The following is a 144179-nucleotide window of genomic DNA, read 5'->3' on the forward strand; positions in this document are numbered from 1 at the left end:
CACTATTTCGTCAGTATTTCCTCACCCATTCCCGTTATCTCCTTGGATTATTATTCTAATTAAGGTGCTGACATGTCAAGACCTGGCAACAGTGCAATACACGCAATATCCCTGACATTTCCAGTTTGATGTGACACCTCTGCAGAGCTAGAGAAGAAAAGAGCAATATTCTATTTCTAAGAACCAAAATCATGAAAATAAAAGCCATGCCAAAACACAAGTTGAAAACTGCAATGGAGAAAAAGGACCCCTATTTACAAACCTGAACACCTGAAAGCTCATCAGAGTCAACCGCAGTAACATCAAAGCTGTGTGAAGTGGCCAAGAAGTGACTGCGGCTCTCAAGCTAATCAGCGCAATGAGTCCCTGTCATTGTTCAATCATTCCCAGCACTGAAACTCTTCATGTGATAATAGGCTCAAAAGAATCGACTGTGACGTGATGCAATGCCTCTACTCCAGCATCACAAACAGAGTTAATTTATAGCTTTTTTGTCCTGTGTTAGTTTGAAAAATATGTTGACAACTTTAGTTTTATGTTACAATCCAGATTCATGAATGTGCGTGGATTACGTGATGAAATTAAACTTAAACTACCCTACTTGCTTTACACATGCTCTGAGGTATACATTTTGTTCAGATAACACTCAGATAAACAAAAATGATAAATGTAATGTGTTAGAAAAAATAAATTCACAAATAAAGCTTGTTCAGTGGAAATTAGATGATATTATTGTTGCAGACTAAACATTCCTTATAAAAGACAGCATTTCTGTACACAATTGTCAAGGCCTTTAGGGGATCACAAATCCTATTGTATGTACTCATGACGCATCCTATTCTTTCCTCACACTAGCTATCAGCTGTCCAAGCAAGGCGGGTGACATGGAACAAAGATGACACATCAAGGAATACTAAAAGAGGTCTCTGTGGCATAAACTGCAAAGAACTGTAATTTTAGACAGATGACATATTGTAAGAACAAAGATACAAGAAAAGTGGTAATTCTAGTGAACACATAGCTTTGTATATGCATTAATTTAATGTTTTACTTGTTTAATGGAAAACCACTGAATTCAAGTGTTAGTGTTTTTTATTTTTACAGCACTCATAATGGTGTGGTGTACATATGATTAAAAAGCAGAGATCAAATTAACAAAGACACAACTGCTTTAAATTATAAATTAATAAATGCAGATGGTGTTAATTTAGATGGTGAGATGAGCTGGTGGTAGGCAGTTTTGGAAACAGTTTCACGCTTCTTGGGATAAGAACATAAATATAAAACTTTAGTTTCGGTGGTGTGTTTGGGTTAGGGCAGGGTACAGTAAGCCTATTCTCACACAAACAGGAAGGTGTATAGACAAGTACAAAAGGTGTGGTGCATGGACTGATGCACCAAGAAGAGAGAAATGGAAGGTTAGAAATCAAAACATTTGCAGTGCTTATGTTATCACAGATAAAGTCACAGGTAAAACCCTTATTATCTGCAGGATTTATAGCAGCAGTATAGGGCTACCACTACAGTATGATGTAATGCATACAGTAATTAAAGGAATATTCCCAGAATCTTTTTTCTATGAAATATTCATCTACTAGTCTTGAAAGGTGGATGTAATGAAGCTGTACTTCACTCTATAGGACTGCAACTAACAATTATTCTTATTATTGATTAATCTGACAATTATTTTATTATGAACTAATCGATTAATACTTAGCCTATAAAATGGCAGAGAAAATGGCCTTCAGAAGTGCAGACAGCCAAAATCCAGTGTTTTGTGTGTTATTATGTTGAAAACAGTGTTTTCTATCTAAATTTCCTGGAACTCGTGCTAAGACAGAAATATCCAACTCAAAATATTACCTTGTTCAAACGTCACTGTGCATGAGGCAATGGAACACAAAATGAATCGTCGGGAACATCTTTATACCTGCTGACCACAATTGCAAAACATGTTAAATTGCCTACAGTGATGGTCATTTGCAACTGTGTAACAAAAGGAAAACACAGGGTAAAAAAGGAAGAGAGTGGCAAAAGGTCACTAATGGAGTTTATAATGTAAAATAAGAGCATTTCACACTGAAATACAAGCACTTTAGCTTAAAGGGAAGAAAAAAATAAAAATCTTGAATATGGCTGCTTATTCGTCACCAACTTCAAGACACTGATGTTACTTTCATGCGCACTGAAGAGTGTGACTATATTAAGTAATTTAATCAACGTCAGCTCAAAGTTGCATTAAAGAACAAAAAAAAAAAAAAAATAGAAATTGCTGTGCAAACTTCTGTTCTGTTTCAGACTGCAGGGAAAGCAGAAATGCAGAACACACACACACACACACACACACACACACACACACACACACACACACACACACACACACGAAATATTTAGTGCTGTATAATCCAAGAATTGTTGTTTAAAAAAATAAAAATAAAAATCAGCATGCTCTCTTTGCAAGGTCCTCTACTAGCACTAAGACATTTAGTGGTCATTACTCATTGTGTTAGCAATTCAGCTGCTGATCACACACGAAGAAAATAAGGAGAGCTGGCTTAACAATCTGTCTACATATTGTGCGTTAAGTGTTCTGCAACAAATTTATAATAGGCAATCATATTTCTAATTCTAATACCTAAAATAGTCACTCTGCAAACAACAACAACCATTCCATTCTCCCTAAAGTCTGCATAGACCTGCTGCAGAGCATGTATATAGATCTGCATCCTCGTTTTCATTTATCAGCAACATCACCTAGGAGACGGCATAGGACTTGGACTTCTAACATTGGTGAGCATTAGAAACTACAGAGGGAAACAAAAAAAGGTTAATAAATTGAAAAAATACTCAATAAAAACAATGTGATTAAAACAATAACATTAATAACCTAAAAACAAGGCCTTGTATAGAAAGATAAAACATTAAGAAAAACCTTACAAATGCAAACTAAAAATCACTTTTATAACACTGCATCCCTCATGGCTAGGGAACCTAGTGCTGCTTCTCTGTCTCTTAGTCACGCAGTCTGCACGCCGCCTTCGCCGAACCCACTTCCAGCCTGTCTCTGCACCACTATCCATTGGAAAGCCCAACCCTAACCCTGTTCCTTCACAGCTTGCCCCAGCTGTCCAGACTGTGTCTTGCTCGCCTTGGTGGGTGAAATTCAGCCTCCGCTCCTTGTGCTAGGTGTTGGGCCCAGTCCCCGTCTCTCACTGTCGCTTTCTTGCCGTTACAGTGCTGGCTGGCGTGTGAAGGGTGGAGACGACACTGGCACATGGGGCCTGGAGAGTGATGGGTCTTTCTCTCTCCTCCCACATGAATACATCATGGTGCATGCTGAAGACATAAAGCTACACCAGTCAGTGACCAAAATACATGATCCTCACCTTAACTGCAGCAGGCCTAACACTGCACCATTGCTCCATTGCTCCATTGCTCCACTGCTCCTATGTGCCACCATGCCCATCCCAGGACCTTGATTGCAGCCTGCTTTTGCTCTTGTTTCTTACTTCTCTCTCTTTCTGGCGCTCATCTTTCTGTCTTTTAAATCCTTGGCGTCACCCTCTTAATTACCTGCACAGGTGTGCCTAATTTCCCTGAGGACTGTGGTATGATCAAAAATCCCAACAGAAAATACACACAATGCACTGAAACACAATACATGCAAGACTTCAGCAAGCTATGAATAGTCATAATTATAAAGCAAAAATAAGATAATGTATTCAAGTGACAAAATATAATCCAAGCAGAAGGCCAAAGCTTCACTCAGGCAAGGGTTTGGAAGCATTGAACAAGGCTGTTAAAAAATAACGACAAGACCAGTCGCCACATACTTCAGTGATCAAAACCAGAACCTGCGATTTGTTTTGGTCTTCACCAGTTTGTATGAGCAAATTTGATTTTGCGTGCCAACCTTACTGTCTGAGTATTTCTTTAGTCTGTGTATGACTGCTTTACATATTTTTTATAGAATTGTGCAGTAAGTTCGCCCATATGAATTGTAAAGCCACTTAAATATCACCTCCCACACGCACACAACACCAACTACAAAGGACCTTATGTGTCGTTTTTTCTACGTATGTTTGTGTATGTTGTGCAATTTACATACTGAGGTATCATGAATTAAATCATGAAATAAATCAGTGTCTCTTACATTATAATACATTGACTGAGACTAAAGACAGTACACAGCAACATTCATTTAATACAGTTGGAAACACACAAGTCAAAAGATAAAAAACCTTCTACAACTGGTAACACAGTTCTATTTGACATTCATGTCTCTGCAGTAAGCTGCCCCCTGCTTTCCCAGCAAGCATGCTGAAGATATAGCCGTAATGCAAATTCCCCCATTGGTGTTCACAGAGTGAAGCCAAGGCAACAAACAGCACTGTGTTATCGGTGTCAGAACCACTGGATAGAGTATATCAGATAAAGCGCTTGGGATAGGCGTAAAGCTCTACCTTGCAGCAAAATGGGGTGCAGCACTTTACACAGCAACAATCAGTGTACAGCATGTAATTTGAATAGACTTCTTTTTTATTACAATGGATAGAGATTGGTATGTGTAGCTGATAAATTAGCAAAGCATGACATTTGTGCTCTGCCTGAACTAATACAATGCTCTCTTTCAGTCAGGTGTTCATGTGTTTAGTTGGGTTTCATGGCTCTGCAGTAATCTGTATGCTTACCCTGCTGGCATGCTGAAAAGAGATGCAAGGAGGGAATGCTAATACCCTCAAACCTAGAACTATGTGGCAAAGGTGGAGCAGATGATTTTTAGTAAGCAACCAACAAGTTTTCATACTGAAATACAAAATAAAAAACCTATGTAGACGCAAACTTACCATCTGTTTGTCAACCATTCTTTTTTCCTCCTCTCTTGTATTTAGGTTGGTGCTGCACAATTTATGGCTTTAAGCCATATGAACACAATGTCACACTCTAGTGCTCAGTGTGGTTTCACTCATGTTAGCAAACTCTGCTGTTTCTGTGGGCTATTTCCTTAACCTTCCAGTTTCACTCCATGCATGTGTGTTAGATTAGAAGATCCATACTGCCATGTCTGTGCATGCAGCTAGAACCCAAATTAATCTTAGCATCTTGAGGAGTTAAAGGGGAGTTATCATGGATGAGTTAATAATACTGTGTTTCAGGATGGTGCCTCATTCATTCATATGGTCACTGGACGTGCACGCCGAAATTGTTTTTTAGAATTCTGAATATTTGTGCACACAGACCTTTGTTTTTGTGTACAGCACATCCATTTCTAATAATAGTGTATGAGAAATAAAATACTTTTTTGGCCTCACATGTTCATGCAATACCAAGTGTGGCCTCTATGCCACAATCACCACACAACCCAGCGCCGTCCCCTTACATCTCTCCCTGTGCAGTGGCTTCCTGAAATCTTTTTGTCATTGTGTCAAACTATTACTTTCAGGTTGATAGGGAAAAACATTGGCTCATTTAATCCTGTTAAGATGAATCCTTCAGTAAGACTAAAGATGTGACAGGACAACACGATATTTACCTCATGATAAAAATATTTTGTGGAAGAAGAAGCAGATACAAACTGGATGGAAATAAGTTGTCTCCTACTTGGAGGAAGTCATGATTTTAAATAGTACACTGACGATCTCTGTATGAGCAGTTGGAATGGCATTTAAAACAACTTGACACTGCTCCACAAATAAGCAAACAACATGTTTGCTGCCAATTCTGCACTTTGAAGGGGCTGCGTTGATGGTACAGCCAGCACACATAGTGTCAAGACCAGACTTGAATGCCTTGTGCATCTAGTGGCTCTACAGAGATAGGAACTCAGTCACTGACATCATTTGCTGTCTTTTGAACTATGAATTGAAGAGCTAGATCACACGTCTGGCATCCTTCCTCTGCGTTACTCGTTCAGCATGCACCCTTCCTATCATGACTCACACTCCTTCAAAGCAATTAGGAGATGCACCATACTGGCCTGGCTTTTGGCCACGCACAGACACTTAAAATTTCATCAGTGACAGGTTGCATTGTGTTGCAGGATTTCAAAACACCAGCGGATCTTATGAAGGCTATTCAACCATAAGAATTATTTAAATTAACTTGCTAGACTAGACTTAAAGTTGGTGTTCCTGGATAGTCACTCTAATAAAGCTAATTATCCGCATTCTTTGAGAGCTTACCTTATAGGTTGTTTTTTCTGCCAGACGGACAATGTATTTCATATGAAATAAGATTAAAATGTATATAAAAAATATACAGTAATTATACTATACACTATATACCAGTACTACACTATGCTTTATTGGTGTGGTAGTGGCTCAGTCTATAGGGACTTGCTAGTTGCTAGTGCTAGTTCCACCTCCTGGGCGACCTCCGAGGTGACCTAGAGCAAAGCACCCAACCCCCCACTGCTCCTGGTGTGCTGCGATGTGGCACCCCATTACTCCACTGGCTTTCAACATTTGCATATCTATAAGCCCTGTGTGTAATTGTATTTCAGGCCTATGTGTGTAAAACCTCGAGTGGAAAAAGAATTTCCCCATTGGGGAGTAAATCTTCTATCTTCTTCTACACAACAAAAATATAAAAAGCAATGATAAACAGAGAACAATAAAGCAATACAATCAGTCAAGCAAGGCTTGAAGACTATATAATTGTATAATTTTAGCATTTCATAAAAACACACCAGTAAATAGCCAGCATTTTCCAAACTCCAGATTTTACAGAACAAACTAATATCAGTAGTGTGTCTGGATTATAACAGTTAAAAATAATGTTGTTTATGTTCCTGAGACTTGAGAGCATTATTGCAGAAAAGCAAATTAAAACATTGTTTTAATGCTTGAAGAAATAGAACTAATCATAAATGTGCAAACACTTGTTCTTATCTTCTCTTATCTCTATGGCACAATAGGTATACTATTTATTTATAGAATATTGTGATGTCCAGATCATGCTCCAGTGATCGGGTATGACGTCAGTTAGATTCATTGAAACAATAACTGCTGGGAATCCTGAAAGAATTGTCAGTGCACTTAATATTGAACATTTGATTTAATTTATCATTTTATCAGTTATTATGTTCAACTGACTACCTATTATTGTAGGAGCCCTGTTTTGAACCAGAATTAGCAGAGGAAAGGATTCAAATTAGTGAAATTATGTAATAAAAAAGGACTACTATTACTCGACTACTAAAAACATCACATTCCCAACAGGCCTTCCTATTGATATATTAGGGAAACTATGGATTAAAGATGCCTTATATCACAAAATGTTGTTATTTCACTTGTAGATCACCGTTCTTGAACACAATGGTCACTAAGAATCCATGATTCTGATTAGTTGGTTTATTCTTGTAATGGACAACGTAACAAGACACCTCTGACATGGGTTCATTGACCACTGTAAATTATATTTACGGTATTAAAGCTTTACTAATCCCATTTTTTTGTAATTGACCATGATCGAATGGAATGACTACGTGTAATGTGAGAGGGGTCATTTGTAGTTTAGAACCCACTGAAAATTATGCAACACTGCAGTTCTACTCAGCTCTGTCATAGTGTTTTAGCATCCTTCAGGTCATTGTTTTACTTTTATGTCCCACAACTTTACTGTTTTGGTTCAGCCTCATTTCCTGCATCAGCGAGCAGATGTTTTCAGCAAAAAGGCTCTGATAAATCCAATGTATGCTGCCTGCCCAACACCAAAAGGCGGACAGACACAGTCTGTGTACAGGTACACATTTTGATCTGATCCCCTGATCTTAATCTGCTCTGGAACAGGTATCTCAAATCCAAAGATCAGAGGTTATTGTGATGATCAAACCAAGTTAAAAGTGAGCCAGCTGAGGCTATGAAAGCCAGAGTTGAGTTATTTGGCTAACCCCTTTATCATGGAACATCATTTCACTGACAGCTATTTGCATAACAGTCAAATGAAAAAAAGTGCAGCTTTCTAGCTTCTATCATATCATACTATTTTACTTCTACTAATGAACCCATTTTTAAATGTATCCCCTTAGATATGCTCTGATGGCTTAACTATTATTGTTGCAAGTTATGCTGCTATAATCTTGATTGACGTTAGCTAAACCTACATCATATGCAGCCAATCAACTTACATGTTGTCATGGTACGTATTTATAGTAGTTAGTGAGCTAAGATCACTGACTTACTCCATGGTGTCTCCGTCTCACACTACACTAAAATAACATCAAACACTTTTACATTTTACATTGTATTGGCTTATAACTCTGTACTCTGTATGTCGTACAATAATCTACATCTACACAGTTGTACTTTGTGTTTCAATTGCGCAGACATGAAACATTTTGTCAGTAGTGTCAATGTGGTGCGCCGTCACTGATCATAATTTTTTACGTCTTCTGTGTGCCGTCACTAACAGGATCATAATTTCATATAAAGGTGTCACCGGTTATGCTTTTTCATATGTGTGGAGGTACATTTTAATCTCTTATGGTGCTCTGACACCATTTTGGTCAAGCAGGCTAGTCTATCACTGTCTTAGCCTTGCTAACTGAACTACTTTTTGCATAAATATAAATAGCTTAATAGACTTTCTTGCAGTACCTTGGGCTGCCCTAGTAGGACCAAAGAAACTCCACCCATGTCGCAAATCATACTGTAAGTAGGGGTATGGCACCTTATCTGTGGAAGTTAAGATAATATATGGTTTTAGAGGAAGCTCATTAAAAGCTAATTCATTTCCTTTGATATCTCCATTTCACTTATTATCATTTTCACTCCAATATATTGCCACTTTCAACATATGTATGCAAGATATGTGTATCTTGCTCTTGGTGATAAGAGCTCCACACAGGTAGATCGTGCAAAATGGATGCAACATCAGCTCTTAGTTGGGATTCATTTTTGGGAACAAATCAGTAAAAACCTTTAACAGTTCGGTAGAATATCCAGAGTAACTAGGACATTATTTATGGAAAGACATGTTGCTGAGTTCATTTCTTTCAAAATGCCATTTAAAAAAAAAAAAAAAGAAATCGTTAGGCTCCACAAACAAAATTCAATTGACCTTTACTGCGTTGGGTTGCCAGCAGAAAACTCAGAGATGTTATCTCAAAACCTTAGTAGATAAAGCCAAAATTCTCTGCATGACTGAAATGTTTTTATATTCTGGGTCTGTTTAGGCTACCTTTCACACTATTGGGAATTTTATTGTTGTGGTTGATGTTCTAAAACATGAACACAGGTTTTCTTCTGAGAGGTACAAGGCTACTAAATGTTAATTTCCTTTTTTTAATCAGTTTGATCAAAGCAACACTTTCAGACAAAAAACAAACTCACAAATGACCATGCTGCTGGATACATGGATGCAATGAGAAAAAAAAACCCCACGCACTTCAGGGTGTTCCCCATTTATAAAATGTGAATGTTTATTAAATGTTGACAAGAACATTAAAACACAGTATCAAGATTCAGCAAAACAATCTATAGTACTTCACCAAAAAGAAAAGAAAAGGAAAACAGAGTTAGTTCTGCGCTGGGACTGAAGGAATGGGAGGACTGAGGGCCAGAGAGAGGAGAGTGGGGACAGGAGTGGGGCAAAAAGCAGAGCATTAAAGAGGCAGGGAATCAGGAGCCGGGAAGAGAAGAGAGGTGAATTTAGGATCTATGGAGTGAGAGGGAATTGGCAGCAGAGGCTAAGGCAATTAAGGAGGTACACAGTAAGAAAGATAGGAGGTTTGGGGACCTGGGGGATCGATCAGGAGGGTGCTGATGCACTGTAATGAGCGGGATAACTGGGAATGATTAGAGCCTCTGATTTCACTCTTTTATCATCTCTTCCGTTGGAGACTTAGCAAGCTGCAGCAGAGAGAGTGACTGTAAAAGCATTCACTCAACAAAAACACGAAAGGGGGCATGGCAAATAATACTTGTCTTTACATTTAAATAACAAGGGGCAACATAGCATTAACATATACAGTGAGCACAATGTGGTGTTGAGGTGAATAAAGATTTTGGGAGTGGGTTTGTCAGGGTTTTAGGGTACGAGCGCAGTTCAACACAGTACCAGAAGGTGGTGTCCACTTTTATGGGTTCACAATCACAATAAGTAATAGTTCATTATAATTATGTAAATCTCTCTGTTATCAACACAAATAGCAGGGGAGGCAAGTTGTACATAAGCATCACATTACTTCAAAATTTCCACAGAGAGACACACTCAGCCTCCCGCTCTGTTGTCTGGCTCATGCACATGGGCATGTACAAACCAAAGCATGTGCATATATGTGTACACACAGAGACACTGTAGACGCACACATGTGCACACACACTCACACACACACACACCCCTCTGCTCTGTCTAGAACAAAGAGACACACACATACATTTGCATACATTCTCACACGCAGTCCGGTTCCTTCTCCTTGAGTGACTTTATACATTTCCAACTTTTTTTTAAATTTGCCATATCCTCTGCCTTTCTCAGACCTCATACTCTGTGCCATTATTACATCAGCAAGTATCTATAACATGTGTCTGTGCTTTGATGTCAAAGAGAAGGTGGCAGTAGTCCACCGAGACATGACTTAGAGCTGTATGTACACAGCAGAGGTGCTGCAGAAATGCACACAGCAAAGCGGGATCCTCCCAAGCACCGGTGATGACAGAAAAACTCACAGCTGTTCAAGTGTCAGAGGTATTCAGTGCAGCGTTGCTCTGTGCTACACGTTAACTTGCTGTCAGCTGGGATGACACCTTTCAACACACATTCAAAACTGTCTCCCAGACAGTGCCATATGACTTTCCAAAGCCAAAATGTCAGAAAGATCGCATATGTCCAGCAAGGCAGCTAACGTGCCAAGAGGTTTGAAATCTCTCTCATATTGTTCCTCCATAAAAGATTTATATTTGTGCTGCAGATTTGAATGGGCATGTGCTTGAGGGATAATCACATTCCTCCTCTTCATTCATATATTCGACCTTCGGTGCAGCCTGGGCCACTCCCACCTGTCGCTCACATAGAGGAAGGGAAAAAGTTCTCTAATACATTACTTACATTTTTTTTTTTAACTGGTGGATTTTTGTCCATGTGCTTGAGTACTCTTTGTGTTTTAGCATAGTAAGAAAACGGCTTTACATGCTCTAAAAGTCATACACACTGTACATTAAAATCTACAGATATTTTTTAAAGCTTTTAGTACATCCAAAGAAACTCGATGAAACTGAAAAAAGTTGATTCACCGACTTAAAAAAAAAATAGACGGAAAGAAAATCGGAATTGCACTATTTTCTGCCCATAGGTTGCCTTTGTTTTTTCTTCATAAGATTTTTTTTTTTCATTTTTCTATTGTTCTTTTTTTTGTTTGCTTTAGGCAATTTTGTTTTTGCCATAACACATTGTAGAATTCCTACTCAGAAGAAAAAGACTGGTTGAGAGCGTCAAATCTTATTATACAGAAACATTCTCTCAGCTTGCATGACAAGAGAAACTGTGTCACACAAAACAAATGTCGTAGTAATCACCTGGAAAGGAGAAAAAAAATTACAAAACAGAGAACAAACCAGAGAAGAGGGAACGGGAATTGTTGGCAAAAGTGTGACTTTTCCTCAACAGGTAAGAAAATAAGATCAACAGTGTAGGTATGACACAGTCTTTGATTACTCTTTCATTCTCTGGTCCCAATTCTTCTCCAAATTGTTGTCTTTTCCTTCTTAATACATGTACATACTTTACAAGCTTTGTTATTTCATGTTAACTACTTAGATGGAGAGAGTGAAGGTATGCCAGCCATGCATCATGTTTAGTCTGTCTGTGCTAAACATTGTAGTCAGTCGAGACGCTCCACTGAACTCATGACAGGAAATTGATAGTGTGAGAGAACTCTGTCTGTCTCTCTCTGTAGACACACACACACACACGTACACGCAGACACACACGCATATGCACGTACACACACACACACACACACACACACACACACACACACACACACACACACACACACACACACACACACACACACACACACACACAAAGTGCTGGGTTACCATCTGTGAGTGCTGCATCAGTTGGCCAGTACTCAGCTGGCAGGCAGATCAGACAAAGTGCCCAATATGCTCCCTAATGGCCCAAGTCAGATGAATGAGATCCTCCGTTGTCTCTTTCTTTTTCTCATTTCTCTTTTTCATCCTTTTTGCACCTCCTCTACTTCGACTTCCTCTCTCCCCTTTGATTCACTCTGTCTTTAGCTTCGACTAATTTAACTCTTGTCAAATTGTTTCCTCGTTCTCTCTGTCTCTGTCTCTCTCTCATTATCTTAGGCCCCGCACTTCTTGCCACTACCCTGCTGGGTCTCATTCACACAGATCAAGGATGTAAATGTGACATAGTGTACCACTGCGCTGTCCTTTCTCACTGGGAAAACTCTGGATTTCCTTTGCAGAGGTGGAGGAAGGAGGATTTGTATCTCCTCTTCATATTTTGTGAAGGTTTTTTTTAGAGCAAGACTCTCTCCATCCACAGATTATACAGCAATGGGCATCGAGACTGAACCACAATCTAAGTGCCATGTCAGCACGGATGGGAGGTCAGAGTTACATGTCAAGAGGAAATCACTGGTGTGTGATTCCGCAGGAGATGGTTGGACCACCATGAGTAAAGCTAGCGCAGTGGACTGTGGGTTCGGAGCTCTGGGTTTGCATTTTTTTTTAACTGAATGATCAAAAATAAAGGGATGATGGTTATATTATTTTTTCAAAGAAATGGACTAGGGGGAAGGAGGGATAATGGTAGCCAGCATGACACTAGTAGCTGAGTGATGCAGGAAGAGGAGCAAAAAGGGAGAGAAACATGAGGAGGCAAACAGCAGAATCGACTTAACTCAAAGAGGTATGTTATAGTGAATAAACAATATCAAGACAAGTAACTCCACCTAGCTGTCAGAAGTTGTGGTTTGTAATGTTTCATAAAATTCTTCTTTCTCTTTTGTCTTTCTCATTTATTCTCTGGGTCGCGGGTAGGTCGTATCTTCATCTCGGAGAACTTGAGGGAGTACTGCCAGCCAGTCCAGGAGGACCACTCGATGCCGTCAGCATAGGAGGTGTGTTGACCGCGCAGGTACTGGCCGTTAAGGTTGGAGGTGTGGCAGTTGCGGTACCACCAGGCACCGTGGTAGAAGGAGGCGCAGTTGTTCTCTGAGTGGTCGTTATCCTTGTCTTTGGTGGTGAACTTCATCCCGTTGTGCTTCAGCAGAGAGTCACCTAGGGCAGGAAAAAGAACAAAACTGTAATGTCAATACATGTTTAAAAGTAGAATATAGATGTATTTTTATTAAACAGACTTGTATATTGGCATTCAAGGAATGAAACAAGCTCTCATAAACATGAGCAGCTGGGTGATTGAAGAAAAAACGTTTTAAGCAACAGCTATTGCATTTGAACCAACATATTCTACTCTTCAGTTAATAATTTCTATAAACATAAAGAGATGATAGAATAAAAAATAAAGCTCCACAGTTCTCCAGAACATGGCTTCTCACTATCTAAAGCAGAAGGTCAGACTGGCTTTGTAGCCAATTTATCAAAGGTTCTGTGGTGACCTTTTTATCTTCCTCTTTTTAATAACACCACCCCAATGATATAATCAGGATGTCAGTTAATGGACAGAAATGGACAGAGGGGGGGAAAATACGTACTTAATGGACTTTCTTTCTTATGTGCATGTGCATCTTTTAGGTATTTGGTAGGTTTTGTTTGGTATATTAGGTAACCTGAAACCTTTAAAATATAAATAGTCAGTGAGAGGGCATTCTTCCCTGCAATCTGTGATTGTGAATATGACAATGATATTATACAACTCCAAGGATGCAAGATGTATAATCTAACTACCCTTAATCATAGTCGGCATGGTAAGCCTGCAGATTCAAATTGCAGAGCTCAGCTAACATTGATAACTGCTTTACAAGCCATTGCTCTAAGAGGCTTAGAATTAAAATAAAAGCAAGTCCTTGCTATCCTGTGGTAGACCTAAAGTTTTCAGCAAATGGATGTTCAAAGAGCTAATAATGTTCAATAAACCCACCATACCTCCCCTTCACTCCCTGTCCTTTCCTTTCTTTCTAAAGCAGGCTTCACACTGTGACCAGAAGTGGACGGATAAAGCTGAGAGCAGAATGAAAGACTGCTCACCAGCCATCAGGTGATGGCTAACAGCTCGTCAGGGCATCAAACAACCCTTAATTGCCCAGGATGTGGCCGCCCAGCTCTTTACCCTCTCACTCTGTCCTACTCTGCTCTCCATTTGGCATTACCATGGTAACCAGTCAGTGGAATAGATAATCTGATAGGCATGTCTGATATTCATGTAGTGTGCTGCTCGACATTGGGTGAAAAGAGATAGTGAGGTAGTCAATTGACAATGGGATGATGTCCGGCGGAGGTAGCAGCCTCCTCTGATGCCCATTAACATCCAGCTGCTCCTAGCTCAAATGAGCACCTGTCGGCTGATCAGAAAGCAGCCACAGCACAGCAAAATACTACTACTGATGATGATAATAATAACAATAGCACTGTCTAGAGGGAAGCCGAGGTGAGACCATGAGCATCCTGAGAGAGTTTGAGTACCCTTAATTTGACTGGATCCAAATGTCCAACAAGCAGGATGAGTTCAAGGTCAGGTCATGCTGAGGACAAGCCAGGAGGTTTACAGGGCTTTTTAGCAGGAACCATATCTGGGGGAAAAGCTGTTACACACACACAACCTTTTTTATTTCTCTACTTTTATCTGCCTCCTCTTTCCCTTAGACACCTCTATACTAATTTTTATTTACCTATGGCTCACTTCTGTTACTCTCTTCTTCTTGCACACCTGTCCCCTTTGTTCCTCCATCCTAGTTTCTTCTAGCCCTACCTCTCCTCGGCTCCATCTCTCATATCTGTCCCCATTCTCTGTGTTCTCGGAGCAGCGCTCCCCAAAGGTTCTTTAAATTGCTTCTTCATTTCAACGGCAGGTTTTTGTTTACGCTGCAGGTCAAGCAGTGCAATTAATTGGCAGTAATTTAATCAAGGTGACAGGTAGCTGGCTTGGATCTGATGGTTGGGGAGCAGAGACACAGACACTTGCAGTCCCCTATCTGTGTGTGGCTGTCTACATGGTTTAACAAGTGGACACACATACTGCACTGTAAAAATAACATACTATTATTATTACTAGAAGGCAGCATGCACTTGTAGTTGGCTAGAGCTTTAACTGCTGTGACGTCTGTGTTCACAATTAGGTTAAATGAAAAAAAAAATGTGTCGGAAACCAAATAAGTAGTGTACTTTCAGAGTACAAGCAAAGGAAATCTTGAAAGCAAAGTCTATCTAGTTCACTGGTTAAACATACCTGCATTGCCAGAATAGTCTCCCACAGTCAAAGGGTATCCATCATCATCGGGGTCCACTGAGAAGAGGCCTACTCCAAAGGTACCATACTGGGCAAATGCGGTGCTATTTTCAAAGTCCTCCAAGTCAATACGTAGCTCATAGTTCCCCTGAATGGACAGGGCATGGATCTGCTTCAGTCCTGCAGGGCAAGGGGCAAGACACAGACGAAAACAATCCATTACAAAGAACTACCGTTGTTCTCAGCAAACAATTTAAAGCTATTACAGTAGCATCTCAACACCATACATTTCCTGGAAATAAGATGTAAAATGTTTTTTTTTTCTTCCATTTAGAGTCTCTTACTGCATGTGTAGGGTTTCTTTCCAAAACAAGATTAGAGTTTCTTTTCAAAAGTGTGTCTACAGCTCACAGAAAAGTTTGCAGTGAGGATGAAGAGACCAGCTGAATCCGCTGAAACGATGTATGTGATTTGTAATGACACCAACTTCTTCACACTTACATGCAGTTGGAGCATGAACTCTAGCATTTGATACAAACTCACCAATCTTTCACAGTCACAAATTTTATTAGAAAATCTGCATGGAACATGGGTACCAACAATGACCTAATATTTTCTAAAGATATATTTTCAGCCAAATCTCACAGGAATAACCTAAATCTGAAGAATTATCTCTAACCTGCTTCTGCCTATTGGCCCTGGTCCTACTTAGATCATCCATTGCCTACCCTAACCTAATATTATGAATTTGCCTGTAATTGCTTTAAATTCTCCATCACAGGGTGGGTGTCCTGGATAAAGGAGATGTTATAAAATGGAGCATGTACTAGCACTAGTGGGGAGAGAAAAGCTATTTTATAAAATAAAATGCAGAAGGTTATGTGTAGTTTAGTTTATTAATAATAATAATAATAATAATAATAATAATAATAATAATAATAATAATGATACGGTATTTTTGGAACAGAATTTCTTCAAAAATGTATTTCTTCAACTAAACTCAACTTGTAGCATTGGCTAGGAGGGCTCATGGTGCGGCTGTGGCTCAGAGGAAGAGCGGGTCGTCTACTAATCGAAAGGTTGTCGGTTGTGCATCGGTGTGTGAATGTGTATGAATTAGTTAGTTTCTGTTTGATGGGCTTTGCCATCACTGACTAAATATGTGTGAAAGAGTGAATGTGGCACGTAGTGTAAAAGCGCTTTTAATGGTTGGAAGACATGAAAGGCGCTATACAAGTACAGGTCCATTTACCATTTACTTATCAAGGACAGTGAATTGCTTTTTGAACCAACTGATTCTCATTCTTCCAAAAGAGATGGCATTTATACAATGTCTAATTCCCTGCTCTGTCTCAGAACATCAAAGACAGATCCTAAAACTTACAAGGATACTTGACTTGATGCAAATGTTACCCTTTAATATCAAAAAGATCCTGACAATATGTGTGTTTTACTGTAATCTTCATTCAAAACACACTGGCAAATTGTTTAGTTTATAGAAAATATTTGCTCAGTTACCCATTTATAAACTCTTATTAACTTTTGATTTTGCACACATGATTAAGCATCAGGACTCAGCTCATTAATGACCACAATAAGCCATGAATCCTTATTATTACACTGGCACTGCATCTTAAATAGAATTAACCTTACATTGCATTCTCAGTATGTGTAAAGATAAGATCATTTTCATTTCAAGTATGTTTTATAAATCCTTGATTGTGGCTCTATGCATTAAGTCATTATGTGTAATAAAATTCCTTCTGCAGGCCACCTTAATAAATGAAAGATGATTTCAGCTCACATCCAACTATCTCAGCTGTTTCTGATTCAAGCTTGCCATCGCTTCATTGGATGCCCCGAACTGATCTTTTAATTGTTGCTCAATCCTTTAGAGAGAGTGTGTAAGACAGAAAGTGCCAGGAGGAAAAGAGGTTTCCATCCCTTCTTCCTTGCCCCCTCCTGTGTTGGAGTGATGGTGCTTCCCAGGGCAAGTTTTCCTCTCCTGGGCTGATCAAAGGTACAAGAAGAATACTGTGTCAGGCAGAGAGGAGCAGAAAGAACTCAACCTGCATTCCTTGAACACAAAATTCAAGGCAGGAAGACAAACAAAAGTGAACTTGGTCTCAAGACTTAAAAGCTTTGCTCCATGCTTACAAATGCACTCTATACAGTGTGTATTTTTGACACAAAAACCAAAACATTTGAAGGCGCGCATTGATGGAGAAGCTTGAAAGGCTTCATGGTTAAGAATGAGGGTTGGATTTAGAGCATGCAGAGAAAGCTGTAGGTTGAAATAGCTGGTTTAATGTTGGTTTTTACTGTAACATGAGTCAGAATCAGCATGAAAGTCGATGGACCACAGGAAGGAAGGGGATTTCATGAACTTCAACACTGTCATTTTACCTCCTATGGCAATCATCACCTTCACAAATGAAACTCATTCTCCTTTTTAAACCTTACATACTTCAAACTGACTTTTTCTAATCTGAATTCCATTGTTGTCGAGAATTGCTCTCTGAGAGGACCTCGTCTGAAGTAGAGGGCTAATTTGATGACAAACACAGCTGAAAGAACCCATTATTATTCAGAGACAGAAGCTTGCAGTGTGGGCCCATGCACTTAGTTTGGATTTAATCTAGCCCAATGGGAGGGTTGATCCTGTTCTTTTCACTTTCACAGTGGATCAGCAAATTGGAGGTGGAGGATTGGTCATTAATACATTCATAGGCAGGTTACTTCACGCATGTCAGTTATCTGTTCATTCTTATACAGTGATATAAATACTAAAGTACTGGGTACTGTATGCAGGAAACAGACACACAGAAACACACACAAAACGCAACACATTTTTACATGCATTCAGAGAAACGAAAATGGCTCATTTGCAGAAATAGTTTTCGTGTCACAGCCCTTTGAGAAAAAGTATCAATCCACACAACACCTAAGGGAAAAGTACCCCGGAGTGATTTGACAAACTTCAAAAGAAAGGCTTAGGATGTTTTCTCTTTCAGAAAAAAAATGAAAATAAAAAACACAACTCTATTTAAAGACTGTGCGGCTTCCAACTGTATTTACATAACTTTAATTCAGTCCCTAATTAAAGCCCCAGAGAATCTCAGCGAGACTTTAATTCAGAATAATTAAAGAGGAAGACAAGTGAAATAACAACAGAGACTTCTTTGGTTAAAATCTAAATGCTCAGGTGTAACTCCTTGTTAATTAAATGCTATTGTTAGGTTATTTAAAATGGGTTCCAATACAAGGGAGAATTTTGAGGTGTTTTGCTTCAGTATTAACATGCTGATTGCTCCATTGGGAAGAGACTCTTCTCTCTTCTCTCTTTGCCATTTAAGGGAAGCTTAGCAGAGAATCAAAAAACTTCTGTCCTTCTACACGCTTTAGATCAGCAATTAGGGTATGCTTTCTTTATTCCCTGTATTCTGACTTATATCTGGGCCACATTGAGGCACACTGTTTTTCTGTTTCTGTTTGTTTTGATTGTACTGTCTACCTTTTTTATTCAACTCTGTGGCACCGTATTAGCAACCAAACAAAGCAGGTAACATGAACCTAGACAGTCTGGGGCCCCAAGTATCATCAGGTTGTCTTTGTGGCAATAACACAAATAGTAATGGCCAAGGTGGTTCATTTATTTGATCAGAATCTAGTTTAAATACCTTTTAATATTTCAATATTAATATTTCCTACATGGTGCATGTTCTTAAACCAATGTGTTTAGTCAAATTATCATAACAGACCTAAAATGAACGAAATAACAGCACATGCCAGGGGCAGGAATTCTGGTTGGTTCCTGTGTGGGAACAAGTTTGGGGGGGGTAAGAAGGTTGCCCTGGGGCCCCCTAGTGGGCTAATCCAGCCCTGCCTTGAGCTACATTTTTCTTGAGCATACAGTGACTGTACACTTCTGTGGCCCTGCAGCCCCTGCACTTAAAACTACAAATTATGAATGGGTAGCTCCTTTGAACTTTTTACAGATACATCTCCATTTTACACAAACATTACTATACAGGCATAATTACTCAATGTCATCTAAAAAGAAGATAAATAATACTGGCAAAATCAGCATCTCATTTTGAACAATCAATGTGTTTACTGATAAGGAATCTCATTTAGAGTGTGCCTGATTAACAAACACGTCGATGGGACGAAAAACCTTTAAGCATTCTTTGGCATTAAATCATCCATGTCATTACAGTCTCCTTTACAATGTCCACTGCAGTAACACCAAAGCTGAGGCCTAAAAGGCGCAGTGTTAAAAATAGTACGTCCACTGAAAGCTAAACATTATCTTCATTGTGTCCGTTATCATGAATATTAGCACTTCAGGTGGCACAAAGTCATAGAGTCTCCTCTCACAAGAAAATCAGGACAATCTTAAATTTAGGACACATTAATGGATGTGGGACTATTGGTCCTTTATGGTAGTAAATCTATGAAAAATGACAATAAAAATGATAAATATCTGCAATTACCTCATTAAACTAGGTCATGGTAATCCATAACTCATTTTCACAGCTCTGAGGTTTATAGGGAAGAGGACAAATTTAGCTTGTTTAGAACATCAAGACAGCAATTTGTCAGTTTTATCTTTTATTCATTCTGAGAGGGCATGTTGTGTTCTCCAGAACTTAGAAGAAACAAAGCTCAAGCCTTCCTGACATTGATTAAACTATTACCACCAGAGATTCCTCCTTCTTAAATGTGATTTTATAGCTAATGAGACTGACATCAATGACTTGATTAAAAATGTAGAAGACCTCTGTGAGATGTCTCTCTGATGCTGCTAAAAGGCCCAAATATTAATGATTTATTTGCTTTTATTTGAAAAGTATGTAGGGTGAACGTATTGGATGCTTTTAGGGGACGGGTTACAGTCCTGTGCTCACAATCTCAGCGTAGTGCAGCACTACAGGGCATAAAGGAAAAGAATAAAAAACAGATCTCCAAACCCAACAGAGAAATGATTACACTTCTCTCTGCTGCTTGTGACATTTCTCAAAGTTAATTATTCATCATGCTTTTCTCCCTCTGTTGCTGGGGGGCAGCTCCTGAGACTGTTACAGCTGAAAAGGAGAAAAAGAGCAGCACTCTTCCGTCTCCTCCTTCCCGCTTCCTCCCACCATAACTCAAGCCCTCCCTCGTTTTGTCTTTCCTTTTCTCTTTTTCCTCCATCCCTCCCTCTTGCTTAATCTTCCTGTCAAGCAGTTTTACTCCACGGAGATTGAGGACGGGGAGGAGTTAGAAGGGGATGGGCTATTTCCATAGCCACGAGGACAGTTGCTGTGCCCTTTGCCGTCAGGGGCTAGGCAGGTTGAGAGGGTCTGTGAGCGTGCATCTACTGAAAGGCTTGCTGTCGTCCGCTCTTAGGGAATAGAAAAGGCTTGCTATCGCCGGCTCTCCCCTTGTCATCAAAAGATAGGAGTGCAGGGAGAAAAACACAGACAGGTGTGTGCTGAACTCTCTGGCTTGCTGCTCCCCTGGAGCCAACTGTGACATTTGGTGGGACAAAAGCAAAAGAATGTTAAGCTTTACTGTCACACTTCTGACATATCTATGCCTATCCAAGGAACTATAGGTTATTCATCATAAAGAGAACTATGGAAGATTTTTTTAAACCCTGGTAAGGGACTTGATTTTTCATGCTGGCTATAGGGAGGGATATACTACTTTTAATACATGTTTTTCTGCTATAGGCTTTGAAGTATAAGCTCCTAATCCCCCTTCGTACAAATATTAAGAACTCGGAAAGTGCACATCCTTTAACCCTACCCACTCACTTTTCAGTTTGAATGGTGAATGTTCAGACTAACTGTAGATCAAATGAGATATGGCCTGTTATGGCTGTTAAGGTCCTAATTCTTTCATGCTTATGGAAGAAGAAAAAAAGAGTGTGGGGGCTGTACTTTTTTGCTGGCTTGGTTGCACTCGTGCACACACAAGTACCCTACATTGGACTGATAGAATAAGTGCATAAGAGGCTGATTCCACTATATTTAAACACATTTCAAGACTGAATACAGAATATCCTTTAGCTGAATGAACATTTCAGCAGTACTATTTGTTCAAACACACGGTGCCGCTCCCCAGGCGGAGTCTAACTTGGGAATAATGATCTTGGGAATGTTTGTTCACTTTGCCCACAGCACCCTCATTACGGCTTTCAGGAGTCACTTGCTTCATCTTTGAAGATAGATACATTTTGCAATATATTATTAATACATATTGTTTCTTTTGGATCCTTATGGGATTCTGAATAGACAAAAGCTCGCCGGGTCGCATATTTCCGACCCCCAGCATATTCACTGAATTAAATCCAGCCACTTTAAAGGGAGTTGTCTCACAGTGCCACAGATGGAGGTGGTTCAGCATGACTGCAGGTGTGAGGATGCGCCTCTGTAGATCTGATGAATGGTGTGTAGGATGACAGTATGAAGAGGGAATTATATGACTAATCTGTGAGTCTTTCATTTTGCAACCCCACTAAACACTGAGATGTTAATACTATAAGCATGAAAGCAGAATGACATATCTGAATCAATTTCTAAGCTTGAGCTTCTGTTCATTATTATTTCATGGTCAAAGGTCTTATTTAAGCAGACAGTGTGTAGAGAAAGTAGACAAAGCTATATAGCAAAGCTGTTATTGTGGCAGTCCAGTGGAGCTAAGTGACAGAGAGAGACAGTCAGAGAGAGAAAGTTATTATGGTGGTGCTCTAATGTAAGGTATAATTAAATGTTAATCCACCATGAAACACTTGTACTCTGTGCTTTAAAATGCTTTTTGTCCATCGGGGACAGCCCTGACAGCAATAAAATCATTTTAAAGTGGCAGGAAGTATTTTGGTGGTTTTTATCTGCTTAAAGCAACAAAATGCTGCCTCGTTGCATCAAATGAAGATAATATAAATCACCAGGGGTTTGCAAGTGGTACTGATCAATATCAGTTGCTGCTCTATTACCTCAATGACTTTTTGAGATTCCAATCTTCTAAAATATGCTTCTATATTGGTAGTAATTTATCCATTACTAACTAATTTGAACCATTTATCCATTGCTTTTTGCTAACCACTTGCTACAATAAACAGCTTCTATGTTGCAGCATGTGGTATAACAGTTGACTTTAAATGTCAAATTTTTAAGTCAAATTGTAATTTTGCTTGTGTCAAATTAGTTGGCCTACTGCACAACCTTTCCACATATCCCTAGTTGTGAATCCCTGCTCTTAAACATATGCATACACCCCTTCTGTAACCTCATGGTTGAGATCATCTGCTATGTAACATTCAGTATACATTAAATATTTAGTCACTTACTCTAAGATCAGTCAGTGAGTTGCAGGTCAATGTAAACCTTGATCCTGTGGATAAGACGGAGCGGTGGGCTGTGGCTAACCATGCACTCAGACCAGAAATTACTTTGTGGGTGTGTATCAGCAAGAAGCTGCTGGTCATAACCAGTGTTGGGCAAGTTACTTTTAGAAAGTAATTAGTTACAGTTACTAGTTACTTCTTCCAAAAAGTAACTAAATTAGTTACTTAGTAACAAATTATAAAAGTAATTAGTTACTTAGAAAGTAACTTCTGCGTTACTTTCAAGTCAATTTTTAAATGCTCAAATGTGACCCCACCTCCACCCCTCTTTAACGGAACTTAAAATACATGTGCATGTTCAATTATTTATGATAAATCTGAATATTATAATGAAATGGACACTCAATACAATACATTATTAACAGAAATAATGAACACAAATCTAAGCTATTTTAATGTTGCTGTGGGACAAAGTGAGACTAGCCTCCAATCAAATGCCATGTATGTAGATATTATGTTTATAGATGTTTAGGAACTTTTGATATTTATTGCCCCTCAACAGGCCACAACTGGGCAAAATTAAATTATGCTTGTTAAGCACTATACCAAAATAAAAAACAAATATATACACTCTTTGTAGTGCTTATAAAACGAAAAAAAAAAACTTCAGACAATTGGTAGATATACTGTACTTCAAGTATTTTTTTTTTTTACTTCCTCGAAAAAGTAGAACAGTGTAACAATATGAGGTGCTTTCAATCTAACTGAAAAGTACAATGTATAGCAAAACTAAGGAATTCAAATATAAAAATAAAAATGTATCTCCATAAAAATAAATCTCTTTCTCTGGCCATTGACAATCTCACTTCAAGAGGCTGCAGCCAGCCAACAAATAAATCTAAATTAAATTATGCTCTTTAAGCAATGTACCAAAAATGTATTCAAAAAATATATACACTCTTTTTAGTGCAAATGTAATAAGATGCAACACAACTCGCCATACCTGTCTCTCGTTGACGGACTCACTTGTGTTGTTCGTTGTGTGTCGGACTATGCATGCTTTCGAACACCCGCCCAACTCTACCTCTGATTGGCTTACCATGAAATTTTACTCAACCTCAGTCAATCGTCAGCATTTATGCGCTTGTCTCGTGCACTGCCGACTAACCAAGGAAGAACAGTAAAAAAAAAGTCTTTGCCTCTTGGCTCAGAGATCTAGTTGGTCTGATGAGATGAAACAGCTTCAATTACAGTAACGCGCCGAATTAACGGTAACAGCTTTATTAAGATGGGAAGAGTAATCAATTAGATTACTCGTTACTGAAAAAGTAACGCCGTTATTCCCATCACTGGTCATTACTGTCCATACTGTGTAATATTGAGTACGCAAACCATAGCCAGTTATAGTCTATAGTCTCCTAAACTGCTGAGAATGTATAGATGTGTTAGTTATTTCCTATGAGCTTTACAAACAATGAGGCGTCTGTAACGATACCACGTCTCCACTCATTTAAAGTTGAACTCCACTCAACTTCCTCCTGTCGCCAAATCGCTTAAATCTCTGCAGCAGCTGTCACTTCGCTCTCTGTCGCACCACGTCTCCCCATACTCATTTCAAATGAATGAGACTGGGTTGCTTTGTCTCTTGTTGCTGCTGCCAGTGTGAGCTCCCAGTATGGCCACAAGTTTGCCCATGTTGCTTTTTAATGTAGCTCAAACTATTTCATCTCATGTTTATATGGTTCACCTAGTGAGCCTGTTTGGGAGCTACTACCACGCAGATACTCATCTGTGCCTCAAACCTCTTCATCTTCCCTCTTGCATTTTTCTATCATGACTATTATTAATGAGTGTGGATATTATTTTAATAGATAGGGACAGGCAGAGGTTGGTGTAACGCGCGAGATGCAAAGCTAATTGGCAGGTCACAATGATGTATAGAAGCAATGAGTCTTGATTAAAACTAATGTCATGCCCCTCCAACTAACATTTTTGCCACAGTTTAACCAAGCAACCATGGCAATCAAGAATATATATACACACACACACACACACACACACACACACACACACACACACAGACACGCTGCCTTATACAAACCTTCTGATTTATACTTTAACAAGAGATATATAATGATAATTTCACTTCATCACTGACTCCCTCCATGTTTATTTCCCTCTCATCATCTCAGCATTTCACCGGTATGATCCACATGGAATTTTCTCGTGTACTCAGGTCCTGTTATATGCATAAAACATTGCCTTTGCTCTAAGAATAATTCATGCAGACATAATTGAGCACAGAAGAGGAAGTCAAAATGTCTGCTATAACTATGCAGTTGACATTGCACTCATGGTAATAATATAGGAAATTAAGTTTTGGTTTACATGTTGACAAATGTTTCAAAGGACTACATTTGACGGCATGAGTGTACAATAACAGGGTAGTCATGGATAAAAAGTCACTTGAAAGCTTCCAGTTGTTCCATATTTTCCAGTGGCTCTTTTTTAATGATAGTATTCAAAGTGGCTGATACTGAAAAGAGAATTGTTGCGTTAAGTACACTGTATTTGTTTGCAATTGTGTTGTCTTAGAGTCTGTCGAAATGCTTTCTATTAGCTTTGATTTCTCAGAGCACTTCACTAGTGCACCTCATCATTAGTGTCTTTTTGAGAGCAATTCAATGACAGTGTGTGTGGGTAACTGGGTTGGATGCTATCCTATTGGTCCACTCCAGATGCTCTTCAAAAAAAGCAACACGCCACAGTTAGAAATCCTCAAAATTGCTGCTCAAGTCCCAGCAACAGCCAAGCCAGCTAGGGTGTTTATTCAACTTTAACTGGAATCCTTTGTTAGTGCTAAGAAGGGCAGGTAAGACATGGGTGACAAAATGAATTTAAATCTCTGAAGTCAAGCTGATTTCAATGTTGGGTATCGTTACATAAGATTAATTTATCTGATGCTAGATAGCTCAGATTGATGTCAGTATTAGATTTCAGGTTTGCTTTCAACCTCGTACCTTTGTGAAACTAAATGCTTCCAAATGCCATACACCGGTCAAAAATAAAGGAGGGGATTTTGCTCAAGTGGCAGGATTAGCGTCATAAAATCATGAGAGAGATGAATGAGAGCCAACAACCCATCACATTTGATATCATCAGAAATAACCTTCGGGGTGGAAAGACTGAGCCAAGAGTGAAGGGAGATACAGAAGGAAAGTGGGGGATAGAAAGAGAGGCAGGTAGACAAATGCTGAGAGAGTTGGCAGGCCTGTAAGGCTGTAATTCAGAGAGAAGACCACATTAATATTTAGAGGTGCTCTCAGGTAAAACAAAATGCAGAGCAGCCCCAGTTTGACAGGAAAGACTGGCAACAGGCAGAGCATAAAGATCCACTGGGTATGCAGCAGTCACACAAAGCTTTAAGGTTTAGCAATAGAAGACACAGAAGAAGGTCAATACATTCAACCAAAAAAATGTCAACTTGCTAATAACTGGCCACAGCGCATACATACAGAATCAGACAGGTACAGATCCATCCACAAGAAGTCTTCACATGTACAACATTTTTATCATAAACAGACCCTTAAAATACAATAAAAGAAAACATAAAGAAAAAAAATCAGAGTGGCAACAGGCAGGCCAATCCAAAAGCAGGACCCAAGAACAGTCTATTAGACTGAAATAGAAGATAATCCAAAATATCGTTGACCCAAACAGATCAAAATAGAGAGAGATCCCCAACGCTGGTGACAGCATGCAGCACCATTAATTAACAAGAAGCTGATGTTGAAAAAGGAGCCATTTTTAGCCATGCAAACTGCTCAGCTCTAATGATGATCCGTCAGTCCGCTACTTTGGTTCAGACTGAAATATCTCTGGACATATTGCCATGAAATCTGGTTCAAGAGGTCCCCGCCTTTTTCTCCATGAGGTTGACATTTGATGTTTTAAGTAAAATGTCTTGACAACTATTGGACTGATTACCATGAAATTTGGCACATAAATTCATGTTTGCTATCAAAACTTCAGTTTATGACCAAATACCCAAATCATGAGCCTAAACTGTACGTCGTGTGCTGTGCTAATTAACAGCTTAAATGTTAGCATGCTAACATGCTAAACTAAAATGCTAACCATGGTAAACAATACCTGCTGGTCATCCTGGTAGCCAAATAGTTAAGATGTGTAGTTCGATAAACATGTACCCCAGAGCCGCTGCAATAGAATAGAATAGATACCTTGTCTGAAGCTGAAATGAACAGAATTTGGGTTAGATCTTGGTGGAAATTCAGAGAATCCACAAAGACCTCTACCATACTTATTAATGTGCTCTGATGGGTCCTTTTGGGGTAAACAGGTGAAAATGTGAAATGCATTGAAAAGATTGCTGCCCAGCAAATCTAACCAAGAGAGAAAATGTGAAGACACTTCATAGGGCAAAGCATGATGAGCATGGAGTAGAACATAGAAATGTCGTGAAGAATTTGATCATTGGGCACATGACACTATTAAAGCTGTCCAAGGGCAGTGTGATGATCCTGCTAAACAACCCCCCACCCGCACCCCCCCAAACCCCCCACACCTATTCAAGGGTAATGAGGAGTTTGAGAGAGAGTTAGAGAGAGAGTGTGTCTGAAGGGGCCACACATCTTCAGACCCTCCAGCACTGTTGCCTGTAATGAGGTTGCCAAGAGTTCAGCACTAATTAAGCACCAGGCATCATTAGAATTCTATGATTTTTTAAAATGTCATGACACTCTCCTTCAAAAATTAACATGATCAACAGAAAGGTTTGTTTTCAGACCATTTAGTCTACTAAAAACATACAAACATAACTGATGCATAGAATAAGGCTGAAACAGAAAAAGGGGAAAAACTTCTCTATAATATTATGGTCTACAAAAGTGCCACAGGTACACACATTTCCTGAGTTCGAGAGTTGGAAATATCTATCGAGAGCTTCAAAAGGGGGTAGTAACCCTTACAAACACTGTAAAGTAGCACTGGGGTGTCAGACATATGTTTAATTCAGTGAGAGAAACATGCTTTTCACTGTACCATCACCTCAACCCTTATTTAGAATATTATTCACAATGCTGAAACACACAGCAGGGACACCATCCTGTAGAAATGTGTATTCGCTTTAGGTCAGAGGAGTTGAGGCAGCGTTAGAAATGATGAATTGTTAATCTATATGTTGTTCTCTTGTCTAACGTTCGACCAAGCATGAACAATGTGGGACTGTTAAGTACAAAGTAGAGGAAAAGGGTTAAGTATTCTTTAATTGAAAGCCCTTAAGAAAACCCCAGAAAAAATGATGAAATGAATTATTACATGAAACAAATATACAAAGGGAATTGGTGGTGAGAAGCTGGGTCCTTGATATAAAGACTTCTGTCACTGTCATTAAGAGATCTGTTCAATCATTCCTCAATCAAATTTTCGATCACCCCATCTGTGCTCTTTCAACATTCCTTTATGAGAAGATTCTGCTCATAAATTTTTACATCTGCTGGAAAATAAAATCCCTTCCCCCTTTAAAGAGCCTTTTCTGCAGCATAATCCAAACCAGGATTTGGTACCAGCCCAAGCAGAGAGGTGGAGGAATATACCTGTAGGCTGGTGATGAGAGGCATCAAATAAAGTACCTGGGCCTTGTGGAGAGGGCTATGAATTGCTCTGGTCCTCATACATATCGAAATTACTGGCAGAATTGCTGCAAATTGCAGCTATCTCCACTCCAGCAGTGCAATCTAGTGCAGATGGAGTGTCTGCCAGGGTACAGCCACACCAATCAGAGACAGCATACCCTCCTGAAGGAAGCAGAGGCAGAGCTGGAGGCTGAGGCATCATTGTGTCAGTACCAGGGCTGATTGGCAAGACCTCAGCTGGCTGGCTGACTGGATCCCTGGACAGGCAGCATCAGTGTGTCGGACTGACTGAAGAGGAATCACACTCTTGAATAATTGATTGGATATGAATGCAGTATTGGAGGAGCTTTAACTGAAAACACTTACATGTGCTCTAAATAATAGATTGCAGGGAATTCAGGTCCAGGGAGATATTGTAGTTTATATTTCTCTTTGTCATGTACGGTATGGCATCATATCTTATATTTGTGTATTTCCTGACAGCTGGGTTTCATCTTAATCAGTTCCCCTGGTATGATTTGATTGGCATTCTGTACCTTCTGCTGGCACTTTAATCAACATACAAGATACAAGTACATACAGTATAATGCACATGTACACATGCACTCACACTTTAAATGCCACATAGTATAATCGTGTTTAATAAGGTGTCCTTGTAGATAAAGAGATTTCTGGAGCTTTTGCCTAAGAGATGCAGTTAAAGTGGGTAAGAGTACATACACTTGTGGCCACATGCATGACACACTCATGCATATTTGAAAAAATGTGTATTAAATATCCATCTGCATCCATCTGCATTAGGGTATGCAGACGGAATCTACCACTATGTATGTGTGAGGTGATTTGTAAATATGAATCATGAAGAGAGCTATAACGCTTTGATGTTGAGAGAGAAAAAATTTCAAAAAATATTAATGTAAGGCAGTTCAAGGAGCACGCAGACAGCTGTAAGTGACAATGTGTAGCACCCACACACCCACATTGAGAGACACTTGTCAATGACCTCAGAGAGACATATGCATTTATGTAGTACACACTATTTTCACTCCAAGGATTTTGCTAGTCTTTCCAAGTATTAAGTGAATAACCAGGGACCAATTTAATTCATAAGCTATATAATGCCCTTTTCATGCGAAGCCAATTATTATGGCAGCAATTGTATGAAACACTCTCACTGAAACTCTCTTAAAATTGTACATTGTGTCATTGTGAGAAATTAAACATAGTGTTAGCAAACTTCTGTGGTGGTACTACCCCATGAAATGGTTTTCTGGATTATAATTATCAGTGGGTATACTGCCGGAGGGAGGAAATCTGCAGGGTAAAAAGCAAACAGGCAGTATTGGCCACACGGGTGCAGTGTGTGGGCAGTCACTGACGGTAAAGAGCTAAACAAGGCACTAAAAAACAATTGTTTTCCTGATGTCAGGGTAATCTCTGGTTAATGACAATAAGCATTGTTTTGCTTTAGTTCAATATGTTCAATTTTGTTCTGAAAGGTTCAAACTATACACATTACAATACTGAAGTATTACTAAAAACAAATGCATTATTCACAGTGACTATAAGTTGTCTTATAGATCCAGTATAATTATGCAGAATTAAGCTTAAACATGTTACTCAGCAAGTTCAGTCAATTAGAAACTGTGAAGGCTATTTTACCAACAACTCTAAAGAATTGACAATAAATGTATAATAGGTCAATTTGGATGATTATTTGCCAAGATGCATATCTTGGCAACTTATGCAATGTATTCCCCAAGTCAAGGGTGCAGTTCAATTATCTACTTATATCATTGACCACACAATTACTGATTTGCCAATATTGTTGTTGTTTGGTACATTTTGCTTTTCTACTTTGTTATTGACAAATTATGACATCGTCGTTGTATTTTAATGGCATTACAGGTGCTGTTCATTAAGCTACATGTCTTATACAAGATTATCCAATAGAACAAATGATCACCATGCACATCAATGATTAACTTCTGTATTTAAAAAGCAAAATGTCCAAACAGACCCAAAACATGCGGAAAAAGAACTAATCTTCTGCCTTGTAAATGGATAAATATATAAAAAATTCTATAATGATGTGTATTAACTTTGAGTGTCAACCAGTATGAGATGGTAAAATAATCATTGGCTGCTCTACACTGTCTTGACATCCTATTTTGAAATCAGCTAAAGTGATGCAGCTGACAACATTGCGTACATCAAGAGTAATTCTATAAATGCTTTGTGAATACAGCGGTGACATGAAGGCATGAGTGGTTAATGATTCGTATAAAGAGCACCAGCTAACTAGCACACAATTATGTTTAAAGAGCACACTGATATGTTGCAGGATATGTAAACTGACAACTTGTTTCTCTGGGTTGAGGGATCTAATGTCACCTGCTGTAAACAGCTCACAGGCTTTTGAATTTAATATTTGCTTCCTCAGACAGAACAAAGCATCATAAGGACTAGTTATACACTGCACAATAGACAAACGGCAAATTATCTTGTGAGGATAATTTAAAATGTCCAATAATTCTTACAATATGGTCATGGGGACTATTGTAAAAAGCAAACAGAATGACAAGTATTGACAGCAACGTGATAGGAGTTTTTTAGAAACAATGGAAGAGACACACAGGGATGGATGGTGAGCACCTGGTGGAATAATGAGGCTATTTATTCCCTCTAAAGGGAACAGAGAGAGTTCAGGGGGAGACTGTGTAGAGCCTTGTGGAGAGTTTCTCTAAGCTGTGACCTTCCTGCAAGGTAGCAGCCTTTATTGACTCTAAACCAGTCTCAAATCAGCTTATTTTGCACATTGTGGTTGTGCATGTATATGAGCTTGTGCATACTTAGACTCAGTTCTTTTTGCACTTATGCATGTACATGTACATGTGCATGTCTTATACAATACTCCTGGATGGAATATGCATTTATAGTGCAAAACACTATTCATAAGTTACTGAAAAAACATACATTAATGTAGTCTGCACCTGGAAGTAGTCCATTACTTGTTTCATAAATTTGTGATGAATACAAATGTAAAAAACATAACTTTTCTTGAATTCTTTTTTCAGCTCTAGCCCCTTCTTCACTCAATGTTTTCATTTATGCATGTCTTCCTTCCTAACAACCTATTGGATTTATTTCCCTCCTGAACCACTGCTTCTCCCCTTCTCTTACTCCAGTGTGCGATGGCTTAATCGCTAACAAATCCTCGCTAAAGACGCTCATCTGTTTCCTTTTCCAGCTACCTCACCAATTTTTCTGCACTCATCATCTATCCAATTTTTTCACCTGTCCTCTCTGTCAAACTCTCTTAATGTCTCTGTATATGATATATTTTCACAAATTGTATGGGCATGGACATTGGCACAAGCTGTGCAGCAGCTGAAAGTCTTGCCTTTAAATGAGGCAGAAGCATCAACAATCTATTAAAGACTGGAGTAATAAATCTCCCAGAGAACAATCGATCAACGCTCCATCCCCCTCTCCTCACTAACCTGTGAGTGGTGAAAGGCACTGACCCTTGACCTTGCTCTGTCCATGGTACTGCTGCCAAGCTGGGAGAAGAAGCAGCAACACATGATTGGAGTGTTTGGCAGATTTTCACAGATGAACCATTGGCAGGGTCAAGGCACGTCTACAGCAATTAGTCTAGCTGGGTTTTTTTACTCCTCTATCTCTTGGAACAGGAATGTTTATTAAGCGCTGCTGTCTAACATGAATGTTTCTGTGGTTTTGTGACGCAATTCTCTCTAGAACTTCAGGGTTATGCTAAGTAAAGGTGAAGAAGAGGGGAGGTTTATGAATAGCCCCCATGAGCATGATTGAATGTTTTGGCTTTTCCTTCCCTGGCTATACCGACCTTCTCTGGCTTATTTCACTTGCACAAAGCTGTCCACAGACAAAATAATTGAAAAAAAAAATAAAAAATACACAAAGAAAGGCAAAATGGGCCGTCATCCTCGCAGGAATTGTGATGTTCTTTGATTTGTGCTCTCTTTTGTAGATACAGTCCTCTTTAGATTTTCTACTGCGTGACAAGAATACAAATACAAGCCTCAGGATGCTGCATTGTGGTAGAGGCAAGCTGTGGAGGATAAATGTGTGTAAGGATGTGTTTATGCATGGGTCCGTGGGAAAGAAAAAGATTAGGAGGAATGAAATGATAAAAATACAGAGAAATAGTCGCATAAGGTAAACATGTGGAGTGACTCTGTACAAGATGGCTGCTTTGCAACATGTTTTAAATTTGTGATGTTCTTAGATGCTGGTGAGCAGCCTGTCTACAAATGCTTTGTTCTCTTTAGGTGGTGTATGCCCTTAAGAGCCCTTCATAAGAGAAAATGCGGTTGCACGTCTTGCAGTGTGGTAGAAGTCAAATACCTCTGTGGCTCAAAGAGTTCCCGGCAATGGCAGCTAAAAATCACTGCCTTATTATGATCTTATGTGGCTCAACAACACTTGCACTAACCTTCAATGCTTTGCCCTTATTTTTCTCTTGGGATACCAAGAACTCATCAGAATGAGCGTTTTTGGCCGGTTTTCATCACATCTATTCTTTCAGTCCCATTGTATGTGTGTTCTAGAGATGAACACACATACAATGGGACTGAGATGTGTGCGGACAGTGTGTTCTCTCCAGACTGAAGATGAATGGGCTCCCCTGCTGTTTGTGGCTCCTCTGCTTCTCTAAGCTCTGAGTACTTCTACAGACTGGGAGTTAATTGCCATAGGGTGTGCTGTTTCACATTGATCTGAGAAACATGGGTAGGACCTCTGCCACAGAAATGATATAAAGATACTCAGGATAGGAGAAGGATGAAGGGAATGAAAAAGCAAAAGAAAGACAACAGACATGTTTGGCAGTTACACAATATGGGTTATGTGTGTTTATGTGTGAGTAAAAATGAGCGTGGGTGTGTTTGTCGCTGCATTTTTTAGTGTCTCTTCCTTAATTGTTACTCAGTGAGCATCAGTGAAGTTACTTACAAGAAAAATTTGATTTTTGACAGAAACCCTTGCTTTAACATTTTTATGACTGTCACTACACATGGTTGTCTCCTCTGTCTTTCCAGGCTGCCCATTGTGAAGTAGCACTCACTTGCTTAGGACTGACATAGGCAGCCAATCTTGTCAAACGCCCATCTCCAAATTATAGTCATCCCTCTGTCTGACTCCTATCTGCACCCTCACTTTCACATAAACACACACAAACACGCAAATGTCTTATTCTTTGTGGCTCACCTCCCTATAATCACATGAGCTTACAATACTCAGGGCGGGCTAAGAGCTCAATTATAGCACTCGCATATGCCCCTCTCGTTAAAGGTGAGCAGTATGTAAAGTGGTTAACACTGCAATTTTCTGCAGAATTTTGGGCAATTTTAGTGACAGGCAGGAGAAAAGACTGTATAGGAGGGAAGAAAGGGTTTGCTTTTCTATTTCTTCTCAGTGGCAGCTGTAAGTGTATCTTTAATGAGGCAGTCAGCCGAGGAATGTTAGATCACAACGAGGCACTCATCAGATAGAGGACAACTTCCAGGCAGAGCAGTCGAGACACATGGGTCTTATTACACTGTTCTCCCACTCGCACTGCTGGGGACCATCACAAATATATGATGATATGACATACGCTGGGCATCCTCAGTAAAAAGAGAATCAGTAAATACTTGAAGGGAAAAATGACTGTTGTATGTTATTTGGTGGTGCTGAAATGTAATACAAAAGAAAAAATGTCAGTTGTTAAGCCTATTGGGCTATCGCTTTTCCTTCATTAAAATTATATGCTAATGACCAAAATAAAATCAGAACTACCTGTATTGGTCAAGTATGCTGACAAGTTCAGAGCCTCTTCATTGGCATAACACAGTGACTAAACAAATATATACAGACTAACAAATATACAGCTACACAGTATTAAAAAAAAACATGTACTGCATACAGGTCAGGTACACTGTAAATACAGGGTTCTGGCCATGTTGGTAACTGTATATACAGGTAGTATGACAACAAAAGGGGTCTAAATAAGAGATGGAAAAAAATAGATGAGTTGTCTACGTGGAAAGAAATTGTTTCTGTACCTGCTTGATTCGATGCAGTGATTTGAATTAGGAGGCTGCGGCATTAATACAGGCAGATCCATTTACCCAGTGATCATCAACACAGGATGAGAGTGGGGTGAAAGTTTATATATAAATTCATGATAGGCTCCAAATATGGCACAAAATAAGGTAAAGTTCCAGTTTAAGTTTCCTTGTTTAACTACCTTAACTACTTTTTCTTTCTTTGTGTACTAGTTGTGTAGTGTAGTGCAGTTGGTTAAATACATTTTGTTTAAACATCAGTAACATTTTGTCAAAATTACAACCCCTGAGCCAAATCCAATCTGAAACAATAACACTACCAATGCTGCTCTGAAGTCTGACATTACAGCATGTGGTTTGCGTATCTTGCTATGGGAAATGACATAAACTGTCAGAGAAACAAGGGCACGATCCATAACATTTTCATCCACTTTTAGTTCCCACTGCCTCAGGCTGAAGCTGTTTTTTTTTTTTTACAGGAATTTAATAAAGGCTTATTTTCAGTTCACGTCTTCTACAGCTGGCTTATTAAACAGTTGAGTAACCATATTAGCATTTTTATTTTAGATTAAAACAATCCATAAGGGCTACATGTGTCTTATTTTCCCTGTGGGATGGGACAGGCAGGTTTCCACCACAATATGGTATAGTGGGCGACATTGATCAGAATCTGTGAGTAGTGCATCTGCAGTAGTGGGGGGGTGATAGTTGAAACTCCTACAGGAGAAGGCAGATGTGGGATTGTATAAACAGTGCCTTGTAGACCTTTAATCTGAAGCACCTGGCAGAAGGGAGGATTTAAATAATACTAAAGGGGTCTGCAACTATGTTTGCTGATGTACAAGTCCTGGAGGGTAGGCAGGTTGGTGCCAGTGATATTTTCTCCAATTTGGACTGTCTTTTCCTGATTTGTGACCAATCTAGGCATGTGCAATTGATGCAACTTTCTCCGCTGGCACAAGAAGTACACCCTCTGCTGGGCCTTTTTTATAAAGCTTGGTCTGAACCTTAAAAATTCCCATGGCAGCCACAGTTTTGAATATAGTGAAGGAGGTGAAATGGGGAGCTGTCTAAGATAAGACTAGTATCCCCAGAGATACAGTCATTTCTGTAGAGGGAAAAAAGCAGTGAGGACAACACACATCCCTGGGGAACACCAGAGTGGAATGCGAATTTCCCCTGCCTCTCCTGTTGCTTCCTGTCTTTCAGGAAGTTGGTTATCCACTGGTAGAAGTGAATTACTGTATATGAGTTGAGTGAGTTTATTTTGGGGAGAAGAGTTTGAGGACAAGAACTAGTATCTTTGCCTCCAGTCACTCAGGATATATGCTGATTACTGCTTCATTAACCAATGTGTTTGCCTGGTAGGCAGACAGCAGGGGATCCATCAGGGGGCTTGTGATGTGCTTATGGTGGGCCAACAGTAGTTTTTTAGTTTTGAGACCAACAATGTGAAGGAAACAGGCCTGCAGTCATTGCTCCTGTCATGTAACCTTTATGGGAAACAGTAGGATTATGGAGCATTTGTAGCAGGATTTGAACTTCACACAAATTGAGTGGTCTGCTTAAGATCTGTGTGAAGACGAGAGCCAGTTGGTCACCACAGGCCTTCAGACAGGAGTGTGAGACACCATCTGGTCCTGGGGCTTTTCTGGTCTTTTGTCTCTGAAAGAGTCGCAAGACATCCTCCTTACTGATGCAGCATGCAGGTTGAATGGCAGGAGTGTGAGGAAGGAGATTGTGTGGTAAGACGAGGGAGATGTGTGAGCTTTGTTATTTAGCTTGTTAGTGTAGTTTCTTTTATCTGCTTTAATTTATTTCCCACTGCTGTGGACACCATGTTTTGCCAGGCTTTGGTAAAAGTCTTTGTGGGAAAACATGCATCTGCATTGACGCTTTACCACGTTACAGTATCAGAAAGCCTAGTCAAATCATTCCCCCATCTTCCCACAGCGTTCACCACAACCTTTCTGGATTTTTATTTTTCATCTGTAAGTTGGAAGAAGATGAGTGATCAGAGGGTTCCAAAACTGCACATGGGACGGAGCAGTGAGCATCCTTTAATACTGTGTGACAGCGTGTTTCTGTCCCCAGTGGGATACGTAATATACTGTCTGTATTTGTACAGTTCGAGGTTTCCTTTGTTAAAAGAATAATGAGAAGAGAGTCTGGGTGTTCTTGCTCCATTCTGGTTATCTGGTTAGCCAAGCGCTGCGGCCCCTCGTTCACACAGGCTTGAGGCTTGATGTAAACACTGGCCAGAATAAAGGAGGAACACTCCTGTGGTGAATAAAACGGCTTACCGTAAATGAAAAGAGCTTGAAGGTTAGGGCAACACCGTGACATCAATACACCAACCCTCACTTATATAAAAGCAGATTCTGTCTCCCCTAATTTCTTTGATACACCAGCTCTGATACGTAGTCCACTCCTTAGAGTAGAAAACCAGGCAGATACATAATGCAATGTCCAGGGTGGATTCACCTCGCCAGTTTATGTTACTCAAAGTGCAACAGAGAGTGAGGAGTCCCTGTTGGTTTTGTTAAAGAGTAAAAGTTTGGCTATGTTATTGCCCAAATAACAAATATTCATTCAGTTGTAGTGTCTATAATAATAAGGGTCACGTCTTCTCAATCAACTTTTTTCACCAAAATGCTTCAGCAATCAGAGTGCAGTGTCTGCTGTTCCCTTTGCTTAAAAAATAAAGGAAAAAAGAGAACTGGCTTTACCTCTTAGTCTGGGGTTTTACACTATTGATATAATTCTTGTACCTATTATGACTTTATATGACACAATATGTGTATTGATTAAAGAAAAAAGTTGCCATGGCAAAATGACTGCAGTATGAACAAGATAAAAAAAAACTGAATGAAAAGGGAGGAAGGCAAACTCTTTTCTATTGTAAATAAATAAACGGATGACAGAAAGCCAATCCAGCAGTTGGTATGACAACAAATTAATATTAATTCTTATAACTTGGAGCTACCAGAAAACTAGAATTCCATTTAGAGTTATTGATTAAGCTGTTAATGCTCCACTGATTAATATAATTGAGTAGGCCTACTGCTCAAGAATGTTAAGTATTTCTGTTTTTCTTCGTATAGAAAGGGTAAACCACAACACATTTGATTGAGTATACATATATAAAGCATCATAATACTGACTTTAAAGCTTCTCCTACAATTATACCTTCATACACCTGGTGGTGTGAGCTAAAATGACATCTAGACTAGCATCTAAACATTCTGACAAATAGCCTTCAAAACACTTTGGAAACATTTGTTCTGAATGTTTTGATATGTTTCACAAAAAGAAAGGACAAAATGTCACTGGAAATTGGCTGTGTCAACTTTAGACTGATATTCCATAATTCTGCAACACACACTAGCTGAAGTGACACTTTGACTTTTTGTCATAATACTGTGTTTGTACACAAGTATGAATTATAGCTGCAGTTTGTGGACGCAAAGGCAGGAGAGAGGACATGAATATGACAACAGAACATTTGTCTATCCTCTTTCTGCTGCGTTTAAGTGCTGCTTTCAACACTACAGACCAGGGTGTGTTATTGTAATAGGCCATCTGGAAAACTAGGTTAGTCTCTTTGGGACAGCATTAAACTGTTTCAGGACCTATATTACAGGTAGACAAGTCTACATCAGCCTCAGGGACCAGGTGTCTAATAGATTTGATGGCAACAATGGAATTGCCTTGACCCAGTTTTATGTTCTTTATACATGCTCCTCCGGGAGAGATTATTCAGCAATATGTTAGTTTATATAGTTATATACACAGCATGCAGACATTATTTTATTTCTATTAAGCCATAGGACCCAAATTCTATTTGCCATATGCTTGCTTGACATAAACAGTATCCACATAACTGCAAAAAAAGTGATGCATGATATCAATTTAAAGAGGAAAAGAAAAAAAAAAGTCCCAAATCCAATATTCATGCTTTACATCAAAGCAAGAAGTATACCACAACAGAAACTGAGGTTGCAGACCTGATCATTATCCATAACCCACTATAAACGTACACGTTCATCATTAAACAATATCAGACTGAGTGATACACTGCTGTGGCAGTTTTAGAATTGACACTCTACTTAAAATCTATAGGCATTTCAACTAATTGACACCTTAGCTGCCAAACTGCCAAACGAAAATATATCCTTATTGATTTCCCCAGAACTGGCCCCTTCTCATTTGCCTCATGCATGTGGTACCAAATGAGCTAGAACATTCTCACATGTGCGATTGAGTCATCCTTCACATCTCTTAGGAACTATGGCATGCACTGAAGATGGCCACTTTCAAAAAATAATCACAAAATGCAGGATTTGTTAATGTGTCTGCCTTTCTCATTCTTCATTTTCTCATCAGAACTGTCCTCTCTTTTTCTTCTGATGACTATTATCGTTGCCATCATACTATTAGATATTAAAAACATATAGCAAAAATCCCAAATGAAATCGGAATTTAGCTGTTAAGATAATGAGAAATGTTAAGATCTTCAGAAGTGGCAGGTGGTGAGCAATTGGTCTGCTGGAGGAAGCTGCAATGAATTTCTTTCTAGGCTGCAGGCAAGCATGGATCCATTTTTCACTTTTGCCCTGAGGGTAATCGATGATGGGGGTGACGAGACAACAGCACACCCTGAATGAGCAAGGGTACTCTGAAAGGTTCAAAGTAGCCTGCCGGCTCATTCAAATTCAGTCTGCTAAATCCTGAGCTTTCCATATTCCCACCATGTTCCTACCTAGCGTACCATAGGGAGATCTAGCTGGCACTCTAACCACGTTTTTTATTATGGGCTGCACTCTGTAATGGCCTCAGGTCAGCAAAGAGACCTAGATCTCCATTAATTCACATAAACTCTGCAAACGCTAGAGTATAAACAAGCAGTCCTCTATGAGTAGCAAAGACACAGAGGTGGTGAAGAACCTAAAACCATGCAGACCCAGCTAATATTGTAGAACTACAGAACGGCAGTCCCAAATGTTTCCAATGTATTTACAGATTGTGAATTATTCATTACTGTGGCTCATGTCTGATGGACAAGTGCCTGAAATGGCTTAATGTGATGACTAGTTCATAGATGTTTAGAAACCAAAATAAATGACAAACTTCTGTTTGATTATTTAATTTCTAATGAAGGTTAGTGCGATACAATGAGGTTGTTTTTACTGCTGTATTTCACTTTAACTAATAGGTGTTTCAAGCGTAAAATATCAGAAGAATCCCAATAACAAACTGATAAAACAGCCACTACATTAAATAATAGCTACCGCTGTAAAATGTATTACCTGCAGGTGGAGCAACTTTCTTTTCCTGTAGGGGGTGCAGATTAGTCTGAGTAGAATTAGTATGTGTAGTATAATAGTTATCTCTGCCAAGGAGATTATGCTTTTTTTTGTGGACTGTGGGAAAAACTACTGGCACGACATTTATGATATTTATGGTGTAGTATGGGCCAAGGTAGAACCCATTACATTTTGGAGCACATCCAAATCCAGAGTGGATACACAAATTATTTTTTGGTGTCTGTGGCAAAATGAACTGAATTTGTTGTGCCTGCATGAACCTGTTGTAATTAAAGTGGATAGTGTGCCACCACTAAACGTACAACAAATCATAACAGCCACCTCAAACATAACTGTAGAAACAAATGGAGCAGGTTTGTAAGACATAAGCAATCAGTGATGTGCCTTTTCTGGATTAATCTGTATTTTCCAACCTGCGCAAAGCCATCTTAATCAAAGTGAATGGTGTGCAGATTTGCATATCATAAAAATACTGGATCATTAGCATCTAGTGTTTGACGAGTTGAGAGTGAGGACGTGTTGTAACAGTCATAAACTGAGATGATACATAAAATTAAACAAATAATTGTCCGTGTTCCTTTATTAATCTGTAATATTCTGCATGCTTGCATGCTGAGCTGCCCACATATCCATATAAATGTCCACCGTATTATGTATATACACACACTAAAGTGTATGTGTGTGCTTTAATCTAGAGTGCTGATGGGAGAGTAGCTCAGCTGTGGTATGGCACGTCCATGACCTTGACCCTGATCAAGTGTGTTTTTACAGAAATAGACTCCTTCAAGCTCCACTTCCTCTACCAGTCTGATCTTTAGCAAACTGTGATGAGAGGTTTTAAAGATATACAGACTTACCATGGTGATAGCTCATTAACACTCTGCTGTTCAAGCCAAATTTCCTCAGGAAACAACATTTCTGCAAACGCTTAGCATTTTTGGGACCGGTGTTTTTGTGTAAGCAGACCAGATTTGGTGATCAGTAATGTACTTGTGAAACCGCTTATTATCCCAATATTTCCCCCATGGATGCTGATTGGGCAATGAACTTTCTTGTTTAATGACAGGTTTTATGAAGTTTATAAGATAAGTTGTTTTCACATCAACCTTTTTTGATGTGAAGAGTCATCACTAGTAGGCATCTGGCCAGCTTGAGAGTGTTGACATCATCACAATTTCACTCCTTCAGTTAGCCATGAATCACAGTGCAGTCACAGTATCTACAGCATGTGTTAAGTGGGAGTGCAGCAGCCCTGAAGGTTCTGGGATCAGTCTAATGTTTCAGAAGTGCACCATTCAAGCACAAGCCCTAGGTCAACAGTATTTAAAGCACAGTTCACCTCTATACTGTATGTAGACTGTGGAAATATGCTAGACTGAAACAAAAAAGAAAAGAACAACATAGCAGTGAGGCATGTCACTGAGGATGTTTTGGTGTACAGGGATAATACTGGCGATTATGCAGCAATCACAGACTGAGATCCCAGCAAGATGTTGATTATGTGTGTGAAAACAGTGATTAGATGTTGCCACAGAGTCAAACTCCTCAGCTGCACTTGTTTCTAGTTCAGTCACCTGTCCTGTATTCACCCTCATTTGTGCTTTTTTTTGCTTTTCAATTTTCATACTTAACACCTCAAGTGAGAGACCTGCTTTCACGTTGTGTCTCATGCTTTCCTGTTACCTGAACAAATGTCAGGCCAATTAAAAAGAATCTACAAGGCCACTCTATGACTGAAAGTACAAGCTGTATATTTTTTAAACCCTTCCAGAACTTTTAGTTAGTTTTTTTTACATTATTAATCTAACCAGATAAAAATAAATACAATATCTGATATGAAAGTCTATTCAATTAAGATGTACTGAATATGTTGTTGGTGTCATCACTGCTACTCCATCAGCAAGCAGCTAACTTTGAACCACAAGAATGACCATGATGAAGCTGAAGAGTACCCTCCCCTCAAGAAGAAGAAATATTTTGGTACATTTAATGAGAAGTGGTGTGAAGACGAGAGAATTGGCTTTGATAAAGTTGATAATTTCGCAGTTGAATTCATTCTGTGCTGGCATTCTTTTCCTGTCAAGTTTGAGGGGAGGCATGGACTCATGCTGCCAGCAAAGAAAAACAAGGATTTGGACAGGCACAAAAATACACATTTTAAGCAGAAGGCAAGCGTTACAAAGCTGTAAGATAAAAAAAAAAGGAAAAAATTATGCTGTTTTTCATGTGAAAATTAAAAATATTGTAATTGAATTGCTGGTCTTTTGGCATGTGTTGTGATTTTGCGGTGCAGGACGGACAGCTCTCATAAAGTGGTACTTTGAACACACCTTTTAATTTGCTGCAATATTCTTTGTCGCTTTCACTGAAGTGGTTTTCATTGTCACAGGACTACAACTTTTACCAAATTCTTGATGATATGAAGGGCCAAAGTCATCTAATTCCTCTCTGCCTGCCTCTCTTTGGGTATCTCTTTATCTCGCTCCATCACCATCACCACTGCTATTTCACTCTCTGTGTGAGAGTGTCTTTATTCTTTCTTCTTTGAGGTGGAGTACTGTACTTGTGACTTTGAATCATAGTGACTATCATTATTTTGTTGATAAGGTGATTAAAGTTTTATAAAGTCTTGTAATTAGGATCAAACTACAACTAGATTTGACAATACTGTGTAATAACCTACTTTCCAGTGTTTGGCCTGCCGTGGTATAATAGCCCACAGTAGACATGTGCATGAGTTACACATTGCCAAACACACATGAAGTGACACATATACACACACCTGAGCCACTTACCGAGCCAGTGTTCACCGGTGATCTTGCCAAATCCCTCTCGATAGGACTCCCATCCTCTGAAGAAGTTGACCGAGCCATCCTCCCTGCGCTGGATCACCTACACAGCCAAGACAGATAGGCAAGGGGTCAGGGGTCAGATGAGATTCATCTCACACTGTGTGTTTCATCCTCCTCTGTGATGAGTCATTGTAAGTCCCACTCCTGGTCGCTGAGCTCATCTAGAACTAAACTAAATGAACTCATAAATGCTTGCTCTTTCACAAATGAATAATGCAAACGCTCTTCCTACTAAAAAGGCAATTTGTCGGAAGCTAATAAAAGGAATCCATTAAATCTTGACTGACTTTGAATCAAATCGCCATGGAATCTGCATCCTTAATTGAAATCCCAGAAAAGAGATGATATTCATAAAACAATAATCCTAAATGCACGAAGAGAAATTAAATTCCTTTTCCTCTTCAGTACCGTGAATCATGAAATTCTATAAAGCACTGGTGTGTGGAGAAATGACGTGGTAGGTTTTTATGAGAAACAAAGGAAATATTAGCAAATTTAGCAATTTAGCTCAGCTGTGTGTGCACGCATGTGTGATGGTGCAGTATCTGTATCACCCAATGAAATACTCTATCCATTAAAAGCGCTGACATACCAGGTGTCAGATTGAGGATGAAGGGAAATTGGAAATGTGCTCCTGAAGAGGAAATGCATGCAGATGGAAAATAGTCTAGGGCTCGCTGGTGGAAGGCTGTGTTAATGTTGAAATGACAAAGGAGATTCCATGAGACAGTTTATGTTCAGCATGACTAATCCCCTAACATACCAAAAGGCACCAGATGGCACCAACAGCCATATTTGCTTTTAACATCCGCGCAGACAAACAACAAAACCCTGCAGAGCAATGGCAAAATTTTCATCCTCATCATTTTCATCCTCATAATTGTCTTCATTGTGATCATCTTAATCATCATTACTGTATCATCATCACTTATCTACACCATCTAGGGATTGTAGGGATTTTCTTCCTTATCCACAAAGAAGCTAGATTCTTCATCTCCCTCTACAGAGCTCTCAGAATTTCTCCAGCATGATTCCAAAGATTGATTTCCTCCCTTATGATCGCTTAAGATCATCTGTAAAGATAAATTCTGTTGTCAGATTCTAACCTCTTCCTCTCATCAGTTAAGCAGTCTCTTTCAGGAACATGACAAACAAATACATTATACAAATATATTTAAATACTATTTTTTTAGTAATTGCCTAAAACAGCTAGGCATTATAGTTTTTAGGAAAGGAATTTGTTTGGGACTGTTTTAGATGTGGATTAATTGATTTATTTAATAGTTACAGTTAGTTTACCAAGGAGGTCAGTGGCACAGATAAATAAGATATCCCACTTTGGCTACACATGAATTACTTGTTAGTAGGATCAATTCATTGTTGTTTTGTTTTTTTCATGCGATTTGCTGACAATAAGAAAAATATACAATATCACCACACTTATCCTTTAACCCCATTGTGGTCTCTTTATAATGCAACTGAAACATACAATTGAGACAATTGATGGCAATTGTTTCAGAGAGATTTCCCAGAGATTATAGTGGGCATGAAGCTTTCAATTAAACATAAAGAAACAAATGGATTTGTATCAGCTGTTGCATAATACTCTCACAAGCCTTGCCCCAGTCGAGGTGCATTAGACCATCAGACTAGTGTCCCAGTTATCTGTAACAACGTCAGTTATTATACTTCTTAACATCCTTAAGCCAACATGAAAATCTAACTCGACAGTTCTACAGAATTTGACTCCTTAAATTTAATTTGAGTCTGAAGTAAAACTAATTTATGTGACGGTGTGATATTAACTTGAGTAATAATTTACCATAGTCCTGTGTTACTCATTTAGAAATGATTTCATGTAAGAAACTGTATCACCTGTCCACCAGTCTGATAACACTGTAGCAAAGAAATATTTTTTTCTGTATCTATTTTGTGGATAGGTACACATTATTGCTAAAAATTACAATATCAATATGTGGTATGTTGTGTATAAAAATAACGTTATCAATCATTCATACACAGGGCAGGAGGCTAGCTCATTTTTACATTCCAAGAGTAATGCTACAGAACAGCTAAATGCACAGATGGAGTGGTGTCAACTACACTGTTATTCAGCTAATAAAACAGAACTAATATTGTGTCAAATTGTAAGTTATGTGTCAGACTGGAGCTGGTGATGGATGTTGTGTTAAAAAATGTTTTTCTACTTACTATACTTGGCTCATGTACACTGAATACTGAAGCTGAATGATAGTCTGAATGAAAAATGTCATATCACGATTTGTAGTCAGAATCTATATCTTACAAAATAAGGAGGAATAAAACCATTTACAGTCATGGCCTGTATATGGCATGACTTATCTCAGTTCAGTCGCAACAACATCAGTGTATTTTGTTTTCTGTGTATTCAGATATCTGTGATTTTACACATCCCACAATTGATACACTAGATTTTAATTCATAAAACATGTTTAGCTCAACTAAATATTTTCATGGTGACATTAAATGTGATTAAGGCTATTAAGCAGGATGTCCTGATTAAACTAATCAAAAGACCTTGGGAAAAAGGCTGTGGCATTTGAGAGTGGAAACTATGCACTGTCATCATGTTTCTGATATGTCAGCAGGGCACTCAAGGACTGTGAGGGAGCCTGCCCCTGGTGCTTGGGTTAACTGGGGAGATTCACGTCAAACATTTGTAGAATAAAGCAAAAGAAAAAAAAAAAAAACATCTCTGGGAAAGGCACTGCAGTAGAGCTTGACCGTCTTGAATTAAGAGGCCACCTGCAGGTTAAAAACATTCATGCCACTAAATTGTCCTTGAAATAATGACCTTCCAGCCTTCTTATCTTACTCCTTCCTTCATTTTACCCACTTCATCCCTACATTTCAAATTAGCTGAAATAGAGAAGACTGCAAATTGATAACGCTATGTTAAAAATGAGGTTTTCCTTTTCATCCATCCCTAATTGTTTTTTCTCTCTCCCCTGGCACTTACTGCATTAGCAGCAGTTTAGGAGGCAGGGAAATTGCAAAAAGTGCCCCTTCAACCCAATAAATCACAAGAAACTTAAGAAAAAAACTTTTTTTTATTTACACATTTATACCAAAGAAATGTGTCAGACTATAGTTGGTCTTATGAAAAGATTTTAGACAATGATAACTCAAGTCATAAAGGATTTGAATAAAGATTAGTGAACAATGTATCACCCACAATATCACAACTCTGAAAAAAGTCAAAGCCTCTCTGGCTACACACTGTAGACATAAGACAAAGATGTTTGATAGATTTGAAATGGAAAGAATAGAGAATGATTAGCAGTATGCTCTCATAGTGGCATTGTTCCATTGAAGCAGATAGATCCCATCTACACAATTATGAGACAAAAACCTTTTGTTCAATTTAGATATAGGCTTACTCTTTGGTAGCTCCAGTATTTAAGGTCAATAGACATCTTTGGAGTTGGCTTTCATGCCTCATCTACGTCTCTCCCTAGCGTTGGTCTGATAGAAAACCTGAGACACCGGTGCTACTGTGAATCACCGCGGCAGTGAGAAACTGGAAAAACTGTGTTCACATGCAGCAGTACTCTACGGCAGCAGGTTAACCAGCAAGCAGTTCAGTTCAGATTAAGGTTAACACTCTTGTCTTGCTGGCCCTGCCTCCTTCCATGTCTAGCATCCTTGTAAGACTGGAGAGCCCCTCTGAGGTTTAATTGCATGTTGACCCTCAAGGTCTCTGTGTGTGTGTGTTCCCCAGAGACATGGAGCTCACAGAGACACAAATCATTTTCTTTCACATGTTTCAAGAGGGAAAGGCAGTGGTGAAAATTGGAAGGTGAAGGAAAGCACAGGATTTTGGGAGAGGGTGACAATGCTATTAGAGTGTCAATATATGTGCGATAGATATATCAGAGAAACGCACGTACAAAAATTCAGGTGAATATGACCTTTTTGGCTTTCCATACAAACACATACATATATGTGTACATGTGCAGACAACCAAACACATACCACAAAATTTTGTGTGTATGTGTTTGTGTCTGTAATTGTGTGTAAATGTGGGTGTGTGGGTGTTAATGTTAATGTCGAAGTTAGTAGGAATATGAAAAAGTTCTCTTGCTCCTGGCCTGTTTTATCACTGACAACATGCAAGCAAAGAACATGCAGAAATGTGAAGCCAAGAGGCAGATAAGCCGACAATATTATCTGCTCTGGATCTTACAGTTCAGTTGCTCATAAAGAACTTGCTCCTAACACTAGTCAGCACAGTTGAAGAAAGAAACTGTTAGTGGCACAAAACAATTTCACCTTTGAAAAAACAAAAGTTATCCACCGAGTTCAGAGCTATATATACAGTCAATGCTTCACGGAGTATCTGTCTATAAATGTGCATGCATGCACTTTTACAGCTGCACATGTTTATACTTTGGTTCAGATGCTTGTGTGTTATTGAGCCTGGGCTTCTATGTCACCTCAACCTCAAACCTCTCACCCAAACAGACAAACAAAGACGCAGTTTCCACTGGGACGTAGGTTAACATCCCAACTGACAAATCCTGCCCTCCAGACATTGTGTCTGGAGGGCAGTGCCTGACATCAAAGTTGTTTCTGTCAAGGTCAGAAGCTCACAGACTTGTTTTATTTCGGTGTGGGGCAGGTGATGTTCTAGCCATACGTATACTGTGAACTGCCGTTGTGACACAGAAGCCATTTTATTAAAGGGTTGAGCAAGGTCTCAGTGTTTCACAACACAAAGTACAGAACCATCCAAAAACTGACAAAAAAAAATCAATAGTGACTACAGCGTGTGTGCATATTAGTGTACTGGCAGCAAACACAATAATAATAGCTAATGGAACCCGGGGCTGTCACATGCATCAGGTTCTAAATGTTGTTTGAAAAGAAAAAAAAATACTTGGACTCCTTTATATGATACGATATTGATGTGATAATGCATTATTAATTCAACTCTATGGTACAATGTAGAAATGTCCTGAGCTGATTCCAACGATCGTTATCGGGGGCCGGTCTGGGCATATTATAATGGAACATTATCGGATAAAATAAAGCAGATCAAAACCCAAATCCTTTCTTTCCTGTACTTTGCTGTTTTGTCACCTCCGCCTGCGAGTATTACAGCGCTGCCCTGTTTTTCCACAGCCGGACTCTACACTGCAGCATTCATGTATGCGTGAAAAATTATTTCTGTGCCAATGAGTGACTCTGACTTCAGACAGAGGGGTAGGCAAATGAATATAATATAATATAAGATATTTCTCCTCTCTAAGCGGCATCACATCAGATTTAGGAGTTGCATTAAAGTGTTACATTTTCATTCATATCACATCATTCATTTAACCTTATAGGTTTATAATAGTTTTGAACCAGGAGCATCAGTATTTGGATGAAGTACCTTGTGAAGTGAGGGGTATACAATAAAGTAAGCTGTTTTTGTGTGTCAGATACATATTTAATCAACATTTAAGTGAATATAAATTTTGGAACAGACAAACATTAACAGATTAGCTATAATAAAAGATTTAGGTCAGGACTGATGCCCAAAACACTTAATCAGGATATCTGTAGCACAATCACTATATAACTGAATCAACATCTGAACAAAAATCCCACATTTGAACCATCACAACAGTTTTATTTATTGCTATTGCATTGTATAGCAATATACTTTTTTTGTGTTCACCATCTGTACAGTAAAAATAAAGGATGATTCTGGGACAGTTATTCTTTCAACTTCCTCTCATCTTGTAGCTTGCGCACTCTCCATCAATCTTTCTCCATATTGCAGTATTTTTACTTTATCCTTTTTTCCTCGCAGCTCTTAGGTAATTAATTCTTTATACACACAATTCTACATGCTCCACAAAGCCATAAACAACCCATTTCTCAGAGGCAACTTTTTTCAGAAATACCTCCACCATTTCTGCAGCAGCACATATTTACTGTATCATAAAGAAAATCGTCAATACGAGGAACTTGTTTGATTGCGATAGCTCACAATATGGTGAGCGTAGTCGGTGTTTATGAGTTTGTAAAGAAATCAATCCAGAAGAAGCACAGGCAAACCAGCAATTACTACATCTACCTCTATATCATATATTCTCACCTTCTGTTTATCTTTCAGTTCGATAGCTTCATTTTCTTTACCTAAACGTTTAATCTTATGACAAATATCATAGTGGGAAAACATACTTTTTGTTCTCTAAAGAGATGCACCAAATTATCTCCAGTAAAATGAAACAATTTCCCCTTACTGTCCACACTTTTGAATCTTAAAGTGCCAAGTTTAACAGCTTAAGTTGAAGAGGTCTCCTCCTCCCCACCATACTTTATGCACCAGCCTTTCTGTTTTGATGCATGGTAACACAATACAGCACAAAGGCAGACAGGCCATACAGATGAAGGAAAGTGCCACTGAGGGGGAGAGTGGTTGCTGTAACATGTTCTGTCAGAGTGTCTGTGTCAGCAAGGCACCATAAACTAAGTATTGACAGTTAAAAGCCTCTTGTACTCTTCGTCTCCAGTCAAGGGAACACTGTGACTGGTATTCAGAAAATCTATGTTCCAGGACAAAAATTCAGTAAAGAATGAGAAAAACAACCTGACATGTAAAGGCACAAGTTAATAAAAGTACCCACAGTGAGCATCCATCAATGCAAATGGTAAATGGTGAGTTTGAGTTACAGGTAATCTCTTTCAGCCCACAAACATTTCAGTTAAGTTCAATGGCCAAATAGTGTTAACACAAAAATCTCCAATCCTTAATGGCCATCTCACCCGACACTTGCTAAAGGGCTACTGCATTGGCATGATCACATTAAGCTCCATGTAATCTCTGCAGTAGATGAAGGCTACTTAACAAGCTGCCTTAAGCTCTTCAGCAGGATTTCTGTCAACTACTGGGGGCCCACAGCATGCACAGACGGACACCCTGACTGACAGACCAGACCACAGGGAAGAATCAACACAAGCACTCCAAAGCTGATTGGAGGAGATTTACAATCTGGCATGTGACTGGGTGGAAAATAGGAAATGTGCCAATAGCTTGTTAGCTCCTGGCATGTACACACTGTGCACACACTATGTTTATATGTTTGGTGCTTTGGCAACAGATGTCATTTGGTACCACTGCTGTATACAGACTAACTGAAGATAATTGGAAACACCTTTGGAGAGTGATTAATACATCAGTCGCGAGGGGCAGGCAAGGAAAAATGGAAAATATAGAAATAAAGAAAAACATATATAAAGAGACACACAATACCGAAAAACAGGAGGAAAATAAATACATGAAACAAGCTTTGAGGATAATAGAATCAGCTTGAATGCAGCCTCACACCTCCTTATATAGATTTAAGATAGATCAAAACAGACTGGCAGAGGACTTGCTAACAATTTGATTACATTGTTAAGAATATTGATGATATGGTGACAAATTCAACACTGTCTGATGAAAGCACTCATAAATCCACAGCAGTCTGCAGAATTGCTATCTTCAAAGAGGGCTGCAAACATCTGTTGGTGAATGTTTTATAATCCTATCAGAAAGACAGATGTGCTCTGAACACAGCAGCAGCAGCAAACAAGAACAGAAGGAGAAACACAATCACACAGAAAACGCTCTCTCTCTCAAACACATGCATCACAATTTCTGCATTTACATGTACTTAAGTAAAAAGATTATTTCTGGCTTTCAGCAGTAACCCGATTTTTGAAACATCATATAAACAAGAAACCTGGTTTTCCTTATTCGGTTATGGGATTAAGAGACACCAGGTCAATAACACAGGTAGTTTTATTTTTTTTTTACTTTTTTATTTTTTTTTTTAAATACCGTGCATGGGCTTGACAAAGACTCAGTACAAAGAGAGAGTCTACACTAGAGCCACGCTGGCGGCTATATGTGGCTCTACCTAGGCAGGGCGGTACTTCGAGCCAATGCTAGCATCAACATGCTAATAAGCTCACAAAGACAATGATGTATGGTGATGTTTAGCAGGTGCAAAGTTGACCATGTTCGTCACTTTAGTTAAGCATGTTAGCATGCTAATGTGCTTATTAGCTGTAAACACATAGTATAACTGAATCTGTCAGTTGTGGTTGGACTCAAACATTCAACTATTATATTTGTTCGTTGGGTAGGTATTTCTTTGGATTTTTTCCGGTTTTGAAGTCTGGATGGTCGTACAGGGTGCACGTGTCTGATCTGTTGACTTTCTTTGTCAAAGTAGGCCAAATAACACTACTTGCGTTTTGGATTGTTCTACCTGGACTAGTTTTCAGAACAGCAGGTGAGCTGTGTGTGGAGGACGCTTACGTGTATCTCTTGATCTCCCTGTTTCTCTGCAGAGTATGTGTGATTGTCAGTAGACTGTAAGGGAGATCCAGAGCAAGGGAAGATTATTGAGTTTATCTATTGCGGATGGTGTCGTTCTCTTGGATGGATAAAATAGCACGAAAAAAAACCTCATGCTTTATTGATCTTTATTTGGTCCTGTCCGGAACTGCCATCTCCAGCACTATGCTGCTTGCATGGCTAAAAAAGAATGTAAAGTGTAAACCAAAATCTGCTCATGCTGGTTAGAAAGTGTTGTAAGGAGCAGATCTAAAATATGATTACTTACCAGCTGAATGTAAAACGAGGTTTAGGACTAATCTGAGTATTCTAACACAATAAAATCCTGAGTTTTTACAGTAACATGTTTCTTTTGCGTGTAAATGTTGTCAATCAGGCTGCTTAAGCTTTTACTAAGAGAAAAATTATAATCGGATATAAAACATAACATACTGGTCCAACAGCAGTGATATTAGAGGGAGTCCTATTTGTGTGCCTGCACATGTAGGGGAGAGAAAATATAAAATTATTGAATGATCCTGAAACAGCCTTCACACAACTTTCTAACGCTTCTACATGCAACCTGTGCCCAGCCGCAGCTAATGGCACTAAAAGACATGTCTGACACTACCTGTGGTAATGCTACCAGAGCACAGCACATGCTTTTTCTCACCACCACAATAAACTCATGCCAGTTAATAAGGACACAAACAGATGTCTGCCTCCATGTCCAGAAAGGTTAATTAAAAAGAGCAATAAACATGTCAATTAACTCAAAGTCAAGTACACTGAATCTAAACATTAAGAAAACAATTATGGTTGGAACAAAAGTTAGATTGTACTCTGAAGTTTTCAATTTCCCTGCCTTACAAAACATTTGCAGATAAGACACAACTGGAAAAACATTCCATTCTGGATTTTCTTTATTTTTTTCCAAACCAATAAACTAACAGAGATGAAATATTGAAGGGCCTGTGAGTCAGATAGAGATACTGAAAAGCCTATACCGAACACTCTGAAATGCTCAAAAGGCACTCCAAGCCTCTAAAAGAGTGATACAACATGCACACAATCATACATTCAATCTCAAACTTTTACATTTCAGTTCTTAGCTGAATTGAATATTTGAGAGTGATTGCAGTACTTCTGATAAAAGCACCATTTGATAATGCAGGCCCACACTGCACTCTGATATATCTACTCTCATTCATTATTTATGCCGTGGTCATTTTTAGTCCCTTCCTTTTAACAAATAAAATAGTAATAATAGAATACATTACCCTTAACCACAAGGCTGTATTTAAATGGCATTTGAAATCTCCTTTTGCTGAAACAGGTAGACCACATGCCCAAAGGATTACTTTATCTGAGTGAGGGGGTGGTATGTATACATATTTTAATATGTGTGTGACTGTGTGGGGCTGTAAGCATATACTGTATGTACACACTGCTTTCTGTATGACATGCACGTCCAATACGCACTCTGTTAAGGTAAGCAGAATATGTGGTGTGTGTGTGTGTGTGTGTGTGTGTGTGTGTGTGTGTGTGTGTGTGTGTGTGTGTGTGTGTTTTGTAGGTGTGTTTTGATGGGACTTGGGGCCTAGTAATGACAACTCTTTTCTTTTATGTCCTATCTGCCATCATCCCTCCCACCTCTGTGGTCAGACACTCTCCAGGGCAAGAGTTACGGCAGTGGAGAAATACTGAGCAATTTCCTCTGACAACCATCCATATCAACCTGTACTAATGTCTCTCCTCTTCCCTTCTCTTCTCTTCTCTTCTCTTCTCTTCTCTTCTACCCTCTCCCAATTAGTCAAAAAGTCAAAAAGACACTGAAGAAGCTAATGACTTAGACTGTATTAAAGTGAAAAAAAAACTCCCCCAACATTTCTCAGCTGACGTCTCAATAGCTTAAAAAAGTTGGAATTACACTTTAAATACATCAGGTTTAAGCCTATATGCGACAAAGAATTCAGCAAAGAAAACAGAAAGTTTGCTACCATTGGTCATCATAACCTGCTGGTCATACCAGACCAAGTAAGGCTGTAGTGGCAAAACACTTGAGAGTACTGATTGAGAAATTGTGCATTTTATTGCTTATAAATGCAAATTTGAATGAGGGTGTATTTGTTTTTTCTACCAAAGTTACATAGTTTCCTACTAGGAGAGCGTTGTTTAAGGTCATGTTTGCTTTGATTGACAGGATGGTGTCTCTGTCGATTACACTTTCCCGTAGTGATTACTGCTTACTCCATCCACCTCAGCTAAAGATACACAGCTGTGCAGGAATTTGGATTTCCTGACCCCAACACTTGACTAAGTTACTGTAAGACTAAAATAAGTCTATTTACTGCATGTGTTTCTGTGTTTATATAATAGCTCCATAAAGCAAACACTTTTGACCAGCAAAATAGTAGATCTGGCACATCTTATGGCTCTCTAATAAACACCTGACACTGTGTTCTCACTAAGTTGCTATAACTAGCAAAATATAGCTGTAACTATAGATTGCACTCCCTTGTTTATTTTTACTTGTGTCTACACATACGAAGGGGAAAAAATAGACACATGTACATGCGATCGATGAGTCATTATACCCAAGAGGATGTTCTTCGCTATTTCAAGTGATTTCAGTGATGTCAGTGGCACCTCGTATTCTGCATTACCATTGTATCCATACAGCCATACTTATTACTTTAGATTTGTCTTCAGCACCTCAGATCTACTTAAATCGTACATTTTCCTTTCATAGTCTTTCCCCACCTTCCTGTCTCTCTATGAAAGAACCTGACAGCTGTGGGACACTATCGTTTATCTAGAAATGTGGCACTAAGTAATTTATAGTTTGAAAGATTGTGTGAATTGGGTTTTATAACAAAAAAGGGTTTTAAACCCCCTCTTTTACGTTGTCTTATGTTACTCTTATGATTGTTGGAGCATGTGATGCAAGACAAATACCCATGTGAATTGACATTAAAGTGTAATGGAATTTGTGGGTGGCAATAGATGATGGCCTCTGGATTATTTGTGACATTTTCTCAGAACTAAAGGAAACCTCGTTGGGCATTGTGACAAACCCTGCCTGTGGACACATTACCATAACCACACATGCAAAACAAATCTTTGGTTAGCTCCAGTGCATTTTGATTCTGTATAGAACTGTAGACATATGAACAGAAATATTCAGACATATGAACTAAAGGTCATCACTGACTGATGCTACCGCCCTGCTGATCGACATCTAAATCTAGAGTCCTGGTCTCTTCCTGTCAGCATTACTTAAAACAGCTGCATTATCCCAGAGGCTCCCTAAGGGCCACCTTTTTACTGCAAATACAATAGAACAGGGAGATTTTATCGCAAGTCATATCTGAATTAATGCATTTCAAAGTGTGGAAAAAATGAAATTGCTGTTCCCCTATTGTGCTTTTTTTATCTGTATGTCTTACTTTCACTCTCTCTCTCCACATCTAATGTTTTCATCAGGCCCACTGTTCTTTGTCTCTTCTGACTGAGTCTCTCCTCTCCTCTGTTCCCTCTCTCTTCTAAGTAACCTGCTCATCTCTCAGTCTGTCTGCAGCAGTCTCTGCAGCAGTGCTACGGTATGTCAGAGTATGCTAATGAGGTGGCAGCATATGGCTCATTCCTTATTTAAGCACAGCCGTCAACCAGACAGTAAGCCACTCAACTCACCAAGCATCCCGTCTCCCTACCTGCCCCTGTTGGATCGCACAACACTGATCTCTTAATGAGGCTCAAGCGTTATCACAATCAGCTCAACACACTAGGCAGGATAAGTAACTGCTACATTATCACTTCAATCTGAGCTGCTATGTAAATCCTTTTATAGAGTAACATGTAAAGAACCCTTACTTAACACTTGTGCATTGTATGAAAAGCGAGGGAAACTGACAAGCTATTTCTGTGTTAACACTTTGGCACAAACACTAATTCATGCATAGGCATGCGCACACACACAGACACACACGCACACACAAATACACAAAAAAACACATGCGCATTTTCCCACTGACAGGCTGGTATGTAGCTTTATTCCATCATGCTGTGCTAAGCACTCTGTCACTCTGACAGTCTCGTTTTATTTGATGATAGAAGGGTACGACCTTGCCTATCTCACACTGTTAGTCACAGATTCACAAGTGCACACACACAATTCACTGTCATGCCAATGAAACAGTGACTTGAGTTGAAGTTTGATATGTGCTGTACTGTATAGGTTAGTAGTTCAATATAAAGCAGACAGATGAGACAATTTAGCCAGTATTACTATTATTACTGTAGAGGCATTAATGGTGCAGCAGTGTTAACAGTTCAGACCAGCAGAAATCACAGACAAATACTGTGCAGCCAAAGATTGCCAGCAAAGCTGTTTACAGGTTTGAGAAATCATTTAAATAGAAAGTATAGACATTTTTACACCTTTTTAACATTTTCACACATTCAAGGGAGAACGCCTTAACATGTCCTCTTACTTAGAACTTCTGAGATATTCATCAACAAGACAGTATCACACCCACAAGCTGAAAGGAGATAGCAGATGTTGATTTTGTAACTAAATGCAGTTGATGTATTTAATTCCTGAAAACGTGGAAACATTTTCATGCAGCTTGAAAAATTGGTATGGTATGAAAGAAGTAGAATTATTTCCATAATGGTATTTGCAAATCAGCCCCTGAATAGTTTTGGACATATCAGCCCCTAGGTGCTTTACTGAAATGTGTCACAACCTGTAGAAAAAAGAGTTGTGATGGATGTAGCTTAAATTTCAAACTCTCTAAGTGTTACAAGGCCTTAGTTCTCTATTAAGAACTGCTCCGCTTTCCCTGAGGACTGCTACAGTACACTTCAGAACAAAGGAAAATAAATGGCTCTAACCAGTAAGATGGTGTGTGCGTGTGTGTGTACTCGCAGTAAAATACATCTAAACCAGACTTCCAAATATAACTTCAAACAGCTCCGTGTCAATGTTTGTTCACCTCGCTGTCTCTCATTCCCAAAAGACAGAGCGCTTCCAGTATACAGTCTCACTTAAACAACTATGTTTACTTTCAAGGCCAGACAACTGACAGATGTTTGATCAAGGAAAAAAACCACACACTTAAATAAACTAAAGTATCTTTTTCCATGTTACCATTTTAGAATCCTCTTAAAATATTATTATACAAAGACAAGAATGCAAGATTTATAAAACCCAAACATAAACAGGTCGGACATTCGCCAGCTGTAATGGAAACAGTTTATTTTTTCTGAGTTTGAAGCACAATGACAACTTGGTTTGCACATAAAATATGGAAGCTGTATCTTTATGAACTGGCTGTTCACGTCGCCTTGCCTATACAGTACTGTAATTCACCCCATCTTTATATCAGGAAAAACATCTCAGCATCAGCACATATATTAGATTTATGATCAGTTGTCACAGTAACAGCTTACACTTGGTTTTGAATCTCTACCATCCTGATTATGACGCCATTTACTTAGCCTACTAAACAAAAAATGTCAACATGATTCATTGGATGTATTTCAGTTTTTCTTGTGTCTCTCAGTGTTTTGTTTTATTGCCTTTCTTTGTCTTGCTCGTCTTTATTCATTTGTCTTTCAACACTCTACCTGTTGACATTCTCACTTAAGATATGACTAATTGATATGCTGCATTCTAGATTAAAAACAAACCATAAAAAAATAATGGACTTGGATGTCTTCAAACAGGTCCACATGAAACTTAACATCTCGCTCCTCAGCGATAAAACTTTGATGAGACCTGTTCAGATTGATCCATGAGATTCCTAAGGCAGTACAACTGTAATCACAGCAGGTGCCCAGAAAAACAGTATTAAACCTCATGTACTGGATAACTCTGATTTGAATGGAACTGATGGAACTCAGTGAATCTTTCTTATTCTTATTTTGTTATTTGTAAAAGCACACATATAGAAAAGGCCTTCAGTTCCCTTCAGTTTCCCTCCTTTCATTTTCATCTTGATTGTAGATGTAGTGACTGAATGAGTGCTTTTATTTTCAGTAGATAGATACACATACAGCTTAAGAGCTTTGTGAGTGTGTCAACTGTAAAACGCGTGTGTGTTTTCCTCTGACTCACCGTCCATCCTCCTCCGTCTGTGGTCATGTCACAGTAGACCTGGAAGCCTGCGGGGTGGTGAACAGGAAACACAGAATAGATGCCATCCTCTCGCTGTCCACTGGCATACAGATCACCGCAGTCACGGGGACGTGAGCCTAGGGAGAGGTGAAAGTAGGGAGACATGAAATAAATGAGGTCCAATATGACTTGGAAAGGGGAAGAATGCTTGGAGCAGGAAAGTAGAATCAGTAATAAAGAGAAGATGAGGAAAACACAAGATAACACTTGTCACACTCTGTCTACAGCCAGGCACTAGAGAGGCACATAAGTACAGTAAACATGAACAGTTCTGTTTCTATGTTGCAAGGTTATCCTGTCCAAATGAAATCTCAAAGTGTTAGTTTACCCAGTTTTCTTAACTATTTTCCAAAAGGATGGCTCTTGAAAAAGATAGAAAGAGCAATGAGGAGAATGGCTTTGTTGAGAGGGAACACACAACAAAAGATAGATGATGAGATGGATGGGCGGGTGATAGATGACACAGCGGGACAAGGGAGTCTAAGTGCGGCGAAGTTCCAAAAGTGAAAAAAGGCAAGTAGGTCGAAATGAAGACAGAAAGGCGCAAGGGTGGAGCGCTGACATGATACCACAGAGAAGAAGCAGATATACAGCACAGAGACATAGATTTCAGATAACACAAGTAGTAGGAAAAAGGAGAAAGCAAAAAGTCAGAGGGGAAGAAATATGGCTTGGTGATGAGGTGTATAAATTTGAGTGAAACAACACAGATAAAGAGACAGAAAGAGTGGATAGCCAATATAACAAGACAGACAGAGAGAGAATTCAGGAAAAGTTAGTGCGGAGAAGAGGAGAAAGAGACAGAGAGCTTGTAAGATACAGCAGAGCAGAACAGTGGCACCCTTGTCTGTGACTGAGAAACCCGTCTTACACAAGGGATACAAAATCTATTCCCCAGGAAGCAGGAGAGGAACTCTGTGATGAGGACAATGTCATAGATTATGCATGTCAGCCTCCACCGGGTCAAAACCCCTGAATTTAAAACAGGCTAGAGAGTTCTTGAAAAGGCCATTCAAGATTTTTACAGTCCCTACACGATATGGAATGTTTGATCTCCCCAAAGCTTTTCCGTTTCTCCTTGTAAGCCTCGACTACTAAGCTACGACTTTCATCATCCTCACACATAAATGGTAGCATTTCCCAGCTCTTCTTTTCATTACAGGAAACCGAAGCTGTCTAAGTTCCATGGGACATTAAAAAAAGAGACCATCATCATTATTTAAGAATTTGGTCCTCTATAACAAGGGCTTTCAAAGTTTTTCAGTTTAATGATCCCTTACAGCAGAGAAATTTTTCTTCCAAGGACCTCCTCTCATGATTGCACTAATACTTAAGGTCCACTTTAACTTGGCGTGTGTTAGGGCTTTGTTTGCACAAAATTTACCACAGATTCAGATTTTTGGTCCTAATTGGTACACATTTTTTTTTACATACCAAACCTTTCCATTTCAGCGAGCCATTGCCAGATCTTAACTGATATGTTTTGCATCACGAAAAAATTGCAATCTGATTGCTACAACATGTAACCTAGCTATATGATTATATTATGTGTCACAAAAAGGCCTGTCATGTCTAAAAAAAAAGGTCTTAATTACTTGCATCATTTTTGTTGTCACTGTGCCAGTCATTAATTCTTCCTGTCATTTCAGAGCCTGCAATTCCCTCCCTGCTCTGCAGTAGGTATTAGTTCTCAGAGTCATCAGTGTTTGCAGCCTTCAGTCATCATCCGATTCCCACACTCACCAGGGCACCCGTTCCCAATCCCCTAATCAGCTCTCCAACATATATACCAGCCACTTTCCCACAGTTACCTGCCAGATTGTCTGTTGTGCATTGTTATCTCTTCCTGGATTCATTATATGAATAGTGGCATTCAATCCACATGCCTTTGCATTTTCACTTAGGTATTAATAAGAATTATGATTATCTAATATTTTCTGCCCATATTGTGATCTAATCAGTATGCAAATGAGTTAGACAGGGCTGGTAGACAAACATGGCGTGTCAATGGAAGCAATGCCATGGATGAGCATCATTAAGTTTAAAATCACATTGTGATTCACAATCAAAAAAGGAGCCAGACCACTTTCAGCTGTGGTCTGGAGGATTTGATGTGTTCTATGTGCATACACACATAGTTTTAACATTTTTACTTTTTCAGATAGGATATTTGGGAGATTGCAAATTCCTTTCCAAGTTTTTGCCTGCCTACCTGGCCCCTCTTGCTTTGTTTGCCTGTTTCGACTAATCAATGATTGACCAACCCTGCTTTGAATTACTGACCAGGTAAACTACTGCCTGCTTCAGAGCCCTGTCTTTCAGTCCATCTGCAACAATAAACCTTTACATTCCCACCTGTAGATAGGCACTTATGACAGTGCTATTGCTTAATACTTTCCTTGGCTGTGTGTCCACAGATCCCAATTTTAAAATCACAGCTCTTTTATAATCTTAGCACTTAACACACTCTGGAGTTCCCTATAATTTAAAATACTTCAAGGATAAAGTTGGTGATATTCTTAATGTGAAAGATCAAAGCCAACAACGGGTCTGTCTCTCAATACTTACTGAACTTTCAGGTTCCTACTGTAGTGTATTTTATAAAAAGGCTAAATAACTTCCAAAAAAACATCCAGAAACAGTAATTGTTTTCAGCAAACATGACTCAGACAGGAGTATAATAGTGCATTTGTTGGTTGTGAATTTGGTGCATTATAGAGCATTTATGGCAGTAGGATGTGGGATTGACCCAAAAGAATGCAAGCGTTTATTTGAATAAAGAAACATGTCACCTAATACGATGGTGTGGCTCGTTGATATGTTTTTAATAACAACAATGGAGAATATTTGTACAATGGAGGTCTACGGCACAGAGAACTAAGCTACAGTATATAAGGCTTCTCTGAGAGGTTACCAGCTTCATTCACTGTGCCCTGCTGTTTCCGGACTTCTGCTGTGTACAGCATAAATCAGATCACGGTTGCTCACAGAATGATGGAAAAAGGCCAATTGTTGGCTGACTCATTTATTGAAATGACAATAGTTTGTTTGGCTGCGCTGTAAACTAATACAGCAGTTGCTCTTATGTTGTCGTTACGACTAAGAATTACTTGCTGTTACCACCATTACAACATTAAAGCAGACATGGCTTGGTTGGGTGTGTCAATATTGGTGCGTGTGTTAGCGTTGAAATGGGGACTTTAAAGGAGAGTTTCTCTTCTGAATCCCATTTCTTTTGTGACAAAATCCTTAGTTGCATAAACCCTTCAAAGAAAGTCACTCTGACAACGCAGGCTCTTCACAGTAGGAGCTGGGCTAATTTAAATGCACCTTGTCCACCGTTTTCCAGCTAACACTGCTCATCTAGTGGCAAGAATTATAGTTATTTCCAACCATGCACATGTCCTACATCTAACTTTTTTATTCATGTTTTAGCCTTCTCTCTATTGTTTGTAGTCCTCATAAAACTGAATAATTAATGTGGCAGAAAACATAACAATGGTAAAGAAAATCTACCAAATGTCAAGCCAATGCTTACTGCTCACTAAAGAAAAAATTCACTTGTAAATCATTTGAGCTGTAAAGCCACTGTGCATCAGTACAGCAATGTCAGGTAGTCCAAGAACTGAAAAGTAGGGCTTCTACAGTGGTTTCATCCAATTCAGAAAGCCTGCTACTGTCAGAGCTGAGAAGGGCTTCACTGCTGCCAGGTTTGGATTCATATAACTTTGAAAATCTAATGTGTTCTTACGGGAATCCAATGCAAACAGTGCAGAGATGAATACTTCAAATATTCATAGGCGCAGTGGGACAGACACACAGTCAAATATATTCTTGGTTTTGCCCCTTAAACACATATGCATACAGCGGTACAGACATATTGAAATTGTGCTGTTACGCAACACATTTTACAGTTTTTTGTTTATTCATGTATTGTGATGTAGTGTTACTAATTAATGTATTAAATAGTCAGTAACTTGTACACTGACCCTATGTCAGAGTTAACACTGAATTACAAATGGATACATATGTGTTAGTGACATGACATTACATGTATCATATTATCTGGTGAAGCAGATATCTTCACACCACAATGCTAATAAGAGCTGTAATTATTTCTAAACAAAAATACCAATAGCCAAAAGCAAGTTAACCCACACAAGCATGCTGAAATAATAAAAACAAGGATATATTACATAATAAATATACTGGGCATTTAGTGAAGATATCTTATGTGATAAGTACTGATGTTGTTGTAGCTGTTCTCTACTTCAGTGTAGATGCCTTTGATAAAATGTCAAGGCTGTGCTCCACAAAAACACTGACTTGCCGCTGGCTGCTTTGTTGTAGTTTGTCCTGACCGTAGCTCTGAGGAGCAAAAGGAGTATAATCCTAGATAGAACACATTTCAAGGAGAGTTTGGTGGTGAAACATGTACACATAGCATTCACTGTAGCTAATCCTGAATATACTGTGCAGTTTTTTGTGTGTGTAGAATTATTATAATAGTAAACTGTATCTATATACAGAGACAGAGACAGAGACCATGTATAAAAGTGCTTTCAAAGAATCCTACATAGCAAACCTTGGGCAGGAAATATGTGAATCTCTGTCCATGGTGCTGAACCTTGGTGCTGGCTGGTCAATTATTCTGAATGTTATACAGCTTTACCCCTGACATTTAGATAGCTTTAGGATATCTAAATCTAAATAGGTCAATCTGAAGCACTTTGTGGATATTTACATGAAACATACCAGAAGATCAATTATAAATCAAATTACAGAAGATAACTCCCTGAAACCTTAGTGCATTAGAGCAAAAGTTATTACAGCGTAACTGGGAACCAAGATTTATTTTAATTAGTTAACTCTTGGCTCTATAAGGCAAAAGCTACAAACTGAGTCACAAAGGGGAGATTGTCTGTTTTATTGCAAACATTTGGGATTCTAATATTAGTCTATTATTTCCTCCTTCCCTGCTGTATAGAGGCCAGGACAGTATAAGGACATGTCAGTTCAGGTATTGCAGCTGTGAGGACAAGAGTGGGCAGAACTGCTGCAGTTTTAAGAATATTAAAACAAATATATATGAGCCAAAATAAATGCCTTGAATGCTTGACAGATCCCTCTCACCCTGGAAAGGATAACATTAAAAACAAATGATGATTTGTTTCAAACTAAAGGATTCTTTCTGTATGTTGTCTTCCCTTGCATACAATATGGAGACAGACTTGTGTAATTCTCTTCAATGCTCACATTAAATGATGAATAAAGTCAATAAGAATACCTTTATTCTCCCGTAAAAATAAGTACTGTCACTGAATCTGCTTTGTACAATGGCTAACGAAAAGGTCTTCATATTTCTATAACCCCTTTTTCCCATAAAAAACAAAATTTGTTTTATCTTGCATTTTCATTTTGTTTTAAACATTAGGAGTAACCCTTACTGGTATCTGATCAGTCTGAGTAAACAAATAGGAGTTATTGCCAATATAAAGTTGCTGCAAAAGGGATAACTGCTCATGGAGGAAAAATATTATAATGAGCTGTAATCCCTGACAGACAGCTGACTGAATTGGACACCTGTTTCCAAGAGGCTCGGTATGGAATAATGAGAACAGGAGCAGCCTATGAGCCATACTCCCGCAGCCACAGACTTGATGTAATCATCATTACAACCTTGTACTGGATGCTGACTTCACCATGTTATACAGGATTTGATTTTGAAAAGACACAGAGCTCATACATAATCATCCCTTATTATGGACACTTTGCCAGACATTTTCCTTAATAAACATAATAACCCAAACACGAGTATAATTTCATACAATGCAAAACAATAGCCCTGCAATAAATATTTCTTTGTAATATTCATTTTCTCTTTAGAGTTCTTCAGAACCGTGATGTTACTTCACCATTCATTGCATCATATTGTGAGGTGCTCTTGTAATTGTGTTCTCTCCACACAATGTGCATACATGGGGGAAAAGCTATGCAGCTCATAAATTGACTAATGATTTCCTTAGCAATGGGGAACAATATTGTTTCTGTCTCTGTCGCTGCTACCGTTAATATAGAGCCAGGAGACAACAAATTAAAATAAAGCTTGAAGAAATTATTCTATAATTGAGCTATAATACCTACTGTGAGATAACAATTTTGCTAAGATCTAAAGGAAAATTCAATCAATTGATTTATAATTCATTGCCAGCATTCTGGTGTGTTTCAAGTAACTGTTTACTGATTGCTTCAGATAATCTGGTTAAAGAAAGTACATTCTGGAAAGTTATTTCAAGCATAATACTCGGAAACGGATGACAGACTCTCCAGTGCATATGTTCAGCACCATGGACAGCGCTTCAACCAGTCTATAAGTGTTGGCCCATTAGCACCCTGTGTCTCTAAAATATCTACTTGTTTAAGAAAAACAACCTTGGTTTCAGCTTTTTCAAATAATTTAGTGGTTTTTGAGTAGTTTATTTATCTTAAGGATATTTTTCAACCAATAAACAAACTATTTGTCAGCTCATCTGAGATATTATATTTTGTATAAAGGTTTGGTTGGTCTTGTCTTACAGGTCTTCATCTGTATTATCAGTACTAGCTAAAATATCATAACTGCACATAATTGCAGATTTTATAGAACTGGAGCATTACGTGCATCTAAATTAAAAACCAAAGTTTGAAACTACACTCCTGAAATGAGAACATTTAGAACATACAAGCGTAAAGTTGCTCCCGAAAAGACACACAAATCACATATCATCAGGAGCTGGTAGGAATTTCAGGGAATAAAACAGTAGAAAGATAGCAGGTGTGCCAACTAATTGCTTGGTTGCATCCATTAGGCTGATGATGTCACAGGCCTAAACAGTTTGTAATTTAGGATATTAATAAAACACCCAATGCCTCATGTAAAGAACAAATCAGTTCCTTGGAGCAAAAGTAAAAGTAAAACAAATATAACCGTTATACTTCTATACTTCTACTCTCACTACACTCCTAGTACATAGCAGTTCCCGTCATGCTTGCAAATTTATGAAACCTCTACCACATTCTCATGTCATGCTGCTCACACCAAAACCTGTCTCTTAGTCTGTTATTGTAGTCTGTATGCTGTACATGAGTGGCATTCTGTGCTCCTTGGCTACCTATGTAAGGCATGTCCAATAGGGAATTGCCATAGGGTATACTGTGCCTGCTTAAAAGTCTTCAGATGGGATGATGCCTCGGGCCTTCCTCTGACTCTCAGCAACACTGCTCACTGGACATGCAAGTCATTTCTCATGTACAGTAAAGAATCCACATCTCTACCAAGGCCACAGGATAATGTGGATGAGATGTAGCCCAGGGAAACATACTCATATCACCAGGCGAGGCTGGGTTGAATGAATATGTGGTAAGATGGATGACAGACAGACCACACTGGAATATAATTTTACAGACTAATGGAGTCAGGCTGACACAGGGTGGGATCATGACACTGAGCAGAGTACAGCGGCAGAAGGTCAAACATATAGGTAGCCAGTGATGTATGAATTATATATACAGAGACAGAGGGACAAACTGAATATCAGGCTGAGAAATCTACAAAGAAAGAATCCAATCTTGCCAGACAGGTACAGATAGTCAAGCCACGCCTCATTTCTCTTACCATTGGAGCAGCCCTTCAGACGGGCCCCTCTGACTGGTGCCCTCTGTAAGTCAGCCTTGACACGCGCCTTGAGGCCCACGTTCTCCTTCTGCATGGCATTAAGAGCATCACTCACTGAGTTCACTACCTTCACCATGTTGATCTGGCTGTCTGACAGCAGCTGCAAAACACACACAGTGGGAGAGAAAAATACACATTAACATTTATAAACAGTGTAATTGTACCAAACCTGTTGCTCACCAAACCTGTAGCTCAATAACTGCAAGCTGTACTTTGCACTATTTCCCAGTGTGCCAAAGGTTTTTACAACCTTTCAGACAGGCAGTGCTTTCCATTTATTTCTCTACAGTATAAAAATGATTAACTATCAGATGTGTGAAACTTTCTTAAGGTTAGAATCCTTAACATTCTCATCATATCAAACCCAATTTTTCACAATATTTATGTCTAGTATTTATTCGATTATTGACCTTAAATGCTGGTGCTCGAGTCAAAGAAAAGGCAAGAGCTCACACAGATACACATTTCATAACAGCTGGTCTCAGGAAACATATATGCATCAGTACAAGTATAAAAAAAGCTCCACATTTTCATCACTGCCAACCAACAAGGGCAATTCAAGTGTTGCATGTCTTCTTCAGCCGTATTTCTGATGGAGAAGCTGTTCAAAGTAAGTTTCTAGCCCCCGGTGATCAATAACCATATCATTTCCAACAGAACTCTGGAACTTGTATTAAGAGGTTCTTAGCGTTATCACCAGGAAGCACAGGTGTTACCAAATCAACCAGAACTGAAATCTTAAGGATTATGACTTTAAGATAAGCAACCCAAAACATTGTTTGCCTTCGATTTTAGTCAGAGTTACATCACATTCACAGAGTAATGCACCTGCAAAAAGTGTTTTCCATATTTTTACCAAATATGACTGTGTTTTGCTCACATACTTCTGCTTTTATGAAAAGAAGTATCTTATGTATCCACCATGATATAACTATGTTTAACCCTCATCCTATCAAAACATATTCAACATACAAGGACAGTCCTGCGGGACCCCAGTTGGTAGGATTAAGGTTAAGTTACTTGTTAACTGAATGCAAGTAAGCTCATTGTAAAGGAATTTAGCCTGGAGGGGGTTTGGAACCTCTTCTTGTGTTAGTTTGTTAATAATATATCTGTATCATAAGAGGAATATTATGTGGATTGATATGTCTGAATTTAATTAAATGTTAATAGCCTGTAGGTGCAGTGCTTTTCAGCAGTGCAACTCAGATGTCAGAGCATCCTTGAACACACCAGCAAGGACAGTTTCTCACAGTAGTCTCAGCTGCATGACCATGTGATGTCAATGTGACTTTGAAAAAATAAGTTGGGAGGGTAAAAAAGTGTATACATTTATGTATATATGTATTTTTATGAATACTGAAAATTAAACCTTGCTGGAAAGGAGGGTAAGTCTATCTAAAAAAGTTTTGGTATTCTTTGGAAAATGTGCTAATATATCTCAAACTCAATTTGTAGTTAATGGGCTAAAAACATACAGTATATAGCCACTGGTACAGTACAGTCCTTGAGGGACCTTTAGAAACACACAGGTGCATAGACTACCCTGCGTAGCAAAGACACCACATGGTACCCTATCCCATAATGCACCCTGGCGATTGCTGTGAAACACAAAGAGCCCTGTGGGATGGCTGGTGATGAATGTGTGTGCTAGGACTAGCAGAGAGCAGGGTAACCTCTCTGATCTGCTGTGGTCACTTCCTTACCTGCAGCCCTTTATGTGCTGTTCATTGCAGAAAGGTCGTTTTCACTATCGCCCTAGTTGGCTAACACCTATGCACAGCCAGGTGTTGGGCCCCATATGTACACACACACACACACACACTATACTTTTGGAGGTATGAGAAATGTTCTTGCTCTTCCTTATGCTCACTCCCCTTTTTTCATGCTCCTCCACCCTGTCTCTTTCTCATCCACATATAAAAATGGGCACTCACAAACACACACAAAGACCTGCAATGCATTAAAGTCATATATGCGGGGGTTCAGAGTCTTCTATCAAAGGTATGTCTGTGCAGCTATATTGAGGTGTTAAAACTGCATTAGACAGAAGCCCCAGTGGCCTTTCCCTGGCCTCAATAACTATGCAACACACCTCTGAGGCATAGCAAGCTGCACTGCAATCATATTACATGGGCACTGGGGTTTTAACCCACACATATATAAACAACACATTTATGTATGTGCCCACATGCAAGTACAAAGCAAACCACACACACACACGCATGCATACACTACAGAAAGGACCCACTGTGCTTAGCAGTTTGGAAGGATGAAGCAAAGAAACTGGGTTTTCTGCTTTGTGAGTGTATTATTGTTCAAGAAGACAGTTTTTTTGAGTATGTGTGGAGGGGTTTAAGATGTTTTACCAATATTTAATAAATACGTGTGTCCTTTCTCATGTGCAAATTTGACATTACTTTCAGTGTTGTAATTTTCAATAACATATACTGTTTGTTAGTGTGTTTGTGGGGAGAGACAAACTAAACAACCAGACAAACAAGCAGAGGAGTATCTGCTGCCTCAATTCTAATCCTTGACTGACACATCAATTAGGATCATGGCGTAATTAGCTATCATTAGACAGCCTTAACACAGGGAGCCGTGCATTTGTGAGTCAAGTTTTTTTTTTTTTTTTTTTTTTTTTTTAAAGATCTGTTGCAGACTCACAAAAGGGGTTGGATACAGGTTTTTTTTTTTTTTTATAAAAAGAGGTCCATCAATCTCAAGATGATCAGAATCAAGTTTGGTTGTTACTTAAATCCTATTCTGGCTTGATGTATATCTGATGTAACTGGATTAAAAATGATTTTGTTAAAACACACAACTAAGATGTGCTTTTTTTGGCCTTAATCAGACGTTCAATAAGGTAGAAACATGTTCCCCGTGGAGTAGAGTCACAGAGCAGAGAGGAGTTGAAAGGCCTGGAGCTGGCAAGTAAAAAAAAAAAAAAACATCTGCCTAATATGACATCTTCACCTCACAGACAGCAGCTGTCCAGCCAACTAGAGCCTGAAGAAGTAAATGGAAGAAGTGAGAGGTGCCATCAAAAAGTCGCCCTCTCTTTACTCTTGACTGGTGTAGCCCTTGCAAGTTGAAAATAATTCACACCCTGAAGCACATTTGTACTATTCCACGACTTCACTTATAAATCCAAGTAACCAATAGGTTTAAAATATAATGAGAAAAACTTCAAACTACTTTGCTGGACCCCTATACCAATGCTACCAGTGCTTTAAGATGGTACATATACACTATAATGATGCTTTGTGAACATTTATGCATTCTTGTTTCTTCAAAAAAATAACCCTTTACTTCACTGAAAGACTACCAAGGATGTGGTAGGAATTTTTTGTCTCTACAGTATAAAGTCACACATATAGTTAAATTCCTTTTCCCATTTGTCTAAGAGGCATCATATTATAGCTAAAACATTGAATCAATTAATCAATTAGGCTATCAAAAGAAAAAATAATCTACAACTGATTTAATGTTTCAGTCATTTTCAAGCAAAATGATCTTGTTCCAGCTCTGTTTTATATCATTGTAAATTCAGACATCTTTGGGTTTTCAGTTGGACAAAACTGCCGAATACTTCATCTTGGGAATAGTAATGGGCATTTTTTCACAATTTTCCTAAACTAAACAATTATTCGAGAAAATAACCAGCAGATTAATCGATAATAAGAAATATGAGAAAATAATCTTTTCTTGCAGCCCTACAGCCTATAAGAGCACAAGTTCCAGAAATAAATCCTGCCAGATGCTGAGTTGGAGAAAAATAAATTCACGAAGTTGATATCCGATGTCCACAGGGTACAGTTAAGCCGACTGTTAACCTCATCCTTTGTTATTGTATTGCACTTTGCCAGCCATGTAGCTCCCAGCCACCTCTCTGCTGACATCCACACATCCTGCAAAACTCCACTTCTTTTTTCATCTTTTGACAGCCGTGATTCAGATACACATCTTCATTTGACTCTACCTCTTCCTCAAGAATATCTGGGTGGCTAATTGTTTTCCCTGTGTGTTGTTTCTCTGAAGCTACAGTTCAATGGTCTTTTTCAAAGAAACACGGGCCATTTTGAACTAAAAATCCATTCTGGATTAACAGGACAAAGACTCCTCAATTTCTCCATTTAAGGTTCTCCCCACCCTAGAAGTTGTTTGACAGATAATACAATTCCAGCTGTACTTCAATGAGATAGTTAGTCCAACCTCTGCCTTGACAGAGTTCCTTGACATAAGGAGCCTCTGAAGCAAAGAAACAATGAATAAAAGATTAACCCCCGATGATGGACAGAAACTTCACACATAAAGGGAATGTTTTTTATAGCAAATCGGATTCATATCATACAGAGGGTCTCTGATCTTTGATCAGGCTTTTGATATTGTGCATGTGTGGTTTAGTGTGGAGGTTGGGGGCAAAGAGTCCAGCTCTGAAATTAAATCATTATTAATGAAATAAAGTGGTGGGAATGCCCTTTAATGTTTATGTGCACTTTTTGGCCAAATGTGTGCACTTGAGCCATAGTCCCTCATCAACATGGATTTCAGTTTTGTCTTTTTATTTCACAGTTTTGACATGTATGCAATTGTACCACCTCATCATTTTCCCAGGAGATTATTAAAATAAACATAATATTAATGTCTTGTAGTTTTTATTTTTCTTTTGCTGTGAAACATTCGTAAGCTCTAAAGGATATAGTTCAGGCTTACTGCATTTTTCTGTAATTAGAAGATAACATGTTTAGGCTATTTTTAAGCACCTTTGTAGCACCTAAAAATTGCTGTATTAACTATTTACATTTTCATTATTCAGTATTGTTCTAATGGTTTGAACCCTCCAACACACTGATATTCTCTATTCTTCTGAATTGGTGAGCTGTATCTTTGAAGTTCTGCATTTGCTTAATTGAATTAGGTTTCCTTGTTTAATGTGACTTTTATCATTATTCACTCTTATTTAGGTTTTGAAGTTACTTGTATCCCATCCCTAGCTGAAATGCTGCAACAACTTACTTTTCCAAGTCCTCAAAGGACTTCGTGTTGAGCAGAATGAACATCTTGAGGCAATATGGTTTTCTATTCTACAGCAGCAGAGGTTTGTCCCTAGATCCTTAGCAGAGGTTGTGGGTGTCACTTGTCCAAAACATTAATATTCCACAGGCACATAATTCAGTTTAAACTGTGACCTGTGGTTCAAGGAAATCAGTATGTCATGCTCTTCCTTGCAGCCTTTACCTCCTTGCAGTCTTTTTGCAGTTAGACATTGTGGGAAAACTGAATGTCAAGTCAGTTGAACTACTTTTTATGTCAGTTGGACTTCTGCTATGGAGAATCTAGCCCTTCCGTTTTGAGTGCAGGTCATAAAACTTCCATGCTTACCCCAGCTAGTAGGCTTTATACATGGTTGCCAACATTGATAATGAACAGGGCTGCCAGTGCTGGTCAGAGCTAAAAAATACATTAACAACTTTTAATGGAATTCATACCACTGACGAAAGATCAAAAGACCATGAGAAAGATAAAACTGTAACACCACAGTAATGTGAGGATGCTAAAGTGGAAGTACTTTGGATTTTGTGTTGAAAATTGTGCTTGAATTTACATAAACTATTATCCTGAGCTCATGCTCCTAGAGCAACACAGTTCTGTTACTGTCAGCAAAGCAAATAGCACACACACATTCTAATGTCTCATAGACATACAACTATGTCAATAAGACAAGGAACATGTGAAGAGTTATTGCTTTGTAAGGTGGTGTCAGAACAATAATGTCTGTGTTTTTGTTTTAGTTATCTTTAGTTGGTTCGATTGGTTTGGCTTGGTGTGTGTATCTGTGTGGGTGGTAATTCCTTCATTGGAAAAAGTGTTGCTTTTATTTAACACAGCTACTCTTCAAATATAAATGGCTTTTCTGAAAATATCAATCATGACAGAATCATTACACAGAGACAACATTAATGAAGGTACTGAATGACATCTGCTGATTCAGGATTTTTTTTTTTTATCTGTACATCTGGTATATCTAGTACAGTCCTCGCTCAGTTCAGGTTGCATCTAGAAATCATCGGCTATGCTGTTGCCATTGGCATTTACAATAGTGCTGATGTAATATTAATATGCTGCCATTTAGATATGAATGTTTGAATTGTTATATATTGTGTACAGAAAAACTGACAACAACATGGACTCAAGAAAACAGAAATTGACAATGCATCAAGTAAATATTATATATTTCGGATTCCGAGTTGAGGATGGATGTGGGAAAAAAAGAGTTTTGAGCAAACACTAGCAACAGGCTGCACCTTGTCCATCACTCTGAAACCTAACCATCAGTTAAATGTATTGTTATATTCCTATATTATACTGGACTTTTCCATCAGAGTGATTCATCTGAATGCAAATGTGTGTGCTTAAGTGTACCTTTCCATTTGAGCCCGCAAGCAGTCACTGTGAAAAATGAATATGTCATTTTGTGAAAAATCAAAACACATTGGTCCTAAACCCACTGCAATCAGATTCTCCTGCTTATCTCCTTGGGGGCATTTTGAAGGTTTTCTCTATATGGCAGAGTGAAACTGTTCTTCAGGGGGCTGCGGTGCACACTGAGCCATTACTAACACTGGCACAGTCAGCTCTGTGTCATCGTATAAATCAGAAGTCCTGGCCACAGGTGGCCCATAGATCACAGAGTCACACCATGGTGTCAGGCAGCAACAGCGGATGTGCACACCACATGCCTTGCCTCCAAAGAGGAAATCAATCACCTGGAGTGTCTGGACTGCCAGCACCACCTCCACTTAGCCTCAGTGCCCACTGCACCATGCCACCTATACACCACATTAACACCAGTAAAATGGACAGTCCCTCTTTCTGCTTCCACTGAGCTACCAATCAGCACCCATGGTTTCTTTGCCTACAGAAGCAGAGCAGACCAATCCAGTGAGTGAACTCTAAACAATGTTGAACGCTGAGCTAAAGAGGTCTGGCATAAAGAAAAGATGGGCAGAAGTGGAATGCATTCTGTTGTTTGAGCTGTATGGCTGGCAGCTATGAAATCTTTTTAATAAAGAAAAGAGAGACTGATCCTGATGGGCCAAAATTAAAAGAGCATGTAGTGTGATGATTTTCTACACACATTTAGGAGATGTATTCTCAATAAATCAATATGGACAGTGTGAAACTAAAGGGGGTCTAATTATATTTTTGCCCACTGTGGATACTGTCTTACACATCTAGGGAAACATTATGCTATCTTATTGAATTAATGTGCAAGTTGTTCTGTTTCTTAACATGATGGGCATTTCTTCCCCTGTGACCTCATCTTCAAACACCAGACTGAATAAGTTATACTCAGTGGAACATGAACCCTATTTGCACTTCGATCTAGATGTTACTGGGCTTGTAACTGTCTAAAAAGAAATGGTGGTGTTGGCATTGGATTAGTGAATGATGATGTCTTGATTTTGCAGTCAGGAAAAGGAAGGGACTAAGTAAGACCAACTGACAGAAAACCCTCTAGTCCAATGAGCTGTCACACATCTTGAGGTGGTTTCACAATCAATACATATTGATAGGTGTTTCACAATCCAGTACTCAAACGCCTCTGTACAGTACTTAGAGTCATGACTTCAGCAGTGACTATTGCACACTGGATTCAGTTAATCTGTTTTTACTGCTCAACCAATCATCCTCATGTTCAGCCATAAAAAAACAAAGAGAAACCCTTTTGCATAGTTTTTCTTCACAAAATACGTATTTATGCCAAAATGATCTTGATGTTCTTAGAACATGACTTTTTCTTTCTTTCTCTAAGTAGGTACATTGACACAAGCACTGTACTCAAGTATAATTTTGAAGTACTTGTTCTTTACTTGAGTGTTTCCATTTCATCCGTCTTTATACTTCTGCTTCACTACAATTCAGAGAGCGATATTGTACTTTTTATTTCACTACATTTATCTGATGACTTTAGCAACTAGTAACTTTGAATACCTGGAACCTTCTCCATTCTCCCATAGGTGTTCAATTAATTCACAAAATTTTCATTCTAATCAAACCATTCAATCCCCCCCTCGTGCCCTGTATGAAAGCCCAGGCATTTGTCATGCTTCTCTGGTCATTTATACAGGTTTTTCCTTTAATTTGTCACCCATCTGTAGGTTTACAGTGTTTAACTACTGTTGAAATTAGAATAAAATTAATTCCTTGTTAGACAGTTGTAATTTCATGATAATAATTTATGATGCATTTACATTCTATTACATGTTAATATTTTTTTTTTTTACAAGCTGGAAGGATATACAGCTGGAATGTCATTTTCAATGTCTTTTTTGTGTTATAGTGTGCCTCAGTTTCCACTCTGACCTGGGTGGTGTATTCTCTATGACCTTACAATTCCATTGGGTGTCCATTATGTCTCTGTTTGTGTGTGTGTGTGTGTGTGTGTGTGTGTGTGTGTGTGTGTGTGTGTGTGTGTGTGAGTGAGAGAGTGTGTCTATGTGTCTGTTTCTTACCTGTATGAGGCGTCCCTGCTCCGTCTGCAGTGTGTTAAGGTCTTGCCCCAGGCTGCCTTGCCCTCTGCGTAAGGATTCATAGTCCATTTTCAGTTGCCCCGCGTGGGCTGACAGCTTGGCCACCTCCTCAGCCAGACTGACAAGAAGAGCCCGATCCTGGCCTTTCACTGACTTCAGGTCAGAGTCGTGGTCAGTTAGCGAGTGGAGCAGTGATGTCTGTACACCCTCCAGGCGCAAAAAGTTACTGTTGTAGTCAGGACAGTTGGGGTCGATGAAGATGTTGATGCGAGAGCCATCGCCTCTCTCAACAGTGACCAAAGCATTGGCTTCATCCTGATTGGTAGAGATGTGGGGTAGGCCATCAGACATGGGTGGGGCCTGGTAGTGATTCATAAAAAGGATGGTGCCAGTTACAGTGACAGCAAGCAGTACAGCCACGAAGAGCAGGATAGTGCAAAGCAGGTAGCTGCAGCTCATCCTCTGTAGGTAGGAAGGAGAGCGGGGAGGGGGGAAATAAGGAATAAAGGGAGGAAGGAAGATAAAAAAGTAGGTGTTACATCACAGTTGCTAGAACACCACAAAACTACAGCAAAACACCTGCCTTATTCAAAAAGAAATGACTTTCATCCATCACTGGGGATATTGTGAATGCCAGATGCTCTGTACTCAGCGATGTAACCATATTCCCATCTGTCAAAATGTAGTTTTGAATGATTTATGTAGCAACATAATGTAGATTTTTTTCAACTGCGAGTCCTCTTGAAGATCAACATTCTCTGAAATTAAGGAAAACCCAGACTATTTCTCTCCAAACACCCAGTAGGGTGATGATTGACAAATAACACTGAACCCACTTGAGTCCAGCTCAAGATGTCACACACAGGAAGCAGAACAGTATATGGAAACACAGTTTTGGTATCCTGATCTTAAGACTTCCTTTCATACTTACACAGTCATATTCTGTATATAAGTATACCCCATACTCATATCCCTATCCATGTAAGATATTAAGATAAGGTCCCCTTAGGTTAACAACCATGTAAGAGCCATGAGGATACCAAGATAATAATAGTAGTACACATTGCCATGCATATACAGTATATCCATTAATCTGACTGGTAGTGGTGCAGTAGAGGGAAGTGCTGAGACACTTCTGGGAAACACATAGTCAAGGCACAAATGTTCTGTCTTTCCGTTTCTGAGACAGGAAGGAAAACAATAAAAACCAGAAACAACTGTAGCCAGGAAGAGAAAGTAAGACAAAAGTGACTCACATAGCCAATAGAATGTAAATGAATGAACAGAGAGTAGGATCCTCTTAGAGGAAAAAGGCAGACCTCTACCAGTAACATAGTCTCCATTAACTGACTATAAAAGGCCTGTATGTTGGCCCTTTATGATCCTGCTCTATTCTTTCCACTCAGGTCAAGAGAACTAGCAATGGATAGGAGAGAGCAATTTAGGCCACCTATGCATGATTAAAAATGCCTAGCTCCCCCATATCTTCCTCCAAATGAATCAGCAACTGATCTCTTAGTGATTTTTTTTTTTTTACACTGGAGGATGATCTATCTGTGAGAATATGTGGGCAGGTGTGTGTGTGTAAGTGTGTGTTGTGGTCTGTTTGTATGTACTGTATGTGGACGTGTGAGTGAGTGCAAGCTCATTAATATGTAAATTGGCTGCACAAGCACAGCGAGACACACTAATAGACAGCTAATGATCTGCTTTACGAGAGAGGTTTATGGTTTCTTTAATGTGAAGAAAATCAATTGTGTTGTCCAGGAAATACTCCTATCCACTGTGTTTACCCACAGTCTTTGAGTAGAAGAAATAAAAACTCCCCCGACAACTTGTCCATGTGGGGGCCGAAATGTGGGCTCTGTGTAAAACAAGTGTGCATACAACCTGCAACCCACGTAGTGTTGGTCTGTTGACACAAAACGGAACCTCTTTGATGTCTAAGGATGATTTCTCACATGGGCCTCAATTGTAGTCCTCTTTTGTCCAATCATGAGACCAAGTAAATGCACACAAAAGGAGTTCATGTGGGGCCTGAGGATGGTTTTCTTGCATGGGCCCCATTTGTACCCCCATGGCTTCATTCACAACCCACATGTGCAAATATATGGGGCTTGGAGCCATTGGACAACTATTGTTGGACCTGGTGAGTCCTTGCTGGATGCCTATGTTTCTTTGCTTCACAAAAAAAACATTTTTGTGGTTGTGACAAGAAAACCAACATGGACTTAGTGAAAAAGACAATAAAAAAGCTTTAAATGTATCTGGGTAACATCTGAAAAATAAAGCTGTTTGACCTATCTTCACAAAAGCAAAAAGAATACATTATTCTTTTATGCTGGAGAGGAACAAAACCACTTTTCAGAGGGTGATTGGAAAATTGCTCCTTTCATTACATACTGCATTTTGTTGATTTTTTTTTACTTTTCCTGAAATATAAAAAGCCTGTTGGTAGAATCAAGTAAGTCAATTGAATTAAATTCATTTTTAATGATTATTGTTTTTCTGCAGGAGCCAACTTTACTGTGGCCACTGTTTTCTGCACACCGCTGACATGAATGGAAGTACTGTCACTGCAAACTGCCCCAAGGTTCTATTTGTCCAAATGGGTTAGGAGCTACGGTATGTATACATGAATGCAGCACACACACACACACACACACACACACACACACACAACATACATACTTCACACAGACAACACAATATACAATAGCCTCACTTTATTTCCGATGCATATGCACATGCATGCACACATACCCATATAATCTGCACACAATTCTTTCTACTAGATACTTCCAACTGACAGGAAAGCACATGCATACATTGCACATGAAAAAAATGGAGCAGAAAGCTTTGTCAGAACGTTACCACTTCTTCGTTTTTTTTCCACCCAAATACATCATCACAGAAAAGAGCTCCGGGGGAGTATTGCCACACGTAACATTTTTTTTGTCTCCTTGCTCTAGCTCAACATGTAGACCCTGACTGCACTATGAAATCTCTCTTTGCATGTCAAAGAGTTTTTTTGTTCTTTTTTCCCCCTGTGTGTTAGAGTGCAGGTGCAGCTGAGTGATTGTGACTGTGACTAGGGTTGGCTGTGTGTGTGTATGTATGTGTGTGTGTGGCAGGATGTCTGTGCTGTACATAATGTATATAATGGCCTCACACTGCAGAATGGCTGCAATGTAACATTAGAACAGTTTCACTGAGCTCTATCGCCAGCAGGCGACATCAGTGGAAGCCATCATTGGCACTGCACTAAATATTCATTGCTAGCATACTGATTGTTAACTTAACGTGGAGGAGATATACGATGGCCCCCGTTATGCTGACAGTGAGACACACAGGTAGCTGACAGACATCTATACACTGAGAAATACATGTACAGGAGCAGTGCAATTTTGTAACGAAATTTTCTGAAATAAATAAATTGTGACAAGCACATAATGATGTCCCCAGATGTTAACCTTTTAAACCATGAAGTAGTTTCTGATAGATTAAGGTACAGTTTGAGATTTGTACCAATAATAGTTCAGCCTGAACTAAAGATAACAAAAGTCAGTTGAGGTAGCATATTGATCATGGCACCTGGGTGGCGCAGGAGAAAAAGCTTTCTAATGCTTTTGGTTTTAGGTACATTTTTCTGTCTTGGGATACAAAATTGTACTTGTCAAGGGACAACTGACTTTCAAGAAAAGGTACCATAATGCAACTGGCCCAGTGACAAGCTGGGTACAATTATTTTCTATTTTTTTCTGAGGTCAGACTGACATGAATTGAAAGATGAAAAAGTCAGCATGACAGTGAGGAGTGGAGATTTAGCTGTTGCCTCATTTGGTCCATAAAATTAAAACACAACTGCAACTTGCTTCATATCCTGACTGAATAGACAATCTCTCAACTCAACTCAAGAGTCGTAGTAGGGTAATGACACTGCAAGCAGCCTCTTAACACTTTTTTTTTGTAAATGAGACTCTCAATCTCTCAGCAGGAGCCTACTCTGTAATTAGTAGCTGACTTTCAGATCCTCTCGTGTCCCAACTCATGCCCCACCACAGGATTTGAGAGGACGGCAGGGGAATTCTGATGGAAACATAGAAAATGAGAGGCAGAGAATGAGAAAATTCCTCTCTATGAAAATGATGTTGTCCTCCCACGCAGAAGCATTAGCAGACAGTTCTTGGACGAGAGGCTTTGTCTGCTCATTAGATAAGCAGAAAACCAGCAGGAGTCTTGCAAGTTCTCTCTCTCTTACTCACTTTCTCCTTCTCAAACACACATATACACACATATATGCTGACACAGATGTATACACAGGAAGAATTTTACATTGATGCTACCCAACTACCATCCCAACATCTCAAAATGCTGAATTGGCACACATATGCATAGCAAACCTAATGCACAAACTCACAGTTTTAAAAAGAGGATTTTCACCTACTCCTCTACCATTTCATTCACCTGCAGCTTGAATAACACTTTCAAATCAGTATTCAATGCATATCTTCTTCACAAATTCTGGCACGCTATTGAGATCCTTTTCCTGGTGCAGCCATGATCACTGTGCTCAATTCAAAGAATCTGCAGGGCCTAATCCCATCTAATTCTTGTGTGCTTGGGTACTTGAGCTAAGGTTGTGCCATCTCTGCAGATCGGTGGCAAAATGTGACGTGTAATATGAACTAATCCTTCACACTGCCATCACCACAGCAGTGAGAAAGCGGATTGTGATTGTCATTGATACCTAATCCCCTCCACAGGTGAGTAAGTCACTATGTGTCCCTGCTTTTATTTACTGGAAGGAAAGGAGTGGAATTCTGTCTTGTTCAGCATTTAGAGTTTGCAGTTTGACAGTAGTATCAGGAAAAACTAATTCAAATTTAGAGCTGAAACAATTCACTTGATTAATCCATTAGATGATCGACAGAAAATTAATCAGCAACAATTTGTATAATAGTTTAATCGTTTTAGTATTTTTTGGGGCAAAAAATTGCAAAAATCAGCTTCCAGCTTCTTAAATGTGAATATTTTTGCTCATTTTCTCTGTCTTTTATTATAGTGAATTAAATATATAATAATAATAATAATGTCAGTCAGACCAAACTGCAAAACGAATAAATAATAAAAACAGTATGACACATTAATTACAATAAGGCCCCTAATGTAGATATGATGAATTATGCAAGGTTGATATAATCCATGAAACAAAACCATGTGTTGGTGTGTGCGTGCATGCATATTGCATGCAGTACGTTGTGGTGACAGGGCCTTACCTTGGCCGGGGTCTCCCTGGCAGTTTCTGAGTCTGACCAGCGATGTTTGAGCTGGGAGGAGCTGGGCACACACTCACAGAACGTCTGCATGGGACAAACAGACAGGACCACCAGTGTTGGCGTTTGTTCAAGTCACATGTGCAATGAAGCATGCAAGCACATGCGCACAAACACACACACACACACACGCAGGGAGCACAAATACAGACAAAGAGGCTAAGGTGTTGGGTCTGTAAATAACTGAAAAATCAAAGCACTGGACACAGCACATTTTCTAAGCCAAACTCTCAAATCTCATATAAAATCATTGTTAAGAGATTAATGTTGTTGGCACTGATAAACTACATCCACCTACACACATAACTGCACACTGACATAGACAGATCTGAACAGGCACATGTACATCTCAAAGGTATCTCTGAATTCAATAGTTTATGACAGGCTCAATGCGTCTTCCATAAGATGGCTTTGCAGGATTCTCAGTAGACATACTTTCCTCCTACTCCAAATATAAGAAAGAAAAAACAAAACAAATGAAGAATAGCATTTCATTGAATATGAGTGGGTACAGAGTGTGTGTAGCAAGCATTCACATATGCAGGTGAATGTGGGTGCTTGTATACAATATCTGAGCATTATGTGCTTTAGTATATGTGACTCTTTGTGCTTGTATGTGAAATTGTTTGGGAGTAGTTCTAGCTGCTGCACAGATAAAAGCGGAGTAATTATGAAAGTGGGGGCTTTCTAACTGCTCCAGGAGAGCACGTTGTTCCGTGACCTTAAACACTACTGCTCCCACTGTGGAATTGCTCAATTAGCCCGGGACAACAACACCAACACAAAAGCACACACACGTGGGCACACATGCACACACAACTGCCTACTTAAGAACGGATGCTGCAAGCGTTAGCAATTAATTTATCAGAATGTGCTCTTTATCCCAGCATGGTGTCATACTGTAAGCCTGTGTGTATATTAATGTAGGTAATGCAAAAAATGCTATATACATTTGTTATGACACTGTCTGTTTTAATACCATCAGCAAAAGTGACTTTAACCAAATGTTTAACATTTTAACAATCAATTGTCTACACTCACATCCAGTTTACATAGAGCAACTTTAGCATTCATTTGAATATGTATATATGTCTACCCAATGAAATATAAGTTTAATATTAACTCTCCTTTTACCTCTGTTTTGGTCTCTAACAGAGCTTGAGGAAAAACTATTACCTGCTAATTGGTCAGCTTCCTTTACCCAATCATCCACTTTTGTCTGACTGCCATTTGTTGCTGGCAGGTAGTGTAAAATTAGTTAAACAGAGCTTTTTATTTTTGTATGTGGAAACAGCTGCCTACGGGGGCTAATGAGACCAGCTCAGATGCAGCCACAAAGTAACTGCATGGGCCTAAAAAAAAAAAAAACGTGTTTAAAGATGCTTAAAAGCTCCTTGGAGCTGTAGTTTTGGGTGATAATTCTCTCTGATTTCAGCGGGTATGAGCGAACCCTTACACACTGGAGTAATTGGATTCACTGTTAATATCCAAAATATGGCAGGCTTAAGGGTGTGTGTGTGTGTGTGTGTGTGTGTGTGTGTGTGTGTGTGTGTGTGTGTGTGTGTGTGTGTGTGTGTGTGTGTGTACGGGCCAGGCAAGCAGTGGCTGTCTTTGTGTAGATTTTGTCATTTGAGTGAATTGCTGTGTATGCAGCTCACACAGTCATTGTTATGATGGCTGACCAATAGTCCACCCCTTCTCTTCCAATGTATAAGACAGCAAGAGAGGGGGAAAAAAGAAGGCAGCAAGGGAGAAAAAAGTAAAGGGGGGCGGGGGGAGAAAGAGATGGAGGGAGATTTGGGAGAGGTGTGTTGAATTCTAATGAGCAGCCTTAGGGTCAGCGATAGAAATCTATGTCTGTTCTGCCTAAAACATTGCAGCTGTCTGCAGTACACAGAGGAGCTACAGAGCTACCATTACTAAATAAACACAGACTCCACAGTGATGCGGCTAAACAAACTAACAAGTCAGCTACACAGTAAAGTAAACTGGAATGAATTTCTATGTCGAAAAACCCCACTAACAGAAATAGGTGCGTGCATTTCATGCTGTTGCACAAGTTCACAGGTGTGCGTGCACACCAGTACAGATATGGACACCAAGGTCTACTCCTGCTTTGTTGCAAGCAAGCCAAGAGATAGAAAAACATACACACACCCTCCCATATGAACACATGCACACGGAACAAAGGTTGTGTGTTACAGCTGCAACCCACTCAGATCCCTGACACAGTCTTCCCATTACACAGAGCAGCACGTATCAGAGCTTTAGTTTGTTCATCCCTGTGCCTGCTAATGCTCACATTGGGGTTCTTTGCTGCCTGTGCACACAAACATACACGCACACACTCACAGTGACATGCCAGTATCTGTGGGGCTTCTTGCTGGCAGTGGTCCCGGTGTGGGCATGACTGCTTGGCAGTGTTTGTCTAGTCCTAATCTGACTCCACAAGCTCCACCAGCGGAGAGGATTTACACTTAATAGAATATTTGGGCTTTTTATTGGTTGGACCTTACACGCAGAATCCTATCTGATGAGCCACGTCTTAGAAGACAGGAAGGGCTCAGACTTATCCTGGGTGTGACTGGGTGTGTACGTGCCCTTTTTTTGAATGAGTGTACCTACGTGTTTGCATGAGTGCATGCGAGGATATAAGTCCTCAAGGCAAGAATCCCAGCACTATCTAAGAATATTTGGATTGTTTGAATGTGTTGTTCCTGGAATATATTTCCTCACTTTGCTGAATACCTTTATGTGTGTGTGTGTGACAGGGACTTTAGCAAGGTGTGTTTAAACCTACAGCTTACTAAGCCGATGGAGTGGAAGAGGCTTTGCATATATTCACTTGTGGGCTTACTGATCATTTAACAGGACTTGCAGACTGCTAAATGAGGGGACTAAGGCTGTCAGAATGACGGAAAAATGAGTAAAAAAAGGGGGAGCAGGTAGCAGAGTATACAGCAAATGGACATTGTGTCATATTGTGAAGTGTTACAAATAAGAAATTATCTTGTTAAGCGTGTGTCACCAGTAGACATTTCTATGTCTAAATGCCAAAAAGGGTTAACACTGAATGGATGAATTAATGAATGGATGGATGAATAGTGCTGTGACAGCTGTCCTGACAGAATAAATGCTGAGACTTTACCGCTCACCATTAGAAATGAAGAAGCCATTCAGATAAAAGATGCATGGACATCTTTAAATTCACAAGTCACTGGAGGCTTTATCTTACATTGTGTTGTAATTAGTCAACACAGACATGTTGATGACTTATTTTCTGAACCCATGAGGTGCTTTCTCTGAAAAAACAACAATAAATGAAATCTTTGCTTGTTCTCCTGAAAAATCCTGTTTGAAATGCATTCATATAAGACAGTACTTGGAGAACTTCAATCAAGACTAAAAAGCAAATAAAGATAGGACTTGTTGGAAGTGGGTGTTAATGCAAATGTTTGAATTTCATAATTAAAATCTTTTTGGGGGGGGCTTTTTCTCTGGTACATTATTCATGAACTAATGAACCACAATATAATGACTCCTAAGCTACTCTAATAAATCCTAAACTAATGACGCATCCCCAATAAAAAGTCAGTTCCTGCTTGTAAGTTGACTCTGATGATGTGCTACTTCACTTGAGGGGACTAAAAATAGTAACTTATATCAACTGTATGTAATCAGGAAGTAATTATGAGTAATTGGTCATGTGCTATTTAGCAGGTGATAGTTTAACTTGGAATGGTTCATTGACGAGATAGTCAGTATGCCGATTCACAGATATTCATAAACGAAATCAAGGAACTCATTAGATACTGCATCATTAACATAATGCTGTTATCAAGTAACTTGTCATTATCTACAATAGTCCTTAACTCAGAGTTATTTAATAGCTACTTATTTAGCTATTTATTGATTAGCAATTAGTCCCTAATGTGTTTCTTACTTGATAATTACTCAATATTTTGTGTAATTTATTAGTTACACTTTACAGTTAAACTTTAAGTTTCTGTTGAACCATTTTGTCAAGGTTTTATATATAAAACTACATTGCAGAGGAGCACTTTTATAGTGACAGTTTTATAGTAGAGGTTGGGTGATGAAAAAGATGCATACGTTGGGTTTATGCCTCAAACTCATTCTAGTGGGCACTGTTCTTGTTGTTCAGACAACAGCAGCACAAACACACAACACAAGAACAGTATGCCAGGGGTTACAGACACGAAAATATAGATAGATTTTGAGCATCAACCAGTCCGTCAACCATTTTTCCGAATTAATCATCAGCTGTCCGGTCCACTAAATGGTAAAGAATGCTGATACGACATTCCGACCACTGACATAGCAGACCCGGTGGTCCCTGTTAACATTTCTGTCGTTTAGCTATGATCACAATATTTCTTCAGCCTTTACCAAAAAAAAAAAAAGGCAAAACACACATATTAACATATTAATGTAACTTGCAGCAGATGTGTTTTTTCTGCATAATACACTCATAATACAGACATTAAGGACCATGCAGTTTGGACAAACAAGTATTATAACCATCACCACCAAATGAAATAAGCAAATAAAGTGGCAAACAGAAGCTTGTTGCATGGACTGCTAAATATGATGAGAGCAGTGTTTACTTTGCCAGCATCTATATTCTGTTCTGCAGACCACAGAGATTTGGGTCTGGTTATTTTAGAGGACACTGCCATTGTGGATGTGACAAGCAGTATAGCAGCTCTTACAGACTTCAAAGGGACTATTCCCTCTACAGCCGATGGCTGATGACAGTGGTGGGCACTTTTTTTGGACTACTTGGTCAGTGGCACATAAATAATGGTAATACAAGGTACCAGGATGGACACTGCTGTGATTTTGTAACAAAAATAAGTACATGAGGTGATATGAGACATCCAATAATGGCAGTTCCATCACTATTCTATTCTTCATGCCTTCTGTCTAAATTCTATGTATGCTTTCAGTTGCTTTTTCGCTATATATAGTGAATAATTACGGAGCTTTCCTCATGTTTCTGTGAGGCTGTTTTGTCAGTTTCTACATTCAGAGGATTTCTTCTCGTTTGCTGATTGGTTGCATCTGCTCAGAGATTAGGTATTTAAGAGGTGTAAACAAAATATTCTTTCAGCACACCTTACCAAGACTGCCCCCTGGCCAAAATATGACAAACAAACACATCTAAGCACACCACAATTGGAACAGACAGTTAAGAGACCTACATTGGAGTGAGCTGATGCTTACCTACTCTTCTACAACGTTCTGTGTTCATGTTAAATAATCTAAAATCCAAGAAGATATATACAGGAAGTTATATTTGAAGCGTTCACTTGAGTTTTCCTAAATTTTTTTTAAATTTTTTTTGTCAAGGGAATATCAATCAAACTGGTGTTGATTTATTCATTTTATGAATAGCTTTCATCTGTTTCTGCAAATGAACTCTTCATTTGCGTTATGACCTCAGTTCTATTATATAGCTGAAGGAAAATGGATTTTGTTTTCTCCATTTTTTTTACCATATCTTTATATGAATCTGAATGTCTTCTGTGCGCAGTGTCCTCAAATACAACCAAAATTGTGTAAATATCACAAAACACAATCAACTGCATCAGCTAGAACAGATTTATGCAAACACTGAGAGGAATGCTCTTCACCTTCAAAATAAGACAGCATGGAGAGAAAGAGGAGGGAGGAGAGGCCTGCGGGAGACCAGGGAGATGAGTTCAATCCTAAGAGACAAATCACCCGCTCTACCCTCCACTGCTTGTCCTTGGAGCTCACACTGCAATCGGCCACACACAGGGAGCGAGTCTGTCACCCACTGTCCCTGAGGCACGCGCACACACTGGAATGCAGAAACATATCACCGCAGCCGCTATTATAAAGCACACAATCACTGTGAGGTCAGAATGGCTGCTTTGTGAGCATGAAGTGAAACGGCAAGATTGAAAGAGGACTTTCAATTTCACAAGGGTGTTATGGCATATATTGTTACCCCTCTTCTCTCAGGACACAGATGATCTGAGACTGCTCTTGCTTGTGTTCCCTTATCTACAAATGTTATTTAATTATAGCTTAAATATGGCAGTGTTTAAAGACTCAGCCCCCCTACCATACTAAATTTATTTGAAGTCATTTTGACTTTTATTTAACTTAACTTTAACTTTATTTTCATTTTCTAATTGCCTTTTCCCCAGCTTCTTGTCCTGCTGTTTTTGGCTATCTGAAGACACAGGATCTCTCTTTTAATTTCCTGTTCCTTACCATTTCTTATCCCATTTTTTAATTACTCCAACCATTTTTTGTGTCAGCCTAAGTCAGGAACTGTTGCTGCTTTGTCCTTGTATGGCCCATTGAGTCAGTGAATGGGATATTTGGCTATACAACTAAACTTGACTTGTCTTGACTTAAAATTAAACTTTCATGTGCAAGATGGAGGCCCGGTAAAGAGGATTTGAGTATGACTGCAGAAAATGCCAAAAGACTCAGTCACATCAGCACACACACATACAAATCCGGCAGACATGTATTTTAATAGGGGTTTATAAATGCAAAAGCAGCACTTCTGTGACAGTAAAAACATTCTTACTGCACTGCGAGGGTCTTTAAGAACCAAATGGCTACCTTGCTGAACACACACAAACACAGAGCTATCTTTGTTAAGGGAACTCACTCATTCTTGCATGGAAAGGCAAGGAAGTAATTATGATGCTGTTCGCTTTACCTTTGTCAGGAATAATCAAAATGATTCTCATGAAGGATGCCTCACATTTTAACTTCACAAGCTTACATCTCTTTCTACCTCCTTCCCAGTCCCCACTTCAATTTCTCTTTTCAAAATTGCAGGCCACTTACAGTCCTGATTGCAGTTGCAAGCACAGTTAAGTGCACCAGCACAATCACGCAAGCACAAGATCCACACATACCTAGACACACAAACACATTCACACACCTTTACACGCACACGCAGACACGCCATTAAAAGACAAGATGGATCTCCGCCCCACAGCCTTGCTATTTTAATAACGGTGTGACAAGAAGGCAGACACTTCCTCTAACAGGCAGAAATGAAGAGTCGTGTCTCCTTAATGTATACATTTGCATACATTGCTATGTGCAAACCATATAGGCGGTCATAAATAATACATGCATGTTATGGATGTTGGTGTCTACACTTCATGGAACACCTTGCAGAATGACTTATCGTTTTAGCTCAGGTACCACATCAGGGTGGCCTTATGTGTGTGCACACCTGTGTCTCTATCTGTCTCTCTCTTTGTGTCCATCTATCTCTTTTTGTATGTCTATGTCTGTGACTGTGTTTGTACGTAGGGGATACGCTACATCTTGTCAGTTTGACCTTGGCAAAAAGATCAGATTTTGATGCTTATGTTGCAAGACAAATGTGGTGTTTGCTCCTTTACTCACACTGTTTGTGGATGTGTGTGTGTGTGTGTGTGTGTAGAGAGAGAGAGAGAGAGAGAGAGAGAGAGAGAGAGAGAGAGAGAGAGAGAGTTTGAGTGTGTGTGCAGTGCTTCATTTATTTGAAAAACTGCAAGCATTTGTATCAGTGTGTGTGTGTGCACGTGTGTGGCACTGCGTGACTAAAGGATGTGTTGGCTGAGTGCTATCGGGTGGTAAGTGCTGCGTGTTCACTCTTTCCCGGAGGGGAGGTCGTGCTGCAGTGGATATTGGTCTTCTAAGGTCATGGGCTTCTATATGAACTCAACTTTCTTATCTTACACCCAAGTTGTGATATCACAAACAAAAAAACAAAACAGTTCCCTTAGCCTATCAGGTGCCTCCGTATGCTTTATATGCTGAGAAAAATGGAGCATGAAATAGGAGTAGAAAAAAAAGAAAGAAATAACATTAAAAAATTGTACTTTAGCAAGGTTCTGTTCATTAAGGTCAATGGGACGCCATTTTTTCCTTAAGTCCTAAACTTGACTTTCTATCATTAAAAGTGAATATGACATTATTGTTTCTGACTGGACCCTCGTTAACAGTTACGAAGGTACCCAGCATGCCAACGGTGTAGTGCTACTACTGGTAGTGGCACTACTTGTAAATACAAAAGCAATTTTCTCAAAAAGGCCTTCACTATAATGGAAGCATTCTAAATTCCTGTGCAAAACAACCCTTCAGAAGCAATGGTCAATGAGTGCAACACATTCTGTAGAATGGGGGTATCCGCACATTGTGAAGGGGCCTCTTAATGCAGTGTGTGGGGGTTTGATCACTGCCTTTTCAAGAGGTGGAATCTGCAACACGGAAATGTTTTTGAAATTGTGTTACACTGAACTGCACACTGAAAATGAGTCACAGCATGAGTAAATGTTAGTTTTGAAATTATGAAAAGAAAAGGCTGACAAGTGTAAAAGACAACATCCCTCAGATAATATCTGTATGTAGTGTAGTCATGCCCTAGTAAATGGTTAAAAAAAAGTAAGTAAGCAAGTAAATAAATAAAGGAAAGTTGCAAGCACCTATGAGTGAGAAAACTAGTACCAGACAGATACATATAAAGGTGTATTTTTGGTGTAGAATGTATTTCACAGTCTTATATTTTCTTTTCAGTTTACAAGAACTGACAATAAACTGATAATAATCTGGCCCTTGTTTCACAAACTACGTGAAAGCACATCCAATTAATGTACCTGCCAAATTTGATGTCGGGCCGACCTGTGGTTCATGAGATGATACCCCCCACCCCTCTTTTTTATGCAGTTGCTCAGAAACTGATGGTGAATTTAATGAGTTCTGAGTTCACCGAAACATGCAAGCTTCACATTTCCTCAAAAGTGGTTAATGTAACAATGTAATCCAACATTATCCAGAATTTAGCAATTTAATCCTTCTCAAAACAGACTTGGAGAGATAATGTTGCACATTTTGAAAAAAACGGTTACATTAACAAATGATTAAGGTAAACTTAAGGTAAGCTCCATACGTTACTTTAATGCTATATTCTATATAAGGAGGACTGTGAGGGCTTTAGCTGGTGAAATACAAAAGTCTTGGAGAGAGATGTAAAGTGAAGGTACACTTAATTCTAAAAAAGCTAAGATCTTAAGTCAACAGTCTGAATCCTTGGGATTCAAGTGCTGGCAAATATGTGAGCAGAAGCAATGGCTTGCTCTCTGGCTGTTTATGAAAGGAACTGCCACAACTGTCAATTTTTGTCCATGAATGCAGTAAGGCAATGTCAAAGAACATGTAATACAAATGAACACTCTGCAGAAAGCAAGGACTAAATCAAAATAAAGTGACTACATAAATAGACCAGTTGAGTGTGGTTAGCCTGCTAAACATCATTTACAGTCTGCGAATAACAGACAAGCTATTCACTATGTGTACCCAGCTTGAACTATATAATAATCCAAACTTACTTTTTGTCTAACCTGCCACAATATGTATGGGGGTTAAAAAAAAGCATAATTATTCTACATCACAGAATGTAGCCATTTGTTTCAGATGAGCAGCTAAGCGAAACAAGTAAGTGTGAGTTCCTATAGAGGTTACACAATAAAAGATTCAAAATGGTTTGTATGGATCCGTAGAGTTGAGTAAAGATGCAAATGTTTAGATAGTGTGCTTTCAAACTTTTCTGAGCACAAAACTCCATTAGTTTCATTCTGACTAATCAACTAATTTCCCCTAAACACATGCTAATCCTTACACTATGCATATTCTACATGAGTCACAAAGCAACAGTCAGGGATGATGGTAAACATGTTTATATGCGTACGCCCATTCTGAAAATGTGGAAACTTTAAAAGGAATACACACAAGAACTTAATTAATGCAGTCCTCTGCTGACAATTCCTCTGGAGTTACGAGATTAAACCACTTCATTAGTGTCTCGAGAGTCAACAGACAAGAGATGAGAACGGCAGAGCTTGGGGAGAGACGAATGGGGAGACAGAGAAAGAGTAAGAGCTCGCTTTGTTAGTGTTCGAAAGAGACACTTTCAAGGCTGTAATTATGACGCAGAAAGAATGTAATTATTTTCCCAGAATGCCAGAGGGCTCCGGGTGTCTCCTAATAGTGATGGGTGACAATCTAATAGACCATAGATGTAAGTAGTGCATGGGGCTTAATTGGTGTTTAAATGTAAGTAGCTTGTCTGAACACATGCAGGCTCTCTTCTAAACGTGTCGGCAGTGCCTCCACCCTGTGATCCTGCCTGGCATGATGTGACAAATTTGATCAGAGAAAAACAGTGTCACTGTGCATCTCATGCAATCTGACAGCTTGCAGTAATAAGCCTGGGGTATTGTGAGTGTTTTAAAAACTGGTTAAGCTGTCACGTTTCGCACTTCCCCAGGGGTCCTCAAACCAAATCCATAGTTAGAAGGAGAGACGCAATGTGAATAGAGATTGCCATGGGTGACGTGAAGATGTTTTGTTGCTAGTTGCACCATGTGTCTACAGCAATGGTTCCCAACCTGGGGGTCCTGAGACCACATTGGGGGTCACCCAAGGGTCACAGTATACAGTAGGCCTTTTACTGTAGAAGGCTTACTGTATACTGTCTATATTTTAGTGAGAAAATGCACCACCCACCCCCATGTTTTGGGAGCCTGAAACAAACAAAAGTATTATTATATAAGGAAACTGTATCATCACTTAAGATATTTCCGTATTTCATTAATTAAATAAAAAAAACACTGGATTTGAAAAAGAAGCCTATTAAGTATGTATGATTGTTAGGAATTCAATATAATACATTTACGGACAAAGAGTTGTATATAAGAGCCCACAATATCAGGAGAACTCACCTTTGACATAATATTCACAGAAAACAATCTGCTCAAAAATCATCTAAATTGCTAATTTTACTCAAATTTCATGCAATTATTGGGCTCACTGTTTTTTTTTTTTGTACAGTTATTCAGTTGTTCTTTACTATAATTGTTATGCACTAAAAATAATATGAAATATACCTAAAATGTCTCACTTATTCAAGGGTTGTCAGTTTACTCAAGGATAGAAAAAGGGTCCCTTAAGGAAAAAGGTTGGGCACCACTGGTCTACACTATGAAAATTAGTAACAAGTTGTAAAGAAGAAAAAAGTAGATAGCAAGAATCACAGCTTTTTTACTTGCTATTATTCGAGTGAATAACTTTTCCAAATTAATTATCAGTGATTTGGAAAAATGATTCAGACATTTCTGCTTTACAGGATGGTAAACAGCATAGAGTGTCATCTCACTCCAAATGACTTTTTCTCACATGGGCCAAAGGGACAGAATAAATGATCCACTATAATGGATAAACCACTTTGCACCTTGTTGCTGCTTTTCCCAGGGTACTAGTGTGAACACGGCTTTATGGGAAATGAAGCATTCTCTGTATAACTCCTGCGGGAGAACTGCAGTGATGAGTTAAAACATCTGGACTCCTAATGGAAGGCTGGGTCGTGAGAACAAACCACAGAGCCTCTGTCAGATCACATTTACGCACTCTCCTCATACAGTCATTTCCTCTCCTTGCTACTCAGCCAAAAAGTCGATTCAAGAAGCTTAGTATTCTGATTGAAATCATAAATCCATTTTATTCATTTCCAGATTTTCATTTTGTAAGATCTATTATTGAAGAAAAGGCTATTGAAAGCTCAATAGGCACACTATGCAATGACATTTAGAGTAAGTCACTAAGTGATGTGGCTGGTAGCATCAGATCTCTAAGAACATCTGCTTAGAAGCAGAGTGCAGGTTGTGTGCCTGATGTGGATCATGTGACAGATGCGATGAGCAAGCTGAACTTTATTCTAATAAACGGCATAGGGGGTTACATTCGCCACCACCCCCAATACTCTGATCAGCATTTGACCCGTGACCCAGCTCACAGCCAGCTTCTAATTGTGACAAGGCACATATGGCAGATAATTATTCGGAATAATCTGTTGCCATGGTGATGGCTGACCCTGATGGCCACTGATGCACCATCTCCATGTCCAGCTCTGTGGTTGGAGGCAGTTTTGCCTCTTTGCCCTCTCAAAGTGCAGGGGATTAGAGATGTACATTATCACTTTAATCTCCTCTTTAACCCCTTCAATCAGCCCTGCAGCCCCCGCAGAGAGAGAACCAGAGCCACTCTGCTGAGCTGCATATGGCCACGGATAGACGTATGTTTTACCACTCGAGTGTTTTATGAAAGCCTAATATAAACACAAGATTTCATTCTCTCAGCGGTGCTGTCCCATCTCGGTAATCCACTTCAATCCTCTTCTCCATCAGCCCCCTTCGGTATCTCTAAGTGTGTGACCATGATATAAATACACCAAGCTACTATTGAGCTTTTGCTTACTCTTTCTCCCCCCTTCCGACAGTCTCCAAAACGGATAAACAAGCCATTCACTCTCGAGATCTATGAAATAGAAAACAGAATTTACTGGTGAGGCATCCCTCCAGAGCTGTGTGAGCATGAAATATGAAATTGCTTTGAGTCATAATTGAGTGGCAACGGCAAGATAATTTGTTTTGAGTTTAAAAAATGTTAAGATTGAAAGTGACTCAAATCAGTAACAACAGTCAAAAAGCCATTACAAAATGCATTAGGTACAAATTACCACTTTAATATGGTAATAATTCAGTTTAGAAAACAGAAGACATTTTTAAAAAGATCCCACATTTTAACAGTGATACTCATGAATCAGTCAAGTCAAGTCAAAGTTTTAGGTGGATCAAGATGACTCACACACTTTATGGAACAAATATTAGCAGTAGTATCAACACACAAAACGGGAAAGTTACGATGCAAAATACCATGCAGCTGCTGTCTTTATGTTTGTCAGGTTAGTTTACTGATAGCGTCTGGTGGGGCTCTAAGTCACCACCATCTCCATGGCCCCTGACCCGTCCTGCTACAGCCTGACAGCAGCTGTCCACATACTGCAAAAACCACAGCGCACAGCAAACACATCACAGCCATCCAAAATATAAAACCCGCTATCATCATTTTCTCTGCCCGGCTGGCTGATGATGGACAGCGCGAATTGACCCTGGGGGTGAACAAGGTCAGCCTACCAAAACAAAGGTCAGCGGGTCAGAGATTCCTCCTCTTTTCTCGCTCCTCCCTCTCACCTGTCATCTAAAAACTGTCATCGTCCCGTCCATCCTTCTCCCCTCCATCCACTCCCCTTGACCACTCTTTCCTATAGTCCTTAAGAGTTTCTCTCTTCATCTTCAACACATTTGCAATAAATCAATGTGAGCTGAGGGGCTGTAGAAATACTGTGAGTCTGATTGATTTCTTATGTTAGCACATTATAGACGCCTGTGAGGAGCCTGCCAGATTCCATTCCCCGAGTGAGAGCGGCTGAGAGAGAGAGAGCATAAGTTTAACATGCTGGGAGGATTAAAGAAAGACACTTTCAATAAAGACAACAAAGCTGAAGAACGATTTTCAAGATTTGTCTGTAATTATGTGACAATTACTGCTTCTGTCTGGTCACAAATTAAATGATGGAAAAATGGAGGATAACAAATACAGCTTTATTATTTTATTTTTTACTTTTTACAAGTTTCTCCAAGCCCTACATCTCTCTAAAGTCTCAGTATATCAGACTTTTTTTCTCATATGTTCTCTCACACTCTCTGTAGCCCATCCCCATCTCTTGCACACTTCATCTATTAGTCATTGCATCTGTAAGGAAGATTTGACTAAAGGTGGCAGACAAATGGCTGAGACCATGTGGGCAGGCTCTATAAGAGCTTTCACAGTACCAGACTAACTTATACTGGAACTACAAGTATCATATTATCTGACAATGTAGCCAGAACATTTCCATTTAACATTTACAATGGAGAGTAAAGATGAAATTGGGGTAGTGTATTGTGTAGAAAGAAAAAGGAACAGTTTTTAAGCTATATTTTAACTGTTGCTCTTAGAGTGCATCCACACAATATCTCACAAACCAAAAACAATTTCAAAAACATAGGAATGCACAGATGGATGACAAATAATGACTCTGGTTATATCAGCATGAATGGATACTAGCAATGAATGTGACTTCCTATTGGCAAGAATATTACCATGACTGAGGTGAAACTGTATGATGATATCCATACATTTGAATACTACAATTATGACTGATGTGATATACTGTGCTACTGTCAACATTTTCTCCCCTTAATGGCCTGGAACAAACCTGGGTAATCCTAAAATCCCTTATCCTCCAAAGCAGTTTAATGTCTATTCTTTATGCTTATTTATATTGTATTGAAACTTGACAATCCACTTCCAGTATAGCATGGCACTGTTTCATACACTGCCTTTGAACAGCATGTTTCAGCCATGTTTTTAATCTAATTTTAAGTGTCTCCTAACCTAATCTGATACTTCAATGTTTTGGAAAAGGTTGTTTTGAATGAGAAAATACTGGAACTGGATAGACTGTACCTTGTTTTGATAAGACAAGACATTTCACTTGACCATCTCGCCTTTATTTTCCTCCCCTTAAGACACAGCATAGGCTTTGAAAATACAGAAGTTAAACAGAATGTTTCGGATTATTACTGACAGCAAGATACAAGAGCACGAAGCTGGTCAGCCTGTCTGCCATTATTGGCCAATTTTTCAAAAGTTCAAAGAGATTTAAGCTTCTGTTTTGGACCATTTGTAATGTATTGTACAGATCCAATTTTAGTACTTGACTAGACCACAGACAGTAAGCCAAGTGAGTGAATACTGCAGTGTTTGGGCAATATTTTGTCCAAGTCCTTGCAATACGACAATCAATTACAACAACAGAACGTCTAATAAACATCCCTCTGATAAAATCTCAATATAAGCATTAAAAGCCAGCCAACTATTGATGCTATTTACTAGTATTGTGCTTGTACACTTAAATTCAAACTGTTGTTCAGTTGTATAAAATATCTCTCTTTTTTATTTTCATAAATTATGTTTTTTGTGCACTCGAGGGAATATCAATCAAACTGATTTTAGTTTATTCATTTTAAGAAGGGCGTTTATGGCATTTTTTGCAAATTAACTAATGTTTAGCCACGTTAGCTGTACGACTGTAAGGATGGCAATGCCAGCTGGACATGATAATGACGGCTTGACGGTGAACGTAGCAAACATTATTGTCACTGTGAGCATGTCAGCATGCTAACATAAGCATTTAGCTCACTGATGTGGCAAAGTACAGCGTCACAGAGCCGCTATCGTGGCTGTAGATTGTACAGTAATAGAATCAGTACAGTATTAAGGAGATTAGAGAACGTATACTATAGATTAATTTGTTAAAGAGGTCAAATATATCCATTAAGTTAAATGGTTGCCTGTATATTTTCCTCAATTTATCTCATACTTTTTTTTTTTTTTTTTGCACAATTAACAAGTTCAAAAATCCTCATCACATTTATAATATACTCACTTTTTTACAGTGGTTGCTTTTTCTGTAATGTACTACATTAACTGGAGAATATGTGCATGTGTCTGGTTTTATGTGTCTGCTTGCACAGAGGGTGTCTCTATGTGTGAGTGTTTGTTTCTCTGAGGAATATGTCCTGTTCTCCATGCTGCCAAGTTCCACAACATCAGCAGAAACTACTGGTCTGCAGTGCTCTACATTTCCATATCCAATCTCATTCAGACTTAGGTCTGGCCGAGAGGTGCAGAATTTCACCAGAGGAAACAAGACAAACCAAATATAGTAAATATGAGTTTGTCTACTGCGGCCATAGCAGAAACTGGCCTGAAATGAGATCCAAGTTGAAACATGCAGAAAACATAATGTGTTCCCTTCCCGTTAATGAAAAACACAAACCAGATGGTGTATGACAGAGCCACTTTTGATAAGTCTGATTTTTTTTTGTAATGGGCCAAGAACAATAAAATGTTTCTTCCCAAAGATATAATTATTCCAGCTATATGAGCTAGGGAGGGGATTTTTTTTAACATCAATCCATCTCCTACATTTTTTGATTGATTTAATGTTTGAATAATTTAAAGAGAGGATTTTGGAATAACAACAAGCCATGGGAGTGACTCCTACAATTCCTCATTTATTCAAATGTGCCACTTTCCCTCAGCACATCTGAATAATGGCACACAGTGTGCCAGATTGAATTTTTGATGATGAATAAATAATGGATGTTGGTGGATAAGTCTGTTAATATATTAGCCATGAGTTTGTCATAACTGTTTAATAGGATAGCTGCGATAAATACATCTCTGCATCTCTTTGTGCCTCCATCTCTGTCTGTCTAGTTCTGAATATTTTCACGCATCACTTCATTTTTTATCTCTCTCCTAAAACTATCCTCACTCCTAATATTTTTCTCATCCTCCTATCAGTCACCCAACCTCTTCCGTGACGTTTCTTCTCACTCTGCTTATGACAGATGTAAAAACAGATACATTTTTTGTTTCAGTTGAGTGACCATCCTGTCATCTGTCAACGAGAACTGTTTTGAAATGCATGGATAATACTGATGATACGCTAACCACAAGATATGGCTTATGGTCAGTATTATCCTTGTGGCATTTATTTTTAAAAAAGGGAACTGTACTTGTTTTTTGTGCAGGATGTCATCAATTCACATGTCAAGTTTGGTTTGTTAAAAGCAAAGCACCTGTCCCTGAAACAAAAACATATATCTGTGAAAATGACTGAGGTTTTTCTGATGCATTCAGTCAACGTGGCAAAGGATAACAAGGTGATCTTTATTTTTTTGCATCCAATTCACAGATCAAGAATACTACATACTAGGGACAACAAGGATTTCTCAGCATCATCCTTCTACTCAATTAATGTTGCTATTAACCTTGAGACACCTGATGGTGCCTGGCTCATAATGATGCTATTATGTTGTCAACGTTAGCTTAAGCAAGTCATTAGCAGGTAAATATATGAAGTCAGTTTGCTGAGGAAATGACTCCATTTGGCTCAGAGGAGAACCAATAATTTGATTTTGCAGAGACTACCAAGTATGAGAGAGTTAGAGAGCAACGCAGCTCAATCACAGGCACACTGGCAGTTTAACACCAAGATTAAAAAAAGGCCCTCTGTGCGCTAGCAGTGGAACAGATGCCACACTCTAGCATCACTATTTTAACAATGAGCTCTGGCTAGCCGCCAGCCATTCTCTGTGTTCCATCAGTTTTTAGTGTGATTGTGTTTAACTGGTTTATGTTGAGTTAAAACTGCCCTCTCATCCTCCTTCCTGTGTCCTGTAATATTCTTCTGCTCCAGATCCGGTGGCCAGAGTAGACTGATGGCTTGATTAAACTTCTCAATTTATCATAAATTATTCACTGGATTTTCAAGGTCTAATTAATTCCCTTTTTATTTACTGTTCAGTCTGCATTCTTAGTCCGACACATGACCCATCACAAAGGGGAACTGCGTGTGTGCGTGATTTGTTGTGCTTGCGCGCTTGAATGCATGAGTATTCGAGAGCGTTGATTAATGACGAGCACTGGGAAAAAAAAAAGAAGAAAGAAAGTCCATTATGTTGTGGTAAGTGTGTCCCTTTAAAAAGCAGGCCCCTAATCTCGCATCTCTGTTTGATCAAGACTCAAGCGTCACATGAACGTAGCTCTTTAACTCTTAGATTGAAATCGCCACGAGGAAATTGGACACTTCTCACTGCAAATATGGAGATAGAACCCAATCTGTCAGTGGAATGGGGCTGGCTAGTTGTCCATCAAGATGACTGAACTCTGTAACACGTGCACACACTGTGTCTCTCTCATCCTTCACTCAACCACTACCTCATTTCCAGCCCACTATTTTCCCTCATTCTGCACACCTCTCATCTGCCTTTTGCAGGTGATTTCCAATGCATTTTTAATGATGATAGCAGGGAAGTGAATGATAGATTGCAGAATGGTGATATTAAAGTCTTCCAGAGTGAAATAGGGGGAAAATATGCATTTATCTTTACTTCAGAGTGTTTTTGTTTCATGTGCATGACTATTTCTTTCTGAACAGATATTGCACACGCGCACGCACACACACACACACACACACACACACACACAAACATGCACGAGGGACTGAATCCTGCAGATGGAAATCTAATGCCTTAGCTTGCCTAGTCTCCCTCTCTCTCTCACTCTCTCTCACACTTTTAGCTCTTCTACTGTGAAACCCTGCCCATCAGGTCAGCTTGCTGACACATCTATCAATACATGCTCTGGGAGGCAGGGTATAACCTTGCCCTGCCGTACCTTCCTGATGTTTCCTACTCTGCCTTACTTTCTTCACATCCATACAAAGGACACAAAGACACAGAAGGAACAGTGTGACAATCTATTACCATTATGCTCACCCACACATACTGTATACCAACATTGTGAGTACACACACACTAACGAACACAAAAGCATGCGTAGTGCATAAAATCAACACAATTACCAAGAATCACGAATCAAATACATACAATTACTCTCTATTGCAGCTGTTGTTTTGGATGCGAGGGAGCCTTTGGTGATGCTGTGGGGCTCCCTTGATGAGCCTTGATGAGTAACTGATCCAAGAGTCAAATGTGGAAAAAGACTGCCTTTCCTCCAACAGCAATGTGTCCTTTGTTTGAAGTATGTGAAATTTTGAGCAGCTGGAATATATCTGCGTCATCTTGCAAAAGGTACATGTGCCCCCAGCTAGCCCGCTGCCTGCTCAACACTGATCTGGGACCTACAGTGATTCATACTTTCCAACCCTCCTGTGTCCTTTCTACTTTACTCTGGGTTACTCTTTTGTTTCTCTACTCTGGCTCTATTTTTTTTATTCTTATGCTTTTATCGACTGTTTATATACTCATTCCTTTCCTTCTTTGCCATGCCATCTTTTTTCTCTCAAGGCCTCATGGCCACCTTACAGCACCAGAAATCTGATATTGAAATGCCCCGTTTCTTTGTGTCAGCAAGAGATATAGAGAGGGAGGAAAAGAGAAAAAGATGTAGAAGAGTGTGAGGGTCAGATGACGAAGGTGGTTGGAGGATGAGAAAGACCAAAAGCACATGGGACGGCCGCTGTCATTTAAAATGGTCAGACTAGTAAAGTCCCTAGTTTTACATGGCCACTATACATGCACATTCCACAAAATGGCTCCATCTGTCTGCAGCAGAAACCTAAACAAAATAACACACTGCTCCATTAAGGTACTAAATCACTTTCTATGTAAAAGCACTCTTCACTTACGTAACGACTTGACAGTAATGGCTCGTTACAGCTTTGATCCACCAACACACACACTCCTCTCACACATTCATACCTTCATTCTAACAATAGGCCTACACTCCTATGAACCACTTAGGTTTTTGATCCCACAATTCAACAATGCTAAAGCAATGGGTCTCAAGCTTATACAATATATAGATGTCTCCTCAGCTAAAAAGAAGATGATGTTGTATGTAATGATAAAAACGGATCAAAAGAAGAGAGGCGATTAAAGAAGCATTTGTGTGTGAGGAGAACATGCCACTGGAAGATGAAAAACACAGTGAAACATTAAGGCTTTGAAATTCATTATAGTGCATGTCAATATAAAGGTGGCATTGTTGTGAAGAGCAGTATGAAAGTGAAATCAATGACACTGAGGGATTGTTTTTCTTGATAAATTGAATAACTCTCCCTCTGGTCCCACCCCCATATTCTTGTTTAAAAGGAACAATGGATGGATAGAAGCACATGATCACACACGCACAGCATGCACAGACTCACACACAAATATATCACACTGTCTTTTAACTGTCTTTATATAGAGTGCAACTGTTAAACACATACTGCAGCAAACACAAAGACTGGCATGGCCCAATTTGATCAGTCTCTCCTCTGAGATAGTTCTTTCCATGTCAATTTACAGATGCAGGAATATAACACAGACAATGTGTACACACACACACAAGGTAAACACAGAAACCTTGTCAAACACTCGCATTACAAGTGTTAAAAACATATCACACTACAAACTACTTCTTGTGAGAGTTTACATCTGCACAGACCCAGGCACAAACACACACAAACTAACCGTGAGAAAGGTAAAATAGTGATCTGACAAACGGATTAAACCCTTTTGGGGCTTGAAAACCTTAGCTGGTGGTGTTTCCTCGATGCCACCCAGAGCAGGGCCGGGGAGACAGAAGCGGAGGTTGTTAGAGTTGCTCTGCTGCCATAGCAGGACCCCCCACAGGGAAATCACAGGTCCAGTGAACCAGAGAACTTTCTCTGCTTTGCTCTGCTCCAGTCCACACTGCCTCCTATACCCCCAGCCAGCTCAGCAGGTTCATTAGTCTGACAAGGGTACCCACAAAACCAGTCAGCCCACATCTCTCAGTACATACAGTCACACAGTACAAAGCTACAGTCTTCACCTCTCAACTCTATGTGACTGAAAAGTCCTCTCACATGTTAGCGGTGCCAAGAAACATGTCTTCCACACAAGTCTAAGGAACATATACTTAACACGTATGATTTGGGCTGGCCCCTCACCCACTGAGTCAGTACATAAAGCGGAAGGATAGCAGTGGTAGGGCAACAAGGGCAGCTACCAGAGGGGACTGTCCTGTACACATATACTGTCAATGGTTGTACAATACAGGTGTTTGCTACACAAACTAACACTGCTGGGCTAACAGTGTTCTCAGTTAGAGTAACCCACTACTGGAATATAGTCTACCCACTGAACTAAGAGAGTGCAGTAATTACCTAACCTTAGGACAAACCAAACTTGCAACCATTAGTAATCTTACCACCTTATCTTTGCCACTGCCTTTACATAACTGTTTTTATATACCTGTCACTTTTTTATTGTACTTATGTATTATATTGTATTGTATTGTTCTTGTAGTACTTGTTAAAGTACTGTACTGATATTGTGCACTAATTTGTTATAACCTGCCCAGGGACTACAAATGAAAATGAGCTTATTAGGTAACTCCAGCATATTAACATTGAAGTTTATTGAAATAAATAAATAAATCAGATTATCGTTTTGAAATACAGCATTATTAGTAGAGCTAAAGAAGTAATCTAAATCGCAGTTTGAAAGGTTGCAATTTTTTAAATGGCAAGATATGGCATATTTATAATTTACATTAAGCAGTGCCTTAACAAGCTGTTGCCAGTGAAAGTTTAAGCTGGCAGATGTTGATTTCATCTGCTATAATGTCAAATGCAAATTTACTCAGTTATAGTGAATTAACATTAATTCTTTGAGTTGGCACAACAACACAACAGAAATCTTGGATGTTGCCTGGTTAAGATGCTCACTCTTGGCATGCTGATGTTTGCGAAAAGTTGTCCAAATGTGGTTTTGAAGTAGAAACACAGGACTGTATAACTTTTGATGTTTGAAAAAGTACCCAACAAATGTAAATTGTAATATTGGTCAGGAACAAAATCCTATTAATAATTTAATAGTTTTTATTGTAAGGTATGTAGAAAGATGTGTACATGAAGGATTATCAAACTTCTACATTCTGCCTGATGTGTCCCAGTTACCACATGTGGGAGACGAGGTGCATTAAAATGAGTTAGTGTAGATTGATAAATCCTGGCAGAGGAAGTTGTATGTGTGTGTGGACCATGGCTGTCATGCAAGCCTGGTATAATTTCTGAGCTGTGTTGCTGCAGAGTGTGTTTTGATAGATGTGGGCCTACAGTGTGTGCTGTCAAGCCAAACCATCCCCCTTTTTTCAGCTTTGTATTGGATTTGTTGGAGATACATAAACATCCTAGTTAATCGATTTGCTAACTTATTGATGTGATTTTGTGACTTTGATATGTTCTTTTTGTTGCCCTATGGTGCTAAAGTGAAGCTTTACCTATAAAAATCCAACAAATTGTCTGCAAAATATATACCTCTTTAGTGAATGTGTGTGTGTGTGTGTGTGTGTGTGTGTGTGTGTGTGTGTGTGTGTGTTCGTGCATTTTACTGTGTGAGCTGGCAAGGCGATGCTATGGTATTCTACTCATACACAAACAGTCCTTTCAGTGGTTTGGAAAGTTTGAAGTTCTCAGAGTGTTATTGATCAGCCAAGTGGGAAACCCACTGGGCATCACTGAATTCTCAGCTATACTTGTGTGTGTGTGTGGGGGGGGGGGTTAAGACATATATACTGTAAAGATATAGTGCGTGTTTCTGTATATGTGTGTGTGTGTACATATCACATGTATGATATTCAATTCAGACAAAAGACTAGTTGCTCACACTCTGAATGAATGAGAAGAATGATGCCATAGAAACAGCTATAGCAAACAGCCCTATAAGAAATCTGGCAAGCATTCCAAAAAATCAATATTGGTGTTTTTACAGCACAATATTACATCCCTTGTTTATTGTGTTTCTTGTGTGGAATTACATTTTTCCCAAGCAATCTTGGAGAAAAGAAGGGAGTGTATCAAGCAAGAACTTTAACAAAGTTTACACCATTTTCCTCACATGGTGAAAATGGCAGGCCGGGGCCTTGGTCTACATCAGCGTTCATTCCTTTTCAGCGCAAATACTTGTGAAGGTTTCACTGTTGTACACACTCGTTATACTCATGGTAGCCATTTTGTTTCTTTTAAATATCTAATAAAGTTAAAAGCATCTCTGATCATGTAGCCTTCAGTCTCTGTTGCCTATTAGCCAGCAAATTAGATTTAAAAGCTAATTTTAAGTTGCACTTGAAGCTCCGTTTTATTCTAACTGGCCTCCATCTGTTACAAAAGGGCACGGGGGACAGCTCACCTACAGCAACAAATCAAATATGCAGAGTTACCAGACAAATACTGGGCCATGTTTTGTAATATCAAAAGAACCTGAGACCACAAGAGATCTCTATTAACCGATCCCTACCCACTGGGTCTGAAATGACTGTGTCAATAGCACAAGGCTGGAGATAAAGGTCTGGTGTTACTGCTCAAGATTACAGAGAGAGACAGGCTGACACACACACAGAGGACGAGTATTTATGTGCGTCTGTAGCAAAATAACAAGTGCAGCAGAAGGAGACAGATAGATGTAGGGAGGAGAAGGACAGATAGCAACATTAGCCATCCCCATTTCCCACAACCTCTCATCTCATCCAACATTCCCCGATGCTGTCTGATCCGGAGTGCTGGGGTTAAGGGACGTGTTTTGCCTTTTCATCCTCTAGGCTTACCACTCAGCATATCAGAGCTTCATTTAGTCATTCATATTTATTTCTTGAAGGCCACAGAAATGAAGAAGAATCTATATTAATCACATCAGATATCCTTTTCCTTGCAAAAACCTATTTTTTTTTTCAGGGCAGTTTACTGATCCGAGACAGAGATTTGAGGTATTACAGGACACACACTCATCAAATTAAAACCCAGGGCAGAGATATTTGCTATTTGCGTGACCTTTCAGTGGATATAACAGAGGCAAAGCAGCTTGTCGGCAGCAGGCTAAATATTGGTCATATATCCTCTTAGTCATTGATCAGCTCCACCTCAGAAGTATTACATGAAAATCAGCCAACTGTGATATATGAAAAATTAACCACAGCCTTCTGTGAATCGGTACTAATGGAACTATATGTTATAAAACTCAAACAATGGGTCAGAGTGCCGCTATGTAAATGACTCACACTAAGCCATGAAGCACAAGACAGGAGGCTACATATTTTCTAGCACCTGTCAAGGATTGTAAATTAGAGTAAATATGCCACAAATTTCCTTCTATCTTATCTGAATGACACAACCCACATACACTGAAAAACTGAGAGCAAACAAATGTATTTTTAAGTAGTATTCCTGTAGAGAAAGTCGTGGTGAAAGAGCCAGTCTGAGAAAGCAAACTGTTCATTTTTTAAAAAGAGTGATTATACCATTTACATTCCCTGCTGCAGCTTTCTTTCCATAACAGGTGAATTCATTTGGACAGCAATCGCCAGTTATTAAAAAGTGCAGGGTCCCTGTGCAAAAATGCAGCAATGTATCATTCCTGATATCCTTCTAAGTCAAAACATTTTGCACCGGCTCTGAGGAACTTTCCCCATCAGCACCTTCACATTATTTTTCAGTGATCTGTCGCATAATAACTAAAATCTCATGGGTAAGTGGACACGAAAGGTAAATCATTCTGCGTGTTTCCAGAAGGCGCCAAGCTCTCTCAGTGCCCCGAAATCCGATTCCGTTGTGCCAAGGGGAGCCCTCTCCCTCATGGGCTGTCAATAACCCTCCACTGACCTTGTGAAAACACATTGACTATTCCCCAAAGTGAGCTTGTCTGGCTGCAACACAACGCACGTCCGCTCCTGTCTCAATTCATCCGAGCGGGAGACTGTTGGCCTGAAGAGCTCTGGAGTGTTAATGGCTATTGAAGAATGTATGTGTGCACTGTTTCAACACACAATTCGATTTCCAGACATCCAATTCGAAAGCAGCTCACATTTACATGGGAAGAAAAATCAGAGAATATTTGGTGAAGATTCAGCTGAGATGCGCAAACAACTGCCGGCCTCACACATTAATTTCCTGCTGTAATTTTACCATTATTCTCCCCAGTGCCTCTATTTGTATCCCAAGTAGTCAAACTAACACTTTGGAGCGTAGTGTCACGGTAAACAGAAGTAGCTATGGGGATTGTGTGATTTGCGGGTGGGTTTAGATATTATGACAGCAACAGAAGTGCCAGTGCCCGGGTAGTCGGGAAAAAGCTTATGTACTGTCTCTACAGTGCAGAGATTCGCCCAAGAGCCACATCACCAAACTCGGCGTGGTAACACTGCACCAAGCAGATGCACCACTCCTCACAAACCCATAGCGCAATAGGTTGTGTGAACATACCTGGTTTTTATGCCGAGTCCCATCTTCGAGTTCAGAAGAGCTGTTCATGATTCCCCATCGGTCATTTAGCATCCTACGAAGAATCTGCACATCAGATCCGCCTGTGTGTTCCAGGCGACAGAGAATAAAGCCGCTCTTTTTGAAGTCTTTACCTGTGATTTAGCTACTCCATTGAAAAATGGGCTATTTAACGTTAAAAAAGAAGGGAAACACAACTACTTCTGCGGCTCAGCAACCGCACACCGCACAAATTACGCACCAAAATTCCTCCCGAGAGTCTCCTGATTATCTGGCGGTTATTCCAATTAAAAATAATTGAAAAAAGTGTTTACAGGCTCCAGGGTTTGTAACTTGACTCACAGATGCAGCACAATTATACTGAATTTAACAAAAACAAAAAGATTATGCCCAAATGATCCCCAAAGCACCGGGCGCAGTCCTTTTACTCCATAAAAAGGAATCGACAGAAATCTTCTTTGGCTCAGATTGCAAAGTGCAACCTGACCATTCTGTCCATCCACTCCAGTTTCCAGGACACTTGGAGACGACAGGTTAGCCCAGACTATGTCCAGTTAAGGCTGAACAGGTAAAGACAGGATGGGATAGGGTCGCAGAGCTGCCGCGTTCCCTTTACTCGTTAATTCGGCGAGAAGATCCCGACACCGAGCCAAGGGGGATGGATAGAGCCTCCTTTATTCGCGCCAGGCTGCTGTTGCTGGTATTTCACAGAGATGCCTTTGACAAGACGGGTACGGGGAGATTAGCGAGCTCCGCTTGTGTGCCGCACGGGGCGCTCCGTGCCTCCGACTGTCAATCAACGCGTCCCTTCGCTACGCGCAGCGCGCTCAGCGTTCCCTCCCTGTGCCGCCCTGCCCTCGACTGCTGTGCCACAGCCACCCCGACGTGGACCCTCCTATTCCACTGCAACCCCAACAGCAAATTGTTGTAAATGTATCGTGTACACAGACTTTGTAATAGGAGAATGTAACATAATACCGGACCGGACTGCGGCTGCAATCCCCATGAAAATCTAATAAAAGTTGCAACAATTTTCAAGGCTCGTCATATAAGGGATACCTGACTTGGTTTAGTAATTATCTCTAAGTGTTAATGACTAGGTGTGACATCACCCAGCACTTCTAATTTAAGTGACAGCCTTTAGAAGTAGGTCTGCTTGTTTTTGAGTTTAAAGGAGAGGAACCTCACTATAGCAGGAAAAAAAGATGAAACAGAATATTAAACTGAAGCAACTGTCTCATTTATTTCACAGAAATCAGATTTAAACCACCAGAGTACTTCCCTACATTCACACAAGTTTATCTGAGGCCAGCCCTGAGATAATTGGACATGGTTTGTAAAATAGAAGGTCAGGACTTAATGTAGACGAAATGCTAGATACAGTAAACATATAGCTGAATCTATGCAAAGCAAGTATGACTCCATTTGACAATATTAGCAAAGGCTAAAAAAAACCAGAAGAATAATAATGAAAGAGAATTCCCCAGCTGTGATTTGGTTTTAGAGGTTTGTCTCAAAAAAGCATTTTCTTTTGGCCTTTCCCTCAATGTGTATTAAACCAGTAATTATGATTATCACAGAGAACTTGAATAACTCAGCTGGGTTAAGAGTCCTTAAGTTTGAACGTGTCATATAAATTAACCAGCAGGTTCTTACAGAAATCAATTCCCACAGGTTTCAGTGTACTCAGTTGCTGGTGACAGGCAGCACAGCAGCACACAAATACCTCCCCTCTCTTGTACACAAAGTCATTACTGTCAATAATGTGGCCCACACTAGTGGTCTGTTTTTGTTCGTTAAGGTATTTTGATAGACAGATGATTAGAGCTCTAATCATTGGTGCAGGGACCAAGCCAGGAGTGAGATCACTTATCCTTGTGATGAACCTGCATTCAAAAAAGGGGGAGGGGGGAAGGATGAAAAATGCTAAATAGGGTCACAGCTACACAATGTGCAGTGTCAGCAGTTCTGACATCCACCAGTGAATTGAGGGTATGTTGTTAAAGGTGGAATAGTTATGTAATGGATGACAACCCATATAGGAGCAAAAACTGTTGTTGTTTGTTTGTCTCTTTGTCAAATAAAGTTTAGTTTAATGGTCCAGTGTGTAACATTTAGTAGGATCTATTGGCAAAAATTTAATATATTCATAACATTTTTTAGTGTATAATCACATGAAAATAAGAATCATTATGTTTTCGTTATTAGAATAAGACTTTTATGTCTACAGCCACCGTGGGTCCTCCTTCCGTGGAGGCTGCCATGTTGAACTGCCATGTTTCTTTGGCTTTGGAAAGAAAATAAGTGCCTCTAGAATGCCCTCTAATGTGTGTTAATTTGGTCATTTTCCTTTTACATACATGTATGTTTGCTAATCATATTTAGACTGTATAATATATTACAAATAATTAAAGATATGTACACGCTTTTTAATGTGCATATATAGATGCACATATGATTGCATGGGAGTATGTGTGCATTAGCAGTAGGTAGTTTAGGTATGTGCAGTATGCGTGAGTATGTGGATGTATAGCCTACATGTAAGCTTTTAAATTCAGCATATAGGATTATATTTCTTAGTGTGTACATAGTATAATATGCATTTTTTCATTTTAATAGTCACGTTGTCCACATTCCTTCACTTGTTTTGTTGCTTTGCTTCCTTAATCTATGTTAATATGTTCATTTACTGATTTTAAGATCATATTCAGGAAGAAGTTCCCATGGTTCCCTGATGTGCCGTGGGATTTTGTGACTGCCATACATTATTACTGCAATATACAGCTATACAACAAGTTATGAATGAATTTTTAATTGAATATATCAGCACATTGTACACATATTTCATTATAAAATGCTGCTTTGAAGCAAATTTTCAAGCTATATACTTTAATTATTTTCTTAATGAATATTTCATGAGTGAGTTTATTTTCCATTAATACAAATAAATGTTTACTGAGTGATACGAATTAAAACATTTGTCATAGAGGCTATTTTTAGGGATTTGAATACAGGTGTGCCTTGGGATTTTGGTTGCCCTTTAGAGCGCCTTGAGCACAAAAAGTTTGAAAACCATTGTGCTAAACACATCTGAGTATGTCATATATCATATGTAAAAACAGACATATTGACTTGTGCTTACTGAAACAAAAGGCACTTAACACCAAATGTCTTTTTACACCCTGAGGTCGTGGTTCCTATTTGATGAAAAAAGAGAAATATGCAAACATTGCACATTTGCTGACAAACTGCAGGGTTATTCAATTTGGTCTATATCCTTCCGGGCTTTTGACAAATATTATATTAATATAGCGATTTCTTTCACAATGAATGAGCCATGACTTTAATATCAAGGGAGAAGGTATAATGGGGGACTGCAAAATATACAGCCGAGCAAACCATTGTAGGTAGAGTCTTGGTTACACCAGCTGGTGGTCAGGTCTTTGTCTGATAATGTGTGTGCTTGAAGTGTGTGTGCTCAGTTCTGGCCCCATCTTTGAATGTCACTGAAACCTGATCAGCCAGAGACATTCAGAGAAACAGGAGAAGTCTCTCAGGAAGAGCTGCTTATCTCTACAATTAGCCCAAACAATACAGCCCTTCATTGGCTTTGCTGTTTTACGTGTCCTGATATCCAAACAAGCATGTTTGTTTGTATTTTGTGTGACGCTTTGCTCAAGCTCTGCACTTGGTTTAGCGTTGTTGTTTGAGATTTTTTTCACCCCTTGGCTGTGTTGGTTTGAATTTTTACGCATGGAGTGGCAGCAGGACAAATGCACAGAACTGTGAAGAACCAACAGGGTGAACTGCCCTTCCCAAAATGCCAAGCCTATAATTTGCAAATCGACAGAGTTGCAAAAAAGAAAGAAAGAAAGAAAGGGAGAAAATGAGAAAAATGTGTGTGAAGGAAGAAAGGGTGGTAAAGAATATTAAGAACAGTACAGAATGGCATTGAGTTCATATGGGATAATACATTTTAAGAGAGGTTTACTAAACAAGTATGGGAGACGAACAGCCGTTTAAACTTCTAGTAAGAAACATATGCACATAGAAATACACACATTGCACAAGTAAATTCACTGTCCATCAGCACACATGCACAAACGTACATCCACACTCATAAGTGCACACTCAAACACACACCGAATAACGGTAAACGTAATCAAAGTGTCAGTCCCTATACTCTCATCAAAAGAATTCAGTGAAAAATCAATAGGGGACACAAACAGAGGCAGTGCAGGCTGAGGGAGAAGTCTCTGGTGTTATTAATGTATAATGATGGTCTTTCTCAAGAATCTCCAGAGGAGGGGCAAAGCGCTCGCACCTCTGAAGTGCAAAGTCAAAGGCAGTGTTGCATCTCTCCCTGGCTGCTCTGTTAATTCCCTAACTTAGCCCGAGGTTAGCCATAGGTGTGGGACATGATTGAGGTTACTGATACATAGGATTCTTTGCAGAGCTCTTCGCTCTGCCCTCTCCCTTTTTCAGTTAGAATATCAACCCTGTGGGGCAAAGCTATTTCATCAAACACTGCACACATACGCACACTTGCAAACACATATTCTTGAGAACTGAGGGCCCAGACAGTACACTGAGTCTAGTCGCAGATAGAGGTGACATTTGCTAATGGGGGGAAAAAAGACTGAGATTGAGATGCTGATGATCATGAGCTTGAAAATATGGTGACCAGCATACCCTCTTCTTTATTCTCTTCAATACTGTCTACAAGCTAGTATGATTATGTTCTTTATCTGTGATAGTTAACATTATTTATGGGATGTATCATATTCTGAGCTTTGCTGTTGTCATCTCTACTCGGCTTCCATCCTCTTCAATGAGTCAGGTGTTACTTTTTTACCTTTGCAACTTCGATCCATGTTTCCAATCCGGTAGCCGCTGTTGTATGACTCATATACGGCATGTTTTGTCATCTCTGTCTTGTTAGAGCTCTGTTTGCCTATTGGCTCACAGTCAGGATGTCTCTGTGAGCCGCCGAGGTGTGTTTGTTGAATGGTTTGTAATTATCCGCAGGCCTCCCTTGGGCAATGCTCCCGGGCACCTCTGCAAGTATATACTGCTCCACCCACCAATGAACCCTTTCTTTTGGAGCTAGGAGAGCAGCAGGAAGACTGGGGACACACGTATCATAAAAGGGAAGTGCAAGTAAAGTGTAAGAATCTTATTACAACATGCAATCAACCCACCCGTGCACTGTTTACCTGCAACCTCACCTTCCTCTGTAGCGACCCCTTTTTCACTTATTTCCTTTCCTTTAACTCGTTGTACTCCATGGCATCAAACAAGCTTACCTACCAATAATACACAAGTATGTGATCCTATTGCCCTCTCAAGGAACTTAAGGTCTTTAATGTTGTATTAAATGTAGGGCTGAACTCCCACGGTGGTTTTAAATCCAATCTGTACCTCTTTGGGGATTGGGAATTAAGTAGGCAGTAGGTAATCCAAAAATACTTGTTCTTGTAATGTCTTATAATTCCATTAAGACTCTTTACCCCCAACAGTGATATTCCTGTACCTATAGTATAGCCCAGCCCTTAATGTGCCTTATTTGAGTTCCATTAAATCACTCTGCAGTTCCAAACAGGCTGTTGTCGTCTTTGGTTGTGACTATAAACTACCAGACTTTATTAATATGGAAAACCTTGTAAATCACTCTAGTGATCTTATGTTCGCAAACGATCCGAATCTTTTCAACGGCTCTTTGCTTTGAATAAAGGGAACCGAGTCATACTTGGTGAGAACCAATCTTTTTATCGTTCACATGGTTTGTTACACAGAGTCAGCTGACAAGTCGGTAACTTGGTAACTGTTTGGAAAAGGACAGCCATTTTCAAAAAATACTTGAATGAATGAACCCTCTTTTCTATCAGTTTCTATCAGAGGGTAATTTCAACCACTCAGACCAATTATTCATATGACACAATAGGAGAGCAAAGTCGGTTGGTAAATAAAACTCTTGCCGAAGCTCATCGAGAAGAGCAAGAAAAGCTCTCAGTAAAGTGTTGTATAAATTACATTCAAAGCAAGGCAACTTTATTTACATACCACAAAGTAGTAAATTGACTGACAAAGAAGAGATATATGGCATCACCTTGTGTACAATGCAGATCATTGATATTGGGTCTGAAAATACGAGTGGACAATTCCCTCATAACATTCACTTTGGCATTTTTTAACTGTTGTTTATTAAACCTAAAGTTATTAGTTTCTAAAGTGACACATTCCACACATGCAGTTGCAGCTTACAGTTTATTTACACCATGTAAAGGTCATCTAACTCTGCAAATTTCCTCAGTAATTTTTATTTATACCTTTTGTCTTATGGCACACATCTTTGAGGTATACAATGTAATTTTCGTTGTCAAGGTAGCCAACAAAACTTCAGTATTTACCCCTAGCATGCACCAGCACCAGCCAATGACAGTCCATATACACTTACATTTGTGGGAAAGCTGGTCTGCATAATATTCAGTGACCTGCCTTCCTATCTCTCTTTTAATCAGCCTTTAAAATCATGGAGGAGGAATGCAATGTGTACATAATTTGTGTCTACAGCATGTAATCTGCATTTGAAAGTTTGTTATCATTTTGCAGTATTTTACAAGATAGCGCTGTGTGACCCCAGAGCTCAGGAAAAGGATATGTTGGGGTGTGTAAGAGAGAGTCTCTCCTGTGGTGCTATGCAGTAATGTGTGTGAAAATACCAAAGACGGGAGATGAAATTCTACTACTTCACTCAGCCTGTGTCAGTGCACTTTCAGGTGAAACCAAAGAGACGGAACCAAAGAGAAAAATGAAAATTATATATAATAATCATAATATCACAGTCATGCTGCTTGAAATATTGTAGCTATTGGGGTTGATGGCAGATAGGCCAGGACGTCATGTCAACCCCACCGAATCCATTCCTGGCTCGAGAGTAAGGTAAAAAGGTATCTTGAAAGAAGAGGAATGTGTAGGTTGAGTGGCCATAGATGAAAGTGACTGCAACTCTTTCATGTTTGTGCCTACTAAAGAAAAAAAATCAATCAATGTACAAATACTGTAAATTACTGAGTTAGGGAGCAGGCCAAAGGTGAAAGGATCTCCTCTCCTCCATCTAACAGCAATGCCAACAAAGAATTGATATAACCAGTTTAAATAACTGATACTTGGTTAAACAGACTGCATGCTGTTAATATTTGTTTGAAGTTAAACCTTGCCATCTAAAGAGAGCACAATATCTTATAGAATACGGCAGAGATCTTATTTTTTAATCAACAATATGGTCACATTAAACATGTATGCAAAATGTTAACTTTAAATTTATTTTAACGTCCATTGGTGGCAACTGATTAAAACATTTATGGTCATGTTCAGGGAGCTAAAACACCTTAGGAAAATCTCACACAGTAATGATATATATATCTATATATATATAGGATATAGAGTCGCATAGCTCTGTTTATTTATCAAAACGTGGCATTCCAGTCATGGGCCTTCATCCAAATCATGACAAACAACAAAGGCAAAGCATATAGGCGTATTTTAATAGCTCAACCTGAGAAGCATTCTGTTTGAGTGAAAAGGACTTCCACCTGGTTGTAAACGCATTTGTTCCTCAATTAAGGGGAGGCATGAGGGAATAGTAGCACAGCCAACAAAAGGTAGACGATAACCACTCAAGGCCTCAGCTATTCAAGAAAGAAGGAATGGATACAAACAAGGATCAGTACAATGTGATAAAAGGACATCACTGCAAGGGATGCTAATATATGTAGCGTATACTTCTCAACTGAATTACTGAATTATTATACTGTTATAATGAACGCATTTGGTCTTTCTCAAGATATCTCAATGTAGCGGGATGTGGCCCAGTGTACAGTATAGTTTCCTCTATAACTGTATTATACGTGGGTTATAATGTGTTATAGAGGTTTAAAAATTTGTTTACAAAAAGAGCGATTTAAAAAAATCGAAAAAAATCTTTTGAATTAGGCAATCAGTTTTTCTTCTAAGGAATGAATGTGCAAAATCACAATGAAGATACAGAAATTCAACACTGGCTATGTGCCAGCTCTTGGCAGTCCTCCAATTAACTCCTTAGTTTGGGTTAATGTATTGTCATGCCCCTGCAATACCCTGCAATTGAAGATTCTTGTTGCAATGACTAAACAATAAACACAACATTACTTTGTACAAAATAAGAAGAACACCTCTCCCTTTCTGAAGCTGATATCATTTCATGCTGTTTGGACATGATGGGAAACTGTTTTAAATGATATTCTTCTGAATTTCATTATTTTTTGAAGAGTAAGCACATGCCATGCCAAGACAGGTCAGAAATGCCCACTACCTCCTATCAACACTCTACAACCTCTCTAAAGGCTGGGTCACTTCAGAACATTTTGTGGCAAAATAAATTAATTCCAGAAAAATTACTGTGAGGATTTGCTTGCACAGGCGAATAAATCTGCACATTTGCACCTTTGACCAATGTCATACCATCTTGACAGAGCTACCTTTGAGGGAATAGAGTACCAGAGGGTCCCAAATCTAGAAAGTTATTGTAGCAATGCTTTATTCACTATCATTTAACCTGTTCCATCGGATAATCGACCGCTCCACAAAAGGGGCATAGTTTTTTACACAGTTATAAGAAGTCAATGGCGTAAATACTTCTTTTGAATAAACAAGGTGAAGTTTAGGGCTGTCCCCAAGTAAAGATTTTCCAACTAGTCATTGTATGTTTATGATAATTTAATTAACAGTTTACTTCCATCTTCACAAAAACAAATACTGGCAGACTTATAGAGAAGGTCAGTGTTGCAACAATCCCCGATACTTTGGTCCCGGTAAAAACTCATAGCTCCCCGAACAGAGTTTGATGTTAATTTTTTTGTTTTTGTGTGACTGACTTATGAAAAGAGTATCGACTAAGACTCTTCTCAGTCGACTAAGGTATTGTGCCGTTAGCAAGCAAGCTAACAAGTTAACAGTTAAGTGCTAGTTAACAAGCAGTAGGGAAGCCTAGCTAGCTTGCAGAGCTTATTTATCCCTCTGCAATAACTCTTTGATATTATAATTATGTTTAGTCCCAGGAACAAAATGATAATGAAGGCTGAAGCTTGGGAAGCTGGACTGACTTTTGTTTAAAATGTAGTCCAAATACAGATCTGAATGGCAGATGAACCACGAGTGGATCAGTCAAGTTAGTGGGAAGAAGTACAAGGCTGTACTGTACAGTTTGCCATAGAGTAAGGCAGTCCATGTGGAACATTCAGAGACTACCACACCACACCACAATTGATGTAACTGTGCTTTACTCTTATTGACTTTATTTCCTTTAGATTCATGTTGAGAGTAGCAGAGAACATTGAAATTGATGCTGTAGTAACTAGTCTTTGATAGAGTGCTAAGGTGATGATGTTGGTTTAACGTTATGCTTCACACAGACACCGTCCTTGCATGCAACTAACTCCTTTTTAACAGCACCGTTAATCTACGATCAAATACACATATATTAAACCTCAGCACACACGAGGAGAGGGAACTCAAACCCTCCCGCTCCTCCATGCTCTTTGTCTTTCACCAACAAGTGTTTCATACTCAGCTGAAACATCTGGTCAGAGGACAAAGAACACACGCAACCCCCAATGCGCACACACACACACACACACACACACACACACACGTTAAGTTAGATTGCACATTGTGTATTTTCCTGCTTGCTATTATTACATCTGGTTAATAAATGTTTGTGTTTATACATGCTGGCCTATTTCATTTCGTACAAGAGTGGGTGATACCAACCTCTTCTATGCAGAACTCCAAAGCCTTCCACTTTAACTATTAATAATAATTTTGGTTGTAGTTATTCATTTAATTATTAATCTGATTTTGGGATTATTAATTTCTTTATGAATTATTGGCTAGCGTTTCCCTTATTTAAGGGTGGTGCCCAGAGGAACTTTAATATTAATTAAAGTCATTTTCTATTATCTTTTGATGATTATAAACTTTGATAAACATTAATTGATTAAACTAATACAGTTAAACCACTGTAACACCCTATGAAGTGGTGCCCTGCAATGCATAAAAAACACAAATTGGTGCACCAGAATGCAGGAAATAAAGTGTCTGACCCTGTGGCATGGTGTACCTTATTTTTACACACTAAAGGTGGCAACCCGACTTAAAAATGATGACAAGTGTTTATAGGGTCATAGTTATCTAGAGTCTTTTCCAGTGAGTTGTACATGGCTCACATTACATCAGCTGATTCCTGTACTCAGACTCCTGCTTAGCTTTGGCGCTAGAGTCATTTGAGGCATTCTGCAGAAGACATGATGACTCCTGGTTGTATTTGAGGTCTGCAGTGTACAGTGCAGACATGAAAGGAGACAGGACTGTTCCCTGTGGGTCTGCAGAGCTACCTACCAGCTGTTCAGGCACACAGTGCTACAGCTTCAGAACCACTGTTTGGTAGTCAGATATTATTATTGTGTTACTTGACCTATGGGGTCAAAACTACTGTAATGCAAACTGAATAATAGCAATAAAATAAAGGAGGAAGTGAGTTTCCACAAGATATGTGTATCCAAAGCAGCTCCAATAGGTTGCCCATTCGTAACAAGAGTGGTCAGTCAATACTATTGAAAAAATACCTATGAATGAGTGAAACTGTTTTTGACAGGACTAAAAAGATGTAATATGGATGTGACTGCTGTAAATTAAATTACAGTAATTACATGTACTGTATGCTATATTTATTTCAAAATTAATTTGAGGATAAACCCTTTGAGATCCACCATCTCATTTTCAAGAGGGTCCTTAGACATGGAAATTATATGGGTGGATTTATTATACACAATTCACAAAAGTGCTTTAATGTTACGTGTGGATGAGCAAAAACATGTAGTCTACTGATTAGACCAAGTAATTGAAATTTTTATTAAGGAGAACATGGAAAAGAAGAAAATCTCCATTCTAAATATAGAGGCGATTACGATGCTCAGGGAAGATAAAAGATGCACTTCAAGTATCAAGAGCAGATGGGGGGCCTCTCATAAACTGTCATTTGCAGCACATTTTATCACAGGTAAAGTTACAAACAGCTCTGTCCCCTTGTTAAATGCTTTCTCAGAGGGACAGAATGAGCACACGCTGTCTTGTATCATCTATATTTTGCTTTCTAACTTGCAAATACTGTGATTTTTTTTCTCATGAGAGCAAATGAAAACAAAATGGGATTTCTCCTGTCACAGGCATAAGCCCAAGAAGAGTCGATGACAGCTGTACTCAGAAAACCACAATATCCATAGCAATTGCTTTTGCTTGATCAGTCAGCCCTTCCCTACTGTCTACCAAAAGAGTGAAAGAGGTGCACTGTCATTGTACATTGCTAGCTGCAAAGATGTTTATTCAATTCAATTCAATTCAATTCAATTTTATTTGTATAGCGCCAATTCATAACAGAAGTTATCTCAGGACACTTTTGAAATAGAGCAGGTCTAGACCGAACTCTTTATAACATTATTTACAGAGACCCAACAGGACCACCATGAGCAAGCACTTGGCGACAAGGGCAAGGAAAAACTGCCTGTTTAAAGGCAGAAACCTAGGACAGATCCTTCGGCTCTAGGTGGGTGGTCGTCTGTCTCGACCAGTTGGGGTGAGAGAGGAGAGAGAGAGAGAGAGAGAGAGAGAGAGAGCAACAGCAACAACAGCCTAATATCTGTAAGATAACACCAAGTTATTGGTATGAACACTTTTTTCAGCAATCTAAACATTCATTGACAGCCAGATTTGAATATGCATGAGCTAAAGGGCAGTAATGAGTCTACTGTGTATGTCTCCAAACAATATTTCATTGGGAGTCATTGCTTTTTTCCAAATTCCTCTGGGGATATACTTTGAGTTTGTTGACAGTGACAGCCAGTGGGTGCTTCACCCACTTTGGTGGTCATGGATGGATTTGCCTTATCAATGCAACTTTGCCCATTTAGAAGAAGCAGCAACAACATAATGTTACCACCTTGTAAAAAGTTGATGATGAACTTGTTAGTACACAGTTGCTCATTCAGACATCCAGCAGATACAGACAAGAATTAGCATTCATTTGGAGTCATGTTCATTTTCCACCAAATAAATGAAGTTCAACATTCGCTCTCCTTTAAGCTCTGTTTTGGTTACTACCAACTCCTAAGGGAAATATCTTGCACTTTTGCTGCTAAATGTTCTAGTTTTGTTCAGCTAGTTGCTAACTTTGTCTATTTGGTGTTGGGCAGGTGGTGTAAACTGTTCTTTTTCAACTAAGAACAGCTATTGTGGTCGAAAACAATGCTATAAGAACAATGACAGTGAACCAAAACAGCAAAGCCAAAACAATTAGCTGAAAGACACCGTAAAGCTCCCCTGAGCTGAGAGGAAATGCAAAACTGAGTAACAATTCTCTGTGGGTTTTTCACCTCAAGCAACCGCTCTCACGTTACATATAGCCCTCGGATTTTTAATTTTTTGAACAAGATTATAGTTTAATATTTTGGATTGGAGCTGATACAATATGTCTTGCCTTGGCAATTTGTATTTATAATCAGTGGTAGAGACAGACTTTAATCCCTGTGTGTGCAAATTTACTTGAGGTACACAATAGAATGCCAAACTATACTCTTCTCTTCTCTCACTTTGTATGCCTTTTGTTCCACAGTAGGAAAGAGCAGTAAAGGAGTACAGCTGATGGTCTGCTGCTGACAAGGCTCTTGCACAGCCAAATTGCTATAATGTACTGTCAATCTGAGAAAAAGGGGGAGTGAAAAACATAGAAAAAACAACCTCCAGGATACAAATCTTCTTGGGCAGCTGAACCCACTGAAAGGACTAGTAAAGAAACAACTGCTTCTACACTCACCTGCTTAAAGTTAAATCAACCAAATGGGCCACTGAAGAAATCTGAACTTTTGAAAATGTGTTAAGTCATTTCACAGATTATTTTCTTGCTAAGAAAACAAATATCTATTGAGAATGCACTTGAGTGACTGGCCAATGTACTTCCTCCAAAACACTGTCTAAGAACAAAAAATAGTTATATTTATTGTCTACAAATGTGGAAATTTGCCCTTGGCTGCACAGGCCGGTTAAAAACACATCATTGTAAATCCCAATACAAACAGTAATAAAAAACCTATGTGCAACTAATTATCTCAAAAACAGCCACAAGAAATCACTTCCAGTTTTTACCAGAAAGCAGGGTGCAGTGCAGTTTGTAAAAGGAGACAAAGTGAGATATCAGGTTGCATTTATACTCTTGCAAAGCGCAAAGCCAATTAATATGTGTTTCAAATGAAAGTAATTGCATTGCTCTTTATCATAGGATTAGACATACAAAGACTGAATTATCTTGTTTAAGTTTTCTGAAATAATAATAAAAAAAGTTTTACAATATATGGTTTCATTTCTCACAGTTTTTGTAACTTTTATGATACTGAGAGGAGCACAGGAATCCAGTAACACTAGAAAGCTCCATTACCTCTAGGAGCTGCCTTGGCTTATATATTGGGAATTTGACAGTCCCCAGGCCAACAGTGGGGGTTTGCAGTGAGAAGCACCATAGTAGGAGAACAGGCCATTACAAATGGGGAGAAAAATGTGGAAAATCACAAAAGCATGGGTCAAATCTTGGATGAGGACACCTCCTTTACCGAAAATGATGGCAACTGATTTATAGGACCATAAAATTATAGGCCATCGGGAAAAGAATTACTGAAGATAACTGAAAAAATAATGCAAGTCATTAATAATAATAAAATTTGCTACAGACTGACCAAAATGTCTGGTAAATTATACCTGTGTTTTTTAAGTAATGTTTTATTTTATTGCTATGAATTTCCATATAATTTCTTGTCATTGCAAAGCATTTGATTATCTTCCATCAGTGTATAAGCATGCTTGTCCCTAATTCTAGATAGCGCCAGAGCTGCCTCATTACTCCAAACTAATTAGTATCAATACTGGATTGTACCAATAGTCCGTCCCTTGTCACTCTGTTGAGACTGTACAGAAGAAATGAGTGCAGATTGGTGAAAGTGATTCTGTCAGTAGACAATTAGAAGCCTATTACACCACCAGATATCATTGTCATTATTTTAAAAGGATAGACCTATTACCCGACTGCGTCCTTTCAACTGAAAGTATGCAATATTTTATGAAAAACACAAGGAGATGGCTAAACATAATGAGATTAATGCTAGCTCTGGGAAAGAGCAAAAGTGGAATTGGCAATTAGATTTTAAAAAAAGTAAAAGATGTGGGAGAACAAATCTGACCAGCTTTGTTTTGTTAGATATAATGATTTCCAATTAGAGTGGCTGTTGCATCTAAATGCTCGACAAAGTAGGTTAGAGTCAAAACACACTAACTGTAATAGGGTAGGTGAAAACATATGGTCAAAAGACCTTCTGTGAAAGAACTCAAAGAGAGTTCTTTAGTCCACTTTTCTCAAAGAACAAATTCAGATAAGTCTACATGGCCTCTAAGCAGGATCTATTTCTTGATTAGAATTGTTGTGATGCAGTACAGTGTCCCACAACTGAATCATCAATAAGCTTTGTATCATTAAACACAAAAATATGTAATTTATTGAAAGTCCACTTGCATTCCAAATTGGATAGAACAGTTTAAAATCTGTAGGAATTATCCTGCAGGGCCAAAATAAAAAACACCTACCTGAACAAAGATTTAATTATGACTTCATTGCAGCAGTTTGATGTGGGAAGGTTACTTTGTAAGCAGGCTACCCACCAATTTAATTGTACTAAAATATGTTTGAAGAAAAGTTAAATGACATGTGAATATAGCAAAAAACAACAACAACAAAAAAAAAAAAAAACCTGCCCACGTCTAGACTATTTTTGCACAACCACCATCAAGGCCTGAATCACATCATCAAATCAAACGGGCAAGGAAACAGGCAGAAAACAATCTAGCACCCAAACAAGCAGTCCACTAAATAAAATAGTCTGACGCACGAAATGAGCAGCCCTGGGACGGTGAAAATCAATTAAGTTGGGGGTCCGTTGGGTGTTTGAGGGGGGGTGTCTGCTGTTCCTTCCTGATAAGAACATTTCTGTGCTTGATTTGGTTATGCCAAGAGAAGATTATCGCCTGGCAGGAGCAGCAGTAGGCCTTACTCATTAAGTGGTGGGTTATTGCCAGTCCTCGACACCAGAGCCAAGGTTTTAGTACATTGTAATGGGGGCTGGGTAAACACTCAAACACACAGGGAATCTTGGCCTGCTTTAGTTTTTACAAAACTAAATTGCCTGTTTTATCAAGGATTAGTTATTAACCTTGATCCTATTTTAATGACAGAGGGTACTTCATCAGATGTGCAGTGCTGGGACATGTGGTGAGGCTGCGGTGGAGGTATGGTTTTTACAAAAGAATGAAAAGAGGCATCTGTTTATCCTTTAAAAGAAGGATACATGGGTCATTACATTGGCTTCCCTGCTGCTTTTAGCTTTTGTTTCCTTTTAAATGATTTGTGGGATTTGGGGATTTTTTTTTTCTTTTTGCAGCAGGGTTTGTTTGAACCAGCAGAGAATCCATGGATAAATCGGACTTCCAAACAAGCTGTCTATTGGTGGTTCAAGATGATAATTGGTCTCACATGAGGTAATGGTAGCTTAGTGATACTTTTCTGTCAATTATATCATTTCATGTTAACACATGTTGGCCTTAGTCTGCTGTAAAAACATACTCAGAGGAACATAGTGAGGAAAGACTGGCTGTGAAATAGATAGCAAACTTCCATGAAAGCCTGAAAACTGAGGCTTAACTCCAATGTAATCAAGTTATTGTAAAAACAAAAACTGTTGGACTCCAAGCAAGGGGAATATTTACCCCTTAACCCCATAGGTACGTTCCTGTTCTGCCCTTGAAAATATTTGGTTGAAAGGTTTCAATAACGGCACACCGTGCACCACCCCAGGTCCCAGAAATGAAAAAGCCCGTCATGTGTAATTGGTGTGTGCGGCATTGTGCTGAGCCACGGGGACCCAGAGTAAATATAACCTGACAGTGTGAAAAAAGGCAGAGAAAAGGTTCTTTGATCCCTTATTCATCTCTCCCCTGTCACAGATAAGGCTGGCGGGGTTGGACGATGGAAGGATGATTTTCCCTGAGAAGAGCGAGAGGCTACACTACAGTGTCATAATACAGACTTGGAGAGACAGAGGGTGGGGGGTGGGTGAAATCGAAGAATAATGCTAAGTGTGAGCGATAATAAAAGTATTTTCTTGTGGAAACGGAGGGCAAAGCCGGAGAGGATGCACTATCTTTCTATTGAATGGAGTGTTTCACACACTGCATATATGTGAGGGGCCTCTGCGGTGTTTGTTGTCTTCCCTCTTCTGACTAAGGCATATAAAATAATGCTCTAAATCTGAAAATTTGACAGTAATGCTTTCTTTCTTATGTGCCCCAATGGTGTTGAATGCATTGGAGTATTTAATGTGCAAACAGCTCTCTGTAAATGAAAATTGGAAGTGAGAGTGTGTATGTGTGTAGGTGTGTTTGTGTGTGCGTTTGTGTGTGTCTGTTAAGAGAGGGGGGAAAAAAACACGGAAGGAGAGAAAAAGAGAGGAGTGGAGAGACACGGCTGTTCATTCAAGCATAATTCCATTACAGTTGGTGGCTGCTGTGAAGAGGAACCATTAGAGGTGTAATCGGGATGGATGGATGAGGATGAGGACAGAGACGATGAACAAGGGAAGATATACAGCTGATGCTATGTGATTGAACCATAGCCTATGACCCAGTGGGGAAGGACTATAAGAGAATGTAATGACACCTGTCAATGAATATAATAATGACGTCACTGGCTCAGCTCTGGCTTTCTTTTTCTTGCTGCCTCGCTTCTCGCTTTTCTCCTCTCACCCTCTTTCATTTGCCTTTTTCCTCTCTTTTTTGTTTTTTCCCCCTCCTCTGCCCTTTGTGTCCTCTCCACAGAGGTGATGAACAATATTACATTTTACAGTAATTAATATGGTAGTTACAAGTAAAACTTTAACTTAAGTGTATTAGGGTATTATTTGTGATTTAGTATTGATAAAGACAAGTCCCCAAACATTAAGGTCAGAAAACCTCCAAAAATATTGGATCTTACATTTCCCATGATGGAACTTAACAGCACGTTTTAAATTTACCCTGCACACTAAATACCCATGTCTTTTAAATTCCGTGCCCCAGTTTGCACGCAACCTTTCTGTTCAAAATATAGGGTTATTTTACCAGATTTACAAAGCAGAAGGCATACAACTGTTCCCACAGGCTGTACTTTTATGATCCTTTTGTATAATTCCAAAACAGGGCTGGGGTAATGTTTTGTTTCCACTTGTGTCAGTCATATTGTTAAAGGCATTCAGCCGAAATCAAGACTTATTTTCAAGGTGGAGAAAAAGCAGTGCCATGTTATTATTTAAAAAATACAAACAGTTGTATTTTATAGATAACAAGTTATTAAATAGAATGGAAATACAAAATAATAAAATAGAAAGCTAAAGATATCCTTCTCTATATTGTTGCAATGAATCGTGTCACTGAGAAAGCTGCAGAAATACAAACTTACAAACTCTACTCATTTTCCAATGTAGTTTGCCTCAAAAATGAGCTGTTTATATTAACAGCTTTATACCATGCAGAGAAAGTGTAAAACATCTAAAACAAAATTCCGTCTATAAATTTCCGCTGTATAGCCGATATCTGTTGGACATGTGGAAAGCCCTTGGCTTTCCCTAACATTGTGGAGAGGGTAAAGCTAGATGAGGTATGTTAAAAGCAATCAATCCACACTCTGTAGACCCCTTGGGTTCCACGCCTGTGCTCTATTTTCTTCCCAAGACATGGTGCTGAATCTAAACTAAAACCAGGGTTATTTGATGCCCTATTTGAAGAAGGGGAGTTGCTCGATAGCCCACAGTCCTCTAGAATCCAGCCCTTTACATAAAAGCCTGGCCAGGTCAGGCATTATACTGTATGCCTGATTAAAATTACATGTTACTCTTATCTTGCTCAGGCAATGATTGCATTCATCAGGTGTCACAGTTCCTTACTTGAGTAGGTATGAAAGTTAGTAGGCAAGTAGATTTCTTGTTTTTTTCTGCCTCCTGCTATGTGGCATATTGAGAGAGCAAATAGATATGCATGATTGTAGTGATTGTAAGGCCAAACCAGAATACAAATCAACTAAGTAGCAAGATCCTTTTATTCGGGACATTGCGTATCTAGGTAGATTATGTGCTGTTTACACAACTCTATAGCCAGACAAGAATGTCAGTGTTGACCAATTGTGCAAAAGCCCAGATTACATCCAATATTTTTTTTAATGTTGGATTCCTTCAATATTTGTGATGGTTAAGGTTAGGGAAAGATTGTTATTATGACAATTGCCAATTTTAGTGAAGGTATTGGGTTAGGGTTGGGTAAATAAAACCCATTTCTGCCTGTTTCTCATATCCAAACAATAACAAAAGACACAGTTTGATTATGTAATAGCACGGGATTATCACCAGGGTTATTTAGTTGTTGTCTTCACCACCATTGCCAATTCCTTCAGTGATCACTGTTCAGGACATTTTTACCAGGAGCTGAATAATCCAAGTAGGTCTCCTCCTCTACAAAACAAATGTACCATGTGACTAAAAAGGGTTAAAACACTAAATAAAGCGGTATGACATTAAAAGTTAGTGTTTCTCTGATGCTGTTTGATGGGCAAAGGACTTGCTGGAGGTGTTGTGATGGCTAGAATCCTTCATCCGGTTAAAATATCTAGTGGATTTTCAAATATATAACATAGGTTTAGTGCTTTTATACATGTTAATGCAGACACATTACATAATAGCTTTAAAGGTGTTTTCCCATAAAGAAACAAAGTTATTGATATATTAATTAGAAAATGTCTCAGCCTTAACCTGCATTTTCTTCTTCATAAAATATTTGCAAAGCAGATTTCTTTTTAAAATTCTGTTTCTGATCGATGTTGTTTACATGAGTTTGCTGGCAGTCTTTTTCTTTCCTGACTTTGCTGGTGCATTGCTTGTAGATCTGGATCCATCTTGAAAACATTGCACAGTAGAGCTCTGATATCAGGATATCTTTAAAATCAGAGTTTAGTGAAGGTTAGGTGACTTAAACACAAGATTAATGTTACAGTGTCCTGTATGAAGGTAAAACAAAGGTACACTGCCGCCACTTTAATACATTTCCCCTTGCATTAGCACATTGGATGTAAATTTTGATGTTTGAAATGGTCCAATACGGATATACCGTAATTCCTTGGGGTAATGGGTTAGTTTACAGACAGACAAATATGGAGGAAGGTGAAGGTGTTTCAAATATAGCTGCTCACACTGTGACTGATTCATGTGAGGATCTCAGTCCAGTGGCTATCCACAAAGCTTCAGCTGGGGGTACACAGGCATCAATACCAGATGACTCATTCTCAGCTGGCAATGGAGCCATGAACAAAGTGGTAGTTGGGTTGTGGGTTGAGTTACTTGGTGCAGTTTTCCACCACAGACTGACTCATTTGGCTGTAATCCACTGCTCTAGGGCAGCTGTCCTATCTTCACAGATTGATGAGTTCTACTCACATCTAATCACATTTGCAAGAATTACTGTCTGAGAATGAATAAAGAGTTTGGAATAAACACACACACACACACACACACACACACACACACACACACACACACACACACACACACACACACACACACACACACCGTTAATGTAGATACCTAGTTGCATGTATACAATGAACAGATGAGGACCCGCGGGACCATACAGTATTATTACACAGAAACACGGTATGTTGAGTCATCACATTGATAATGATGATAAATAGAATGCATGATAATGAGCTCATTTGATAGAAGGATAAAAGGAACACCAGACACTGTTTTTAATGTCATGACATTGCTATTAATGACACACTAATGCATATTCTTAATAAGCTACTAAAATTATACAGCTTAGGGTGTAGTGGAAAAAACTATTATTCGCTATTATTACAAAGAGAGTAAATATTCATAAACTTTTACCAATAGCTAATGGTGGGATTCATCTTTAACCAAACAGTCCTTGTGAAAGAAAAGACTGATGAATGATACTGGTTAAAAAAGCTTCACTGAGTGTTAAGAGGTTTTGCCATAATGCAGACCATCGTAGGACCTTGATACATTATGATTCAGTTACGAAACACATATATACACGTATACACACTTATTCAGATAAACCAGTTCTTCTCTTTTTAAAGTAAAAATGTGGTAGAAACAACCTTTCATCTTCTTCAACTTAATGTTTCATGAGATACTTTATATTCAAGAATAGTCATGACTGAACACAGACAAACAAAGACAGAAACATAATGATTCACTGAAAAACAGTTGAAGTGGAGTGTTACTACATGCTAAGCAAATCACTTAACAGTTTGGTTCCACTCAGCTCAACTTCATGTCAAAATGTTACAGCTTTTCAGCTTTTCTTACCCTGTAGCATAGTGGCAAACACAAGCCCACTTTCCACGTTTTTTATGACTTATTTTAGATGTTTTCATTTATTTTAAAATGCATGACATTTTGATAAACCTATCCTTCAAATCAATGGTTTGTTAGGCATTGCTTGTGCTTCACATTGAGTGATAACCCACTCTCATAACTGCAGACCCTTTAGAATGGGAGTTTCTGTGTTGATGCAATCTTGTAGTTGAAGGGAGGGAAAATGGACTTTGGTTTTTACTTCTGAAATGTTCACAGTATGTCAGCTTGATTTCCTCTTCAGAGTCTGATGCCAAATGTGCGCCACCAAAATTAAAATGAAAACACTCTTGCTGTGAAAAACATTTTTAATATCTACTATCTTCAACTCCCCTTGCTTAATTCATCTCAGTGAGCAATGCCACTTGCAGAAATTATCATTCCTCCCTTGGTATTGTAGGTACCTGCTACTGTTTGCAACTCAGGCAATAAGTGGGAAAAATATAGTGACTACTGTGTCACAGCTGTGGCTGCAGAAAGGGAAAACAAATGTCTTCTTACTATGAATTCACAAACTGTTTTTTTTTTCTGTTGTTTTACGAAAAGGTAGTCCATTGTGTAGTAGATTAGATTAGATGCTTTATTTTCATTACATGGTAAACACATAAGAATTTGCTTTGGTAGCACCACTCCACCTAGCAGTACATATAGATACATATAAAATAAATATATGTGTCCAAAAAAAAAAAAAGTCACAATAGTTAGTGCATTTTGGGTCAGGGGAGGGCTTTTTGGTTTAGCCTGTCCATGGCTCTGTGGAAAAAAATGTTTGTCAGCCCTTCGGTCCATGTACATATAGTGCCTGAGGGGAGGATGGTAAACAGGGAATGTCCAGGGTGTGTGTAAGGGGTCTCTTACGATTTTATAGACCTGTCTCAAGGTTTGCTGCAGGTCCTTCCTGTCTGCAACAGTGCAACTAGAGTACCAGACTGTGTAGCAGTACGTCAGGATACTCAGTGCAGAGGTAGAATATGATCAAAGATTTTTGTGGGAGTCTGTTGCGCCTCAGGGTCTTCAGAAAGAACAGGTGCTGTTGGGCCTCCTTGACCAGGTAGGAGGTGTTTAGGCTCCAGGTCAGGTCCTCAGATATGCGGACTCCCAGAAACTGGTCACCCGTTCTACCGCTTTTCCCTGTTGATACACTGTCCACTGTGTTTGTGTGTGTGTGTAGTGATTGGCAGTTAACACACATCTCCACTCTTTCAAGTTTTCCTTACTAGGGGGCACCCTAGTAGGACTTGCAAGGCATAAAAAGTTTATGATAGAACAACATTTATACTGTAACAGAACATTTAGATACATTTTAGGCTTTAGGAATATGTAGCACTCATAAAATCAACTTTTCCAGTGTGATTTTACCAAAGTAATAGGATTTGGGTGGAATTATTGATTATTTAACCTATTGTTGATTGAGTAGTTTAATCAGGAGAGACGAGAATGAAGTTAAGATAATTGTTTAGTATAACATGATATGTGATGACTAAGTCTTGACAGAAAGTCTTTGGGCTTTAAAGGCACTCTACAGGGAGATCTGTGATTGAGGGGTGTCTGCCCTGAGCAGCAGCCAGATAAATCCAGTCCAGACACTGGTGGTTGTGGCTGATGACTCTGTTGAGAATGGTAGGCTGATGAAATATTGAAACTAATGAATCTGCAAAGACTGGGCGGTTATGGGGAGGCTGAATGGCACACATATGTTTCTGATTTCTTGATTAACAGCTCCTGATAGTGACAGCAAGGACATTATGTGTGGACATGGGTTAGAGGAGGGAATGCTGGATGGAAAGAGAAACTATCTACAGGCTTTAATGTAAAAAAAGAAATAAAAATAGTCTCTCTGACTGAACTTTCATTATAGCTTCATTAGTTCAGTTTGGGTATTTCCCATTGCACCTACTTGTTGCTGATGAGCCCATGATCCCGATAGCAGCTGAGCCTGAGACTATGTGGATGGAGATTATTTCACTTGAGATGAATTGGTCTCACCTAAAAAAAAGGTCAAAGTTATTAACACGGTGGGACTGCAATAGATCACAGTAGTCCTTGAGACAATTATGAAGGTTGACCTGTCTAAGCCACCTGTCCAACGCTCTCCTGTGGCCCCTGTGAGGATAATACCTATCACTTTGTCCAGCTGTGATGTGGCGAGTCACTGAAAGTCTAGTTTCTAAATGTCTTACGATTTAGTATATGACCTTCCTCTGCGGTGCGCATGCTTGAAACATCGTAATCTTTGGTGCGTTATAGTATTATGGGATCCTTGTATGGAGTTTATTTGTTGTTACAAGTTCTTTACTGTGAGTGATCTACATAGTTAAATCTGTATATGTAGTCAGTATAGTGTAACACTGTACCACTGGAGCTTCATTTATCATTTAAAAAGGTATCGGCTGGCTTGTGATGGGCTGAAATCTTTTTAGCAATTGGATGCTGCAGCTGATCTGATGGGACTGTAAATAAAATAAAATGGAGCCAGTGAAAGTCAAGGGCAATTCTTATGTGCATGAATTTTAATGAAACAATGCGTACCTAACAGGTTCATTGTTGAATCACTGCAGCCTGGTATAATGAATTATAACTATTCAAGCATAATATAAAACACATTGGAAAATTTTAAAATGGCTGGACTGATCTTTAAGTAAGTAGTCTTTCATAAATACCATTTTTCGGTGAGATACTGCACCCTTGCAGGACAACGGCTGCGCGTCACTTTAGCATATTAGCAAGGGACTGACTGATTTTTCTGCTCTCACACCTCATCCGTGTATCCCTCCTGAAGGAAAGAAGGAGGAAGGGCTTTAAGTTTGTAGTGTAAAAAATGCCAGATATACACATATACAGTACACTCACACAATGAAAAAAAAATCAAAAACATGTTGGGTTCTTCAAGTGCATCCACTGAACTCACTATGAAGAGAATGGTCAATGACAAATATGGTTTTAATTTATGCTATTCTTATTGTCAATAAGATCCATGAAAAGACTAAAACAGTGTGTTAGTCTGCCACAAACCTGACCTCCCTACCCTGTCTGTTGGTTCCTACTCGTAAATCTTTAAAACACAATATATCAAATATATTGATCACAAATATATGTTTTTTCTTTTTTGTTTTTGTTTTTTCTTTTAATGTCACAGTCGTTTTCTTTTATTTTTTTGCAAATGTTACTCAAACCAGACTAAATAGTGCATTTTTGGGGACTTTTTTTCTCCTGAATAAATATACATTTGGTGTGTTAGCATTTACAGCAGCAGGATGTGAGATTTAAGATAAACTTGTGGCTGTGTTCACGTAATAACAAACATGTCTCTCAGGATGTTGTTGTGTTTAATACTTTTTGAAAAAAAAGTCTATGGGAAGGATGTATAAGACATATCAAGCTTTGGCTACACATGCGATACATCTAAGTAAGATAATTGTTGGTTTAAGTTTTTTGACAGAATCTGTGTTGATAATTATGAAAATATAGAATATTGTTTGCCTTATCACAATTTCTAAAAACCGCAAGTGTTATTACAGGAAGGGGATAAAGTCAGTTATACAAGTCATGCATTTGTTATCTCTGTTCTGTTTATTCCCACAACATACACAGTAATGTGATACAGCACCTTAACTGGAGAAATACCCCTCGACGGTAAGCATTTCACCCTGCTGAAATGTGCTTGAACAAGCAATTGGACCTCATATCCTGTGATCAATATCACAAGCTGTGAAGTATTGCTATGGCTGAATTAATAATATGGTTTCTCTGTAAAATAATGCATAAACCCTGTGCAGAAAAAAGTAATGTTCACATATAGGTGGAAAACAGGCTCCACTGAATCACCCCGCCTCATTACAAATCATGCATAATGTATCTTGGGTGGAGTTAGAGAACTATTTTATTCTTGTGTATATGTGTGGTCATAAGAATGTGCTTGTTTTGTATGTTGTTTTTCTCTGACCTGAAACATACTCTTGAGAGGTGCAGCAACGGTATATTCAGTGATGCCCTGCGGCCTTGAACCTAATTGGTCTCGGAGCTCATGTCACTTCACAAATTTTAACGTAATTTACACTGGCTAGCAGCTCCCTAAAAAGGGCTTTGGGGGAATGGTTGAAGGGACACACTCCCCACATTTTGTCACTGTTAGTCTTTGCCTTTGATTTAGTTTGCCACCTTCTGACCTCTCATTTCCCAGTGGCACATTTTGATCAATATATAAGACAAATGTTGATAACCTTGGCTTGACCTCCTCTGATCCTGCCAGATGGATATATGCGTAGTGTGTGTGTTCAGTGGATAGAAAACTATTTTTAAATATAAGTGTATTTTATTTGAAGCTGGCTTGACTACTTTATGGTGCACGATTTGAGGAGAGTTTGTTTAAAGAACATATTTTATGAGTGCAGAGAATTCAAATTTGTTTTATGTTATAGTAAATTGTAATGCTAATCTAATCTAATTTAATGTGTAGGACTGGGATCAAGTAGAGTATTATTTTTCTGACCCCCATGGTGACATTTGCCTTCTGCAGTTGACCTCTCCTAATGGTCAAGAAGCAGTGGGCAGCACTGATGGACCTGCTCCAATTCTAAGGCAGGGCCTTTATAAATTGCAATGGCATCAAAAGTAAATGTACAAGATTCGAACCTAGGACACTCTGATCAAACAAATTCAAAAAAAGAGGAAAAATGTGTCTCCTAGTAACTCCAAAGTTTTTGCACATCTGGCTTCCTAACGTGGCCCATGTGTAAGCCTTCATTTAACAATTGCCATGTTTTGTTTATAATTGCAAAGTGTGTGACCCTCAAAGCTTCACTGAGAGGGCATGACTTCTGGAGTGCTGCTTCATGCAGTCATTGACCTAAAGTTAAGCTAGCTGTTGAAAGTCAGTATACCTCCTAAACTTAGACTGGCTGTTTAACAAAAACATTTAATTTCTGTGTTAAATATGGAGTGTGTGTACTGTAGAATTGTTTAAAGGCACTTTTGATGAAGCTGGACTGTGTGACAAAAATAATGTAATAAGTAATAGGCTAATTACTTTTGTTTCTGTTGACTAATTAGTAATATAATTACTGCTCAGTGAGCAATGTGTAATTCAACACTGAATAAGTGACTTTTGTTAGTTTTAGTACTTTAATACTAAACACGCACTATACTAATAATCTTCAACTTATGTTAAAAGATTAATGGTTTTGAACTTCAGAACCTTTTCCTAATGGAGCCTTCTTCATGTTTTTCCCATGTTTCAAATATTTATATTTTGTTTATGAAATAGGGGAGAAAACTAATCTCCTCACATAGCAGCATTCACTGGCCTGTATAACAGCGGCTCAAAATATATCTACTGACAGTGACAATGTGTTGCTGAAATTAGGAAAGCCTTGTCAAGACTTGTCAGACAGGGCATCTGTTTTACCATAGATTTCAGAGGTAATGATTATACTCTGATGATGCACAGCTGCAGGCTATTACTATCATCCCGCCAATGCACAGGGATCCCTAAGATACTGAGAGAGAGAATCATCCCAGGCATCTGCAGAGTGGAGACATTTAGGATTCATTTCATCATCAGATCACAAGCCATCATACGAATACAGCTCTATAGCAAAGTACATGGGGGGTAACATCTGAGCGAGCTGCAGCCTGGCAGAGTGTGAGAGAGGAAAGACCTCAGAGAGCAGAGAAGAAAAGAAGAAAGTGAAAGATGAGAGAAAGAGTGAGAGGCTGCGACCACCTGCTGGTCGGACAGTGGGGAAGTGATCAGTGTAATCAGTTATTGACCTTTTCATTAAACCACTCCAGAATCACCTCTGAGTGGTCTAAGAACTTCTTTACCGATGGTTATGAAAGACTAAATGATGTCAACATCAACCCTGCTAAACAAATTGGTGGGGAGAGATTTTCCTGTAATCAAGTGTTGTAAGTGTTAAAGTAAGGGAGCTTTTAGTTTTTTTCCATAACCATGTTAGATGTTATGGAAGCGTATTGCATTAAAAATTAATTTTTTGGTTTGTTTTTCGGAGTAATTATTTTTATGGTTGGTTTTTCTGAGTAATTGTTTTCTGATTTTCTGAATAATTTTTTTTTTTTCTGTTTTTCGGACAATTTTTTTTTTCTGAGTTTAGAAAGCATTTTAAACAATAGACACATTCATTCCTTTATTGAGAGCTCGATTTAACGGAAACAAACATAACCGGCTTGTTTAGTTCAAGTTCAAGTTTTTTTTGTTTTTTTTTTCAAGTGAATGCAATACGCTTCCGTAATATATACCTTAAATGTTAAAAATAATGAAAGGATGAGTTCAACACCACGTACCATAGTTGTATTTGGTTGTTTGGAAGGATGTGGTTACTTTCCTCATTGAGTAACAAGTATCAAATCTAAATGTAGGAATAATGTTGTGTCTTTCACTGAGTTACTTTTCAACTCTGCTGAAATCTTACAGAAACTGTACACAAAATGCTTATTTTACACAAGGCTTACAAAGCTGTCAGCAAATGTTATCCCAGCAGTCTTTTCACTCTGAGTCAGCTGTGTATCAGGATGAGTGATTCGGAAAATGGATGTATGTTTATTCCTATCTACATTGGTTACAGTTTAATGCTTTAATCATACATCAAATATCCTACTTCATCATCTACACACATCGACAGCTGTCAATCATGCTGGCAACTCTTTCAAAGCTTCCTGGACTGTAGCAAAGATAAGTAGTCTCATTTGTACTGTGAGTGAGATGACCTCACTGTTTCTTCCACAAAAAATCCTCAGCACAGCATTTTCTTTTTAATTAGTGCATAAATCATCCTCATCTTGTATTAAATGTTTCTATATCCCATCCTCTTCACATTCAGTCCTTTGCTGGAGAAATCAAACTTTCACTGCATTATAAATCATATGGGAGTTTTATTCATATTGATATATGATTATGATCAGAGCTGGCAGTGCCTTCACCACACTGCATTGCAAGGGCACAATATGATCAATTCAGCAGGAGTGTTTTACTTATTTCACATATGCATTTTGCAAAAATTCTAACTGCATTACCCCGTGCTCTGTTTGGTGGTCCTGGAGACCCACAGTCCTCTTTAACATTTCAAAAAACATACATGACATTGCTATATAATTTTGAAACGAACTTCATGATTATTCCTAATTGTATAAGAATAGTGCTCCATCTATCTATCTAATACAGAAAATGACAAATCTTCTTTTTGGGGTCTCAGAGACTCCAGCTGTAAAATACAGTATGCTTTATATTTGTGATTGCAACACAACTTTTTAGTCGGCATTACTCCTGCTAAATCCTATTTGAATTTCTCTTATTGGAGTCATGAGAGGATAGTTTGTTTCTGGGGAGTTTGACCTTACCTGAATATAATTGATCCCAGCAAGCATTGTACTGGGTAGGATAACAAACTGTACTGTACTGTTTTGTGGCGTAGCACATATGACATATAAAACGTGCAGCCAAGTTTGTGAAAAAGAAAACGGTTACCACTTCAGTAATTTACTATATATGGAATTGGGTTTTAATGAGAAGAATTTACAGTGAGAAAAATATACTTTGCAATTATATTTTTTATGCATATGAAAGTGGAGTCTGTAGGACTCCAAACAATGAGTAAGTAAAGGCATGTGTTAACAAAGCGCAACAATTAAAGTAAGCAAAAACAACAGAAAGAATATATTCAGCCTAATTGCTTAATTGCTCAAACAGAAGTTTGCTTTAGTCCTTTCACAGTGAACTGGGGGAAAGCTTGTTTGTTGACATGGTTTTCCTTGTTGTTAGTAGGGTCCGCAATGCTCCTATCAAACAGGGGTTTACACCAGTATGGCACTGCTCATCTTTAAGGAGTATGTTGAGGCTTTTGTTCTCCATTGAAATTGGCAGCCAGCTTTAGCCCTCTGAGACAAACTCTACCTGTCTAGATTATAAATGAACAAGATTATAGAGAGTATGCTGTTGCATTAACTTTTACCTAAGGTAAGGTAAGGTAAGGTAAGGTAAAGTATGAATGCAAGAAACCAAACACCAGATTGTTTGCACCCCCCAAAATGTTAAATCATAAAGTAGCTATAACACTTGATCAAATGACTACTATATGTGTCTATCAAAAGGTTTCCTCAATATGACCAACCCACATAAAACTATCACCCTACTCTGTGGTCCCCCTCAGCTCCACCAAGTGTTTTTTCAGCTTATTGTTTCGGTTTTATGGCCCTCAACTTTACTGCTTTGGTTCACTCTCACTGCTCTCATCATTGTTGTTTGCAGACACAGCCGGCAGCTATTTAGTGAAAAGTATAAACCCACTGTACACAACCTGCCCAGCACCAAACAGCAGACAGCCAAAGTTAGCGACTAGCAAGTAAACATAGTGGAGCATTTAGCAGCTAAAGAGCCACAGATTTCCTTCAGACGTTGGTGGAGAGAAAAAGAGAGTTAATATTGGGACTTACATTACAGGTGGCCAGAAGAACAACTGCAAAGGAATGCTAATGTTAACCCCTATGCACTGGATGTGTTCACAATATCATCTTTATACAGTGATAATATGTCAGTGTTGTGTGTACAGCTTATTTTTGCAGCCACTAAGTGGTGAAAAAATCTCTTAATGCAGGTTTAAGCGCAAAACAACGTAGCAGGGATGAATTTTAATGATAGTGAAATGTGGCGCCCCAGTTATCAGTGATCCCGTTGTGCACCAGAATATTGTGTGAACAACAATGACTTAGTATTGTGTCAGAAATTAGAATAAATATGCATTTTTGTATTAATAGTTTGAATCTAAGCTCATTTACATCCATGAGAGACCAAGAGGATCTAAAGATACAATCTCTCCCTCACCTTTTTAAAACCCTTCCTTGGACATGGAAGGGAGACATGAAGGCAACACTACATATTTCAGCTGTGTCTCTGCTGACCTGCTGAGACATGGAAAGACAATTATAGGAGAAGAAGATGACACGCTTGTCAGCATGACGGCTCACTGTGAATTCCATTTGTCCTCCAAGCCTTTATTCACCATGAGTCACACCTGATTGAACCTCCACAGGGGAATGGAGAGCAGGAATTGTAGCAGACTTACTCTTCCTCTTTGGCTCAAATCCACAAATTGTGTGCATGTACTTGAAATACATAGGGTTTTGAATATAAACATACATACTTGAATAAACATGCACATAGGCTTCAGAACTAACTCCGAGAGCTGAAATGTGAAAAACAGAACACAACAGATATCTAGAAACAAACAAACAAAACAAAAAAACAATGGAGGGGAAACAAAGAACATCTTAGAGGAAGAAGAAAGAGAAACAACAGAAAACACTTGAGGGTAGTTTGCAATGGATGGTGATAATATGATGGATAAGGATTATGGGGCCATTTTTAATTGGTGAGTCACAGATGATGAGTCAGAGTGAGACGTAGTAGGTGAGAGTTTGTGGGGAAGAAGTAAGTGGAGGTTAGGAAAGAAAGGAGCCAATATCCATCATACAAGAGATCAATTGTTGACCAAAATGAATAAACACTTGAAACACAAGCCAGAAATTCTGATTTAAACAACTGTCTTCATTAAATTGAATTGCGTAAGTACTGTATGTGAACAGGAGGCAGTTTGGCAAGAGGGTTGGTTGTCATTCACACTATTTCTCAAAGGTGAGAATTAAACATGTGAGGGGATCACAGAGGCAGCTGATTATTTACAAGGAGATTAATTACTTTTGCCTACAAGGTATTAGGTATGATAGATCTCTCAATATGATAAGCAGGTGGTGGGCGTTGTGTCTTGGTTTCCAGGAGGCAAAGGGATAAAACATCAAAGATCCAATTAACCTGTGAAGCCAAAGGTCCATGTTAGAAAAAAACAGTGTCATTACTAAACCACTGCAAATATGCAACTTGTTTTCATGCTGCGCTTAAGAATATACAGTGTGAGTTTGTGCAGTAGAACAGCTTAGAGCTCATGATTTATAAAATATTTTACCAATTAGATAATTCTTTGAATGAATTAGCCTCAGCATTAAATTTGAAGAGTCTCTCTCCATAACTGTCAACGTTCAATGACTCACACTTCAGACAGAGTGGGCATAAAAATGGATCTGTGATAAAAGAACTTTAAGGCAATCAGTATTTCAGATAATCAGCTTCACAACAGCCATACTGTGATTGAAATCAATCATGAAGATGAGGGAAATGAGGCCAAATAAAGATAAATGCATGGAAATATAACTGAAAAACCCTTAGATTTATCCCACACCTGTGTTTTACAGGCTGTATTCTGTGCTTTGAGACACACCTTCAGTGCATATATTATAGATGTTTACAACGGAACTGCACTCAGTCCCATAAGCCTGCAGGCTTCCACTATCCCAGAGGTTGCCATTGGGACAGCTGTTCATATAAACTTAACAGGTGTTACTGGTCCCTCCTGAGAGCCTCTCTCTTTTCACACTGTCTATTTCCCCTTGTTTTCTCCTCCTCTCTATATTCAGGGTGTATCACCCATATTTTTGATTTCTATCATCCAACACATCTGCTATGTCTTATCCAACTTGAGTAGATCCTAAACATACATGGACGAGCAGTCAGATACCGTTTTATTGGTCTTCATGCAGTACAGATCCATACAAGGTAAGAATAATGTATGCACAGAATATTTTATTTTATAAGAGATCAAGCTGATGGACAGTTTTCTAGTCATTAGAAATGTCTCAAGATTCATAATTTATTCCAATGCATTATACATTTTACAGTGAAGCACGATATGACAGCTCATCATATGAACCCACAGGCACTACGTGTTCCACCTACAGTGGAATGGACAATATGCAATTTCAGCTCACAATACTAAAATTGTTTATGGCAGTTGAGAGTCTGTAGCCGTGGCTGTAGCTAATTTTCAAATATTGTTTTCCCAAATGTTTGATACAACTGTGTACAATATTTTGATTGACTTTTGTGAACTTTCCGTTGCATCTTTATAAAGATCCATATGAGATTGAAAAGGAGATGATCTCTTGTTAGCACAGTACATGAGCAGATTTAATTTACTCTTCGATTTTATGTCTAGCATATCCTGCAGCTAAGTATCAAAGTGGACTGTCTGTGCACTACATTTTCATTAATTGCTCTATATGTATTCCACAGCATATTCTCTAGGTGTTCTTGTTATCCTTAAAACTGCTCCCTATGTCAACCAGAACAATGAGCAATGTTACAAAGCTTCAAATGTGAAAAGATTATTCATGTTGAAAATGCAGATTAGATATTCAAGGCTAGATTCTACATTTTCCAAACAAAAAGCAGTACGTGTGGCAACACAATGAACCGTAGTCACAACATTTTCTTTAGTTTTAGACACGAATCGCTTAAGTTAAGGCTTATAAAACAATGTGTGAGGAATACTTTAAATGACTTCTGCTTCAATCTATTTGGGAAAAGCTGAAGAAAAAGTTTTTGCCACTATTTAGAACCACAATTACAAGTTGCATGTTGGAGATAAGCCTGGGTTGTCAGAGCTGAAAGAAAATACAGACATTAATCCTCATCCCTACCTGACCATCGAAACCCTCCTTTTACACTATTCAATGTCAAACCACTATCTTTCAATAATATTGTTGCCATGGAGAGCCACATATATTCCAATTATGTGTTCAAACCACATACTCTAGCACTTTAAAATGTTCCACTCCTAGCATATGTATCTCAGCATCAAGCTATATTTGCTTTCCGTGTATCTGTTTCTTGAATTGTATTTTGCCTTTTTCATTGCTGTCTAAAATTACATCCAGCCATCTGTTGCAAATTACATTCCCAAAACAACATTTTATTGTATGAGAATCAGATTGAAACAACACTTTTTAGGCAGAGGCTCATAATAATATATATTTGATATATTTGTTAGTGAGAGTGGGAGAATATGTGTATTGTAAAGGTTATCTCTCATTTCCTAGTTTCATTATTTTGTATTGTGAATTAATTTTATGGTAACATACAGTAGATTGAACACAATATATCACAACATCAACATATAACACTCTCAGACTACACAGAACATATTTCCAAATGAAGCACAAGGTATTTGCAGCATGCAAGCAATGCTGACTCTGCCATTACGCTTCCTTTATATTATGTTGGCATTTCTTAGATTGAATAATACAAATGTCAGTCAGAGTTGTGCATACCCTTGAAAGAGGACAAAAACTGTTAACTGCTGTTTTAGTGTCAGTAAGTAGTAGAGAGGACATAGTATAATAAGAAGATTTGATGTGATGTCTTTTCAATATGCCTGCCAATTTTTCTACATACTCAAATCTGTAAATTAGGTATGAATATGGATGAGCTATTCTGTGTTTCTGATTAGTGTGTGAGTGTTGCTCTAAATGGCTGTTTTGAAAGTGTGTATCCTTCCTTTAGTATTATGAAGACAGAGCCACAGGAAAAGCCTAACAAGAGGGTTTTGGGTGCAGGAAAACAATCCAGCCAGTCTGACACATAATTCACCGGTCAACAGTTTTCTTTTTTTTAGAGAAAGACAAAAGAAAAGAAGTGAGAGGGTGGAAAAGGGCAGAGAGTATTTTCACAAATTGTTTGGTTGGACTGGGTTGTCAGAGAGCCGGGTGAAGGAGGCTCTGGATGAAAGTATTAAGATCAGAACAGAATTTTGTAATTGTATTTTCAAAGAATCCAGCAGCTACCACTGCAGGAGGCATTAAGCTGCTCTAAAACAGCAGAAAAGAATGTTTCTTCAGAAAGATGTTGAGTCAACAGAGAATTCTAATGGCTATTCAATTCAAGTCTATTTGTGAATTTCATCGTTGGGAAGTTTCTGCTGGAATCGATGTAATACAAATGGTATCTATAAAACCATATTTTTCATGTTGGCTGTATTAATACATCCTCAGTACAGTACTATTATGTTCAGTATTTGCAGCTTTCAAGTGACTGTTCCTTTGTGACACAAATACTGTACAGTATATGCACACATGCATATCTGCGTTCTGCTTGATTTGGGGTAGCCACCATGGCTGGTGGAAACACTAGCAGCATCTGTTAGATGCTGTAATCCATCCAGATTTTAGCCCCGTGAGCATCTGCTGCAGCACACTCCAAGAGAGGATCTTTACTGGCGGAAAAAGGAAAGACGAGGAGGAGAGGAGAGGATCTGTAGGATGGCACAGGAACTGAGTGATGTAAATGTGTGGAGAGTTAAAACGAAAGAGGATTAATAGTATGCCACTAATTTTTGTCTCATGATCTAGTCTACAAATCAAATTATTGCAATTATTAGTGCAATGGCACACACTTACACACTAATATTGGTATAACTAACAGTTTGGCATTCAGAGTAATGCTCATTACTATGAGATGGCAAAACAGAAAATGGAACGATCCAGCACACTTGTGTCTTCAAACACTATGATGTGAGTTTGCGCCATACCAGATGTCGTGGTCATTACAAGGTGGCGGCGGTGCCAACCTCTTGGTCAGCCAGCAGCTGCCTTAGCAATGTGGATCTCTCAGATTAAGGCCGGCTCCAATCTGCTCTGATCTGTTCGAGGAAACAGATGATGATGAAGGGACAAACAACTAGAATCAGAGATAGCACAACTAATCCAGACAGCTATCAGATCACACACCAAAAGTCATCACAGGAAATTACTCCAAATGCTACAAACGCGGAGATGAAACAATGCGCAATGGTCTTGGTTAATTTCACACATCTTTAAGAGTAATTTGGGGGATAGATAACAGTCATTACCCATTTTGCCAGAGAGTAAATATGGAAGGTATTTATGTATCGCCAAGAACATTTTTTATACCATCCATATTTGTGAGTAAATGTTTGATAATGTGTCTAAAATGTATTTTGACCAAAAGGTAGTGGGTGTATGTGAGAGAGAGAGCTTGTACACTCTCCCTCATGGGCCAATGACCAAAATATTGTCATTTCCACAAAATGCTGCTCATTGAGACACAGAATATAAACAAGCAGCTGTGCAGCATCGGTTACATCTGTGTTTTCATTCAGGAACAATATTAAATATCAGCTGGCTTTAACCTCTTCCAAAAGTTGAAATGAAACGTCCTGGGCCATCTCATTTATGTCCCTGGCTACTGTTTTGTCAGAGAGCAGTACTATATCAACTTTCCTAGCAGCCTCATAGCACACTATTCCCTGAATAATGGCTTTGGCAGCAGGTAGAATTAGATCCTAACCGACAGTGTGTGGTTTTTGTGTGCGGGCAATCTGATATAGCTATAAACGACACCTTCACTCATTCTGGCTGTTTCTTGCTTAAATGCAGTTAGCTCTTCATCTGGCCGCTCCTTTATTTTTGCGGCAGTGAGGCCATATTTTTTATTTATATTTGAAAAGCTTGGTGCTGGCCTTGTGGGTTCTTTTTTTGCAGTTGAGACAGAATCCTTTGTGCCTTCATCAGGTGTTGTTTTTAAGAAACTTGGATATAATCTTATACCATCTGATCAGCTTGGTGGTGCACAGTTGAAATAAAAAAAGCAGACATTGCAACTAACAAGGTAATGTGTCTTGTACGTGTGTAGTTTGACTGCAGCTGTCACATGTGGCTGTCTGTGCCGTAGATTGCTGTCACTGTCAGTCATTGTGCCTGACATGTCGATGATAGGAGCATTAATAATCCTGCTGTATGCAAATGGAAATAAAAATAACATTTTTAATTGGCGGTCTGCAAACAAGGTCTCCTTCTAGATGGATATCCACTGACACACCTAATAGTGGATGCACCCCAGGGTCATCTTCTCCAAAAAAGATAAAATATGAATTTCTCTCTTTTGATTACTAAGAAGCTTGCATGTTTTCCTGCACAGAAGGGCATTAAAGAGGGATACTGAGGAGAATACCAAAGAGAGTCAGTGGTGTATACTGCATGTACAGAAATCAATCAAAAATCAGCAAGACAGTGGGCTCATCATTTAATTATGGTGGATATACTGTTGTCTGCTTTTACACCCTTAAATGCAGCAGATTCCAGAGCAAACAAAAAGGGTTTAATCCTGCTCAGTAGTCCCAACATGGTCAACCGGGTCTGCCCACATCACTGACAGCAACCACATAGGACACAGATGGTTCATGGTGCAATGTCATAAGACACCATGGAATCAGCTGTAACTTGTGCATGGGAAAGTTCATTCCTGTGTGACACTTAGTCCTGCTGTGATCAAACGTTCCAAACACAGAAAGAAGGTGGGAGGCTAGAAGTGGACTCACTGAGGAATAAGCAACCAGACTTTGCCCACTCTAGACTTAATAAAGCAAAGCCAGACATGATCTTGCCCTTGTGTCAAAACATATAGTCTGGATTCAAGTTGAGTAGGCACCTTTAGCTTAACATATCTAATCTTGTTATAATTGTTTGAATATTTTCAAAGTAAAGAGGTTCTGATTCATGTTAATATTAAAAAAAAAGTAAAAAAAATAAAAAAATGTATGACTGCAATATACTTATTTCATATGTTGGAGACTGGAAGGAGAGCAGAGCTGGGGAGGCTAATGTAACAAATATTGATCTTGAGGTGATCTGAAGCAAATATGGAAGCTCCATTAAAAAGGCAGTATATGAGAGCAAGCGCAAGAGCAATTATAATCAAGAGTTGTCAGTGACACTTTTGACTGACTGAACTGTTCATTTTGCTGGTGATACACGGAGGTTATTAAACTAATTCAATATATTATTTTTGATGTTTTTAAAGATGATGAAAAAGGCATGCTTGTATGAGGTAGAATGTCATAGGCGCTTATTTGACATTAACTGGGCCTAACTACATTTCTAATTGGATTTCTGCACCAATAATAAAGCAGCATTTGGTAGTAGGTTACATAAGGAAAAACTTAAGTGTGTGATGTTTCAAAATACATCTGTGGATTAAGGGCCATTATTTCCATTTTCTGCCTTTTTACAGCAGGATATTATTGATACCACACTACTAGTAAATGATGAAACATAACATCTTGAATTTTGTTTGCATCTGATATATTAGAAGTTGTAGAGCTTGTTCAATAAGCTATAGCTTCAGCTTCATAACTCCATATCTAATTTAATATCTTCTGAGCTTTTGTAAAGTAGTTATTTTGAAATTGAACTTTACAGACAACAATTTAACCTATTAAGTGATGATATTAAATAAGAAAGTGCACCCAGATGGTACAGAGACAATCATTCACCCACCACTGCTGACCGAGGATCAATCCCCATTCTGATGAGAATTGTTTGGCAGCCATCATGCCCTCATTGTAGTGACTGGTTGATAGGGATGCCTGTGGCGAGGATGGCTTGGTAGGATCATTCAGCCAATATACAGTAATTGGGAGATAAACCGTGAAGTGCTTTAAAGATAATCAATACAATCTTAAAACCAATTCTAAAACTTTCTGGTTGCCAGTGAAGAAAGGCACAAACAGGAGAGATGTGATCTTGTGTTCAAGTATTTGTTAAAAGCCGAGCTTTTGTACCAGGCGTGAGACAGTTTTTTGGCTTAACGTTAACTACAGTGAATTACAATAATCCAACTTAGATTACATAGAGAGGGATTACATAAAAGTAATGCATGACCTTCTGGAGATCAGGCAGAAAGAGAAAAGACCTGATTCTGGAGATGCTCCTCAGTCGATAAAAACATGATTGAACTACTTTTGTAACTTGTTTCTCAAATGAAAGGTCACTGTCATACTATTACACGCAGGTTTCTGGCTGCAGTTTGACATTTGACACAGGGAACTGAGATGTTTTTGTTTTTTGAAGGACCAAAAATAATTACTTCAACTTCGTTTTCATTTAGATGGAGAAAGTTTTGATACATAAAGCACTTTATATTTGACGGATAAGAGAATTACAGATGTAAATTTCATCACTGGATTTGGCCATACATTTATATCTCAGTTGCTGTGTCTAACTTCCCATTTTTCCCACCAACACAGCATCGACTCTGTATGGCTTGTGGCAACTGATATTCTGTCTATCACTGTTGGCTAGCTTGTGTAAAGTATAACTACAGCAGGGGAATACGATGAAATATGTTTTTCCACATGATTAAACCCCTCATGAACTAAATGTAAATTAATAAAAACTGACTCATCTGCTCCATATCCTTTCCAATGCACCTGGGGAATCCCCATCTGCTGAGCTTACTGATCAAGGCGCATCCATCCCACACAGGAGACAGGTGAACTGTTGGAAACTCATCCTGCTGAGAGACCTTCTGTCTGCGCTGACAAAATCAGGAAAGCGCACATTTGTGGATTTGTTATGATGAGTGGCTTTGTCAAATCAATCATATAGATAGACACATTAAAAACATGGTCACACAGCAATAAAGTATCTTTTTTCCATATTTAGTATTTTTATTTAATCTACATGACAGTGGATAATTGTGTTTTTAACCTCACACAAACATTAAAAATGACACAGAGAAATACAGTTGTGAACATAAACATGCAACCTGTACATTTTAATCAAGTAATGAAGTGGCATTGGTGTGGTCTTGTTGAATATTTATCCTAGGCTACTTCAGCAGTGTAAGCTCATCTAATACAAATAACCACAGAAGAGCTGCCAATATTACTAATTATTGTTTTCATCAAGTTTTTGTTATCTAGTGTTGTACATACTCTATGTGCATGTCTCATTCTGTCTGGCAGAAATAATTATTTATATCTGTGAGATATAAGAGAGTCAACAAATGGCAAAGTTAATTTATGTATCTAACCCATTTAGAAATACATAGCACTTCATACTTAATATATATCTCCATACATAATCTGTATGATATTGGTATGATATGGGCGGCTGTGGCTCAGAGGGAGAGCGTGTCGTTCCTTAATCGGAAGGTTGTGGGTTCGATCCCCGGCTCCTGGTGCCACATGTCAAAGTATCCTTGAGCAAGATACTGAACCCCAAATTGCTCCCGATGCCGTGCACCGGTGTGTAAATGTGTATGAATGTTAGTTTCTGTTCGATGGACTTTGCCATGTGTGTGAAAGGGTGAATAGTGTAAAAGCGCTTTGAGTGATCGGAAGACTAGAAAGGCGCTATACAAGTACAGGTCCATTTACCATATGATCATGATATAGTTCCACTAGTGAAGTGTTGTCACTACATCTAATTCTAGTTGTGTTCATTCAAGTTTGAGTACTGATTTCAGTAATATACTTGAATATGTTTTTCTTCTTGTTCTTAAAGTTGCATGTTTGAGCTTCACGATGCAGAATGATGTACAGATGTGCAGAGTTTGACACTAGAAGGACATTTTCATATTAATCTGCTGAACATCGGAAGTTTCTCTGTACTCATTGAAAATCAGATTTTTGTACTTGACAAGTGTAACATGCAAACTTGAAGCCACGAGTACACATACACTGAGAATGGACTTTACAGTGAAATAGGAGACATCTTGTGTCCGCCAGGAAAACTTTAGAAGTGAACACATTTTGTACATTCATAGATTGTGGAATTTTTAATGAGGTAGAAGGAGTAGATGTATTTTTAAGGATTTTAATGTGGAAATTATATTGTGACTGCAGAACATGCATATCAGACACACATTATTGTTCCAAGCAGATTGTTTTTTGTACATGTGTCTTAATACACGTCTGGAGAGAGGATCTTGAATTAATATCCTGAAAGCCTCCATGCAGTCAGAAAGCAGCTGGACACCTTTACGGACTGATAGACAAATAAGTCGGTGGATGGATCAAATACCTGGATAAATACCTGAGATAAGACAAGTAATGTTGCCACAGGTGTTTTTTCTAGTAACAGCTTACTTTATCTCTACACAAATGAAACAAGAGGTCTAAAGTTTATGATGGCTTAAGTACACAACTTTTACCTAATTTCACCCCCAGTTTTACATGTTAAGCAGATAGAGGGAATGGTCTGTATTACCTCAGTAATAGACGTTTTCCATGTGTAATGTAGTTAGTTGTGATTCACAACAGTTCGTAATGTCACAGACAAAACTTGTTATACAATTATAAATTGACAAAGTTACGAATGGAGGAGGAACCTGTAGTTACAAGATTAAAAACTGGTCCTAGATCAACATTAGCTGGCAGAATCAGCGATTGCTCCTCCTCTGTCAAACGTGATTAATACCCTGCATCCAAATGTGCTCCGCTGCTACTCAGTCACACCTCCATCCATCACACGGCGGGGGATTCTCCAGACAGGGTTCACTATTTTACCCATCTGTCAATCAGCACCCACAGGCAGACAGCCTGGCCTCCTCCTGCCAAACCACACAACACCTGCCACCTCATTGTTTCACCACAAAGGCTCGGCCTTCACCTGGCTCCATGCCCCGCAGCCCTCAGGACTATCAAGAGTCAGGCACGAAGCATCTTGAACTAGTATTACACTGTTGCATTTTTGTGATTTTGGTTTGTTGAGGATATCCCTGCTCAGTTATAAGTCGACAGCTGGTATACACAAGTAGCTTATATTTTGTTTGTTAGCCATGTTGGTAACCTGCAGGAGATCGGATCAAAACAAATCCTTTTACAGCTTTGATAAATTTAGCTAAGTATGATGGATTGGTCCTTGCTATTTGCTGTAATTTACCTCCTCTGGTGTTCACACTTAGAAAATGTAAGGAAAAAGTCTGGAAATAGCTGTTAATGAGTATAGCTCACAACTAGATGCTGAATAACAAGGACTACAGATAATTATTATTTAAGAATATGATACACCAGTTCCAGGTATTTTTGTGTCCAGTCAAATGAAAACTTGTACAATCCTACCCCATATAATTTGGTAAAATATATATTTATATGTTGTATTATAACTTCTCAAATCAGAGTTGTAAACTTGCCAAGTGTGAATATGGAGTAACACGTCCTTTAAATCCCTGTCTGCACATGCCTTCATATGCTGAGAACAGGTCTGCTCCTCTGTCATTCACACACTACATTAATACTTAATTAAGGTTGGGGTGCATAACAAAGGGAAAACATTAAAAACGGCTACCCCTTACCTCCTCTCGTCTGTCATGTTAGCCGAGTACTCCAATTGAATAGGT

General features: G+C 38.9%; 1 protein-coding gene across 2 annotated transcripts; it reads right to left on the bottom strand.

The window, feature by feature from the left end:
• Nucleotides 1–9403: 9403 nt before the first annotated feature.
• Nucleotides 9404–104409, bottom strand: fibcd1b (fibrinogen C domain containing 1b). Of its 2 annotated transcripts, XM_051411725.1 has the most exons (8): nucleotides 103527–104409; nucleotides 78704–78787; nucleotides 73407–73886; nucleotides 64825–64984; nucleotides 57111–57247; nucleotides 42577–42673; nucleotides 15379–15558; nucleotides 9404–13253 (listed from the first exon to the last, which is right to left on the bottom strand). In XM_051411725.1, the coding sequence occupies exons 1-8, from the start codon at nucleotides 103596–103598 to the stop codon at nucleotides 12988–12990; spliced, it is 1476 nt and encodes a 491-aa protein (XP_051267685.1). In that variant the 5' UTR covers nucleotides 103599–104409; the 3' UTR covers nucleotides 9404–12987. The 2 variants fall into 2 exon arrangements, with proteins under 2 accessions (XP_051267685.1, XP_051267686.1); XM_051411726.1 differs by lacking the exon at nucleotides 78704–78787.
• Nucleotides 104410–144179: the final 39770 nt, after the last annotated feature.

This window comes from Dicentrarchus labrax, unplaced genomic scaffold (assembly GCF_905237075.1).
Source record: "Dicentrarchus labrax unplaced genomic scaffold, dlabrax2021, whole genome shotgun sequence".
Lineage (NCBI taxonomy): Eukaryota > Metazoa > Chordata > Actinopteri > Moronidae > Dicentrarchus > Dicentrarchus labrax.

Excerpts from the sequence above, each read along its gene's own strand:
- fibcd1b (XM_051411725.1), bottom strand. The coding sequence starts at position 103,598 with ATGCTAAATGACCGATGGGGAATCATGAACAGCTCTTCTGAACTCGAA. Across the intron at positions 64,985-73,406 it reads AGCAGGGACGCCTCATACAG|CTGCTGTCAGACAGCCAGAT; the intron begins GTAAGAAACAGA and ends TGTGTTTTGCAG. Across the intron at positions 15,559-42,576 it reads CACCGGTGAACACTGGCTCG|GACTGAAGCAGATCCATGCC; the intron begins GTAAGTGGCTCA and ends CTTGCCCTGCAG.